This window comes from Urocitellus parryii, chromosome 10 (assembly GCF_045843805.1).
Source record: "Urocitellus parryii isolate mUroPar1 chromosome 10, mUroPar1.hap1, whole genome shotgun sequence".
In the NCBI taxonomy this organism is placed as follows: Eukaryota; Metazoa; Chordata; class Mammalia; order Rodentia; family Sciuridae; genus Urocitellus; species Urocitellus parryii.
The window spans coordinates 15580162-15704792 of NC_135540.1; the positions used below are offsets into that span (position 1 = coordinate 15580162).

Here is a 124631-nt window from a genome sequence, read left to right on the forward strand (position 1 = left end):
ATCACAGGCAGATGCCACTGCACCCCACATCCCTAGTCCTTTTTACTTTCAGAAAGGGTCTTACTGTGTTGCCAAGGGTCTCAATAAATTGATAATGGTCTTGAATTTGTCATCTTCCTGTCCCAATCTCTATTTTATTTTATTTTTTTTTTAAAGAGAGAGTGAGAAAGGAGAGAGAGAGAGAATTTTTTTTTAATATTTATTTTTTAGTTCTCACATCCCTAGTCCTTTTTACTTTCAGAAAGGGTCTTACTGTGTTGCCAAGGGTCTCAATAAATTGATAATGGTCTTGAATTTGTCATCTTCCTGTCCCAATCTCTATTTTATTTTATTTTTTTTTTTAAAGAGAGAGTGAGAAAGGAGAGAGAGAGAGAATTTTTTTTTAATATTTATTTTTTAGTTCTCGGCGGACACAACATCTTTGTTGGTATGTGGTGCTGAGGATCGAACCCGGGTCGCACGCATGCCAGGCGAGCGCGCTACCGCTCGAGCCACATCCCCAGCCCTGTCCCAATCTCTAAAGTTGCTGGGATTACAGGTATGCACAATCATGCCCAGCTGGGGTTCTTTTTAGAAATACCTTTAGACCCTCAGAAAATTGAACTGATCTGGGACTATTTTATATCTAAGGAGCCCTAACAGTAGAATATTTTCCTTGGAAATGGAAAAGTGCTCTTGGCTACTGAGCATCCACGGATCAATTTGCAAAACCCTGCTACAGAATCATTTTAGTGCAGGAAAAGTGAAAGAGAAGGGAGGACTACAATACAGATTTTGTAGTGCTTCACATTCTGTGATTCCTAAAAGTAGTCTAAGATTCTTGGGAATTAAGGCTTTTAAGGTTTGATATTCAAATGAAAGAATCTCATTAAACATTAGTATTCGAGTGAATCAGACTTAGTGGGATTCCATTTTTACAACTCTGCTATACTCAGCCTTTGGATTTTGAAGTAAAAATAAAGTATCTCTGACTTTCTGTTAAAAAATAAATAGGGGGCTGGGGTTGTGGCTCAGTGGTAGAGGGCTTGCTTAGTATACATGAGGCACTGGGTTCAATCCTCAGCACCACATAAATGTAAAATAAAGATATTGTGTCCACCTAAAATTTAAAAATAAATATTAAAGTAAATAAATAAATAAAACTAGGGCTGGGGTTGTGGCTCAGCGGTAGAATGCTTGATTAGCATAAGTGAGGGCACTGGGTTCGATTCTCAGCACTGCATATCAATAAATGAATAAAATAAAGATCTATTAACAACTAAAAATTTTTTTAAAACTACATAATCTCAGATACGAAAGGGGACATAGATCATCATCTTGTTCAATTTTCATTCCATTTTGAGAGAATGAGGCTGCAAAGGGCTCTCAGGACTATTCAGTTGATAACCTTTCAGGGTTTTTTTTTTTTTTTTTTTGTGGTGCTGGGGATTGAACCCAGGGCCTTGTGCATTCGAGGCAAGCACTTTGCCAACTGAGATACATCCCCAGCCCTATAACCTTTCAGTTTAAGATTCATATTTTTTGGTGGGAGAGGGTACTGGAGATTGAACTTAAGGGCACTAGACCACTGAGCCACATCACCAACCCTATTTTTTAAAAAATAATTTTTAGATGTTGATGGACCTTTATTTTATTCATTTATTTATATGCAGTGCTGAGAATTGAACCCAGTGCCTCACTCATGCTAGGCAAGTGCTCTACCACTGAGCTCCAGCCCCAGCCTCAGACCTATTTTTTGTGTTTTATTTAGAGACAGGGTCTCACTGAGCTGCTTAGCGCCTCGCTTTTGCTGAGGCTGGTTTTGAATTTGCGATCCTCCTGCCTTAGTCTCCTGAGCCACTGGGATCACAGTTGTGTGAAACCACACCCGGCTCAGTTTAAGATTCCTTTTGCAAAGAAAGAATTAGCAGGGCTGGGGATGTGGCTCAAGCGGTAGCACGCTCGCCTGGCATACGTGTGGCCCGGGTTCGATCCTCAGCACCACGTACAAAGAAAGATGTTGTGTCTGCTGAAACTAAAAAATAAATATTAAAAATTCTCTCTCTCTCCCTCTCTCACATTCTCTTAAAAAAAAAAAAAAAAGAATTAGCAGACTAAAGAGGCTCATGTCTGGCACCAGTTCATATAATTAAGTAGTATTGTGATAGCCAGATGAAATTTAGTCTTTTAGATTCCCAGGTCATCCATCACACGGCCTAGTCCTAATTTGTTTTTTCAGGGTTTACATTCAACTATTGTGGCCTAGGCAACGAACTCAATATCAAGCAGCAGAATATGATAGAAGAAAAGGAAAATGGGTGTGAGTGAAAGCTGGCAGATACCAGTGACATATTTGAAGTTTCCTGACTAATTGAGGCTGTCACAATTCTGAAGGTTAGTCTGGTATGGTGGTACAAGCCTATAATCCTAGCTACTCAGGAGGCTGAGCAGGAGGATCACAAGTTTGAGGTCAGCCCTTAGCAACTTAGTGAGGCCCTAAGAAACTTAGCAAGACCTTGTCTCAAAAAAAAAAAAAAAAAAAAAAAAAGACTGGGAACACAGCTCAGTGGCAAAGCATCCCTGAGTTCAGCCCACAGTATTTAAAAACACAAAAAGGGCTGTGGTTGTGGCTCAGCGGTAGAGTGCCCATCTAGCACATTCGAGATCCTGGGTTCAATTCTCAGCACCCATCAGATTTTTTTTATTTGTTAGATTTTTGATTTAGAAAATTTATGACAAAATGGGAAAGGATTCAATAGGCTTACCTTATTTAATTCAAATGTTCTGTTATTTTAGCTCCAGAACTACACTTAAAAGCTTTATCCTGGAACCAGAGATGCATCTCAGTGCTAAGAGCATGTACTTAGCATGTGCAGGTCCTAGCACTAAAAACAAACAAACAAACAAAAAAACCAAGACTTTTGTCTTCCAGTGAATCCTGGAAGGTGTGGATGGAGGACTGGGGAGGAAAATATAGATAGAATTTTACATATGCTTCTTCTGAACTTTTAACAAATTATGAATATGACTTTTTTTTTGGGGGGGGGTACTGGGATTATAGGCATGCACCACCATGCCTGGCATGTGAATATGACTTTTTAAAATAAAACTATGTACAAAGAAAACAGAAATTATAGAAACAGTAAAAATATTGGGAGGAAGGAGAAAGGGATGGATAAGTGGAATACAAGACTTTTAAGGAAGTGAAACGCATGACACTGCCAAAGGTGGTAGAGTCATTATATATTTGTCAAAACCCACGGGACATACAATGTAAAGACTCAATCCTAAACTGGTTGCGGCAGTATACTTCTATAATCCCAGCAGTATGGGAGGCTGAGGAAGGAGGATCACAAGTTCAAAGCCAGTCTCATCAACTTAGCAAGGCTCCAAGCAACTTAGTAAGACTCTGTCTCAGAATAAAAAAATAAGCTGGGCTTGGTGGCACACGTTTGTAATCCCAGCAGCTCAGGAGGCTGAGGCAGGAGGATCGTGAGTTCAAAGCCAGCCTCAACAAAAGTGAGATGCTAAGCAACTCAATGAGACCCTGTCTCTAAATAAAATACAAAATAAGGCTGGTGGAATGACCCTGAGTTTAATCCCCGGTACCATAAATAAATAAATAAATAAATAAATAATAAAAAGGGCTGGAGATGTGGCTCAGTGGTTAAGCACGCTTAGGTTCAATTCCTGGTGCAATCAATCAATCAGTCAATAACGTGAACCCTAATGTAATTTCTGGACTTGAGTTAATAATGATGTATAAATATTGGCTCTTGGGCTGGGGATGTGGCTCAAGTGGTAGCGCGCTCGCCTGGCATGCGTGCGGCCCGGGTTCGATCCCCAGCACCACATACCAACAAAGATGTTGTGTCCGCCGAGAACTAAAAAATAAATAAATGTTAAAAAAAAAACATGTATTGTCTTTGGTGAGTTACTCTTTGGGTTAAAATATCTGGAGACCGAGATACTGATCTGTTTGATTGAGATACCGATCAATATGTTTCAGTATAGAACCTTGTATTTCATTAAAAAAAAAAAAAAATTGGCTCTTTAATTGTAACAGCTGTACCACACCAGAGCAAAATGTGAATAGGGGAAAGGAGGAGGGTGAGGGAATTTTTCAACACTTTCTGCTCTTTTTTTTTTGTGTTGGGGATGGAACCCAGGGCCTCATAGAAACTAGGCAAGAGTTCTGTCATTGATCTATACCCACAACTCCTTGCTCATTTTTCTATAAATCTAATAAACAAAAGTCTATTATTTTTAAAGTTAGTTGGACTGGAGGAGTAACTAGTGGGAGAATGCTTTAGTTAACATGACAAGGCCCTGGTTCCATCCTCAGCACTACTAAAAAATAAGTAAAAATTAAATTAAAAAATAAAATGAGTATATCTTCAAAACAATTTTTTTTTTTTTTTTGGTTCTAAGGATTTAACCCAGAGGCTCTTTACTCCTGAGTGACATCTCCAGCCCTTTTTATTTTTTTTAAAGAGAGAGAGAGAGAGAGAGAGAGAGAGAGAATTTTAATATTTACTTTTAGTTTTCTGCGGACACAACATCTTTGTTGGTATGTGGTGCTGAGGATCGAACCCGGGCCGCACGCATGCCAGGCGAGCGCGCTACCGCTTGAGCCACATCCCCAGCCCAGCCCTTTTTATTTTTATTTTGAGACAGGGTCTCACTAAATTGTTGAGAGCCTAGCTAAGTTGCTGAGGCTGCCCTTGAATTTGCCATCCTCCTGTTTCAGCCTCTCAAGTTGCTAGGATTACAAGTGTTGGCCACTGCCCCGACCCAAAACAATTCTTGTTAAACAGGAATAATAGTATCCACCTCATAGAATTATTGAAACTATTAAAGGATTTATGAGTTTGGCAAATGATAAATACTCAATTGTCAACTATTATTATTAGCATTTATAGTAACATTGCTTTTAATCCCAGGTGTACCAATAGGCTCGATGAAATTAGTGACCCTGCCCCAAAATAAAAAATTAAAAGGGCTGGGGATGTTGCTCAATTCTACAGCACCCCTGGGTTCAACCCCCAGTAATACAAAAAAATGATAACAATTTAGTTAATACATTTTTTTGGAAATTTTATATTTCTAATGACTATAGAGTATTTTTCAAATGTGTATGCTTAATGACATTTAAACCTATTTCTCTGTTGTATATTTAATATCGCATGTCCCAATTGCAACATTGCTTTGAGTTTTACCACAAGTTGTAAAATATATGAATTTCTGAACACTACATAAACACTTACATAATAGCCACCAGCACTGACTGTGACACCTACAACCAGATAATAAATCATATTGGATCCAGATGTTCCAGGGAATTTGTTAGATGACATCCAGCGAAGAGATGCTAGGAAAATAAGTTTAAACACAGTTAGCATCGCCATTTAAGCACAACTATGTAAAATAATTTCATCTTTTAAGATGTTTCTCCTCAGTGAACCTAGAATCTATTATCATCAAATGATTTTAGCTTAAGGGAATATGGTATCACAAGGCAGGTAATAATTCCACTTGACATTTTCCCAATCTAATTTGATAAGTACTTGTGAAGCCTGTCATCTTGATGTTAAGCATCATGCTTTTCTTGGAAGGGATGCAGGTGTAGGTAAGGAGAAGTGACAGGAGTACTAAATAATCTTAACAGCAAAATGACAAGCATATTAGCAAAGAAATCCATTTACTGTACACATTCAACTATAGGGGAAAGGAAGAGAGGGTGGAAATGATTATTTTTCAAAAAAGTAAACGTATTTATACCTAAAATTTCATAAAATTCAATTTATTTCATAAAATTCAATTCAATTCAATTTATGTATGTTAAATAAAACATTAATTTAAAAATCCAAGCTGGGCACAGTGGTACACACCAGTACTCAGTGGCTTGGGAGACTAGGGCAGGCAGGAGGATCATAAGTGAAAGCCAGCCTCAGCAAAAGCGAGGTGCTAAGCAACCCAGTGAGAACCTGTCTTTAAACAAATAAAATACAAAATAAGGCTGGGGATGTGGCTCAGTGGTCAAGTGCCCCTGAGTTCAATCCCAGTACTGCCCCCTCATAAGTAAAAATCCAACATTTTTTATAAATCTATAATAGAAATGTGGATACAGAAAGAAATCTGGATTTTTCTAATACCATAGAAAGCAAAGAGGGCCAGCTGGGTGCAGTAGTGCACACCTGTAAGCCCAACAGCTTGGGAGGCTGAGGCAGGAAGATCACAAGTTCAAGGCCAGCCTCAGTGACTTAGTGAGGCCCTAAGAAACTCAGGGAGAGCCTGTTTCTAAATAAAATATAAAAAGGGCTGGGGATGTGGCTCAGTGGTTGAGCATCCATGGGTTAAAAAAATAAAACAAAACAAAACAAAAAGCTTTTAGTTTGTTTGGTTTTAGTTGTAGAGGGACACAATACCTTTATTTTATTTTATTTATTTATTTTTATGTGGTACTGTTGATAGAACCCAGTGCTTCACAGGTACGAGGCAAGTGCTCCACCACTGAGCTAAAGCCCCAACCCAGATAAAAGCTTTCCTTAAGCCAAATGTTGCAATAAGATCATATCTGAGGGCTGGGGATGTGGCTCAAGTGGTGGCATGTGGCATGCATGCGGCCCGGGTTCGATCCTCAGCACCACATACCAACAAAGATGTTGTGTCCGCCGAGAACTAAAAAATAAATATTAAAAAAATTCTCTCTCTCTCTCTCTCCTCTCTCACTCTCTTAAAAAAAAAAAAAAAGATCATATCTGAAATAGAAGTGAAATTCTGTAAAACTAATAATTTTTTTTTTGGGGGGGGGAATACTGGAGATTGAACCCAGGGGCACTCATCCGCTGAGCCACATCCCCAATCCTATTTTTTTTCCAGTACTATCTTTTTAAATTTACTTATTTATTCTAATTTGTTATACATGACAGCAAAATGCATTTCAATTCATTGTATACACACAGGGCACAATTTTTCATGTCTCTGGTTGTACACAAGGTAGAGTCATAACATTCATGTCTTCATACATGTACTTAGGGTAATGATGTCCATTACTTTTTTTTTTTTGATGTCCATTTCATTCCACCACTCCCTTGCCCCCTCCCTCCCCCTCCCTCCCCTTTGGTGTATCTAAAGTTCCTCCATTCCTCCCATGTTACCCCCCACCCCTATTATGGATCAGCATCCACATATCAGAGAAGACATTTGGCCTTTGGTTTTTTTGGGATTGGCTTACTTCACTTAGCATGATATTCTCCAACTCCATTCATTTACCTGCAAATGCTATGATTTTACCCAACCCTAGTTTGTATTTTATTTAGAGACAGGGTCTTACTGAGTTGCTTAGCACCTTGCCATTGCTGAGGCTGGCTTTGAACTCGAAATCTTCCTGTCTCAGCCTCCCGAGCCACTGGGATTACAGGCGTGTGCCACTGTGCCAGGCCTATTTTTATATTTAAAATTTAATTTTGGGGCTGGAGTTGTATGTCAGTGGTGGAGCATGTGTGAGGCAATGAGTTTGATCCTCAGTACCATAGACAAATAAATCAATAAGACGCAGGTATTTTGTCCATCTATAATTTAAAAATGTTTTTTAAAAAATATTTATTTTTTAGTTCTAGAATATGTATATGCACTAATGATCTGGAATTGAAAGTTTTTCAGTGGACTTAAAGCTGGAAGGAGCTTAAACTTCATGTAGCTCAAATTCTTTATCTTAAAGGTGAAAAGAGAGAGAGACGTTTCTGTATTCATTCAACAAATACATTTGAGCACTTTGGAATTCTTAGGAATTGTCAGAAGCATCAAGGACACAACTATGAACAAGAGTAGCTCAGAGTCTAGAAAGAGGGGACACTTGTACAGACAAATAACTGCAGACAAATAATTGCAATAGAGTAGGACTAAAGTTGCTATAGATGTTAAACAGATAAAAATGCTAAGAAAACTGAGCTAGCAGGCTCAAGGTAGCTGTTACAATTGAAGAGACACCACCTGAGTTTTGAAGTGGGCCTTCCTCTGATAAATAAAAGGAGAAATGGCATTGGAGGCAGGAGGCACAACACAGCAAAGCAAGAGATTGGGCAACTGGGAAAGTGCAAATAATTTGAGGTGGCCTAATGGAGAGTGCTCAGGCGCAGGGACCAAGAGAGACCAAATTGCCCAGGCAAACCTTAAGACATCTCTACTGGTTATAAGCTTCACAGTAGCAAAATCACAATGATTTCCTGTTTGTGTTCTTCGTTTGGATTTAAATGACCATTTTGGGTCACGTGTGGTGGCAAAGGCCTGTATTCCCAGCAACTCACAAGTTCAAGGCTAGCCTCAGCTACTTATGGAGACCCTGTCTCAAAATAAAAAATAAATAAATAAAAAGGGCTGGAGATGTAGCTCAGTGGTTAGCACCCCTAGGTTCAATCCCCAGCATCAAAAAAAAGAGACCATATTGGAGAAAAAAAAATTCCATATAATTCCATATAAATGTGCCCAAGGGACTAATAAAAAGATTATGGCTTTGGCTTGTGCTAGATTGTTGTTGGCTTGAAAATATATCTGTGAGCTGGCAAGTGAAGTGTTTTGTAGTCCCATCCGATGAGGAGGTTGAGGCAGGAGGACTGCTTGAGTTTAGGAACTTGTGGCTAGCCTGAACAATGAAAAGAATCCCATATGCCTCTGTTCAGACTCAGGGATCTGTGCATGCTAGGCAAATGCTCTACCATTGAGTTATACCCCTAGGACTCAAAAAGATTTCTTTATTTTTAATAATGTGTTAATTTTTTTTATTTTTGGTATTGGGGATTGAATCCAGGACCTCATGAATTCTAGATAAGTGGTCTACCACTGAGCTACATCTCTAGCTTAAAAATATATTTTTTTAAAATAGAAAGTCATAAAGAAAATTATCAGGGGTTTAAGTAGACAAATACTTGAAAACTTATTTGAAATAGTAAAGAAATGCGGGGGCTGGGGATGTGGCTCAAGTGGTAGCGCGCTCGCCTGGCATGCGTGCGGCCGGGTTGGATCCTCAGCACCACATACCAACAAAGATGTTGTGTCTGCCGAGAACTAAAAAAAAAATAAATAAATATTAAAAAAAAAAAGAAATGGGAAATATTCAATAGGAATTAATCAGACAAGTTTTAGTACCTTCATAAAATGTGAAACAAATAATCTATAACTTTTGCAGAAGAATATTTACTTCCAGCAGAAAATGTTTACAACATACTAAATGAACATTCATAGCAAAATACTATGTATGAGACTATCCAGATTTGTTTCCAGGAAAAATACACAGGGGGAAAAAAGATCTGGAAAACTATATGAAAAACTGTAAATAATAATGTTCCCTGAGTGGTAAGATTATAGATGACTTAGTTTAGATTTTGCCTTTCTGGACTTTCCCCAATGAACTATTATAAATCTAAATGATTTATTCATGAAGAAGTTATATTTTTAAAGGCAAAAAGAAGAGAAAAAATTTGATGAGACAGTTAAAATTTCTTTCATTTAAAAAAAAATCAAAGTAGAAAGTACCAATAAAAGGCTAATTAATGTCCATAACTGAAGACAAATAGGTTCCCACCTATGATAGTTCTTAAAACACAAATCAGTACTTAGAAAATAGTAGTTAGATGAGATAAAGACTCTTACTACCAGTATGGCTAATTACTTCTATTTTGCCCCATTTTGGAAAGAAAGTCACTCTGAATTGTGCCAGCTACCAAAAAAAACCGGTGTGTATGTTTGGGAGGTTTAGTTGGGAAAACCTGAAAGGCCACGGTCAAGGTCAGGAGGGCGGTGCTCATTTTCCCTCACTTCCCCATCAAAACAGCCCGTTATCTTCAGAAGTGTAAAATAAGGGTGTTGTCCCCATTTCACCAATGGGAGGACATAGCTCGTAGTAGGTATAATGATCAGCGAAGCGTGTGGGGCATCTTCCCCGCACTTGCATTTTAAAAGAAAAACACAAGCTAGTTGGGCAGACCTTCTTCCTCCTTCTCGCCTCCACCAACACACGCCTAATTTAAGCCGAAAAACAAAAAAACAAGACAACAGAAAAACGCAAAAACAAAAAACAACAACAACAACAAAACTGGCGCACGGAATTTCCCGCAGGACTCTTTCGGCCTCGAATCCACACTCCGGGTAAAGCCGCCTCGGGAGCTTCGGGAGGAGGGTGGAAGTGAAGAGAGAATCCAGACCTTTCCCTGAGATTGTCTAACCTCCGTCCCTCGATCAGCGACCGGGAAGGGTGCCCGAGGACCAGGAAAGGGCGGCGGGGGTCGGACTGCAGATCTCGTCCCAGAGCCCCGGGCAGCCAGGGTGAAAAAAAGATTCTTGCTGGCTCACTAGTGAAGCACCTACTATGTTCCAGGCTCTGTAGGGGGGTGGGGTACCGGGGACGGGACCCAGGGGCACTTTACCACTCAGCTACATCCCCAGCCCTTTTTATTTTTATTTTGAGGCAGAGTCTGGCACAGTGGCTCAGGGCCTCGCTAAATTGCTGAGGCTGGCTGTGAACTTGCCACCTCCCGGCTTCAGTTTTCTGCATCGCTGGGATCAAGGGCGTGTGCCGCTCCGTCCGGTTCATGCCAATTCTTATTTCATCAACTTCCACCTTGCCACCTCCCCTTTAGAATCGCATCCTTTTCTCACGCATCCCTAAAGCCAAAGATGAAAAATATTTGAACCCCAGAGCCAAACAGCTGGAGAGCCGCAGGCCTATCTGCAACCTGGTTTAGGAAAGCGACCGAAGCGCTCTTCCTCTGGGGGGACGCTGAGGCCAGGCTGCTCGCGGGGTTCCGGCTCTCGTGCCCGGCCAGGTTTGGTGACTTAGCTTTTACGCACGTCTACTTCTCCGCACTCGCTCCCGCGCGCCGCCCGGCTCGCGGCGGAGTCCACCTTCCCACCCAATCCTGCTTCCTCCCGAGATCGGGGAGCGAAACGATCCCTATTACAATAAAAGTAGTAAGCTACGAGTATGTTCGCCAGGCACTTTTAAAAGTGCGTGTAACTGTACATTAACTCATGAAAACTCACAATCATCACTGTTTCCACTGAACGGATGGATGATGAAAACATGTTAGATCACTCTCTCGAGGTCCACATTTGAACCAGAAATCCTAGTCCGGATTCAGAGGCCACGCTGAAAGGTTCCCTACTGCCCAAGCATCCGAGAACTTTGGAGCCTCGTCCCCTCCAAACTTTCCCTTATTCCCCTGCACCCCCAACCCAGCCTTCCGCTGCTCCGGGTCGAGTTTGGCGGACTGGGTGCCGGAGGATCCAGGGGCTTCCCGCACTCACCGTCCTTCCCGAGCGGCGCGGGGTTGGGGGGAGCCCTCAACGGCAGCGCCAAGGTCTTTGAGACCACCCTGCGGAGATACATCGCGCCTGGGTAGCGGCGCGGCAGCCTAGATTGCCTGGCGCAGACTGCACAGACTCCGCGAGGCGGTGAGCCTCGAGCGCCCCGCCCCGGGGTGGGGCGCCGACCCCGGCCCAGCCCCGCCTGGCAGGTCCGGGTCCACCGCCCAGGGCTTGGGTCTGCACAGTCCATCCCCGCCCAGCCTGCAGCTGGACTGCTTTCCCGGTGTCGGGGAAGCTGATGACAGCATCTCGGAAAAGGAATCGGGAACCTAGAAGTTGTCACCTGCCTGACCCTTCTGTTCCACTGAATGTAACTCCTGCAGAGTGGACTGGAAATGTTGGAGAATCTCATCGGATTCAACACTGACATGGTTTATCATGCTGGATGGAATCTGAACCCAGTTTCTCTCGCACTCGGAGGAAAAGGCAGCGGTAATTTTTTACAGGTAGAGTGAGGGGAGGGGTAGCCCTAACTTCCATTAATCCTAAGAAAATCCCTAGGCCATGGCTGGATTTCTAGGCAAATCATTGTTAAAACGACTTTAAATACAAACATCAAAAAACACTAGCGCGGTGCGGTGGCGCAGACCTGTAATCCCACGACTAAGGAGGCTGAGAGAGGAGGATCATATCTTCGAAGCCAGCCTTGGCGATTTACCAAAGGAAAAAAAAAAAAAAAAAGAAAAAGAAAGAAAAAAGGCGGGCGGGGACGGGGATCGCGACTGGGGATATAGCTTGGTGGTAAAGTGCCCCCCGAGTTCATTCCCAGTACCAGTGGAAAACAAAAAAAAACCCAAATGTTGTATATTCCTCTGTGGGAAGTGAAAATAGTATTTTCACATCTACTAAAAATGCTAAATTATTATCTTTCCCCAAATTTTAATTACTTACCTCATTGTGACTACAAGAATTTGTTATGGTTTGAATATGGAAACCAATAATTTATAACGTTTTCAAAATGATTAATCTTTGGAAAGCACTATTTTTTACTCTTATAATCCTTCATGTGTTTGACATTTGACAGTTTATAAAGCACTTTCACATATCTCCTTTAATTCTCACTCCAACTCTCAGAGAGGTGGCAGTTATTTCCTTTAGCAAATGACAACATCAGCTGGTGGGGAAATAATGTTCAAGAATTTACTGATGGTCATGAGTTTAAAAAAAAAAAAAAGACCTGAATTTAATACTTCTAGCTCCAAGTTCTGGAAGTCATGTAACAGGCAAAATAGTCTTCCTTTGCTATGTAAATAAACATTTTTTCAGACGTTATAGTCCTGAACCATTCATTCTAATAATATTAACATCCTCACAAGAGGAGTACAAACCATTTTTTTAAAAAGTTATTCATTTATTTATATGTGGTGCTGAAGATCCAACCCAGGGCCTTGTATGTGCTAGGCAAGCACTCTACCGCTGAACCACAACCCCAGCCCCGCCCCTTTAAAAAAATTAATACTTGCAGTAGTTATAGGCTGGGGGAATAGTTAATAGCCTGGGGTTGCAAATCAATGGTAGAAAACAGGCTTAGAATGCTGAAGGCCCTGGTTCTAGCCCCAGTACTACATTAAAAGAGAGAGAGAGAGAGAGAGAGAGAGAGAGAGAGAGAGAGAGAGAGAAGGAAACAAAACAAAAAGAGCTCTTAACTATCCCTAGTGATTAAGCCTTTAACAAGAGCAATTAGGTCATCTGTAGTAAGTTAAGGGTCAAGTTTAGCTAAAAGTAGCAAAAGGGGTATATACCCAGAAGTTGAGAATAGAAAACCACAGATTAACATACTTGTTATATTTGACCAGCACCAAGTGCATAATCTTTAGCAAACCAAGAAGCGCTTCTCTACATTGCTGGTGGTGTGGAATGTTTAATGAACAACGACAGTCTGATAAATCAAACTGCAGCCACAGCTACTTCATTCCTTGGTGTACTTAGGGATGGGATGGTTATCAGAGACAGAAAAAAAAGAATCATTTTATTTATTTATTTAGGGTACTGGGGATTGAACTCAGGGGCCCTCAACCACTGAGCTACTCCCCAGACCTTTTTTTGTATTTTAGTTAGAGACAGGGTTTCACTGAGTTGCTTAGCGGCTCGCTGTTGCTGAGGTTGGCTTTGAACTCCCGATCTTCCTGCCTCAGCCTCTGGAGCTGCCGGGATTATAGGTGTGCCACCTGGCCAGCTAGTAAATGCATTTTAATGAATGAATGGATGCACTTATTGTATTTAATACTGTATATTGTAAACCTTAAATCCCAAAGCTCCCCTAAATAGTATTCTTTCTGAGCAAACACTTATAAACAATATTTATAAACAATCCCAGCTCTAAGGCTTTCAGAATTAAATTGTAAATTGTTGAGTGTGGTGATCCACACCTGTAATCCCAGCTACTCAGGAGGCTAGAGGATTGTGAGTTCAAGGCCAGTATGGGCAACGTTGTGGGACCAGTCTGAACAAGACAAATTGTTATTACTTACAGAGACTATGGCTTAAGGTTAAAGAGACACAGTATCAACGTCTTTTCTTTTGAGCTGCTGTCAAGCTCACCATCAATGGGGTCAATGAAATCTCTGACTAGGTATCAATAATAAAGATAATTTAGGGGCTGGGGATGTGGCTCAAGCGGTAGCGCGCTCGCCTGGCATTCGTGCGGCCCGGGTTCGATCCTCAGCACCACATACCAACAAAGATGTTGTGTCCGCCGAGAACTAAAAAAAAATAAATATTAAAAATTCTCTCTCTCTCTCCCCTCTCTCACTCTCTCTTAAAAAAAAAAAAAAATGAATGAAAGAACTGGAGGTGTGGCTCTGTAGTTAAACTCCCCTGATTCAATCCTCACTATAAAAAGGGGGGAAAATGATGGAAAAAAATAAAAAAATAATAAAGATAATTTAAAGAGTTTTGGCCAAAGTCAAATTGGTTTAAACAATGCACTGGGCAACTAATCCCATCAACTCAGAAAACTGAGGCAGGAGGATCACAAGTCCAAAGCCAGCCTCAGCAATTAGGAAGACCCTATCTCAAAAAATAAAAAAACTAGGGATATAGCTCAGAGGTTGAATGCTCATAGGTTCAATCCCCAGTACACTCTCCCCAATTGTTTTTCTTCCAAAGCATTGTCACTCTATTTACCAATGCTAAGGAATAGGTGGGGGGGAATGTTGATTATCCTTACATTACATATGAAAAGAAAACTTTGAGGTAGTTAACTGTGGCCAAGAGCACAAATTTGGGAATCAAATATCTGATCTGAATAAAATGTGGATAATTCCTTTACTGATAGGGTTGGCAAGTGCTCTAAAGCAGTTAGGCAAGAAATGTGCTTAGCAAGTTGGATGAGGCAACACTAGATCCTGACTTCCAGCCTAAGCAAAGCTCAGGTTTCCAAGGCTCCCTTGCTATGCTCTTCTGCCTCTCAGCGTGGCATAGAAGGGAACTCATTGTCTTCCACCTTTACTTACCAGGTAGTGAGGTCCAGTGGGAAGTTTTGCCCTCTAGGTTGGATGTGGCAATCCAGCTGCCATTTCTTTAGATTCTTTTCTTAGTTAAAGGCTCCTGCCTCTCGGGTTCAAGGGAATTACTTACTCTTTTGTTCCTATAGCTTATATGGCTTTCTAGTTGGGTGGCAAATTCTTTTTATATCTTGATGAAACATTTCCCCAGAGAGGACATTGCCCTTTGGTTGTCAAATTCACTGTTAATTTTCAGTTGTTTCTCCTTAACCCCTGAGAACTTTAACCTCAGTTCTTTGCTATGAAAAGCTCAGGCAAGTTTCCCAGCCTTGGGTCACATTATTCACAGTGCTGCCCCTGAGCACATCCTTGGCATTTTTCTGGTCTGGTTGGAAAACAAAAATCTACAGTCGGAGATAACTTGGCTTACTTCATATGACCTCCATCTAATCTTGGATTGTTGACAGGATGGTACTAATTTTGAAAACATATTGTGAAAGTCCTGACAATATTAATTATACCTTCAGGGTTTAAGTGTTATGTAACTAAAAAACAATTTTGAGAGACTGAATTATTTCTTAGATTCCAAAGAAAGCTAGAAGCCGATTTTTCCTTAATAGTTAATCAAACAGGTTGCAACCTGTTTGATTATTTTTTGTGCTGGAAACTGAACCCAGGGCCACTCTACCACAGAGCTACATCACCAACCCTTTTTATTTTTTATTTTGAGATAGGGTCTTGCTAAATTGCTGGGGCTAGTCTTGAACCTGTGATCCTCCTGCCTCAGCCACCCAAACAGCTGCGATTGTAGCAAGTACCTAGCACAATCTGTATTTCTGACAGATTGATACTGATAGAAAGTGAAATGATTTAGAAGAGTAGCTAGGAAGACAAATTGGCAAGCAATTAAGAAAGTCCTGATAAGCAAACACTCTATCCTGAACCATTTGGATAAAATGAAGGAGAAAAGGAAATTGTGATGATAAATTCTTAAACTATTTTTGGAGGATGCTCAGTACTCTCATCTATTCATTTTCCCTTTGGTAGCAAAATAAACATGAGATCCCCTAACATTTCTGTAGTCTTTTCCTAAGGATATTATAAACAAATTACTACAAACTGAGATGGCTTAAAACAGAAATCTAGGGCTGGGGTGGTGGCTCAGTGGTAGAGTGCTTGCCTCGCATGTGTGAGGCCCTGGGTTCAATTCTCAGCACCACATAACAATAAATGAATAAAATAAAGGTCCATCAACAACTAAAAAATATATTTTTTAAAAAATTAAAAAAACAAAACAACAACAAAACCAGAAATCTAGTCTCACAGCTCTAGAGGCTAGAAAGCTGAAATCAAGGTGTTGGCAGGGCATGCCCCCTCTGAAACCTCCTCCTTGGGGGAATCCTTTCTTGCATCTTCTAGATCTTGCTGTTTGCCTGAACCCTGGCTTGTAGATGCATCACTCCAAGGTCTGCCTCCATGGCTATCTTTTTTGTTGTTATTGAGGACTGAACCCAGGAATGCTTTATCACTGAGTCACATCCCCCATCACTTTTATTTTTGAGACATGGATCTCCCTAATTTGCTTAGGTCTTCCTTAAGTTCCTAAGGCTGGCCTAAATGTGTGATACTCTTGCCTAAGCCACTGAAGTTGCTGAGATTAAAGGCACGTACCACTGTGCTTGACTCTGTGTGTCTTTCTACTCTTTTTTGAAACAGGTCTCCCTATATTGCCCACGGTGGTCTCAAACTTGTGGGGTCAAGTGATCTTCCTGCCTCAGCCTCTTTAGCAGCTGGGACTACAGGTATATCACTATGATCAATTGTCCCTCCTTTTAAATACTCCTAGTATTTAAGGCCCAATCTACTCCAGTATGAACTCATCTTTTTAAAAATTTTAAAATTGTAGATGCACAAAATACCTTTTACTTATTTTTATGTGGTGCTGATTGAACCCTGTGCCTTACATGTGCTAGGCAAGCGTTTTACCACTGAGCTCAGACCTAGCCCTGAACTGAACTTACATCTGCAATAACCCTATTTCTAAATAAAGTCACTCTCCTGAGGCACTAAGGATTAGGACTTCAACATAACTTAAGGGATATAGTTCAACCCATAACAACTTCAAATACTAGAAATTTAATTCATACAGCCTGTTTTTTTCCCATAGCAATAAAAAAATTCAAATGATTTACCTCATAAATGCTGAATCTGAACTTGATATTAATCTGATAAAAATCTTGCGTGAACTTGGTATGATTTTGTTTGCATCCTTAGTTCTTTTTGTGTTATTACTAACAATCATCCTTTGATCACAGTTAATTCATTTTTTTTTAAAGAGAGAGTGAGAGAGGAGAGAAAGAATTTTTTTTTTAATATTTATTTTTTAGTTCTCGGCGGACACATCTTTGTTGGTATGTGGTGCTGAGGATCGAACCCGGGCCGCAGGCACGCCAGGCGAGCGCGCTACCGCTTGAGCCACATCCCCAGCCCCCAATTCATAGATTCTTTTGGGAATTTAGAATCAGAAGGATTCTTGCTCAGCCTAGCAATTCTCCTGATACAATCCCAGGAGCTATCTCTCATGGGCTTCTCTTCACAACGTGGGTGGTAGGCTGGTGCAAAGGAGATAAGCAGAAGCTCAGTTAGCACAGCTAAGGCTAAGTTGTGATAACATTTGTGTCCTGGGTGCATTCCTGTTTGGGGATGTGTAGCTTCAGAATTTTTTGCTTTTTAAAGTCCAACTTAGGCTTCAATTATTTAATTTGGGAAGCTCTTTTTTTTTTTTTTTTTAAACCAGCACCATTTTGTAGTACAATTCCAGGAACTGCTGTCTAACACAGTAGGTACCATCACTTGTATTTAAATTAAATTAAAAATGTAGATACATGCAACATTCCAAATGCTCATCAGCCACATGGGACTGGTGGCTGCTGTACTAGATAGCACAGAGCATTCTGCCATTGCACTCTTGGACATCCTGGTCTTCATAAAGGGCTCCCCCTAGAGTTACAGAGGCACAACCAAGAGGAAGATCCACCAAGAGTAGCTACATTCTCCAGACCTGACATATGGAAGCTTTTTTAAACAATTTCAAACAATTAACTAGGCACCACTGAGCCACAACCCCAGCCCCAAGCTACTGTTTATTAAAGGTATATTTTATTTTCAAATAAGACCATCAGTTTCCAAAATTTCAAGTCTCATTAACATTTTTAATCCCTTTGGAGATATGAATTTCTAAGTGCTGTATGGAAAATGCTCTTAATTTCGAGTTGTTACCTGACCCCTTAGCCTCAATTTGTATGCGATAGTATCAGTTTCCTATTTCTGCTGTAACAAAGTCTGTGACCTGAAACAATGAAGATTTATTATCTTGCTACTTTATATAGGTGTCTCACTGGGCTGAAACAAATTTGGTGTTAACAGGATCATTCCTTTTTGTAAGTTGTAGGAGAGATTTAAAAAAAAAATTTTTTTTGTAGTTGCAGATGGACAGCATGACTTTATTTTATTTGCTTATTTTTGTATGTGGTGCTGAGCATCAAACCCAGTGCCCCACACATGACAGGCAAATATTCTGCCACTGAGCCCCAGCCCCGAGAATTTGTTTTCTTGGTAGTCTTTGTCTCTTGGCCTCCTTCCACCTTCAAAACCAGCAATGGCAGGTTGAATCCTCATACTGCATCACTCTGAAATACTCTCTTGCCTTCCTTCCTATTCCCTTTATAAGAATTCTTGTGATTAGTGGGCCCAACTAGACAATACAGGGTAGTCTCATTTTAGGGCTAGATGATTAGAAATCTTTTTTTTTTTTTAAATATTTATTTATTTATTTTTTAGTTTTCGGCGGACACAACATCTTTGGTTGTTTGTGGTGCTGAGGATTGAACCCGGGCCCCACACATGCCAGGCGAACACGCTACCGCTTGAGCCACATCCTCAGCCCAGAAATCTTAATTCCATTGCAATGAACTCCCCTTTGCCATACAATCTGACACGTACACCTGTTCTTGCTATGAGATAAACATCTTGATTGATTCATTACTCTGCTAACCACAGATGTTGGACAGTGCACTTTGCACCTCTGGTTACTACAGCTGCATGAAATTTGTCTATGTAATCTCTAAGGCCCTTCCAGTTTTAACAGGAATCCAAACTGACACAAAGTAATAGTCTCTATTATCAATGTCTATTCACCGAATATATATTAAATAATTATTCTGAAAAAAGTAACTTTGAATTCAGAAATGACTTCCAAAGATACTGGGTTGAGTCCTCCAGAATGAGTGTTGGCCAAAACCCAAAATACATATAATACCAGTTAAAAAGTAATAAGACTTTTCTACATAACTTCAAAAAGAAGATGCAAATAATGAATACCAGGGATTGAACTCAGGGGCACTTAACCACTGAGCAACATCCCCAGCCCTTTTTAATATTTTATTTAGAGACAGGATCTCACTAAGTTGCTTGGTGCTTCCCTTAGTGGCTGAGGCTGGCTTTGAATTCCAGATCCTCCTGCTTCAGCCTATCAAGCTGCTGGGATTACAGGCATGCGCTACCACAACTGGCCCTCTTCTTCCTTTTTACCGACAATCTAGGGACTGGGGCTGGGGCTAAGCAGTAGAGGACTCATCTCGCATGTGTGAGGCCCTGGGTTTGATCCTCAGCACCACATAAAGATAAATAAAATAAAGGTACTGTGTTCACCTACAACTTAAAGACTATTAAAAGAAGAAAAAAAAAAAAAGAATCTAGAGTTTGCTAAATCATTGGATAAAAGTCATATTATTAAAAAAGGACAACAGGGGGCCGGGGTTGTGGCTCAGCGGTAGAGTGCTCGCCTAGCATGTGAGAAGCCCTGGGTTTGATCCTCAGCACCACATAAAAATAAATAAAATAAAGGTATTGTGTCCAACTACAACTAAAAAATAAATATTAAAAAAAGTGGGGGCTGGGGTTGTAGCTCAGTGGTAGAACGGTTGCCTCACATGCATGAGACCCTGGGTTCAATCCCCAACACCACATAAAAAATAAACAAACAAACAAATAAAGATATTGTGTCCATCTACAACTAAAAAAAATATTTAAGAAAAAAAAAAGACAACAAATTTCACCCAAATAAAAATCATTTAAATTCAAGAAAATGAAGTTAGAAGAACTACTGATAATAGAATTCATCTTTACTTTCTGACTTACCAAAATGACTTCTCTAGAAGAAAAAAACAATTAGGACCTTTTGTATTTTGAGTAATAAAGTAGTCCTGTCTCCTTGACATACTAAAGAATAAGTGTTTTAATCAGAAATTAAAAGTTCATAAGAAGTAAATTCATCAGCAGGGATTATTGAATTCATCTCTAGAACAAGTCTTTTTCTTAATATTTATTTTTTATTTTTAGGTGGATACAATATCTTTATTTTACATTTATGTGGTTCTGAGGATCGAACACAGTGTGCCTCATGCATGCTAGGTGAGCACTCTACCAATGAGCCACAACCCCAGCCCCAAGAACAAGTCCTCTCATGATTTTTGTAAAATACCACTGACCTTGTTATAAGATGGTCTTCGTATTTAAGAATTTCTAATAATGTACCTTACACGTTTTTTTTTTTTTTACAAGTTGTCATAATATGTATTATTTGCAGAACATAGAAGTATTTTCATTTAATCAAGCAAAACACAAATTCTGACTTCATATATATTCACATTTAACTTTCTCTGACATTTGAAACTCAATAGATTGGTGAATCCAGAAGATCTTCTATAATCATCATATGGAACATACCTACAACAAAGAGGAAAAAGAATTCAACTATAGCATTTACCAGAAAAAAAATATTAAAATTAGACTAAATAATTCATCTTAGTGAACTGGGGAAAGTCTAGAAAACACATCTACAAAGAGTATTAATACTTTATTTTAAATTTTAACAAAAATATGGTTTGAACCATGAAATAACAAAAGTCATCTGTTTTTAATTTAAATGATTTATTTTCATCTCGATTGCCTGATCGGAACAGTGAAATAGGCAAGGTGTTATTTTATATATATACATATGTATATAAGTTGTAGATGGGCACAATACCTTTATTTTGTTTATTTGTTTTTATGTGGTGCTGAGAATCAAACCCAGTACCTTACATGCAAGGCAAGTGCTCTACCATGAGCCACAACCCCAGCCCACTAGGCAAGGTGTTATTTCTAGAAAACAAAGAAGCAAAAGATATGGATAGTCAACCCTAAAGCACTGAGATTGAGTTGTTAAATATGGAAAACTGTATTTTTTGATCACTATATTTATTTTTCAGCAGATAAAAGTTATCTACTTTAATCAAATTCTCTTGAATCATGCATAGTATATCTTGTTCACAGCTAGATCTTATCAGAAATTATCCAACTAGATGTTAGTTGGACAGAGATAATGAAAGGGTCATGCAGAAAAAAAATTCCAGGGCTGGGGCTGTGGCTTAGTGGCACAGCACTTACCTAGCACATATGAGGCACTGATTACAATACTTAGCACTGCATGAAAAAGATAAATAAAATAAAGGAATGCTGTCCATCTACAACTATTAAAAAAAAAAAAATCCAAAATCTAGAGTCACTCATTCTAGATTTTAGATTAGATGGGCATTCAGCAAGCTGCAGAGTACATTACCATTAATAAAACAGTGTTCCTGCTTTCATGGAATTCAGTGCAGGATATGCCATGCATATTAAAAAATATACAAACAAATTATGATAATTTGTCATAAATGCTTTGAAGGCAATGAGTAAAGAACTATTAGATTAAAAAATATATAATTTTGGTTTCATTCTTAAGCATAACTGTCTTTGAATACAGTAAATTAATGATTAAAAAATAATTATGCTCAAAGCTGGGGTTGTGGCTCAGTGGTAGAGCACTTGCCTAGCATGTGTGAAGGCACTAGGTTAGATTCTCAGCACTGCATATAAATAAATGAATAAAATAAAGGTTCATCAACATCTTAAAAACAATTTAAAAAATCATTATGCCAAAAGATGGTGAAGCCAAGGTATAAAAATTCATAAATATGTCACAGACAGAAATCTGGCACTACAAAGTATAAACCTAAAAGACAAAACAAAACTACTGTATTTGAAAAGAGGTCAAATTAAGTTGCATACTCTCATCACCTATATAAATGTATACTTACTATATTAGTATCTCCAAAAGAATTTACTCCAAAGAATTTCTTCTTTTATACTCTAAAACATCTTCATTATGTTGTTTGATGAGCTACAAGTTAACAGTTAAAATTAGAAATATAGTCTTTCTGGCAAAGAGAAGGGGAATTAACTAATGATGCTTACTTTTTTAAAAAATATTTTTTTTAGGGGCTAGGGATATGGCTCAAGTAGTAGCGCACTCGCCTGGCATGCGTGAGGCACTGGGTTGGATCCTCAGCACCACATAAAAATAGACATTGTGTCTACCTAAAGCTAAAAAATAAATATTTAAACACACACACACACACACACACACACACTTACCACAATATCTTTATTTTGTTTATTTATTTTTATGTGGTGCTGATGATCGATCTCAGTGCCTCACAGGTATGAGGCAAACACTCTGCCACTGAGCCACAACCCTAGCCCCAGATGCTTATGTTTTTTTTTTTTTTTTAAGAGGAACAGGGTAGATTAATTACTATTCCAGAGAGAAATATAAAGCTAAGAAGTGGAACATGGTGGCACACTCCTGTAATCCCAGCAGCTTGGGAAGCTGAGATAGGAGGATTGCGAGTTCAAAGCCAGCCTCAGTAGAAGCGAGGAACTAAGCAACTGAGACCCTGTCTCTAAACAAAATACAATACAGGGCTTGGGAGGTGGCTCAGTGGTCAAGTGGCCCCAAGTTTAATCTCCAGTAACCCACCCCCCAAAAAAAACCTAAAGAGATTCAAAAGTCCAAAAACCATGAATGGAATATATTTGTTGCCCATAATCTGACATACTAAATATAAGAAGACATGGGCTGGGGATGTGGCTCAAGCGGTAGCGCGTTTGCCTGGCATGCGTGCGGCCCGGGTTCGATCCTCAGCACCACATACCAGCAAAGATGTTGTGTCCACCGAGAACTAAAAAAATAAATAAATATTTAAAAAAAAAAAAAAGACAACCCTTAAACATTAAAATTGAACTTGTGTGAAATTTCACTTGGTGGGTAATAAATATAATGGAGAGCCTTACCACAGAGGGACAATATCAACGGGGCACAGTAGAACTTGGATATTACAGATTCAGGCTGGTGGGTGTGTGTTACACTTCTAACTATAGAGGTTTGATACTGGGATGCCATACCAACTTCATCCCTCAACTATCTGTGGATTAGTTAGATGCCAGAGGACAGTTACTTTCTTAGAATCACTGATAGAATATGCATCTGACATAGGACCTTTATGACAAGCAAAGATACAGTTTCGATCATTAGTGTTCTAAACAGCAATGAAGCTTTCTTTTAGGAAACACGTTAAACTAAGAATGCATAAAGGGCTGGGGATGTGGCTCAAGCGGTAGCGCGCTCGCCGGGCATGCATGCGGCCCGGGTTCGATCCTCAACGCCACATACCAACAAAGATGTTGTGTAAGTCGAAAACTAAAAAATAAACATTAAAATTTTCTCTCCTCTCTCTCTCTTATAAAAAAAAAGAACGCATAAAAAAATTTCATTATAAATTGGATATGGTTGTGTATACTCATAATCCCAGCTACTCGGGAGACTGAGGCAGGAGGATCCCAAGTTAGTTGAGGCCAATCTCAACAACTAGGGGAGATCTTGTCTCTAAAATTAAGGCCCCTTGTCCCCCTCACCAAAAAAGGGAAAACATTCCCTTATAAAAATTATTGAAAAAGAGTAGTTACCATTAAGTTGTGACTTTCAACATCTCCTACCCCTTCCTATTCAAAGATCTGAACCACTTTATTTATTTTGGCTTTTTTTTTTTTTTTGGTACAGGGGATTGAACCTAGAGTTGCTCTAACACTGAGCTGTATTGCTAGCTCCCCACCCTTTTTTTAAAAGACAGGCTTTCACACTTGGGATCCTCCTGCCTCAGACTCCTGAGTAGCTAGGATTACAAGCATGTGCCACTGCACCCAGCTGATCTAAATCACTTTGAAGAGAAAATCCCAAATAAGAGATTAAGTGTGGTGGTACATGCCTGTAATTTCAGTGACCTGGGAGGCTGAGGCAGGAGAAATCCCAAGTTCAAAACCAGCCCCAGCATTTCTCAGGCCTTAAGAAACTTGGTGAGACCTTGTCTTCAAAGAAAAATAAAAAGGGCTGGGGGTGTGGCTTAATGATTAAGCTCCTGGGTTCAATCCTAAGTACCAAATTAAAAACAAAAACCAATACAGCAGATACTTTTATTCATTCATTCATTCTTTCTATCTATCCATTCATTCATCCTGGTGCTGGGGATTGAACCCAGGGCCTTGTACATTGGAGGGAAGCACTCTACCAACTGAGCTATATCCATAACACCTTTTTTTTTTTTTAGTCAACTTAAAAAAATAATTTTATCTCTAGAGAAGCAATGTTTTACAGTGGTGGAGCAAAGTTCTGCAGTAAGGTGAAACTAGGTTCAGCAAACTAATGTTTCTAAATTTCTTCACCTGTAAAAGAGTCAACAATGTGTATCACTTAATAATGATTAAAGGAAAGTTTACAACTAAAGCACTTTGCATAAAGAAAACATCAAATACCCTGCTATACACTAAGTACAATTTTCAGCAAAATATTTATATAAACACTGATTAATTCCTAACATTTTGGGGCTTGGGGCTCTGTAGTAGAGGGCTTGCCTAGCATATAAGAGGCCCTGGGTTCCATCCCCAGCATGGCAAAAAAAAAAAAAAAAAAAAGAGATTTTTTTTTTTTTTTTTTTTTTTGCACTGGGGCACTCAACTACTGAGCCACATCCCCAGCCCTATTCTGTATTTTTTATTTAGAGACAGAGTCTCACTGAGTTACTTAGTTCCTCACTTTTGCTGAGGCTAGCTTTGAACTCCAGATCCTCCTGTCTCAGCCTCCTGAGCCGCTGGGATTACAGACAGCCCCTGATAAGACCTACACTTTTTTAAACTCTGATGTTTTGGAAGTCTAATGAAATTTAATTTGTAAACTTGTTTACTGCCTACGTGTCCCTATGTCATTGAAAGAGGTGCCTTCATAAAACCCCAACGAGCTTCAAAACTAATTAACAAATAATTAATGTATTGGTATAACTGCTGTTCTTCACAAGACTATGCTACATAACAATAGATAACAGAAATTTCAACCTTATCATACTTTTTCCATACTGCTGAAATCTTAATTTCTTTTTAAGTCTTTTTGTTTCTTTTTTGGATTCCCTTTAGGGAGAAATAGGTTATTAGGGACACACGAATATCATATTGTAGGGGAATTCTGTCTCCACACGTTACGTCTTCAACATTCGGTCTCACGGCCCTCGGCTGGGTCGGGACGCGTCATGGGGACTAGGTACTCACGTAGAACCACAGGAAGACGGTGGTACCCAAGGTCAGCCCGACTTTCAGCCAGTCCGGCTGGTCGTTCGGCGGGTCCCGCAGGTAGAACTTGGACCGTGCACAAGCTGAAAGGGAACACAGGCGTCTAACTGACCGCGGGCGGACAAAGGAGCCAGCAGTTACGCGTAACCGGGTAAATTCTTCCTTCGATCCCCCCCATTCAACGGCCCAGGAAACGGGTCCTGAAGGACGCCCCCGAGCCTCGCCGAAGGGCGGCGACTCAGACCCGCGGAGGGCCGCAGAGGCACCCGAGGGTCCCCTCCTGGTGTGTGCGGGACCCAGCCTGCAGAGTGCGAGACGAGGGCCGAGAGGATCCAGGTGGGTTCCGGATCGTGGCCGGCCAAGGTCACTAGGCCGAGCGCGGGTCGCCGCCGTCTGCTGCCCGCGGAGGTCAGGACCGCCCTGGGCAGGGGAAGGCTGAGGGTCGAGGGGGCCGGCAGGAGAAGGGACACTCACCGCCGCTCGGGAGCCTGGCGGGGGCCAGCAGCCGCGAGAAGTGGCGCAGCAGCGCGGACGGCGCCATGTCTACGGACAGGCTCCGCCTTCGCCCCGCCCCGCCCCCGGAGAGCCTGCGCGGCCGCGGCGCCCCCTGGCGGCGGGAGCGCTAGAGCTCGGTGCGGCGCGAAGGAGTCCAGTGGCCGCGGTTCCCGGCGCCTCTGGCCCCGGTCTTTTGTCTTTAAGTGGGGTTGGGAAGGAAATGGTTAAAGGGGGGAGGCAGGTAGCTTACCCACGTCTTTGGTCTTCGTAGGGTTTCTAGTCACCTCCCCGACCCCAAAGTTGACCAAACTGTTCCTAGGTGAGCCAGAAAGTAAAAGGAAGTGTCGCGCTGAGGTGTTTCAAGCCCCGTGCATTTACGCATCGCATGGCCTAGGTTCCTTGGGTCTTTTCTTCTTCACCGGGATCGGGTGATTACCATCAATTTACAGATTAGCTCACAGAAGAGGGCTCATCCAAGGCGATATTTCGTACCTTGCATTCGAAGACCTAAACAACAGTTCCTAAATGTGTTTACACTCAAGGTCATACTGAACACTGAGAGGTGGAGACAGTTCTGGTACAAGTGAAAGTGCCCTGACCAACCCAAGGTCACACAGCTGGCAGAGGTGGGACTGAGTTCCAGGTGCTCTGACTCCAGCTCTACGAGAGAGAGCTATCCTGTAGGTCGCTGGGAAGCTTAGAAAGTGTGAATAGGAAACAACATTTTGTTTAAAGGCATTTTTCTGATCAATGGTCTGATCTTGCATAACCTAGCGGGACTTTTGTGTATTCAATTCTGAGTTCAATGTGATGTCTAAAAACCATGTAAAAATATGTATAGGTAATAGATGATACATTTTAACCTTTAAAAGCTATTTCTTTAAACCCAATGCCATTTAGATTCATTTTAAAAGCAAAATGTTTGCAATTTTTTCCTTCTATGAATTTTTACCAACATCATTTAAGATTAAAAAAAAAACAAAAAACAAAAAACTGTTAACCGAAGAGTAAAATAGTTGTTACAATTTCTAGCCCATTTAACAAATGTAAATGATGATTGAATAGGTTGCTAAATTGTGAGTCACTTTAGAAAGAGTTTGTAACCTAGTTTGAGCCTCCTGAACTCATGCTCCAGTAAGCAAACCACCCAACTAATGCGCTGAGTCAGTTGTTGGCTCTCAGCTTCTTGGCTTCTTGTCCACTCAGCAACCTGTCAGTTGTATATCCTTTCTACACCACCCCTTAGAAACTTGTCCTGGCGAAGCTTTTGTCAGTCTCCAACAAGTTGAAACAAAAGCCACATTTAGTCAGAGTATTTAGAACCAGTGAGCAAATTACTAATATCAGTATCTGTTCTAAGAAAGGCTGTTTCATTCTTTTTCAGAGCTTTAGTCCCTGTATCCTTTTACTAGTGTGTATTTTGGGAAAGTGATGAAGTAGAAGTACACTGCTCACAGCATGTTAGAGCTGATGGAACCCTACACTTGGAGTAGGCAGCTGTAGGTGAAATTCCATCTGAAAAGAATCTTGATGAAGCATTTCCAGCTAGGAGTTAATAGCTATTATGTTTTGGTAGAAGTTGTTTCATAACATTCATTTAAACCATTTCCTGAATTTGAATGCTAAAATCTTATTCATGACCTAGGGTTAACACAGAGATTTGAGTTAGCAGCTAGAAAAGCAAAATTTTAATCCAATATTTTTCCATTAGGAGAAGTATTATTACTCAGCTCATATCTCCCAGGGAGGGTTAAAGAAGATTGAGTTGAAAATACATAAAATGCAAAACAACACTACATGTTTACTGACTTATGGTACATAAGAATTGTATAGATCAAATTTAGGACCTGGAGGGAGATGGACTTCCTCTTCTAAGTTTTTTTAATTTATTTTTTAAAAATATTTATTTTTTAGTTGTAGTTGGACCCAATACCTTTATTTATTTATTTTTATGTGGTGCTGAGGATCAAACCCAGTATCTCACACATGCTAGGCGAGCATTTTACCGCTGAGCCACAACCCCAGCCCCTCTAGCTATAAGTTTCTATTAAAGAAAAAAAAAAAATCAAAGGCAATAGCAAAGTGTTAACATTTGTTAAATTTGTTTAACACTTGTTAAACAAACACGTAAAATCTATTTTGTGTGATTTTTCTGTAAAATATATTTAGTTATCTAGATGTAAAAGTCTCAATAGAGAACATCTTAGATATATGAAGGTGGAGAATTTTTATTATATATATCCCTTTTGTAGAAGTAAAGTCTGGAAGCCAAATGATTTTATCTATTTTTGGTTATTTTTTGGGGAAGCTTGTGTGTGTGTGTGTGTGTGTGTGTGTGTGTGTGTGTACTGCTGGTGATGGAACCCACAGCCTTATGAATGCTAGGAAAGAGCTCTACCACTGAGCTGTATCTTCAACCCTAGAGGAAACATTTTGGTCACAGTGAAATGGAAATATATGTTAAGATGCTATAGCAGCAGCTACAGCATACAGAGCCTTGTTTATGAAAACTTGGAAGCACAGCTATCATTCACAGCATAACTCAAATGAAATCTCTATTTGTCAAATGGTGGTGATAAGAGTAGATTATTTTATTGTTGTGTTCAGGCTATCAAGTCACTGTGTGGTCAGATGGCTGTGGACACAACATAACATAATGCCTTTATTTTTATGTGGTGCTGAGGATCGAACCCGGGTCCTGCTCGTGCTAGGCGAGAGCTGTACCGCTGAGCCACAATCCCAGCCCTGTAGGTGCATTAAAAAAAAAAAAAAAATTCTTATTTTTTTAGTTGTCAATGGATCTTTATTTTATTCATTTATTTATATGTGGTGTTGAGAATCTAATCCAGTGCCTCACACATACTAGGCAAGTGCTGTACCACTGAGCCACAACCCCAGCTCCTGTAGGTGCATTTTAACTTGAAATCAGACTAATATCCACTGAACCTTAAAAACTGCTATTTAAGTTGGGCCTGGGAGTGTGTGCCTGTAATCTCAGCTACTTGAGAGGCTGAGGCAGAAGAATGGCAACTTCAAGGCCAGCTTGGGTAACTTGGTGAGATACTGTCTGGGGAGGGGGGGGGGAAGAAAGAAGCGTTAGGGCACTTACCTAGCATGCAGAAGCCCCTGATCCCAAGAACCCTAGTATTGGAGGAGAAGAGAAGCTATTTAAACTGGGTTTGGTGGCGCATCCCTGTTATCCCAGTGGCTGGGAGGGCTGAGGCAGGAGGATGGTTCAAAACCAGCCTCAGCAATGTAGTAAGGGCCTAAACAATTTAGCCAGACTCTATCTCTAAATAAAAATATAAAAAAAGGGGCTGGGGTCATTGCTCAGTGATAGAGCACTCGCCTAGCAAGTGCGAGGCCCTGGGTTCAATCCTCAGCACCACATATAAATTAAAGGTATTGTGTCCAACTACAAAAAATTAAACATTAAAAAAATTTATATATATATAGCTGGGGATGTGGCTCAGGGGTTAAGGGTCCCTGGGTTCAATTCTCAGTACCAACAAAACAAAAACTATTTGTTACTAGCCAAAAAGAATTAACATTTGCCAAGCTATTATTGCTGGCTTATTTAAGTAGGTATTCAGTTTCTGGTGGAAACCACTGTGTTTCAAAGACCAGAAATGCGCTTCCCCTGAGGGGAAAAATAGAATATTATATATAGAAAAAAATTTAAAAATCTATAGCAAATAATATTGCTGTAGGGATTTTTGAATGAGGCCAGAGATTTGGAAACTCAAGTTAGTGACTAAATGAAAAAAAAAAAAAAAAGATGCTTTTTCTATTTTTTAATAGTTCAGATTGTTGAAAGTCCGCTGGAGGGAGTGAACTTTTCATTATTACTAAATAACAATTGATTTTTATAAATTAAACTTAATTTTATATGTTATTTAAAAAAAAGATTAAGGTTAAGCAGGGCGTGGTGTGTAAACCTGTAATCCCAGTGATGTGGGAGGCTGAAGCAGGAAGATTGAAAGTTGGAGGCCACATTTGGCAATTTAGTGAAACCCTGACTCAAAATAAAAAATGAAAATAAGCTCAGTGGTAATTGTAAAGTGCCCCTATATTTAATACCCTGCCCTGCCCCCCAAAAAGTCTAAAAATCTGGCTACTTTTCAAATTCCTGTAGATATGATTTCCTCAAACTTTTGAAGAGAGATTACCGAATTCAAGGAATTTCCAGGATTTAACTGCTAAAACCTTACTTATGACCCAAGTGAAAAGAGAGCAACCAACATAGTGGGCAACCAACACCTAAATTTTAGTCTCAAGATTTTTCCACTGGGAAACGTCTTATCTCACGATTTCCTGGGAAGGGTAAAGAAGAGCAATTTGAAAACTGTTAAGTATCTGTGTAAACAAATTTAAAAAGGTAAACCCACTGCACATCTTGTTCAATGACTCATAATGCAAAGAACGCTAGAGATCGAATTCAGGATGTGGAGAGATAATCAAGGGCAAAATGGCTCTTGAAATTTTTAGAGCATCAGTGGAATGCCGCCTTTAAAAAGCTCCACTTTTTGTTTGTTTGTTTGTTTTGTTAACGAAATGTCTCATATGCGGAAGGGGTCTTGTTAGAGTCTAGACTGACCTTGCCTACTGGAGCAGTTGCCTCTAGTAATCTTGCTAGTCTTGTCTTGCTAGTCTGAAGTCTTGTTTTCAATGTCTAAAGTTTGATGATTTGTGATGATGGGCAAGTCAATAGTCACAATATTAAACAGGAGCTCGAAACCAGTTCCAGTAGGGTCAGTGATCCTGAACCCCTCCACTACACCAAGGTGACTCATACAAGGTGACTCAAACCCTGCATTGTTTGGCCTCAACAATGAGATAAATCATACGCTTCAGCCTGCAGAGCTCCTTTGATCAGTACAAATAGGTCACTTCAGATCTGGGTAGCGAACTTTCCAAGCTCATCTTAAGAAATATTCACCATAATCACCGATACCGCAGCCAGGCCCATTTAATAGGTCAGGCTCTTTCACGCTTTTCAAACTCGATTAGACCCCTTCGTCTCCAGGTATGTTCACTAGTCTCCACCGCGGTGAAGGCTTTTCATTCCCCCTCCGCCTCTGCTCCTTAATGACTTCGGTAATGACCCACAGTGCTTCTTGAACACCTACACCTGCAGCTTAGCCCTGCAGGCTTAAAGCACGACCACACGGTGTGGGAGCGGCTACTCAATGAATGAAGGCCAGTCTAGCAAGAAGGAGCAGAAAGGCGATTTTCGATGAGGAGGCGGTCGGAAGCGTAGCCGGCCGCGCTCTCGGACCTCCCCAGGACGCCTCCCAGGAGCTGCCCACGGGAAGGACTCCGGGGGCCCGCCCAGAACCCCTCCACCTCCGCAGGCCGGCCAGCCTCCAGGTTCCCGGCAAGCTCCGGGACAGCGAGGGTGGGACAGAAGGTCACCGCGCCTGCGTGCTAGGAGGCGTGACCCGGGTGGGAAAGCCCTCCGCGTCCGCCATTTTGGCTGCCTCTGTCGGTCTGTTCAGTTACCACGTGAACCGCCGACGGAGACCCGTGGGGGGAGGGAGGCGGCGGCAGCGTTAAGTGAGAAAGGAAAAAAGACAACGAGGAGGAGGTGGTGTCCGGGTAGGGCGACGCGGCGACACCCGAGGCCTGGTGGTGGCGGCGGATCGGGGTATTCGGGGCTGAAGTGGCTAGGCATCGGAGGCGGTCGGACAAACAGACTGACCGAGCCGGGTGGTGGCGGGAGCCTCGGGAGGAGCCGGAACGATGCCGGCCGTGAGCCTCCCGCCCAAGGAGAACGCGCTTTTCAAGCGGATTTTGGTAAGTGTGAGGCTCCCGGCAAGCAGGGGGGAGGATTTAGCCGGCAGCCGGGCCTGTCAGCCCAAGCTTCGGCCCGGCGGGCGCCCAGCCACCCCCGCTCGGGACCCCGCCTTCGTAGTACTCGCGAGGCCGAATGCTCTCCTCCGTCCCCTCCCTGTGGCTCCCACTTCGGCCCGCGCGCCAGGGACCACAGTCTTCTCCCTCCCGTCCCCGCGCTTCCGAGGCCCTGGTTCCGGACTAGGCCCCGACCTCCCGGCTTCTAGAAGGTTGGCTTTCACCCTTCCCGAGCGGAGGGAGGAGAGGCCTGGCCTCTAGCAGGGAAGCGGGCAGCACGGGCAGCGGTAGCGGCCCGGTTGGTGCAGGAATACTGCCGGCAGGCCGAAGTGGCACCCTTGGAAGGAACAGGTGGTGCGGATGCGGCACGACTCATTCATTGCCTGAACGCGGTTCCCTCTCGGTCGGCAGTCCCTCCCTCTTTCTCCCCTCCTGGGATTCACCTGTCCCCGCCCGGCCCCGGGTCACTGCACGACCTGGGAGGAGGGGAGGGAGAAGGGAGTTCAGTGCAGGGGAGAAAGCTTCCAGTCAGCTACCTCCTCGAAGTTCGTTGCGTATCTGAGTCTGAAGCTCCTTACGGCCTCCCCGGTTCCCTTCTTTCTGGAGTAGGGAAGAGCATTTATTTCTTAGTTTCCTAGCGGGAAACAGCCCCACCCCATCACCCTCCTCGGGAGGTGGGGCCCATGGCGAGGGGGCGGTCTGGTAGGAAGTGAAAAGTTGAGAGCCTTTAGTTGAGACGTTCTGGAGAGATTTTCTTAACTCTCTGAAATGTCTTAACACTGATGCCAAAACTTAACACAGAAAAGGAAACACAAGAACTTTTAAGTTGGATCTTGTTGACGCTGGCTGAACTTCATTCTCTACGTTTCAAATGTATGCAGATTGCACTCTTAAAAAACGGAATGCGTTGATATTTGTAGTGACTGTTTACATTGTAAAATATGCTCTGTAACCTTGGAGCTATAATTAATACATTGTATCACTTTTTTTTTTTTTGGTTTGGCATTTAGTGTGTGGGTTTTCTCTTTCGTGCGAATATTACTTTAGGAAAGAATTAACTGTACTTGCCAAACTTAAGTCTTAAAAATTTGGAGGGTGTGTGTAAGCGTTCACCTTTTGCAATTATAATTATTTCACTTGTTGGAAAGTGAAATTCCAGTTTTTATAGAAATAATCAAACTGATTTTTTTCCCCAAAAGAATCCATATGTCAGATTTCAGTTCATATTTAAAACATTAAAAAGTTTCATCAAGTTTCAATTACCCTGAGATCTGTATTAGCATTTTGTTTTTAAGACTAATTGGAGGGACTGGGATTGTGGCTCAGCAGTAGAGCATTTGCCTAGCACGTGCGAGGCCCTGGGTTTGATCCTCAGCCTCACATAAAAATAAATAAGTAAAGTAAGGGTATTGTGTTCAAATACAACTAAAAAATTCAAGTATTTAAAAAAGGGGGAGCGTACTAATTGGAAGCCCAGAGTGGTTGGGCAGTTTTGTAATCTCAGGCTGAGGTAGGAGGATCTCAAGAAGCCAGCCTCAGCAATTTAGCAAGGCCCTAAGCAACTCAGTGACACTCTATCTCTAAATAAAATACTAAAAAGGGCTGAGGATGTGGTTCATTGGTTAAGCACCTCTGGGTTCACTCCATGGTACCCCTCAACAAAAGTGATTGAAGTGTAAGTGGCATAGTTTTAGGATGAATATAACACACACATACACATACACATGTACACACATATATGCGCGTGCGCGCGCACACACACACACACACACACACACACACACACACTGAGGTACTGGGGATTGAACCCCAGAGCCTGTGGCTCTAAGCATTTGTTCTTCCACTGAGCTACACTCCCAGCCCTTATTTTTTAAACCTTTTAAAAACCCTTTTAAAAGGCTGATTGGTGGGTTAAACATAGGGTTAAACATAGTTTTATTGCAATTTATCTTAATATCCCCCCTTTCCTTTATTTTTGTTTTTTAAATACCCTTTACTTTTCCCTAATTCATATAATTTATATAAGTTGTTGCTTGTATCAGTGGTCTGTCCCTTTTTATTGCTAAGTAGTATTCCATTATATGGATTTACCACAGTTTGTTTAACTATTCGTGGAAGAGCAGTTCTTCCTCTGCTCCCCAATACTGCAGATTGAATCCAGGGCTTCATACATTCCAGGGAAGTACTGTACCACTGAGCTATATTCCCAGTTCTGCAGTTCTTTTTTTGTTTTTTTCTTTTTTTTGGTACTGGGGATTTAACCCATGGGTACTTTACCATTGAACTATATCCCCAACCCTTTTTTATTTTGAGATAGGGTCTTACTAAGTTGCTTAAGAACTTGGTAGGTTGCTGAAGCTGGTCTTAAACTTGCAATCCTCCTGCCTCAGCCTCCTGAATCTTTGGGATTACAGGTGTGTGCCATCGCACCTGGCTCTAGTCTAGCAATTCTTGATTAAGCATTTTAGACAGTTTTCTTTAGTCGTAGTGATGGTGGAACAAATCTTTAATTTCATTGCTACAATCACAGTGCTCAACGATTTATTTATTGTGACAAAGTGTAGGAAAAGAAATATGAAAATCATGAAATAAAATAGCGAAGAGAAATAATGTCCTTATCCTTCTCTTATATTAAGAGTGAAGAAAATATTAAAAGGATAGTATTTTTTTCCCAAATTACTTCAGCTTGCTCTTTATTTTAAGCCTTTCTTTCCTTCTGTGATGAAGGTGGACATACTTGAATGGTTAAGTCAAATATTAGTAAGTTGGTAACTGTTAAATCATTCTGGTACCATTCAGTTTTTGAGGTTTTACATAATTTGTTGTATTATATTTGTAAATTTATGTAGGAAATGAAGTTAGCTTATGCTTTCTAAAAATGTAAAGAAAGCTTCAATTTAAAAATAATGAAAATGTTTTGGCCTTAATTTTTCAGTGGAAGCCTTGTTTACACAGTTTGCAAAAATTTCAGTTTCTGCAGTAGATTTGCCTGGCTTGATTTAGTTTAGTTGATATCTAAAATTAAATTTTCTTGCACATTTGGCCCTTCTAATTTTTCATATTATTCTACTTCTGAGTAAGCATTGATACAAGTTAGTCAAAAAAACCTCTGCATAATGTTTCTTGTCTATAAATTGTTAATTTAATATGATATATATATTGTGTAAGATTTTGTTTAAAGAATTGTGTTTGCCAGAAGTTTTCTTCTTTATTTTTATTTTTTTTAAATTTTTTTTTTTTTTAAAGAGAGAGTGAGAGAGGAGAGAGAGAAAGAATTTTTAATATTTATTTCTTCGTTCTCGGCGGACACAACATCTTTGTTGGTATGTGGTGCTGAGGATCGAACCTGGGCCAGACGAGGGCGCTACCGCCTGAGCCACATTCCCAGCCCTTCTTCTTTATTTTTGAGACAGGGTCTTGCTGTGTTGCCTGCACTGGCCTTGTATCTGTGATCTTCCTGCCTTACCCTCCCCATTCTTAAGGGATTATAGATGCCTGCTACTGCACCTGGCTATTCTTCATACTCTTAAAATGGGCATTTTTATTAAGCAAATAGCTAGTTTTGGAGTCAGGAATCAGACTTTTGGGTTTTTCCCCCCAGTGTTTGTATATTTGTATTAGTGTTTTATGTTTGTATTAGTGTATTAGTGTTTGGATATTTTGGGTAGCAGTATAAGGGGAGGGAAGGGTTCTTTTGTAGGCAAAGAGTTGTAATTGTTAGGTTTGCACATATTATAGGTAAATTATTTCATATGATTTTTGGAAAAAGGGTTGTTTTTACAGTTAAAACAGATAAGTTTTAGTTGCTGAAAAAGCTCACGTTAGGAATTTTTACCAAGTAGGTTTCCATGTGCACATGAAAGGACAGCTGATTTATTTTTTTAACTTTGTGCATGTGTGTGATACTGGAGATCAAACTCGGCAAGGTGATTTAAATTAAATTTCCGTGTGATAGAATTTTAGTTTTGCAACCAAATACAGATAGTTGCTTTGAAATTGGTTTTGATACAGTTTTGCTTGTATTGCCTGTGTTTAGAATATGACAAAGAAAAAACAAAAAATAGAAACAATTTTTTACCTGCTGTGAAATTCCCTTCTGTACATAGTAACCAAAAGTTTAAAATAGAATAAATTTCTTTTTGTTTTGTTTTCTTTCTGTCCTGCTGGAGATTGAACCCAGGGCCTAGTGCATGCTAGGCAAAGTGCCCTACCACTGAGTCACACACCCAGCCAGAAACTAGAATAAATTTGTGTTTTAAAGTTTTCCAGAGTGGGAGGGAGGGGTGGAAAGATGTTGGTTAATAGACATAGAGGTCCATTTGGAGAGGAGAAATGACTTATAATGTTCTACAGCACAGTAGGGTAACCTTGATTGGCACAATTAATCGTGTGTTTCCAAATAGCTAGTAGAGGATTTTGAATATTCCCAGCATGAAGAAATGATAAATGTTTGAGCTTATGGATATACCTGTTACCGTGATCTGAAAAATATTACTTTATTCACCATAAATATTATAATCATGTCAATTAAAAAATAAAGACAATTTATAAAATGATAATATGAGAAAACTAAATGTAATCTTGCTATGATGTAAATATACTTTGTTTAAAAAAATCATTTTGTTATTTTTTTAAAAAATCGCTTTTTTTTTTCTTTTTGGTGGTACTGGGGATTGAATCCAGGGGTGCTTTATCACTGAGCTATATCCCCAGATCTTTTTTTTTTTTTTTTTTTTTTTTTTTTAAGGCAGGGTCTCACTAAATTGCTGGTGCTGACCTGAAACTTGTGATCCTCTTGCCTCAGCTTCTTGAGTTTCTGGGATTATAGGTGTATTCTTATAATCACATTGTTTTTTGTTTTTTTTGTTTTTTTAAAGAGAGAGAGTGAGAGAGAATTTTAATATTTATTTTTTTTAGTTATCGATGGACACAACATCTTTGTTTGTATGTGGTGCTGAGGATCGAACCCGGGCAGCACACATGCCAGGCGAGCGCGCTACCGCTTGAGCCACACCCCCAGCCCATAATCACAATTTTTTAAGAAGCCTGTAAAAATCTAGTGAGAGGAAAAACCTTTTGATGATGTGGTAAATTTACTCTTTTGTTTGTTTCTTTACTTTGACACTTTTGCTCTAATCCTTTCTGGAATGAGGTGTAGTATGAGTGAACAATAAATATATTTTTAAAGTTTTATATTGACAAAGTTTATGTTTAAAATGTTTATGAAACCTGAAATTTTTTAAAATTTATTTTTATATATTTTTTAGTTGTTGGTAGACCTTTATTTATACACGATGCTCAGAATCGAACCTAGTGCCAGGCAAGTGCGCTACCACTGAGCACCAGCCCCAGAAACCTGAAATTTTTTAAAGAAAATGATTCCTTTGGGTTAAGAGAGCAGGTTAAGGGGCTGGGGATGTGGCTCAAGCAGTAGTGCGCTCGCCTGGCACGTGTGTGGCCCGGGTTCGATCCTCAGCACCATGTACAAAGATGTTGTGTCTGCCGAAAACTAAAAAAAAAAAAAAAAAAAAAAAAAAAAAAATTAAAATTCTCATTTTTTTTTTTTTAAAGCAGGTTAAAAGTACATTATTTGGCACATTATTTGGGGGGAGTTAGGGTGTTTTAGTGAAATAAAGAGTGACAGCAGTTTAGTTTTTAGTAGTAATAGAGGACACTATATTTTTAGGAAAGAGGATGATAACTTAATAGGGAACTGAATTTAATGTTCCATTCTATAAGTATTTCAAAACCTTACAGTCCTTCTGGGTCATTTGGGCCTCATACAAACTAGTTTTTTGATGATAATAGAATGGCCATCCCAACTATTGCATTGAAGCACTGGCTAAGGGACAGTTTCCTGAGAGACATGCTGGAGGGCTGCTGACCAACCTGCTTTAAGTGGAGGGATCTCTCTTTTTAGTGTGTTCTCATTTCCTTTAATATTTCTGCCTCTGACAATGCAGTCTGACAGAGCATCAATTCAAGTATATCTTCTTTGTTCACAAAAGCATTTTTGGACATAAAAAATCAGGTCATATAAAGAATCATATGCAAGGGGCTTTTGTTTGAATTTTCTCCCCCAGCTAACTACATGGCTCATTTCTCCTGTTTCTTTTAGGACCGGGCTCAGGTGTCCTCCAAGTGTTATTTAGAGGTCTTTGTTAACCAGGAGTACTTTCTTACTTCTTTTGTCCCTGCTTTATTTTTCTCCAATATCATTTATCACCATTTAACAAAAATTTAAGAGTGGATTTTATGAGGATAGGAACTTTGTTTTACTAATCACTGTACTTACAGTGGTTAAAGTGATCCACAGTAAATTGAAATGTAGCAAATATTAATAAATGTTAATAGTAAATATTAATACATATAGTAAATGTTAATAAATATTGTTGCATGAAATGAGTGTTGAAATAATGATTACAGGGCAAGAGAAAGGTTAAGGGTGTGTGCTTGGGTAAATATTTTTGGAGAAAGGAGTTAAGCTGGCCCTTGGCATTGTAGACTACATTATTATTTGAGGTAATTATAGGATATGGGGCAGAACCTATATTATCCTTGATAAGATCTTGGAGGTTTCATTTGTGAATGAATAATGGTACCTGGTTTGTTTAAGTAGCCTTCTTTCAGAAAAGCAAAGCTAGAGGAAAATTTTATTGTTTCTTTTTTGGTTGTTTTAGCATTGGAGAAAAAAAAAATGATATCAGGACATTATATGAGTTTGGTGTGAGGAGGGAGCCTGCTGACTTAGAATCTCCAGTTGGTAAGGCTCAGTCACTTGCTCCTAAAACTCTACGGCTGATTCTTACAAGGTTAGGGTTGAGGACCATTGTATATGATAACTATGAAACAGGGGTATATCGGGAAATTTTTGTAGATTAGGGTTGCATTATGAGTGTTTCTCAGTTGAATTCTTAGAATTTGGCAAGGTATGCTGGGAATTCAGTGTGGGAAAGAAAGCAAGGTGCTTAATTTAATTAATCAGTGATCGTTAGCCAGCCATCAGCATTCATGTCTGCATACAACTTTGCTTTCTATTTACGGGCATTATCTTTGTTGAAGAGAGAAAAATTTAGATTCTAAGTGAAAATGGTTCTGGAAAGAATGTCGTTTGCCAATTCTAATATTGAGAAGTGCAAGTGAAGAAGAATCTTAAAGAGTGATAGTTTTATATAAATATTGAGGTGTGGAGGGAATTGGATGCTGTGGTGGCATTCTTGACTTTTGGGGATTTCCTTTGAATGTCAGCTGTACACTTAAAACATTTAAGTTCTTTTATGATGCAAGCTGTATAAACTTAGATTCAAGTTGTGACTTTAAAAAATACTAGTCTAACTTGTTGCATGTTTTTTTTTTTTAATCCCTTTGAGATGGGACATAAATTGTATTGCTCCCTTAAGTTTTTAATTTGATAAGCAGGGCACCGAGGTGCACACCTGTAATCCCAGCTGCACTGGAGGCTGAGGCAGGAGGATTGCAAGTTCAAGGCCAGCCTAGGCAATTTAGTGAAACTGTCTCAGAAAAGCCAAAAAGGTTGGAGCTGTAACATAGTGGTAGAGCACTTGCCTAGTATATATGAGGCCCAGGGTTCAATCTCCAGTACTGAAAAAAAAAATTGTTTATAAAGTACATAAAAATTCCTGTGTAGAAATAATTGCTGGAAAGGCCAATGTTTTTATCTGATAACACTCTACTGAGATTTTCTTTGGTTAGTATGTGAACAAATCTTTAGTTGAGGTAAGTTGAAATTTCTCAGAGCTTTCCTGGGGAAATTAATCTTATTGAGGTTTTTCTCTGATTACAATAAAGGAGACATGAGAGTTTGTTTTAAAAATTATAAACATAAGAGTTAAGCCTAACTTTTAGGATTGGTTGTCTACTTTCACACATGATTACTGTTCCAGTTAAAGCAGTGTTTTTTTTTTTTTTTTTTTTTTTTTTGTGATGCTGGGGATTGAACCCAGTGCCTTGTGCATGTGAGGCAAGTGCTCTACCACTGAGCCACATCCCCAGACCCTCCAGGATGATTTTTTTTTTAAAGATTAAAATAAAAGCAAAGACAGTTTTATTCAGGTGCTAAATAGATTTGAAAATTGAGAAACATAGGTTCCAAGATGATTTTTTATAATTAAAATGATAATATTTATTTTTTAGAGAGATCTTGTTGGGGATTACAAGATCACATTTGATTATCAGTGCTTGAAGACTGATCAAAATCTTTAAGAATGAAAAACTAGTATTTTAGTGAATATTTTGAGGTACATTTTATGCTAGGCTTTACATGTTAGCTGATATAAATCTGTGATATTCCTTTAAGGAAATTAAAGTATAGCCAGTGCTTAGGATTGCATGTCTCACACATGCTGGGCAAGTGCTCTACCACTGAGCCACAACCCCAGCTCTTTTTATATTATATTTAGAGACAAGGCCTTGCTGAGTTGCTTATGGCCTCACTATTTTGTTAAGGCTGGATTTGAACTTCTGATCCTCCTGCCTTAGCCTCCTGAGCTGGTGGATTACAAGCGTAACCCACTGTGCCTGGGAAGAGTACTCATTATCTTTTTTTTGGTTTGTTTAATTTTTTTTAAGTTATACATGAACACAATATCTTTATTTATTTTTATATGGTGCTGAGGATTGAACCCAGTGCCTTACATGTGCAGAGACAAGCGCTCTGCCACTGAGCCACAAGCCCTGCCTAGGACTGCTTTTTTTTTTTTTTTTTTTGACATTGATGAACCTTTATTTTATTCATATATTTGTATGTGGTACTGAGAATCCAACCTGGTGCCTCACACATGCTAGGCAAGTGCTCTACCGCTAAGCCACAACCCCAGCCCCAGGACTGCATTTTTTAAAAGGATAATTCTAATTGTTTTATATACAGTTAGTTCTGCTATATCAGAACATAGGTTCTTTTTTTCCCCCTCTTCCTTGTTTTTTGTTTGTTTGTTTTTGGGGGGGGCGTTTAAGTTTCTAAAAGTCTCTGTACTTTGCAAAATCACGAAGAAGATATTTAATAATTATGAATAATATGGGGGAAATGGAGTAGGGCATAGCATTCAAAGATATTATTAGTGAGGTTAAAAGCAAAGAACATAATAAAAATGGTTGCATAGTTTTACATGTTAATGGTTAACAAATGCGTTAATACTACTATGTAAATGTTGCACTTTCTCTTCAAAACACCAAAAACTTGCTTGCATAAGTGGGGTCTGAAGGATTGGAGTTTGTGAATTGTTGAAGTGGTAGAAGGAAGATTATCTGAAATCTGACCAATGATAACATCAGAGGTGGGTGGATGTGGCTTAAGGTGGCTCCCAACACACGAGGTGAACTGAGGCAGCTGGTAGGTGTTTGATGTATGTGCCTGTGTGCTTTGCCTGCTTACAGGACTTGTTTCAGCTGGGCGCTATTTTCTGTTTTCACCTAGTGTTCTGGCATGTGAAGTTCTATAGAAGCAAGCATGAAATTTAAAGAGTGGCCCCTAATAAACCATGTTGGAGCCAATGTGTGTGTGTGTGTGTTTTTAAACAGCTTTATTGAATTTATATTCTTTTTTTAAAATATTTTTTTTTGAGAGAGAGAGTGTTTTAATATTTATTTTTTAGTTTTTTTTGGCGGACACAGCATCTTTGTATGTGGTGCTGAGGATCAAACCCAGGCCACACGCATGCCAGGCGAGCCCGCTACCGCTTGAGCCACATCCCCAGCCCCCAATGTGTATTTTGAAAACAAGCATTACTACAGAATTTACTGTTCATTACCTTAGTATTATAAAGATCACTTTGCCTGTGTTTGGGTAGCTCTTCTCCTTCTCCCTGTGTGGTTAGTAACTAAGCTAGAGCCCCTGGTCTTTTTGTACATAGTTTCTGTGAAGGGTCATACTATTTACACTGCCACTGAAGGATATCCAGGGTGACTTAAACTTCTTCCACTGTTTCCTTTGTTCAAGGACCTTTGATACAAGCTAATTCACTCTAAATATTTTTGTGGTGAGATTAATGTTTTAAAACCAAGGAAATAAAATATTGCACATTTTTCCAATTTGTGTCTTGAATCAGTTTTGATACTCAATGGAGGAAGCCTGGAGTATGAATCTAGGGATTGAGCCTAGGGGTGCTCTGCCACTCAACTATATCACCAGGCCCCCCCCCCCCCCTTTTAAAATTTGTGACAGGGTCTTGCTAAGTTGCCCGGACTGTCTCCAACTTTCTACCCTCCTGATTCAGTTTCCTGAGTTGCTGGGAATACAGATGTGTGCCACTGCTCTTGATTATCATTTATTCTCTTTAAGACCAGTTGTTAAATGGGGGGATAGGGTAGGGAAACAATACGTTTAAAAAAAGTTTTTTGTTTTAGTTATAGATGGACAAAATACTTTTGTTTATTTTTATGTGGTGCCGGGGATTGATCCCAGTCCGCATGTATGCTAGGCATACATACTACCACTGAGCCACAATCCTGGCCCAGAAACAATACATTTTTAAAGTAATGAAAGTACCTGGTAAATGGTACTTTTAGTATATTATTGTGAACTTCAACTTTTTCAGTGAATTGATCTTATATTTAACTGTGCATCTTTTTAAAAAATATTTATTTTTTAGTTGTAGTTGGACACAATACCTTTATTTTATTAATTTATTTTTATGTGGTGCTAAGGATTGAACCCAGGGCTTCTTACTTGTCAGATGAGCGTTCTACTCCTGAGCCACAACCCCAGCCCTTAACGTTGTGTCTTGTTATCTGATATTTCTATTTGCTCTATTTTTGATATGAAAAAAATATATATTTTCCCCCACCCCCTGGGAATTAAACTCGGGGCCTCACACTCACTACTGTTGAGCTACACCCTCAGCCTATGTTTTTGTTAATTTTTAAGGCATAAATATAAAGATAACTATCTTAAGACTTTTTTTCTTTCTTTTTTTTAAAAAACTTATCTGCATTTATTACTGTTTAAAGCAGAATGTTGACTTGGGCAATGCATATTTCCATTCACAAGCCTTACTGAGTTACTTTTTGAACAGCTTTGTAACACACCTAAGGAAGGAGGTTTAAGCTTTGTTTCTTGAAATACTTTTCTTTGGAAAACAAGCCCAGGGGTGTTCCTCCCTCTTTTTTCTTATTTAGGCTTTTGCTTTTGGTTTGTCAGTTTCTTTTTTTCTTCTTTTTATTCTTTAAAAAAAAAATTAATAGTGCTAGGGATTTAAACCAGGGGTACTTTACTTCTGAGCTACATCTCCAGCCCTTTTTATTTTGAGGCAGGGTCTTGCTAAGTTGCTGAGGCTGGCCTCAAAACTTGGCAACCCTCCTTTCTCAGCCTCCTGAGTTGCTGGATTATAGGCCTTTGCCACAGTGCCCCGTATATGCTTTAATTGAAGCTGTTGAGTCTCATTTTTTTATGTGTGGGGCAATGAATGACCTTAGTCTACTTTCCCCTTTTCCATGTAAAAATAACTTTACAGTTATTTTTACTTGATGAGTTTCATTTACTTATTTATTTATATGTGGTGCTGAGGATCGAACCCAGTGCTTACAACCCCAGCCCTGTTCCCCACCCCCCCCATACTGGGGTTTGAAGCCAGGGGCACTTAACCACTGAGCCACATCCCCAGCCCTTTTTGTATTTTATTTAGAGACAGGGTCTCACTAGGTTGATTGGGGTCTTGCCAAGTTGCTGAGGCTGGCTTTGAACTTGAGATCCTCCTGCCTTACCCTCTTGAGCCGCTAGGATTACAGGCATGTGTCACCATGCCTTGCACTGTATTTTTAAATTTAGAGACAGGGTCTAAGTTGCTGAGACTGACTTTGACCTTGTGATCCTCCTGCCTCAGTCTCCTGAGTAACTGTAATTCCAGATGTGCACCACAATGCCAAGAGAGAGTCTTAACGTTTTACATACTGTAAGCATCTCATCAACACTTTTGTTTTAGATTTAGTTCTATAATTAAATATAGTTGGTGTTTACCAATAGACCTTTTTTTTTAGTCATCAATAGACCTTTATTTTTATTTTCTTATTTTTATTTTTTTTTTAGAGATAGAATTTTAATATTTATTTTTTAGTTTTCGGCGGACACAACATCTTTGTACGTGGTGCTGAGGATCTAACCAGTCCGCATGCCTGCCAGGCAAGCGCGCTACTGCTTGAACCACATCCCCAGCCCTAGACCTTTATTTTTTATTTATATATATGCCGTGCTGAGAATTGAATTCAGGCCCTCACACATGCTAGGCAAGCACTGTACCACTGAGCCATAACTCCAGCCCCCCCCCCCCCCCCCCCCGCAAAAGACCTTTTGTTGAAGTTTTCTTATTGGTTTCTTTGTTGAAGAAGGCTTATTATCTCAAGAATGCTCATGGAAATTTTTTTTAGTTGTAGTTGGACACAATACCTTTGTTTTATTTATTTTTATGTGGTGCTGAGGATTGAACCCAGTGCCTCGAACGTGCTAAGCGAGTGCTCTATCACTGAGCCACAACCCCAGCTAATGGAAATATTTTTAAAATTCTTACACATTTAAACTGTTTTCTACATTCTTTTTAAAATTTGTATTCATTTACAACAATTTTTATGTCAATTTTATTGAGGTACAGTTAACATACAGTAAGATTTGCCAATTTTGTATGTGTGCATGTGGTGCTAGGGATTGAACCCTCGGGTTTGTGCATGCAAGGCAAGCACTCTGTCAACTGAACTATATCCCCAGCCCTTCTATATTCTTCTTTTTTTTTTTAATCTTTGTTTTTTTTGGTTTGGTTCTTTTTTCTTTTTTGGAACTGGGGGTCGAACCCAGGGCTTTGTGAATACTTAGCCACTGAGCTACATCCCAGCCCAAGCAGACAACTTTTTTTTTTTTTTTTTTTTTGATGCTGGGAATTAAACCCAGGGCCTTGTGCATGTAAGGCAAGCACTTAACCAACTGAGCTACATCTCCAGCCTCAGCCCTTCTATATTCTTGATATTTGAATGATAGCTTAGCTAGTTATAAAATTCTTTTTTTTAAATTTATTTATTCTAATTTGTTATATATCACAGCAGAATACATTTCAATCCATAATACATGGAGCACAATTTTTCATTTCTGTGGTTGTACACAAAGGGTTGTAAAATTCCTGATTCACATTCCATCTTGAATAGCCTTGTTATTGTTTCACTTATGTTGCAGATGCCAACCTGATCTTATTTCCTTTATAGGAGAGTTCGTCTTTGTTCTCAGAGATCCAAGGTGTTTTTCTTTATCTAAATTGAGTTCTTGATATATCTCTGTGTCTGCTGTAGAGTATGAATTTTCCCTGATTTGTGCTTTTGCAATCACAAATTGTAGGTTAATGTTTTAATTTAATTCAAGAAATTTTCTTGAATTACAGGTTCCAGTAATGGTTCTGTTGTTTCACTTTGGTATTCTTTGTCTATAGAATAATACTCTTCTGTGTGTTATTCTTTGATTCTTTTCACCTCTATTCTTCATTTATTTGATAACACTCCCATTTTCTATATCATCATATCTGATCTCTAAGGCATCTGGTAACTTCATTTAAATTCAGCACGTTCATGTTTTCACATATTCCTATTTGTTCAGTCTGTTTTGAGTTTCTGATTTGAAACTTTGTTTTTATGTCTGTATTTGTTATTTAATTGCTTATAATTTGTTGTGGGGTATTATATTGCATCTTTCCTCTGTTATGGTTCAGGTTTTTTAATTTGTTTCCATATGCTGACAAGTTTTTTACTTTTTTTTTTTTTTTGTACCAGGGTTTGAACCCAGGGGCACTTAACCACTGAGCCAAATCCCCAGGCCTTTTTGTGTTTTGAGACAGGGTCTCTCTGAGTTGCTTAGGCCCTCAATAAGTTGCTGAGGCTGGCTTTGAACTCCCAATTCTCCTGCCTTAGCCTCCTGAGTTGATTACAAGCGACTCTTCATTATCTTTATGTACTTTTTATTTCTTATAAGGAATTTGGTAAGGATGCTGGGTCTTTTTTTCTGTTCACCTTATTTGTGCAGGATTTTACTGGACCAACAATAGGTGATGTTATTTTGGTGACAGGGTTAGAGCAGCTTCCTAAATCTCTTAATTCAAGAATAGTCTTATTTGTTGCTGCAGTAGAATTCAGCATTTTGTTGTTGTTATTGGTACTGGGAATTGAACACAAGGGCACTTAACCATTGAGCCACATCCCCAGCCCTTTTATTACATTTTATATAGAGACAGGGTCTCACTGAGTTGTTTTGGGCCTTGCTAAGTTGCTGAGGCTGGCTTTGAACTCAGGATCCTCCTGCCTCAGCCTCCAAACCATTGAGATTACAGGTGTGCACCACCACACCTGGTCGTAAGAATTCAGCTTTTAAATAAACTTCTCCACGTAGCTCAATCTTGCTTTAGTGGGGCTTTTGTCTTCCAGTCACTTCTTCTCTTCACCATCCAGCCCAAATGACACCTCTTCCTTCTAAGATGCCTACTTTCCTCCCAGAATCTGTGCTTTTTGATTCCCCAATGCCATTTCTCCTTCATGTCTCAGATCTGCTGTCTGTACTTCCTTACAGATGGGGGCGTGCTTCTGAGGGTGAATTTTAAGTAATATTATACATATAGTATTTTGTCACCTCTAGGACCCTGCGCTGTTGCCCTTTGGACAGTCAGTGTTTATGCATTTATATGTGAATTGGTGTTCTTAATTCTTTCATCATCTTGTGTTGTGGGATGAGAGCTGCAGGTTGTTTTATTTGCTTTTTTTATTTTTAAATATTTTTTAGTTGTCAGTATTCCTTTATTTTATTTATTTATACGCGGTGCTAAGAATCAAAGCCAGTGCCTTTCACATGTAAGCACTCTATCACTGAGCCACACACAACCCCAGCCCTATTTGCTCTTTTTTAATCTGTATGGTATTTATGATGATTTATGAAGTATTTAGGAAGTGGACATTATCCTATAGGAACTTTGTTTTTATATTTTGCTTGAAAATAATAATGGTTGCTTTAAATAATTTGTAATTAAGGTTTTATATAATTGAATAACTGTATATTTCTGTTTCTGTGCCCCTATGGCCATTTCATCATTCTCCAGTCTCCATTGGGAAAATTTATCATTAGAAATAATTATGAAGTTCTGTTTCATAGCTAACTGAGTCATATGAATATACTTGAGTTTTGCAGAAATCTGCTCATAAGCTGGAATCCTAAATTCCCCTTCAATTTTTGTTTTTCAAATGACATAATTTAATGCTGAAAAAATAAAAGAGCCAATAAAAGCTGCACATTTTATGATACATTAACAGTATAGTATTCTGAAAGCAGATAGTGATTATTACCTTCAGTTCTGCTGCTAGGAAGACTGTATATAATTTTCACTTCTGGGCCCAAAATATCCAGAAATATATGCCAATGAATAACTCCCTAATGGCCAATCCTTCACAGAAATGTTGATGTCAAATTCTGGCAGACCTTTTTTTGTCTATTTTATTCTGACACTCTGTATTTGTTTCTTTTAAAATATTAAGATGTCCATTGTTTTGTGAAATACTGATGACACATTTTTTTTAAAAAAGGTTTATTTGGAGGGCTGGGGTTGTGGCTCAGAGGAAAGAGTGCTTGCCCAGCACGCCTGAGGCACTGGGTTCCGTCCTCGGCACCAAGTAAAATAAAGGTATTGTGTCCACCTACAATTAAAAAATAAATATCTTTAAAAAAAGGTGTATCTGGGCTGGAGTTGTGACTCTGTGGTAGAGCGCTTGCCTAGTGTGTGGGAGGCCTTGGGTTCAATTCTCTCTCAGCACCACATAAAAAAATAAAGTATTGACGACTACAATTAAAAAATAAATATATTTTTTTAAAAAGGTGTATTTGGAAAAATAAAGTGGACAAGTTATTTCAGTCCTCCAGGGCTATGGTTTGGATATGAAGTGTCTCCAAAATCTCCTGTGTTAATGCAGTAATATGCAGAGGTGAGATGAATTATGAGAACTGTAACCTCATCAGTCCATCCAAATTTGAATGGACTAACTGGGTGGAAACTGTGGGTAGGTGGGGGCGTGGCTGGAGGAGGTGGGTCCCTGGGGACTGCCCTGGAAGGGTTCATTTTCCCTGCACCTCTTTCCCCTTTCTCTGCTTTCTGGCTGCCAGGATTGGAGCAGTGCTCCTCTATCACATACTTCTACCATCAAGCTCTGCCTCACCTGTGGAGTTGGCCCACTGTGACAGAACCTCTGAAACTGTGAGCCCAAAATAAACTTTTCATTGTTCGAGTTGTTAGGTATTTTGGTCACAGTGATGAAAATGCATCCAATTTTTTTAAACTTTACTACTTTTTTAAAAATATAGAAATATGAGAACAATATTATGTTAACCTCAGACTGATCAGAATGTCAGAGGGACTTAAAACTTTCATATAAGGAATAACTAAAGGAAAGAGATGTTTAGCTTGCAAACTAAACTGATTCCAGTTCCATAAGTTATCAGCTTAAAGGTTGACGGAGCTTGAGTCCATTTATGTAAAACCATTTTGGTAGTTAAAAGATAATCAGGTGGGGCCTGGGGTTGTGGCTCAGAGGTAGAGGGCTCACCTAGCATGTGTGAGGCACTGGGTTTGATCCTCAGCATTACATTCAAATAAAATAAAGATATGTGTCCACCTGTAACTAAAAATAAAATAAAATAAAAATAAAAATAAAGATAATAGTCAGTTGGCACCAGACATGAGCTGTGTGACTACTTACACCAGATGACATTTGAAGTTCCTTTAGTTTAAAGGATATTATAAAATAGCCTTGATTTGTTAAGTATTACCTTGGTGGATCTTATTTTATTTCATTTTTACACTGTTAGAATAAACAAACTTATTTTAAAATACAATATAAAGAATTTTTGTCCCATAGTTGTGGTAGTTTGCCATAAATCATAAGATATCAAAAATATAATATCTATAAATAGAAGCTCCAACTAAAAGAATTTTAGGAGAGAGACAATGTGTTTTTTTAGAGTCTGTTTGCAAAAAACATTTAAAAAAACTTTTTTTTAAATTGAAGTATCATTTATCCACAGTGAAATGCATGAAGTCATGGGTATATGTCCTATCAGTTGTAACAAATGCATACATCTGTGCAACTGCTTTCATTTTGAGATATAGAACATTACCATCAGCTCTTGTTCTCTTCTGTTTTAATTTAGTTTCTGCTTCAGATTTCTCTATAATCATTGAAGCTGGTTGGGTCTAAAGTTATAAGCTTTAGTTAATAATATAGTGCTTTATTTAAATATTTTTACTGAGTGCTTACTCAGGTTTTTTATGTGCATTTGCATTTAAATTTTGACCAACCCATGCAAGATTGTTAATGTCCACATTTTACAGACACAATTGAGATTCTAATATGTTAGGCCAGTGCTGTAAAGCTATTTATGAAATAGTTGCTAAGATTTAAACTCTAGGGGCTGGGGATGTGGCTCAAGCGGTAGCGCTCTCGCCTGGCGTGCGTGCGGCCCGGGTTCGATCCTCAGCACCACATACAAATAAAGATGTTGAGTCCGCCGAAAACTAAAAAATAAATATTAAAAAATTAAAAAAAAAAGTTAAAAAAAAAAGATTTAAACTCTAGACAATATTGCCCATTAGAATTTTTGTGATGATTGAAATTTCTGTATCTGGCTTATAGTACAGTTGCTACTAGTCACATATGAACTGATATGTGGGTAGTAGACTGAGGATCTTTACTGAGGAGTTTCAAATGCTATTTAATTTATTTAAATGTTAAATAGCTACAGCTCTAGATTCTTAAGCTGTATATGCTGTCCTTATATCTTTCTGCCTCTATGGGGCCTACACTAAGAGACAGCCAGGCTTCTAGAGTTAATAAATCTTAATTTGATTTTTGTCATACCCAAGGCTAGTTTTCTCTTCCTTTCCTTTCCTTTTGTTTTCTTTTCATGCTAGGAATGGAACCCAGGACCTCTCTCACAACAAGTACACTCTCTACTACTGAGCTACACCTCCAACCTTATGACTAATTTTCTTTCTAATTTTTTACTTATGGACAATTTCAAACAAAAAAAAAATAGAGAATAATATAATGATCCTATCCTTTTACATTGACAGTTACCAATTTTTGGTTCATTCTCTTTTTCTGTCTGTGACCCCTACCTCCCTTGATTATGTTGAAGAAATCCCAGGCATCATTTCAACCAAGCTGAATTTTTATCATTTATCTTGATTTGATACTGCATTTCTTTTAAACAGTTTCAGGGAAATACTTTTTTTTTTTTGTATTAGCTGAAATAAAATGATGGAAAGCTATATTTAATATTATTAAAGAAAATCAACATGTAATCTTTAAAAAATACTTATTTTTCTTAGTTGTTGTTGGACACAAAACCTTTATTTATCTATATGTAGTGCTGAGGATGGAATCTAGGGCCTCACACATGCTAGGCTCTACTGCTGAGCCACAACCTCAGCTCATCACCATGTAATCTTAATGCCATATCTAAAATGTTTTCAAGTTTTTGTTGCTTCTGTCATTGTTATTTCTGAGTCTGTTTCCATTGATTAATTTTGCAACCAGATATATTACGGATCACCATTTCCTGCTTATACATATTTCTAGTAATCCCCACCCCCATAGTTTTGAATCTGATGGACACTTGAATATTGAGTGTTTGGATCCTGTTATCTTTTTAATAGTTTGGTTTCCACAGGCAGTTAATTTGTGCAACAGCTTGTTTCTTTTCAAGACTTATTTTTAAGCTTTAATAAAGGTTTGTCTAGAGTAGCTTTACTTCTAAGGAGTGGGCTTTGAGTTTTTGCTGAATTCAGTACTGTTTAATTGAAGTCGCCTAGCTGGTTGTTGGAACTCACATGTCTGCTGCTCATGTATAAGCACCATAGTTGGACTCCTGGGACTGGTGACTGTTTTTTGCCTGGCTTCAGTGGACTCTTGCTGTGTATCTGTCCAGCTTAATATTTAACAAAGATTGCTATGCAGATTTATTCATTTATTTCCTTCCTTCCTTCCTTTCTTTCCCAGGAATTGAATTCAGAATTACTTGACCACTGAGCCACATTCCCAGCCCTTTTTATTTTTATTTTTTTGAGACAGGGTCTCACTAAGTTGCTCAGGGTTTAACTATAAGTTCCTGAGGCTGGCCTTGAACTTTTTATCTTCCTGCATCAACTCTCCTGAATTTCTGGGATTATAGGTGTACACTACTACACCCAGCTGCTATGCAGATTTCTGAAGCTTCATTTCTGTGTAGTTGTTTCTGGTACCCTGTTCCATACATTCTACCTATTCCAGAGTTTCTCATTGTGATATATTTTTACGTTAGTGAGACTGATGGAGCTATTTGGGTTTTCCCTCTCTATTCTGCAGTCTGGAAAATGCCTAAAGGTAGAATCAGGGATTTTTTTTTTTTTTTCCCTTTCTGAGACCACTTTCCTGTGTTGGCTTTTGTCCAGCAGCTGAAAACAGTTATTTACATATGTACTTTCCAGTTTTATGCTTTGCAAGAACCTGATTTGGTGTCAATTTTTCCTATACATTTGGAAGCAAAAGTCTCCAAGTGTATGCTTTCAGAATTTAGCACATGGGATGTTATTGTCTATTAGAAAAAAGTCTGTTTTAATTATATCCTGTTTTGCTTCATTGTTTGTTAACACAGTGGTAACATTTATAATTTTTAATTACTGGTCAAAGATACTGGAGTGAAAATAGTACAGCCTGTAGTGCTCTAGTATTTTTAAAACTATTGTTTAACTTTGATAACATATGATAACATATGATCATGTTATAGGCAGGAGGAAAAATATAGAGTACTGTGGCATTCATTCCATACCAATGGAACTCTTTATTCATAGTTCTGAAATTTCAAGAACTCCTCAAACAAAAGAGCTTCAGATTAAGGAAATATAGACTTGTATTTCTATTTAATGCAGTGATTCTATTGTAGAGAATTAAATTTGATTACTGTCATTTCACAATACCTTTGTTAAATAAGTGTATGTGAAAGATTTGCTCAAATATGAAGTATTTTCTATTTTTCTTTCTCCAGAATAAAAGGTAAAGTAAGTTCTCAGAAAACTTAGTTTAAGCCTGGTAGTTTGGTTACAGCATTAAGAAACTTGTAATACTTGTCTTCCCATATAGTTCTGTGGAATAAACTCCAGTGGTAGTATGAAATGGGTTTTAAGAAAATAAGCAAATAAATATATTTTTTCATTGTCTTTATCATTTTAAGTGTACATTTCAGTGATATTAAGTATATTCATATTGTTGTGCAACCATGAGCACCATACATCTCCAGAACTCTTTCATTTAAATGCATAATGAAAGCTTTGTACACATTGAATTGTAACTCTTCATTCCCTCAATCCCCAGCTGCTGGCAACCACCATTATACTTTTTTTCTCTGAGTTTGACTGCTTTGTGCCTGGCATTTCACTTTGAATAATGTCCTCAAGTTTCATCCATGTCATAGAATATTGAAGAATTTTCTTACTTTCTAACCTTGAGTAACTTGGGGTTGCTTCCATATTTTAGGGATTCTAAGTAATGCTTTTGTTAACATGGGTGTGTAAGCCTCTATTTGAGATCCTGCTTTCAATTATGTTGAATCTATACCCAGAATGCAATTTATAAATCACAAGATTCTTTATTGAATATTTTGAGAACCTTATATTATTGTCCTCAGTTACACCATCATTTTATATTTTAATAAAAAATATAGGGGTTCCAATTTCTTTACATTCTTGTCAATACTTGTTATTTTCTATTTTGTTTTTCCTAATGCTGGGGATCAAACCAAGGGCCTCACACATGCTAGGCAAGCATTCTGTTTCCACTGATCTGTATCCCTAACCCTTTTTTAAAAAATACTAATAGGTAAGGGGTTTTATCTCAGAGTTTTAATTCACATTTCCCTAATGATTGGTAATGTTGATCATCTTTTCATGTGCTGATGGTCACTTGTGTATTTTTTGGAGATATCCTTTATTCTAAATATTAATTCCTTCTTGGATATATGATTTACATATATTTTTCCCATTTGCCTGATTGCCTTTTTACTGTTGATTGTATCTTTTGATGTGCAAAGTTTAAAAATTTTTGTAAAGTCAAAAATTTGTCTATTGCTAAGATGAATACAGTGGTGCTCACCTATAATCCCAGACATTCGGGAAACTGAGGTGAGATGATTGCAAGTTGAAGGCTAGCCTGGAAAACTTACTGAGACTCTGTCTCAAAATAAAAATTTAAAAGGCGGGGGGAATGATGCTCAAGTGTTAGGATGCCTGTAGGTTCTATCTCAATACCACAAGGAAAAAAAAATCTATTGATTGTGCTGTTGGAGTTGGATCCAAGAAATAATTGCCAAATCCAATGTTGTGAAGCTTTTGCTTTGTTTTCTCCTATGAGTATTATAATTTTAGGTCTTGGATCCATTTTGAATCAATTTTTATATATAATGTTAGGTAAGAATGCAGCTACATTCTTTCACATGCAGATATCTAGATTCTTAGCACTATTTATTGACACTCTCCTTTCCCCCATTGAATGGCTTTGGTATCCTTGCTGAAAATCACTTGAGCAAATGTGGGAGGACTTATTTCTCTGTTGGTCTTCCGTTTATTTGTTTTCATTAGTTTTGTGGTTAAGTTTTAAAATCAGGAAGTGCGAGTCCTTCAACTTTTCCCCTAGCCGAGAATTATTTTGCTGCTTGAGAATTATTATGCTCCTCTCATATTCCATGTGAATTTCTGTGTGTGTGTGTGTGTGTGTTTTCTGTATGCAAAAAAAAAAAATTGGAATTTCAGTAGGAGGGCATTAAATTTATAGGTTACTTTGGGTAGTGTTGATATTGTCTTTCAATCCATGAACTTGGTATGCCTTTAATTCTTCCTGAAATGTTTTTGTAATTTTTTGTACAAGGCTTTTGCTTCCTTGGTTAATTCCCAGTGTTTTATTCCTTTATATATGACTGTAAATGAAATACTTTTCTAGATTTCCTTTTTTGGATTGCTTGTTGTTAGTGAATAGAAATAAAACTTCTGTGTTGATCTTTATATATTTTTCTACTTTGTTGAATTCCTCTATTAGTTCCAACAGATTTTTTTTGGTGAAGTTTTTTAGGATTTTGTAGATATAAAATTTATCTTCAAACAGCAATAATTTTACTTCTTTCCAATTTGAATGCCTTTTCCTTTTCTTGTTTAATTGCTCTGGCTAGAAGTTTTAGTACTATGTTGAACAGAAGTGATGAAAGTAAGAATTCTTACTTGTTCCTGATGTTAAAGGAAAAGCTTTCATTTTTTCAAAATGGATTTTGATGTTTCCTATGGGTTCTTCATATATGTATGTTTTTTATTATGTTGAGGTAGCTTCCTTCTATTCCTAGTTTGTTGAGTGTTTTTAATCTTGAAAGGTTGTTGAATTTTGTTAAACACTTGTGTGTATACAAATTGAGATGATAAAGTACTTTTTTCTGTCTCTACTAATGTAATATATTAGATTACATTGATCCATTATCACATGTTGAACAATCCTTGCATTTCAGGAATAGATTCTCCTTGGTCATGGTGTGTAATCCTTTTAATTTGTTACTGAATTTGGTTTGCCATTTTGTTGAGGATTTTTAAAAATCAACATTTATTTTCTATTATAATCTGGACTTTATACATTATATTTTAATTATATAAAGCTTGTTAAAGCTGAGTACATCTGGTTCTTTTGTTTGTTTTGGGCAGCACTGGAGTTTATAATACACACTTCTTTACTTCTGGGCTATGTCCCTGACCCTTTATATTTTTTAAATTTTGAGATAGGGTCTTGCTTAATTGCCCAGGCTGGGCTCAAATTTGTGATCCTCCAGAGTTACTGGGATTACAGGTGTGTGCCACCATGTCTGGTTATTTACCTTTTTGGCGAAAGAGAAACTGTTGAGTAAGATATGATGCATAGTTTCCTGTATTTTTTTTTTTTTTAAGAGTGAGAGAGGAGAGAGAGAGAATTTTTTAAATATTTATTTTTTAGTTCTCGGCGGACATAACATCTTTGTTGGTATGTGGTGCTGAGGATCGAACCCGGGCCGCACGCATGCCAGGCTAGCGGGCTACCACTTGAGCCACTTCCCCAGCCCAGTTTCCTGTATTTTTAAATTTAATTTTAAAATATATATATCTTGGGCTGGGGCTGTGGCTCAGCGGTAGCACACTTGCCTGGGATGTGTGAGGCACTGGGTTCAATTCTCAGCACCCCATATAAATAAATAAAATAGGGCTTGGGATGTGGCTCAAGCGATAGTGGGCTCGCCTGGCATGCGTGCGGCCCGGGTTCGATCCTTAGCACCACATTCAAACAAAGATGTTGTGTCTGCCGAAAACTAAAAAAATAAATAATAAAATTCTCTCTCTCTCTCTCTCTCTCTCTCTCTCTCTCTCCAAAAAAAAAAAAAAAAAAAAAAGATCTCAGGGTTGTCCCAATGCTTGAGAAGCCCAGGATCAAATTTAAAATAAATAAATAAAGGGTCTATCAACAACTAAAATATAAAACTAAAAAAAAAAAATTTAAAATATATATCTTTTTGTCGTAGGTGGACACAATACCTTTATTTTATTTTATTTATGTGGTGCTGAGTATTGAACCCAGTGCTTCATGCATACTAGGTGAGTGCTCTACCACTTGAGCCACAACCCTAGCTCTAGTTGTTTTTTTTTTTTAATATATATTTAATTTTCAGGTGTAGATGGACACAGCACAATGCCTTTATTTTTTATGTGGTGCTGAGGATCAAATCCGGGTCCCGCCCGTTCTAGGCGAGCGCGCTATCGCTGAGCCACAATCCCAGCCCCTAGCCCTAGTTTTTTGGCTGGATTTTGTCATCAGGAAATATAGGACTAGCCATGCATTGAATATTGATACTTTTTCCTTTATGGGAAGACTGCTATCATTTGGAACAAGTACTCTTATAGAAGTAGTGCTTTCATGGGGGAAAAAAAGAGATTGAGACCTATTTACTTAAATGCATACTGATTTTTTGTTCTCTGCTGTGCTGGGTATCAAACCCTGGGCCTCCTGCAAGCTGATTCTTTTCTTTCCTCTTTTTTTAAACCGAGGATTGAACCCTTCAGTCCTGGGGGTGCTTAATCACTGAGCCACATTCTCAAGTCTGTCTTATTTTAAATTTTGAGACAGGTTCTTGCCAAATTGCTTAAGACCTCACTAAGTTGTTGAGGCTGGCTTTTAACTTGTGATCCTCCTGCCTCAGCCTCCTGAGCTGGGTTTACAGGTGTGCAACACCACACCCAGCTTAATTTTCTTGTTTTAAACTCAGTTATTTGGGAGGATTTTCCAGTTGGTTAATCTTGGGTTTATTTTTCTCAGTTAATTTTTGGTGATTTTATATCCCCTTGATGGAAAACTGAGTAAGGAAAGAAACAGGGTAATATGATTGAATTTGTTGAGAAGATCTCTTAAAAGACTGGAAATTTTGGCATTAACAACTTTTATGCCAATAACATTTAATACAGTTTCTATATGTGGTAAAGAGAATTGTCCACCAAGGATCAGAAGACCTAGATTGTAGTCTTAAGTTTTGCCATTATCTAGGTATGTAATCTTGGGTAAATTGCTTGTTTTCCACATTTTACCCCCATGCAATAAGGGTTGAACCTTTTGTGCTTAATTGGCAGGATTATCATGAAGATTATTTTCGTTTATTTATTTATTTTATGTGGCGCTGAGGATTGAACTCGGTGCCTCACACGTGCTAGGCAAGCATTCTACCACTGAGCTACAACCCCAGCCCTATCATGAAGATTATGTGATAACGCTAGTATGAAATTCCTTTGGAAAATATGGTAGTGTAAACAAATGCAGGTGGTTTCCATTCAGACCATGAAATCCTGAAGTTCAACTCTACAAAAATAAAGTCAGGGCTGGGGATGTGGCTCAAGCGGTAGGGCGCTCGCCTGGCATGTGTGCGGCCTGGGTTCGATCCTCAGCACCACATACAAACAAAGATGTTGTGTCTGCCGAAATCTAAAAAATAAATGTCTATCTTTCTCTTTGGGCTGGGATTGTGGCTCACTGGCAGAGTGTTTGCCTTGCATATATGAGGCACTGGGTTCGATCCTCAGCACCACATAAAAATAAATAAAGGTATTATGTCCATCTACAACTAAAAAAATATTAAAAAAAAAATAAAGTCACACTGTCCATGTTAAGTGAAAACTACTCCAGGGCTATTTTGTGTTCACTACCTAGGTGTGGCCTTTCTGCAATGTTTGTTGAATTCTACAGTTAGTCTTTGACACTCCATTTTGGCTAGTTGGAACTCTCAGCACCACTGACTGCTTTCTGGTCATTCTTTAGCTTTGTGAAGTTTCATCCTAAAAATGCATGACATCCTGTGCAGATTTCTGGATCTTTTTCCCTGGATAGATCCATCATTTTCAGTACTCTTCTTTGCAGAGTACCTCTGCCTTTTTGAATATTAATCTGTTTCTCTTAACCCTGTGGACTAGTATGCTCTGTTGGGATCTTTCTTCCTGTGCTGTAATGTGGAAAGTGCCTACAGGTGTAAAGAAGTGGTGTTTTAAGAGCTGCTCATGTTTATTTCCCTCTTGGTTCACTATCTTGTGTTGCCTATTTTATCCTTGATCCAGTTTTTTTTATGTTGGAAAGGCAAGTTCACCTTCACTCCATCATGCCTAATATGGAAGTCATCTATTTTTAATTTTCAAAATTTTTCAAAATTTAAAGTAAACTTGTTTTTTAACTGACACATAAAAGCATAAAAATCATCCATATTTATGGGGCACTCTGTGATGTTTCAATGCATGTATACATTGTATAATGTTCAAATCCTGTTAAGCAGATCTGTTTCAGACATTATTTTTGCTGTGAACATTCAAAATCCTTCTAGCTCTTCTAATATATAGTATATTATTATCTATAGTCTACCTACTGTGCAGTAACATACCAGAACTTTCTTCCTTCCAAAAAATATAACTTAGTTCCAGTTGATCAGCCTCTTCCCACCCTGCTTTACTTCTGCTTGTCCCAGCCTCTGGTAGCCACCATTCTACTTACTCTCACCTTCTATGAGATCAACTTTTTTATATTCCACATACAAGTAAGATCAAGTAGCACCTGTCTTTCTTTGCCTGGTTTATTTCACTTAATGTAGTAATCTCCAGTTGCAACCATGTTTTCACAAAGGACCAACATTAATCTATTTTGTGGTTGAATAGTGTTCCATTGTGTATATGTGTCACATTTTATTTAACCTTCATCAATTGATGGATAGTTTTCCCCCCACATTTCTTGGCTATTATGAATAGTGCTGCTTTAAACATTGGGAGTGCATGTATCTGTTGATACGCGGCTTTCATTTCTGTTGGGAGTGGATTTCTGTGTCATTTGGCAGTTCTATTTTTTAATATTTTAAGGAACCTCATACTATTTTCCATAATGCTATACTTATTTACATTTCCATTAGCAGTGCGTGAGGATTCCCTTTTCTCTACATCTTTCCAAGCATTTGTTATATTTACTTTATTTGATCAGAACCATTCTTACTGGAGTGAGGTGATATATCATTGTGGTCTTGATTTGCGTTTCCCTGATGATTAGTGATGTTGAGCATTTTTTCATGTACCTGTTGGCCATTTGTATGGCTTTTTTTTTAATGTCTTTTGAGAAATGTCCGATGACTTTTAAAAAAAAAAATTATTTTTTAGTTTTAGGTGGACGCAATAACTTTATTTTTATGCAGTGTCTCATGCATGTTAGGTTAGCCCTCTACCACTGAGCCACAACCTGGTGACCTTTTTTTTTAATATTTTTTTTTTAATATTTTTTAGTAGTTGATGGACCTTTTATTTATTTGTATGTGGTGCTGAGAATTGAACCCAGTGCGTCACACATCCTAGGCAAGCACGCTACCACTGAGCCACAACTCTAGCCCAAGGTGACCGTTTTTTAATGAGATAATTTTCTTTTTTTTCTTCTTCTTCCTATTGAGTTGTTGGAGTTCCTTATATATTCTGGATGTTAGCTCATGTCAGATGTATAATTTGCAGATATTTTATCCCATTCTGTATGTTGTCCTTCATGCTCTTGTTTCCTTTACTGTGCAGAAGATTTTTCGTTTGAGGCAATCTCATGTATCTGCTTTTGTTTTTGTTTCCTGTGCTTTTGGTGTTGCCAAAAAATCCTTGCCCATTCAAATGCCTTGAAGCATTTTCTGTTTTCTTCTAGAGGCTTCATAAGTCTTCAGCCCATTTTGAGTTGCTTTTTGAATCTGGTGACAGATATGGGTCTACTTTTTCTGCATGTGTATATCCTGTTTTTCCAGCTCCATTTATGGAGATGACCATCCTTTCTCCACTATATATCCTTAGTATCTTTGTTGAAAATTATTTGTAGATATGTGTGTTAATATCTAGGCTCTGTATCCTGTTTCATTGGTCTGTGTCTGTTTATATGCCAATGCCAAATTGTTTTATTTTAGTTTTGTAGTATATTTTGAAGTCAGGCAATGTTAATGCCTCCTTCTGTGTTAATTTTGCTTAAGATTGCTTTGGCTATTCAGGGTTTTCATGGTTCCATACAAATTTTAGGATTTTTTTTTTCTAGTTCTTTGAAGTAATGGTATTTTTACAGGGATCATATTGAATTCCTTAAATAGGAAACTCTGGATAATATGTTTTTTTTTTTTTTTGGTACTGGGGATTGAACTCAAGGGCACTTGACCACTGAGCCACATCCCCAGCCCTATTTTGTATTTTATTTAGAGACAGGGTCTCACTGAGTTTCTTAGCGTCTCGCTTTTGCTGAGAACTTGCGATCCTCCTGCCTCAAATATGGATTTTTTTAATGTTTATTTTTTAGTTATAGTTGCACAAAATACCTTTATTTCACTTATTTTTATGTGGTGCTGAGGATCGAACCCAGGGTCTCGCATGTGCTAGATGAGTGCTCTACTGCTGAGCCACAACCCCAGACCAAATATGGACATTTTAACATTATTTATTCCAATTTATGAACATCGGGTATTCCATTTTTTGGTGTCTGCTTTACTTTCTTTCATCGGTGTTTTATTGTAGAGACCTTTCACTTCTTTGGTTAAAGGTATTATTATTATTATTATTTTTTGGTAACTATTATAAGTGGATTTGCTTGATTTTTTTTTTTTTTTTAATTTCAGACCATTGGCTATTGGCATATAGCAGTACTGATTATTGTGCATTGATTTTGTATCCTGTAAGTTTGTTGAATTTATTAGTTCTAAAAGTTATTTGGTGCTCTTGGGAGTTTTCTTCATGTAAGATTTTGTTATCTGTAAACCATGACAATTTGACTTATTCTTTTCCAATTTTGTTTTGCCTATTTGCTCTGGCTAGAACTTCCAGTATGTGTTAAATAGAAGTGGTGAAAATGGCCATTTTATCTTGTTCTAGATCTTAGAAAGCTTTCTATGTTTTTAGGGAAATGATTTTTCATACTTTAATGGTGGTTTTATGCACAATAACACTTAGGCTCTTTGTACATATGTAGTTTTCAGAAATAGGAAAAACTAAAAAAAAAATACCTTTTAATCAGCTTAGTCTTTATCACAGCTTCTTTCAATGCATTTTATTATTATTATAAGAAAAGCAAATTGTTCTTGGGCTTTCTGCTATTAAATAGAGAGGAATCCAAAATACTGTTTATTGGTCTTATATTTTATTTTTTTTGACCACTTGTGATTAATGATAGCTCCCAAGTCACTCCTGCTGTTGTTCCCTCTTCTCATCTCCTAGAATGTTGGAGGGCAGAGAAAATGTACACACTGGTTAGGAAGCTATTGCACAGAAGCTGGAGATGACAGTTCTTACTAGAGAACAGAAATACAAGGGAAGGAGAAACACCAAAGATATTTATTTAGTTTTGCTTAACCAGCTAGATGAGTGAATTGAGGTGAAGGCATCTACTGAGATGGCAAAGACTTAATAAAAAGAATACCTTTTAGGGAAGAAAACTAGTTGTGTTGTAATTAGGTTTGAGATGCAAAATAGCAAAGTAGAGATAGTGAATACATCTCACTCTAGTTTGTTGTAGCATGAGTATAATCAATGATTTCTTTGTGCTGAATGTAAAAGTTCACATTTTCACTGTTTTGTTTCTATATATTTTTTATTTTATACTTGCATTAACTGTCTCTCCCAGATTTGAGTATATTGTTCAAGAAGTTATGAGTAAATTTGTTTAAGTGGTGAATGGCATCAATTATCTTTGAGATACATATTTTTTTCCTGAAAAATAGAATTCTTTAAAATATTTTTATAAAAACTTTTTTTTTTTTTTTGCACTAGAGATTTAGCTGAGGGTTGTTTAAACACTGAGCATCACTACCCCTTTTTACTTTTTATTTTGAGGCAATGTCTAAGTTCCTTAGAGCATTGCTGAATTGCTGAGGCTTATTTTGAACTTGTGATCCTTTGGTTTAGCCTCCTGAGAAGCTGGGATTACAGGGGTGCACCACCATGCCTGGCATTGAAACCATATTTTGATACCTGTGTAAATTAACTGTAAGAGGTTTATGATGAGAAATATTTCCCTTATTTTCCTCTGCCCCCTTTTATTTCCAGTCCAAAATCAAGCAACTTAAGCTCTTTATTTTCTGTTTTTTCCCCTTGTTGCTTAGTAATATATCTTCTTTCTTTCTTTCTTTCTTTCTTTCTTTTTTTTTTAATATTTAGTTATAGTTTTTATGTGGTTCTGAGAATCAGAGCCAGTGCCTTACCACGCACAAGGCAGGCTCTTTACCACTGAGCTATATAGCCCCAGCCCAATATCATTATTTCTTGATAAATAAACTCTAAAGATGTTTATTTACTATTGATTAATAAAAATCATTGACATATTTGTCTACTTCTTTTTTCTCATTTCTCCTTCATAGTTACATCAAAAGTTTTGATAAACCAGTACTGGATACTTACATTTTTCTAATTGTGCATATTTGTTCACTGTTAGGTCAGATATCTCACTAAATATGCATATCCTTTTTAAAAAAAATTTAGACATTGATGGATCTTTATTTTATTAGTATTTACATGTGGTGCTGAGAATCGAACCCAGTGCCTCACACATGCTAGGCCACATCTCCTGCATATCCTTTTACATACCAGTGTTTGTTTTCCTTGGAGTTAATACCTTTCCATTTAATCAGTTGCTTGATTTTCTATAGACTTGTTGCTCATTTTTCCCGAATGTTTTTGTCTTGTTCTTATAATAGTTTTCCATGTTATCAAGCACAACAGGTGCATTTTTGCTCTTAGTAGAAACCTATGGGAACCTTTTAGTTTCTTGCTCCAATTTGAAGTTGCTATAATTCTTATTTGTGTAGTAGAGTCCTTATGTACTTAGTCTTGTCTTTTTAAATTTTGTTTGAATTCCTTTTTAAAAGCTTTTTAAGGCAGGCTGGGTTGTAGCTCAGTGTACAATGCTTACTTAGCATGGGTGAGGCACTGGTTTCGATTCTCAGCAGCACATATAAATAATGAAAAAAAAAAGTCTATCAACAATAAACAAGGAGAGAAATAAATTACAGTAGATGGGGTAGAGAGAGAAGATGGGAGGGAAGGGGAGGGGGGATAGTAGGGGATAGGAAAGGTAGCAGAATACAACAATTACTAACAGGGCATTATGTAAAATTGTGGATGTGTAAGTGACGTGATTCTGCAATCTGCATTTGGGGTAAAATTGGGAGTTCATAACCCACTTCAATCTAATGTATGAAATATGATATGTCAAGAGCTTTGTAATGTTGTGAACAACCAATAAAAAAAAATTTAAAAAAAAGTCTATCAACAACTAAAATTATTTAAGAAAAAAGCTTCTTAAGAGTATATGAGGATGAAAGCTTAGCTTTCTGAAAATACTTTAAAATGTCATTTTACTTATATATCTAATTAATAGTCATTTGGCTGGGTATGGGATGTGTGTTTTTTTTTTTTTCATATGATATTGAGGATTGAGCCCAGTTTTTTTTTTTTTTTTTTTTTTTTTTTTTTTTTTTTTTTTATGAAGCAGGATCTTGCCAAGTTGCTTAGGGCCTCAATAAATTGCTGAGACTTGACCTTGAATTTGTGATCCTCCTCTCTTTGGCCTCCTGAGTGATTGGGATTATTGAGACTTAATTTTCATTCTGATTTTGAAGGCTGTGTATTTGTTCTCTTGTTTGTTAACAATATTTCATTTATGTGAAGTAAAAGAGCTAGGGGTATGGCTCAGCATACATGCTCTGCAGGTTTGAGTCCCTCAGTTCAGTCCCTAGCACTACCAAAATGAGTACAACAATGGAATAAAGAGTTCAGTGTCATTCTGATTATATACCCTTTTTATGTGACTTATTTGTTGCCCCACCCATGCCAAAGCTTTTAGTATCTTTTTATTCCAAGGCTTTGAAATGTCACTGTGATATGCCATAGCTTGAGTCTTTTATTCTAGATATTTTGTATGTACTTCTTTAGCAGTTTAAGCTTAAAAGACTTCATTTCTTTATAAAAAGAAAATGTTTAAAAATATGATTCCTATATCTTTTTTATTTTCACTTTTCTATGACACTCAGTTGTTAGATTTTTTGGGTTTTTTTGGAGTTAGCTTATGATACTTGAATCTATTTTATGTCTCAACGACTTTTACTTTCTGTATTTGAGGTTTTTATATATTTAATGGCATTTTAGTGGAACTTACAAGAATATGGAAATAACATTTAATGCACTTAACAATTAAAAATTTAACATTGAATTTAAAGGTTTTGCATTTTGCATTTCTTGGTAAACTCGCATTATTTATATTTTGTTTTGACAGAGATGTTATGAACATAAACAGTATAGAAATGGATTGAAGTTCTGTAAACAAATCCTCTCTAATCCCAAATTTGCAGAGCATGGAGGTAAGAGCAAATACTATGTCTTTACTGTGTGTCTTTCTAGCTTCTTATTGGGCTCTTTTATTCAGCTTCTTTTATTTTCCAGAGAAAATGAATCCTATTTTTCATTCCTGTGAGAAAATAAAATTCAATACTAAATTTTTAATTTAATGGATAGCACATTCTACTTGAATTCTGATTTATTCCTAATTTGATATTAAGTATATAGGAAAGATAGAAGGACCAAAAGGGCAGTTGGCTTATTTATGTAAAATTATAAGAAAATTTTACTTTAGAACTTTCATGAAGTTCTAAATTTTATTCTTTATCAATAAGCTTATTCAGAAAGTGACCTTTTTGGTCTTCACTCATGAACTATCCTTTTTATATTTACATTGTGTCTTAGATTTTCAAAAATGAGTCATGTTTAAGACATTTAATATAAAGTTGGGGTGGTTTACTAGTTTCCCAGTATGAAAGTAGATGAGTGGGTATTTGTAGAGCAACTGGAGAAGTGTGTGGCTATGAGGAGGCAAAGGAAAAATAAGCTTTTGCAGATGTGACCTGTGCAGACCTTGGAAAGCTCATCAGTGATGAATTTGGTAGTGTGCTAGTATTGAAGAGGGGAGGGGCATAATAATTCTCTGTTAGCTCTCTTTAGTCTTGCCTACATTTACTGTACTTTCTCCTTCACTGCATTTCAGTGTTTACTTTTACTGCAGTTGTTGGATGGAAAGCAATGCTGATAAAAGTATCTAAATGCATCTCCTTTTCCTTGTCAGCTGGATATCAGGTTGTTTTATATTCATTTTTAAAGTATGCATACTGGTAATGTGGCCATTTTAGTAGTAACATAGTGATACTATAGAAAAGTACCGTATTTCATTGTTAAAAGTACAATTTCCCTCACACTGTTTGATTATTTTTAAACTGCAGCACCCTGTATTTTAACATATCTTAAAATCAAGTGCATGTGAAGTGTCATAATTTCAGTGAAAATATTTTAAAACTGTTGAATCTTCCTTTTGATTATACCTTTAGTCCTTATCTTTTATTTCTCACTAAATTCTCTATAAATTGTAAATTTTGTCTTAAAATTAGGTAAATAAATGACAATTAACTTTTTTGGGGGGCGGTGAATTACTGGGGATTAGACTCGGAGGCACTCAGCCATTGAGCCACATCCCCAGCCCCATTTTATATTTTATTTAGAGATAGGGTCTCACCGATTTGCTTAGTGCTTTGTTTTTGCTTAACTCCTCACTTTTTGCTGAGGCGGGCTTTAACTTGTGATCCTCCTGCCTCAGCTTCCTGAGCTTCTGGGATTACAGGCATGCGACAATTAACATTTTTTTATACCTTTACACTTCATAGGATATACAGTATAAAATTAGAAATCTTTTCTGGAAACGCAATACTTGCCACAGTTCTCTCTTTGTATCTGTTGACTGCAAATGGCAGGTTTTGGACATCTTTTACTCATATATTTAGTAATCCTAAAAAAATCATTTTAAAAGAAATTTATGAAAATCAGAAATGTAGGTAACTTATGTATTTATGTTTTAATCAGAAGAGTAAATTTAACCTTTACATAATTAGGTTCATAGAAATAAATTCTATTTTTAAGATAGCTTTTCATAGTTTAAAGGTCATCCCATGGAATTCCCCTGAGAACAAAATAGTAGTAAGAGTGATTACATGTTGTCAGTATATAAATTACTAGGTCATCTTTCTGGTCAGATGTACATGCATTATGTATGTTTTTAATCTTAAAAAAAGAAGAAAGAAAGAAAAGCATAGGAGAGTCTCCAAGAATTAATTTAGAAGTCTTTGCTTATTTGGTTTGTCGATTTAAAAAATATTTTAATTCTGGAAATATGTCAGTAATCTCCTTCAATTTTTTAATTGTTAGCATAACATAGCATTTTTTTGAGGGTATGATTATGTTTTATTGCTGACTATTTTTTATTTCTAATGTTTAATTTCTTTCACTTTTTTTACTCCCCCTCCCTTTTGTTATTAAATAGAAACCCTGGCTATGAAAGGATTAACGTTGAACTGCTTGGGAAAAAAGGAAGAAGCTTATGAATTGGTTCGTAGAGGTCTGAGAAATGACTTGAAGAGTCATGTATGTATCCTTTTTAAATATATTTCAGGACTAAGTGGGGTGTTTTGAGCTAAGGCAGCAGTTTGAGAGTCAGAAGGTCTAGTTTCTTTTTACTGTGCAATTCCAGAAGAGATTTTTCTCTCTGAAATTGAGTTAATAGCAACTGCCTTCATTCAGGGAACATTTTAACAGACCTGTCATGATTTTTTGCCCTTTTTTTTTTCTTTTTTTTGGTACTAGGAATTGAATTTGGTGCACTTAACCACTGAGCCATATCCCCACCCCCATCTCCTTTTATTTATTTTTTTATTTGTGAAGCAGGGTCTCACTAAGTTAGTTGGGGCTTTGCTAAGTAGCTAAGGCTGGCTTTGAACTTGTGATCCTCCTGAGCTGCTGAGATTATATGTGTGCAACATTTTGTGCCTGGCTTTTTTTGAGTTTTGTTTTATTTTCTGTTTTTGAAACTGGGCCTTGCTAAGTTGCTGAAGCTGGTTTTGAATTTGAGATCCTCATGCCTCATCCTCTTGAGTTGCTTGGATTACAAGAGTGCACCAACTTGTTCATCTGGACCCACCATGTTTTAACAGTATATCTGTCTCACATATAAATGGGATTCGCATTTAAAAATGTCTATGAAAGCTCTTCCCATTCTTAAAAAAGGGGGAGGAGAAATTGTTGAATGTTGGGTCTCCCCAGATTCATAATTGAAACCTAACTACCAGTGTAATGGTTTGGAAGGTGAAAAGGTCAAGAGAGTTGAGCCTTCAAATATGGGATTAGTGTCCTTATAAAAGAGGCCAGCAGAAACTCTTTGGTCATGTGATGACACAGCTAGAAGGAGCTGTTTATGAAGTGAGAACAAGCCTCACCAAATGCTGAATTTGCTTTATCTTGGACTTCAATGGCCTCCATAACTATGAACAATAAGTGTCTTGTTGTTTATAGATTACTGTGTCTAGCTATTTTATTATAGCAGTCTGACTGGACTAAGGCACCATGCAGCTTTATCATGATCATAATTTTAGAGAAAAATAAGAGAGTGTGTGTGTATAATAAGTAATATTAGACACAGTAGCATATAGTTTAAAGCCCAGGCTTTGGAATACAGGCTTGGAATATAATGTACTTCCTGTAGATTTGAAATGCAACTCTGCTTTCTGTGTGATATTAGGGTTCAGTTTCCTCATGTGCAAAATGGGGATAATTTCACCCACCTCGTTGTGATGCTATAAAGACATTGATGAAATGCAAAACAAATTTTATTTCATTAAGGAAAATGTGATTTTGGGGATCAAATAGAAATGGATGAGGGCGGCTGGGGTTGTGGCTCAGTGGTAGAGCACTTGCCTCAGCACCACATAAAAATAAATAAATAAAGATATTGTGTCCATATACAACTAAAAAAAAAATTATATATATATAAAGAAATTGAAGAGGGAAGATGGAGAAAAATTGTGTGTTGTTATATTTTAAATAAACTTTGACAAATATTTTGTACCTATTTTGTGAGCTTAACAATTTTAATAGCTAAAATATTTAGTAAAATTTCAAGTGTTTTGTTCACCTACACCCTAATTATTAAGACTTCTTAATAATTATTAAATGAATGAATGATTTAATATTATATGTGGTTGACTTTTAGGAACTTTTTACTGTGCTAAGTATATCATTTGTTAGCCAAAGAAAAATCTATGTGATATTGTATAATTATATATCATGGAGGCCTGGCTTCTTTTTCCTTTTAATAATAAAGATAATTCCTTTATTTATTGTATGTATTCATTGAATTTGTACCAGATACTGAACCTTTATAGTTATCCTATTTGGCCATCACTACTATGCTTTACTCTTAGATTATATCCATTTACATTTTTTAATAAGCAGACTTATAGAAATTAACTTGTGCAAGGTGAGTGATAATAAGGCAGGGAAGGCCTACTTTCCTCTGGTTCCAAATGCTGTGCTCCTTTCCATTGTATTAACTCCCTTTTATCTTTGTATTCTTCTCTGCACCTTTTTTCAAGTTAATTTTTACCAGTGGTTGTAGGTTTCCAAGTTTCTTCGAGGATCATTTGGAACACTGTTTCTTGAATTGTAGTTTGTATCCTTAACTGAGTTCTTTAGGTTGGCATGTTTATGGCCTTCTTCAGAGGTCAGACAAGAAGTATGATGAAGCCATTAAGTGTTACAGAAATGCACTAAAATGGGATAAAGACAATCTTCAAATCTTGAGGGACCTTTCCTTACTACAGATTCAAATGCGAGATCTTGAGGGTTACAGGGTAAGTAAACTACAGAATTTTTTTATTCTAAGAGGAAAATACTGTTCTTCAGAACTTTAAGGACTTCATTTTTGAAAAGAATTTAAATGGACCCCACCTCCCAATTTAGAACAGGTACATCTCAAAATCTGACTTTATTTTCTTGTCAGGCTGATTTAATCAATTCATTAAAAAAATAAGTCCAGTCCTTTGACTGGTACTAACATGTTGTAACTCTTAACTCATACTTACTATTTCCCACCCCACTCCTTTCCTTTTTTGTTGTGCTGGGGATTGAATCCAGGGCCTCATGCATGCTAAGCAAGTGCTCTTAAACTAAGCAACATCCTCAGCTGCCTTTCCACATTTCCTGGAAAGTGAACTTTTTTTTCCTTCTCTTTTTACGTTCCTTGTGAATAACCTGTTTTTGTAGTTTGAATTTACTTTTCTTGGGTTGTATGTGGGGAAGTCCTCTTGGTCTAGCCTCCTGAGTTACACACCACCACATCATGCTTTAGTTTCAGTTTTAGGCCTTAAGTTAGTCTTGAATTTAGTTTGTTCCTAACTCTTTCATATTTTTTTTCTTTTTTTGTTGTAGTACCTGCTGAGCTTTCTCTCTATATACCTTCATTTAGTAGTTGGGAACTTTATTTTCTGAAGAATTTTTTTTTTCTTTTTTAAAGAGGGGGGGAGGGGAGAGAGAGAATTTTTTAATATTTAGTTTTCGGCGGACACAGCGTCTTTGTTTGTATGTGGTGCTGAGGATCGAACCCGGGCCACACGCATGCCAGGCGAGTGTGCTACTGCTTGAGCCACATCCCCAGCCCTCTTTAGAATTTTTGAATAATTTTTTTCCTTTGTACTATTGTTATTATCCTGTCTTAGTTCTTGAAGTGGATAGATTTGGAAATAAAAAAGGATATCTGGTCTTTATTTTTATTTTTTTAATCTGGTACTGGAGAGTGAATCCAAGGGCACTTTATCACTGATCCACATCCTTAACCCTTTTTAAAACATTTTGTGACAGGCTCTCACTAAATTGCTGAGGCTAGCTTTGAATTTGTGATGCTTGTGCCTCAGTCTCCCAAATAGCTGAGATTATAAGTGTGTGCCACTGTGTGTGGCTCTTTTTTTTTTTAAAAAAGTCATAGCCTTGAGGCTTCATAGTGCTTAGTACACATATTCCTTTGCCTCTAAAGCTGTACAATATGGATGTTTCAGAGTATTTTCTATCACCATTTCTAGCATTTTGTAGCAAAATACATAGCATTGGGGGGTAAATTCATGTGGTCTTCTAAAGGTGCATCTATCTGAACTGTAAACCTAAGAAAATCTTTTTCCCCCCTCAAAGGAAACACGGTATCAGTTACTTCAGCTTCGACCTGCACAGAGAGCATCATGGATTGGTTATGCTATTGCTTACCATTTATTAGAAGATTATGAAATGGCAGCAAAGATTTTAGAAGAATTTAGGAAAACACAACAGGTAATAACAAGAAAACAGTCACTAGTCTGATTCTAAATATAACTGAAAAAATTGTTTTTATTTTGAAATAGTTTTATACTTAGAGAAAAGTTGCAGGTATAATTCAAAGAACTTTATATAGAAGTTCATTCACATTATCTAATGCTAATATTTGATGAATTTACTTTTAAATCTCTGACCTGCATCTCTATTTGCATTTTCTTCCTTAAACATTTGAGAGTAATTACAGACATCATGCTCTTTACTCAGTGCTTCAGTGTGCCTTTCTAGGAATAACTCTGTAATTGTCAGTTCTGTAGGTACTGATGCAGAGATGGTTGGACATTAATTGTTATTATCTAAGTTATAGCCCATATTGAAAATTTACTGATTGTCTTTTTGTATCCTTTCTACCAGTTTTTTCCTCATTCCCACTTTGAAATCATATCTGGCATCTAGTTATCATTTTTCTTCAGTCTCTTTAATCTGAAATAGTTTTAAAAATGTTCTTAGTATTTCATGACATTGATATTTTTGAAGAGTACAGGCAGTGCTTTTGTAGAATGTTCCTTACTTTGGGGTTTTTAAATATTTTCTCATTAGATATAATTATGCATTTTTGGTAGGAAACTTTAGACATAATAATGAATCCTTCTCAGTTGATCAGATTGAGAGACACATGACGGCTCTTTTTTCCATTTGATTTCTATGTTAAGGTGGTACCTGCAACTATAAAGTTGAGTTTTATCCTCTGTTTGAATTTATTAAACAATTTGAAACTGAATAGCTTTTTTCTCATCAAATTTTAATCACTAATTTTATCATTCATTGGTTATGATTCTTACCTGAATCAATTACTCTGACTCTTACCTAGATTTATTATTAGGCATTTCTTAAGATCTTTCCCCTCTTCCATATTTATTTAATGTACATAAGAACTTATAGATTGTTCTTTTTATTCAATTTATTATAAACTAATATTGTTTCTATTTACTTAATTGCTCCATAGACAGATATTTTGAGTAATTTTTAAAAAATATGATTTACCAAATAGCTGTTATCCTTTGACTTTTTATGTTTTTGAGTATGCAAATTATTTTCTAATAGGAAAACAAAATTCTTACTGTTAGTATTCCTTATGTCCATGTACAGACATCCCCTGATAAAGTGGATTATGAATATAGCGAACTCCTTTTATATCAAAATCAAGTTCTTCGGGAAGCAGGTCTCTATAGAGAAGCCTTGGAACATCTTTGTACCTATGAAAAGCAGATTTGTGATAAGCTTGCTGTAGAAGAAACCAAAGGTATTTTTAAAAGAACATCATTTATTTTAATATTTAATTATGTTGAAGAGCAAGGCTGAGTAGTCATCAGCTGATAGCTGAGTGTAGTTCAACTTTTTGATGATGTAAAATCTAATGATTGTGTACGTTAAATAATTTGTATGTGGTGAAATATATACTTAATGGATATCGTTAATATAGGGGAAATTGCAAATAAAAATTAGTTGAATGAAATAAATCAACAAAGCATCCATTTTTGTGTTTTACTGATGTTTCTGAGACAGGGTCTCCCTGTGTGGCCAACCTAGTTTCAAACTCCTGAGCTTAACTGATCTTCCAGCCTCATTGGGGTATAGCTGGTATCACAGGCATGCTCCACTCTCTTAAAGTATCTTTTCATAAATACAGAGTTTCAAAGTTATTACAGGGTTTAAACACAGAACATAGGAAGCAATTATAAGATATAGGATTAACTACCTTAGAAACAGCTTATTAGCAAAACTACAGTGGAGGAGGTGTGTGCCAGATTTCTTAATTGCCAGTAACACATATTGAAAAATTGGTATTCACTGAAATGCATATAGGACATTCCTGGGTGTCTTTATGGTTAATATGAATGTCTTTGAGGCAGTAGAAAGAACATTAATTCTGGAAGGAAAGGAAACAAGGTTTGGGTTTATATGTGTAGTTTATGATGGAGGTGGGTCAATCCCTGAATAAATGGTTCCTATGCTGCTATTTATTAGAGGGTCAAGGAAAAAAAGGAGGCCCACGTTTTTAGAAGTTGAAGACATGATTGTAAAATATGATAGAAGAATAAGTAATTGAAAAGACAAATAATTTTTTAAGAATACCGTCTAAAATGTTGCTTTGCCCTGGCTGTTTGGGGAACTTATGCTTGCTGGTTTCAAATTTCTTTGATTCACTTTGAAGTTAGACACTATAAAACTATAGAATCTATGTGTGTAGTAAGTATAGTCATTATTTGCTCACACGTAAACTTTTGTGAGAGGGTAATGCTCCTGGCAAGAAAAACTGGACATCTAAAGCTCCTGAGTGAACTGTAGGTCCAGGATAGCCCACTTTAATTTGAATTGATCATCCCTTAGTTTTCTATGGGTTTTAAAGGGAGGAGGTCTTTTGGGTATAGACCGAGGAGAGGGATAGCTAGATCAAATGGTGGTTCCATTCCCAATTTTCCAAGAAATCTCCATACTGCTTTCCATATTGGCTGCACCAGTTAATGGTGGGACTCCACCAGCAGTGTATGACTGTACCTTTTTCCCCCACATCCTCGCCAACAATCATTGTTGTTTGTCTTCATAATAGCTGCCATTCTGACTGGAGTGAGATGAAATCTTAGAGTGGTTTGATTGCATTTCTCTATTTGCTAGTGATAATGAACATTTTTTCATATATTTGTTGATTGATTATATATCATCTTCTGAGAAGTGTCTGTTCAGGTCCTTGGCCCATTTATTAATTGGGTTATTTGTTTTTTTTGATGTTTAGCTTTTTGAGTTCTTTATATACTCTAGAGATTAGTATACTCAAAGCCTACTACAGGGACACAGCCACATCAATGTTTATAGCAGCACAGTTCACAATAGCTAAACTGTGGAACCAACTTAGATGCCCTTCAGTAGATGAAAGGATATATATACATATATATACAATGGAACATTGTGTGTGTGTGTGTATGTATGTGTGTGTGTATACACACAATGGAACATCACTCAGCATATATATACAATGGAACATTACTCAGCAATAAAAGAATAAAATCATGGTATTTGCAGGTAAATGGATGAAGTTAGAGAATATAATACTAAGTGAAGTTAGCCAATCCCAAAAAACCAAATGCCAAATATTTTCTTTGATATAAAGTGGCTGATTCATAATGGGATAGGGGGAGAGAGCATGGGAGGAATAGACGAACTCTAGATAGGGGAGAGGGGTTGGAGGAGAAGGGAGGGGCATAGGGTTATTAATGATGATGGACCGTGATGATCGTTATTATGCAAAGTGCAGGTATGAAGACATGAATTGTATATAACCAGAGATATGAAAAATTGTGCTCGATATGTGTAATAAGAATTGCAATGCATTCCGCTGTCATATATAAAAATAAATAAACAAAAAAAAAATAAAGGAAGTCTGACATGATGGAAAGATCAGAAGTCTGGAAAAAGTAGATCACAAGTTCTTTTTGTTGGTTACCAGGAACAAGGCTTGGACCTCAGTTTCTTAGTAGAAATACTTCATAGTTTTCAAGGTAATTTGAAGCATAATATTTTCTTCATTCCTGTTAATAATTTTATTATTGAGGAAGAATAGTAGATAGGTCAAATTAGATTCTGACTCAGAATTGACCCATGGATTTTAGCAGTTTGGAATTTGTTAGTGATCTTAACAAACACATAATCTGAACATTTGGGAGGAAGGTAATAAAAGCCCAAATATCAGATCTTTTCAAATGAAAGTGAGAGTAGAGGAATTGAAGTTGTTAAGCACAAGTGACTCAGAAGGATTTGTTGTATAGGAAACAGTGGGGTGGTGTAGATGAAATATTGTAAGGATCTAAAGGTTTCTTTTTTGCAGCATGTTTTGTGCTGATTGGGGAATGAAACAAAAGAATACTTGATAATGTAGAGGGGATGTGATCTTGTAGATAATTTGAAAGATGAACTTTAGATAAAAGTATGTATGAATAGTTCATCCCTAGTAACAAAGATGGTTGGTTGTACATGGACAAGCACGTGTAGAAGTAGAGGTATTTGGGAGTTTTCTTATCATTGCTTCCATTTTCTACATGAAAGAGAAACAAGGCACTCAGCTTTTCCACAAAATATATGTTAGGTTTTGGGACAGGTATACAAAGAGAAGGAAGCTGAAAGTGGACTTATTCTAGCTGCAAAGGCATTATTTCTAGTGGTGGTGATTGAGGGGAGAGAATGAGATGATAAAGATCACTTGGAACTTCCTGAAGTTGATGAGTGGGCAAAGATAGGTAAAATGTTTTATAGTTAATTCCTTTGTGTGTGTATGTGTGCATATGCACACGTGTGTGGAACTTAGGATTCAACCCAGAGCCTCGAATACGCTAGGCAAGTACTCTACTGCTGAGCTATATCCCCACTCCTTATATCATTAATTCATGAGTTCCCTCCATACTAAAATAGGTGGGATGAGTTTATGCGAAGGAAATGAGGGTGGATGCAATGTAGAGTAGTAAAATTGCAGGTTATTTTTTATGTTTTCAATGAAGTTGATATTTGATTAATATAGAGTAAGACTTTGCCAGCTTGTATTGTTGATATTATGAGCTTGAGTTATTGGGGGTGGAGATTGCTTGTGTGCATTATAGATATTTAGCAGCATCCCTAGCTTCTTCCCTTTAGATATCAATAGCTCCCATCACCCCAGTATGACAACCAAAATTTCTTTAGATAGTGCCAAAAGGTACCCTGGTTGAAAACCACTGGTATGGATGTTAGGGATATGAATTATTTTAGCTAAATTGCTTGGGTTCAAATTCTGGTTACCAATACTCTTTGAAACATCCTTCACAGGTTTACTTAAGTTCTCTGCTTTACAAATGATGAAAATAATAGTAACTTATTTCATAAAGTTCTGAGAATTTAATTAGTTAATACATAACATTTAAAATGCAAAGTGAATATTCAGTTTGTTTTTAATTACCTGATGGAAGTGAAGAATGGAAGGGTGAAATAATAGTTTGAAAATAATACCTTTGGTGAATGGAAGCTGATTAATAGTATGGGAAAGCAATCCTGAGTAGTGTCAGATGTTCATGTGACTTTGGAGCTCATGTATTTCCATTGCAACTATTGTCTCTCTTTATTCATCTAACTTGCTTCCTTCCATGAGAAATTGTTCAACATTTGGAATTATCCAGTCTTTGGTGTGAAGTAAATAATGGAAGCCTAGCTTTGAGATAGTTTTGATGCTTGTTACTGTTAATGTTATTCAGGGAATGATTTATTATAGCTGGGGGAAGGCAAGCATTGAGTCTATAATTTGCTAACAGGCTTAAAGAAAAGGGAATGGTTTGGGATTGGAGTAAAATTAGATAAGAGACAGTTAAGCTTAAAGCAGTATGCTTATTTGGTTGTTGGAAGAGATAAAAAGATAAGACTAATGGGGCTTTTTTGGTACCTGGGATTGAACCCAGAGATGCATAACCACACTGAACCACATTCCGTTCTTTTAACTTATTTATTTATTTATTTAAAAAATTTTGAGATAGGGTCTCACTAAGTTGCTTAGGGCATCATTAAGTTGATGAGGCTGGCCTTGAGCATGCAGTCCTCTTGCCTCAGCCTCCTGGTCCACGGGGATTATAAGTGTGTACCACTGCTTTCAGCTAGGCCAGGTGATTTTGAATGTGGTCAGGTTGTTATGGATTGCTACCATAGAATTGTTTTGTAGTTGATTAAGGGATCATGAGGACAGGGTATTAAATTGGGTTATTGATTTAGATGTCAAAGTTCTTTTTTATTTTTAATTCTTTTTAAGTTGTAGATGGACCTTTATTTTATTTACTTATACATGGTGCAAGCATCCAACCCAGTGCCTCACACATGCTAGGCATGTGCTCTGCCCCTGAGCCACAGCCTCAAAGTTTTTCTTAAGATATTAGGAATACTTGAGGAAGATGGTGGTTTGGTGATAGGTGTTCAGTTAACATGGGAATGCGGCCTGAGGTTGGACAGTCCTGAATTTATTCCCTGAATAAATAGAGGATCTGAAGAAAATGGCATTTCTAGGGCTAGAGTTGTAGCTCAGAGTGCTAGCCTAGCATGTGTGAGGCACTGGGTTTGATCCTCAGCACCACATAAACATAAATAAAGTTGTAAAAAATATAATAACATTATTTTAAAAAATGGCATTTCTAAATAATGTAGACTTCTAAGAAGGAGATAATAAAATTACATGATAAATAGTCTTCTTGGAGGGAGATGGGACTTCCAGAGGGATACCAAATCTATCCACTTCTCAACATTGATTTATAATAAGGTTTTAAGAGAAATTTTGAGGAAAAGTTTAAAAAAAATTTGAAGATTTTTCTTAGCTTTTTTTTTTCTTAAATAATCAGGGGAACTTCTGTTGCAATTGTGTCGCTTGGAAGATGCTGCTGATGTTTATAGAGGATTACAAGAGCGAAATCCTGAGAACTGGGCCTATTACAAAGGCTTAGAAAAAGCACTGAAGCCAGGTAGAGTTGTTAATGCTAAGTTTTAATTGCTTCTTTTGTTAACATACTAGAAAAATAACTGTTAAGAGTTGGTTCAAAATCTGAATACAAAAGTACATTGCATACTTCCATTTCATATGACAAATTGAGCGTGTCCTAAAATCTTGTTTCTGCTACAAATTGATTGAAAACATCTCAATTTTAAAGAAAACTCACAAATGCACAGTAGCCTCAAAATCATGAAAGGGAAATTTCTTTTTAAAAAAAAATATATATTTTTAGTTGTAGATGGACACAATGCCTTTACTTTTATTTATTTGTTTTTGTGTGGTACTGAGGATTGAACCCAGTGCCTCTTGCATGCTAGGCAAGTGCTCCACCACTGAACTACAAACTCAGCCCTGAAATGGAAATTTCAATTGACAGAAATGGAGATGTTTTCCTTAAGGAAAGATGCAAAGCATAATCTCTGTGGTAAACTGTGGCTACAACAGAAGAGCGTCCCAGTGTCATATGCATATAGCCATGCTGAATGAGCAGTGTTGTTCCTTTGTAGAAAGACAGATAAAATTTCAATCACTCAGATAAACTTGGTTCCAGAAACCCTGTTTGTGGCCTCTCCCCCAACTTCCTCTTTCCCAAAATGGTGTCCACTTGTGGAGACAGGCCCAGAAACAAATAGGCAGGATTCTTAGCAAAACCATATAATATGAAGCTATTTCCCTCAAGTGAGCCATTCTCGTTACCATTGATGTATAGAAGAGAAACCTGACTACAGATACTTTGTAACAAAGATTCTCAGACTATCATGGGAACACAAGCACTGGATAGTAACTAACAGTGACTACAAAAGGGAGAGTAGAGATGGTGGAGGAATTTAAGATGACTAGAGGGCATTGCAGCCATGAAACATGAATAGTCAAGTGAAAGTACTCATTAGGAATCTAGGAAATGAAAAGCCTATTAATTGAAATAAAAATCTTAATAGGCTGAATATAAGAGAGGTCACAGCTGAGAAAAAGTAGTGAAATGAAAGATTAAACTGAGGAAAGCCTATTTATGTTTGCACTGAGAGTAGAAGAAAAAACATAAAATAAATAGGGAGAAATGTAAGAGAGGGGATTGGTCCAAAAGCTCTGGAGAGATCAAAGGAGAGCAGTTAGAGGGTTGAAGATAAATAGTGGAGAAGCAACATTAGGGGGACACATTAGTGAAACCTTTTCAGTACTAAGTAAAGCTCTCAGATTTTGAAAGCTTACCTAAGTGAGAATGGGATAAAGAAAATTATACTGTATAGTTCTAGGTATTTAAGATATGAAAGAAATTACTGGTTATAAATATTTTTAAATGATAATATATTTAGGTGGCAAGATTACAAATAAATTTTCTTCTCATCTTCAAATTGTCTTGTTACATATTTTAATTACTGTGAGAAACTTAAAATTTGCCATAAAAATGTGTAATTTATAATTACATACAAAATCAAGTTTTCTTTTTTCACAGCTAATATGTTAGAACGGCTAAAAATATATGAGGAAGCCTGGACTAAATATCCTAGGGGACTGGTACCAAGAAGGCTGCCATTAAACTTTTTATCTGGTAAGTTGAGAATAATGGCAAAGGCATGAAAATGCTGTTGGTTTTAAGCATGAATACGTAAATGAAGATTAAGGTATGCTTTGTTAGAGTTGTCTCTCTGGGCAAATATAAGCCAACAGGATTTTTCTCTTCCAAGGTGAAAAGTTTAAAGAATGTTTGGATAAATTCCTAAGGATGAATTTCAGCAAAGGTTGTCCACCAGTCTTCAATACTTTGAGGTCCTTATATAAAGATAAAGAAAAGGTAAAATAAAATACAATGTTTTCTTTTAGTGTCATGTCTTTATATTCAGTATTTACAATGATTGAGTCTTGATTATCCCTGTTGTGAATCTGCTATCAGTCTTCTTAGTTTGCAGTTTGAATGCCTCTGTGCCTTTTAATTCCTTTTTCTCTTTGGTAACTCAGTGCTTGTTTTCTTTCCTTTGTTTTTGCTAATAAGTTAATGAGTCAGTGTGGGTTATAAAAAGTTGATAAAATAGTGATTTCTCCAACATTTTCTCTAATCCTTATTTCAGAAGTCAGAAGTGATTTTTTTTAAAACCCATTTTAGCTTAGTAATTTTCTGGTTTTTATTTGGTAGAGAAAAAAAAATTGTCAGAAGAGTTATTTACTGTCCCCAGTGAGTTAACTTACTCTTTCAGCACTGTGTTGTAAGATTCAAAATGTTTATTTAGAGGGTGTTTTAATCTTAATTTACATTAATTTGCTTGCAAGTGCAAGCAAAACATGTTAGTTGGATTAAAAACAAAATATATGAAAAGAATCAGAGAAATGAAACAAATTAAATATGAATAACATGTACTGTAGCTTGCATTGCCAGTCTTTACTGAAAGACTGAAGTTATGGGCTTTATTAATTTTTCTCTTTTCCTTGCACAAATCAAGTCCATAAAAATGTAACCTTGTTCAGCTTAAAGAAGAGAATGAATGAAATAAGAATATTCAAGATCTCTCAGGAAGCCAGGAAAAGGTAGAACAGTCCAGACTCTGGAGAAATCACACCTGGATAGCCACTTGTTCTCCTGGGCCTCAGATGCCCCAGTGTTCTGTTTCACTTTCAACTAATGTTCGCTCCTGGATTATGAAAGTGACAGTTGAACACAACCATCTACTTTTGGAAACTTCTCTTTTCACATACTGTTTAATTCTTGATTCTTAAAGAACAAATGTTACTCGTGGGTGTTATTTATGTGATTTGAGATAAAAATGATTCAAGATATAAATCATATATAGTGTTGCCTTTCCTGATTTCTAGTTCAGCTGATGCTTTATTTTCTACCAGGGAAAAGGAGTTTACCAATAACTTTTTTAAAAAAAGTTAGAGCTTAATGTGTAGCTCACAAATATATTACTTATTTTCAAATTTTTACTCAGAGGGTAAGATATTTATAAAGGTGAGTGTGTTTATTTAGTCTTCATTAGTAAATAGCAAATTTTTCATGAGTGGTAACCATGTATTTTTTTCTATTAAAGTGTGCTTATGTGTTTATACTTTAGGTGGCAATCATAGAAGAATTAGTAGTAGGTTATGAAACCTCTCTAAAAAGCTGCCGTTTATTTAACCCCAATGGTAAGTGCCTAAGCTTTGCCTTTTGAAAACACCTTGAAATTCTTAATACATTATGAACTTCTTAATCAGAAGGTCAGTATTAATTATTTGTTACAAACATGGTACATTACAATTTTTTTCCTACTATAATGAAGAACCATTAATTTGTACATTGTGTAATGATATTTTGTTAGAAGAGATTCATATTAGTTTATTGGGAAAAGTTTATGTAAAATTTAAAACCTCAATAAAACTAGAGGTAACAATGTAAATGTCCTTCCTATACATCACTCAACTTCAGTAATTTTAAATTCATGTCCAAATGTATTCATTTTATTCATTTATAGTCTTACCTACTTCCCTCTGTTCTTATATTCTGAAATAAATCTGAAACTCACATTTCATTTGTGAATATTTCAGTATGTTTAAAGGTAAAGAGCTTAAAATATCTTGTAATTACTATTATCATGATTGAAAATTAATACTTTCACCCAAGTGCTATGGCACATGCTTATAATCCCAGCAGCTCTGAAGACTGAGGCAGGTGGACTGCAAGTTCAAGGCCAACCTTGGCAAATTATCTCAAAAGAAAAAAAATAAAACAGGGCTAGTGTCAGAGCACCCCTGGGTAAATCCCCAGTACTATGAAAAAAAAAAAAAAGAAATTAATGCTTTATTTACATAAACTATCCAGTCCATATTCACATTTCCCATTATATTTGTCTTTTTTCCATACTTTAAAACGTTTGTCTGAATGTAGATCCAGATAAGGTTTATAATTTACTATAAATTTTTTGTTGAAGAAATTTTTTTGTGTGTTTTCTTAGTCTAGATTTTGAATGTACCCCTACATTTTAGCACATTGTTCTTTTGTCCTCTGAATTTTCTGTAAGTTGGTGGTTGGATATAGAGTTGTCTAATATGGTAGCCATTAGCCACAGTGACTACTTGCACTTTTTAAATATTAAACAAAATTCAGTTCCTCAGTTAACAGTACATTTCAAGTGCTGTACTATAGATACTGCCTACCAAATTGGACAGGGCAGATATAGAACATTTCTGTTATTGCAGAACTTTCTAATACATAGGTCTGGCTTGAGGTTTGATTAGATGTGATATTCTATTATGGTTGTTTTGCTTTTATCTTTGTTTTTTTTTTAAACATCAGAGGGGCAAGCCAAGATTATTTTATAGGTGGCGTATTCTTCCATCAGAAGGCATATCTTGTGATTAAAAGAGAAGTTTCATTTCTTTTCTGCTTATCTAGTATTTCAGATTGTATAGGAAAAGCATGATAATAACGTTTTTTCTCCTCTACCGTCTACCTTTTTTTTTTTTTTTTCTGTATCAATTTGGAAAAGAATGAATTAGTTCAGTAGCATCTTTTGGAGATGGCAAATAAAAATTTAAAAATTATAAACTTGTGATTTAAACACACTTGATATTTCCAATCTCAAGTGGTTTTATCCTTCTCGTGCCATGGTAGTAATTGGTAGCTTTTTTGCTATTTGATGTGACAAGATACTGTAGTTTATCTTGTACACTGCCATTGAAGATCTGGAATCATTGTTTTTCCAGGACCTCTGGTTTCTATACTGTGAAAGCCCAAAATGGAACCTGGGGTGTGCATTGCATAAGTTGGTCATTGTTTCTAAGTCTCAGATTAATCTTAATAGTACTTTTTAAAAGGCGTTACCATGGTTTCATTGGTTAATCATCATGATGTTCCTTTGATTATCAGCAATTTCCTACATATTTTACAAATGTGGAAGAGGTTCAATGACATGCCCAAGAATATGCAGCACTTTTGTTGCAGATCTATCAGATCGGGAGTTGGTGAGTTCCACTCCTATTGTTTGTCCACTGAGCCATCTTGCTTTTAGTAGGAAGAAAATAAGCAGTATATTGCTTTATTTGAAAGCAAATAACAGTTCCCAAGTTTTAGAAATTTGAGTTTAAAAAAAAATTTTAGTGTGTAATTTAAATATACAACCCACACAATTTTGGGGGAGTATATTAAATCATGAAGTAAAATATAAGTTTTTTTAAACATGTCATCTCATTTTTGGATATAGTTTTTATTCAGACTAAATAATTCATCTTTGTATATTCAGTATAATATTAGGTTACTAAGAATACCACCAAAATTCAAAATAACTGCATCACAAACATACATACAGTTAAATGCATTAGATAGAAACTCAAGTAGTCTTTTTTGTTTGTTTTTTTAAACCTCATATTACTGGGGAATTTCTTTTGATTCCACCCCCCCACACACCTTAAAAAAGCATCCTGATCATTGCATTCTCTAGTTCTAGTACAGTTTTGTCTCCCTTCACTCTTTTTTGTTTTCTTTTTAAGGCAGTTAGTTATATGATTAATCTTACTTATTAGCCTTATTTGTTATGAAAAGTTCTTAAATGCAAAGCATTGTGCTAAAATATTGTGAGGATGTAGAACAGAAAACATGATCCCTTCCAAAGATTTTATATACCATGATGTAGTTTTTTACACAAACTACTTTCAAACTTCTTTCCTTATGAATATAGGGACCATTTTGAGGGGGGCACTCTTAACATGTGTAATACCTAATCATTTGAATTCTCTTCCCCTATTCCTCACTTTTTAAAGATGATGGAAAGGAGGAACCACCAACTACATTACTTTGGGTCCAGTACTACTTGGCACAACATTATGACAAAATTGGTCAGCCATCTATTGCTCTGGAATACATAAATACTGCTATTGAAAGTACACCTACATTGATAGAACTTTTTCTTGTGAAAGCTAAAATCTATAAGGTAAAAATCTTTCCTTTTTCCTTTAAGGTAATGATATTAGTCATAATTTTTTCTGTATTTTATAGATTCTAAATGTAAGAAAAATGACATCATACAAAACATGGAATAAGAAGTCTATTTCTTAGTCTGATTATGTTTATAATGTGGCCATGCTTTTTTGATCCTTCATCTATGTCTATATACATATACATACATAAGGCCATTCATATGTATTTTATAGGTATGTACTATATATGTGTGTGTATATATATTTCTCATTCACACATATCTGGTTTATTCTCTTGGTTTGGGGGAATAAAAGTATATGTAATCCAAGGGTAATTTTATTTGCTAATAAAGTATGTGATTGTAGTAACTGTTAAGTATGGTCACCTCGGTATGTGTAAATGAAATAAAACAGTGAAGATTTAATTATGAATTCTACATATTATCTTTTCTGATTTGCCTTCTGGGCTCTGCTTATGAATTTTCAGTCTTATTATGATTAGCACCTTAAAGTTGGTTCTTCTTTCTGTTGCAAATACAATTTCATAAATCAAAGTTTTTGAGAGTGGTTATAAACTAATAGTTTATTTAGCAGGAAATTAAGTAATTGTAAATTGCTATTTTGGGTGGGGGTAGGCAGTATTAGAGATCAAATACAGGGTCTTACACACTCTAGGCAAGCACTCTGCCATTACATGGTATTTCTAACCCTTTTAAAGCCCAGGTTTTGTTCATCAGGTTTTATGGCTTTGCCAAATGAACTAGCTGGGTGGATTAGAATGAGGATCATTGGTAGAATATCCATTAATGTTCTAAACAATAATGTTTATCTGTGGTTTCTTTGTTGTGGAAATTGGCTATTAATTTCCTTCTTGGGACTTTTAAGTTGGTATATATAAATTTTTATTTGGCTTAAAGACTTTTATTAATATTTATTCTTAGATTTTGACAGCTATTTTTGAGTATTGCTATGTGCTAGGATCTGCTGTATATATATATATAATGGGGCTAACAGTAAATAAAATAGTTAAAACCAGACTCTCTGTCAGAGAGCATGCATTGTAGATGGCCAGAAAGATAACAGAACTTAGATTGTGGAGGAAAACATGCTTGTATATTGAATAGCATCTTTTGAGCCGTGAGAATATCTTTTTTTTCCCCTTCATTTGTTTATTTTCATTACTTATCAACAGGTAACAAATTACCTGCACAGTAAAATGAGTGTACTTATTGGTTTATTTTGCTTTTGTACCTTGTAAGCATGCTGGAAATATTAAAGAAGCTGCAAGGTGGATGGATGAAGCTCAGGCCTTGGACACAGCAGATAGATTCATCAACTCCAAGTGTGCAAAGTATATGCTAAAAGCCAATCTGATTAAAGAGGCTGAAGAAATGTGCTCAAAGTTTACAAGGGTTTGTACAACTTATGTTCTTATTTATGAATAAAGAGGACTTGAGCCAGTTTATATTCATACTGTCTCCTTTATAAATTTTGTTTTTAATATTTTTATCAGCAAAGTAGTCCAGATTTTAATTAGATTATTATATTAGAAGACATTTAAAACAATGTCAGTATAAAACATTTTCTTTTTACATAGTTGTATGATGGATTTTTAAATTCTGGTTTATATTAGTATATATCTAGAGGAACTTTTTAGGGGATAAGAGAATTAGTATCTATTGAATATTTGCTATGTACTGGTGTTCTTTTTCTTATGCTAATCTCTGCTGCACAATTAACAAACCTTTTATTTAATCATTTGAAAATCTATTATTTTTAGTGATTAAAAAGTAATTTCATTTTCTTTCACATATGAACTATTCCTTTTTACCCTGAGACTTTTAAGTATAATTCCAGCAAATTGTTTTGAGAGAACTCATATCGGTTGATTATCTTTTTCCTTTTTAAATCTTGTGATGAATGGTGTATTTGGTAAGAAATGGTCTTGATATGTGTGATTTTTCATGTAGGAAGGAACATCAGCAGTTGAGAATTTGAATGAAATGCAATGCATGTGGTTCCAGACAGAATGTGCCCAGGCATATAAAGCAATGAATAAATTTGGTGAAGCGCTTAAGAAATGTCATGAAATTGAGAGAGTAAGTACCTTATTTATCTTTTTATTCTGTCAGACATTGAAAGTTTTTTGGAGAAATCTAGTTTTTTTCCTCTTCTATTTATAATTCATTATAGGTGATTCACTGTTTTCAGTTTTTGTAATAGAAGAATTATATGCTTTGTTTTTAGCTAACTTGTGTATGGTATTTTTCTTGTAAGAACTCTTTTTAAAAATTTTACATTATTGTATCTTAGCTGTTTTTAGGTTTTTTTTTTTTTTTTTTAAATCTATCTTTGGAATTGCTGCTGCTGCTTCAGTATACATAATAGCTCATTAACTAATCCTAGAATCCTGTTTCTTGTGGGGTTTATTTGTGTTGGCCAGCAGTATATTCTTGATAATATCCAAGCTTCACAACCCTTTTACAGTATGTCTGTAGAATGTGCAGTTCTTTATTTTTTGACAACGTCCTTGTTTTCTTAGTTTTCTTCACTTTAGATTCATTTCTATCACTAGTAATAGGCTTTTGTTTTTATGTGTGTTTTTCACAGATAAAAATAGTTTATATAATTTACATTTATAATATTGACAAGCACAGAATCCCATTGCTTGGTTGAAAGGTGGAAGTTGCTGATTGTCTGGCTTACTAGCTAGCTGATTTATCTCCTATATACCAGCATTAAGCTACATAGGGTTCAGATTTATACCCTCAGAAAAAAATATTTTTACCAAATGCTACATATAATAATCCTTTACAGATTGTTCTAAATTGTCTAATGAGAGTCTACTGTACTGAACCATTATATATATATTCATATATTTTAGTTACATCTTTTTAAAATTCTTTTTTGTAGTTGTAGATGGATAGAATGAAATTATTTTGTTTATTTATATGTGGTGCTAAGGATCGAACCCAGTGCCTTATTTATGCAAAATATTTATATTGAATGGTTGTAATTTTTTGTATATTTTTGACTTAAGTTTTCATTCCAAAGAAACAAGTAATTCCAAGGCTTTGACTTTATAGTTTTCTTAGACATTGCAATACTTCAGTGTAATAATAAAAAGATAATTTTGTTAGCATTTTATAGAAATCACTGACGACCAGTTTGACTTTCATACATACTGTATGAGGAAGATTACCCTTAGATCATATGTGGACTTATTAAAACTAGAAGATGTACTTCGACAGCATCCGTTTTACTTCAAGGCAGCAAGAATTGCTATAGAGATCTATTTGAAGCTTCATGACAACCCCCTTACAGATGAAAATAAGGAGCATGAAGCTGACACAGGTATAACATTCAAAGACTTCTTATTATTTGCTCTGGTGTGTGTGTGTGTGTGTGTGTGTGTGTGTGTGTGTGTTTATTTGTGTCTTGAGTAATATAGTTTTTTCTCAGCTTTTTATTGAACATCTTCTGGGAATATGTTTTACAGGGTTAGAAAATAATAGATATTTTGTGAATTTCTCTAAGCAATAGAAGATAAATACTGCTTACTTTTATACTTTCAAAATAAATAGGGATTTAACTATAAATAGTCTTTAACATTTAAGTTTTAATTTCACATTTAATATCTGTTTTACCCAGCTAATTACTTTATAGTACTATAAATTTCTAACTACATAATTAGTGTGGGACTCTATTAGGGTTGGCTGTTAGTGTAATTCCTCATTTTAATAGTAATTTATAATTAACCTGCTGAGACCATTATTCTTTATTATCTGCCACTGCAGATAAAAAGCAGATAATAGGGGCTGGGGTTGTGGCTCAGTGGTAGAGCACTTGCCTAGCACATGTGAGGCCCTGGGTTTGATCCTTTGCACCATATAAAAATAAATAAAATAATTTTTAAAAAGCAGATAATGAAGAATAGTTTAAATTCATGTTGCAGTCTTGTTTTGATTATTAAAAGGTGTTTTTTTTTAGCTGGACATGGTGGTGCATGCCTGTAATCCCAGCAGCTTGGGAGACTAAAGAAAGAGGATCTCAGGTTCAAAGCCAGCCTCAGCAAAAGTGAGGCGCTAAGCAACTCTGTGAGACCTTGTCTCTAAATAAAATACAAAATAGTCCTGGGGATGTGGCTCAGATCGCATGCCCCTGAGTTCAATCCCGGGTTACCACCCCCACCCCCAAAAAAATTTTAGAGAAGAAAAGGTTTATTTTGGTTTAGTTTCAAAGGTCTCAGTCCATAGTTGGCCAACTCTGTTGCTCTGGGGCCATCATGAGACAGAACGTCATGGCAGATGAGTGTGGCAAAGGAAAGCTGCTCAGCTCATGGCAACCAGAAAGAAAAGAAAGAGTAGGAGACAGAGGAAGAGGGCAGGGATAGATATAGTCCTAATGTCCCCTGGTGACCTACTTTCTCCAGCCATACCCCAACTGATTATAGATCCCATCCAGTAGTTAATCTACTGATGAGGTACATCCCTCAGGATCCCATCATTAATACCTCTGAAATTTGCTGCATTGTCTAAAACACGGACTTTTGCAGGGCTATTGCAGATGCAAACAGTAACACCTATGACTTGTAAAGCTAGAAATACTTAACATCTTGCCCATTGCAGAAAAAGTTTGCTGACCCTTAGTATAGCATAATAGAAAAAACTTAACTTCAGAGTCAGTAGATTTAAATTTTTGCTCTGCCTTTTATATTGCTCTGTGTTGTCATTTTTCAAAACTGAAACCTCTGTTTTCTCATGCAGTCATCCTGCAGTACCCTCAGAGGATTGTTTGCAGGACTCTCTTTGGATACCCAAATCAATAGATGCTCAAGTCCATTTTATGAAATGGCACAGTATTTGCAGTTAACCTACTATGCATATCTATCAATATACTTTAAATCATCTACAGATTGCTTATAATACCTACTATGTTGTAAGTGCTATATAAATGGTTGAATTGTTTAGGGAATACTGGTGAGGAAAAAAAATGTCTGAACATGTTTAATACCAACAGAATTTCTCCCCCAAATATTTTTTTGTTTTGAGATTGGGTGATTCTGCATGCAGTGCAGATGCAGAACCTACAGAAACATTTTACACTCTAATCCATGAGAATATTACATTATGTATGGTAGCATGTAGCAAGGATCCAAGTGGTATAGCAGTTACTTTTGGTTTTAGTTTTTAAATTTTTGGGGCCTGGTATTGAACCCCAGGGGCACCTAACCACCAAATCCCTAGCCTTTAAAAAAAAATATTATTATTTTGAGACAAGGTCTCACTGAGTTGCTTAGGACCTAAGTTGCTGAGACTGCCTTTGAACTTGAGATACTCCTGCCTCAGCCTTCCAAGCTACTGGGATTATAGGCACGCACCACTGCCCTTGGTGTAGTTATTCTATACATCATTGAAAAGATAGCTCTTATATGGTCATAATCTTGTGTTTCCAGAAAGTAATTTTTTGCTGCTTGTTTGAAATATTCCTTTTTTACTATTAAGGGATTTTTTTTTTAACCAGGAAAAAGAGCAATAGTTATGTAATTATTATTGGTGGTTGCATATTATTTGTTGCTGGATAATAAGTTTATCTCAATGGTTCTAGCATAGGGTCTCTTATGAAGTTATAGCTAAAAGTTGGGCTGCGCCCCAGTCTCATGAAGACTTGACTAGGACTGAAAGAAAGGTACATTTCCTAGGTAGCTCACTCCCAGGGTTGTTGGCATTCTTTAGTCTTGTAGTCTCTCCATAGGTTTCTAGAGTTCCTCAAGAGGTGGTAGCATCACAAGAGAATGAAGAGCATGAAGCCACAGTACCTTTAAAACATTCTGTTTTCGTCTTGTTACTTCCTTTACACCCTAATTGGTTGACAGGGAGTCACCAAGTATAACCTGTGCTTGTTAAAGAATTTGTGAACATGTTATATATATGCAAAATATAGTTAGTCCTCCCAATGCCATTAGAAGTGTTATCCCATTGCAGCATTAGCTTAAAATCTAGAATGTTATCATAGGAATCAGGTAAGAGTGCTGATGTAGCTTTTCTACTATAGCTTTTCAAATATAGTTCGTGACATGTAATTCTGTGAACTAAAGAGACAGTTATCACCAGCTATACACCTGGTACAAAATGTTGGGACAGACACAGGACTCCCATGGTGCACATTCTTAAAAGGCCCACAGAATTTACTGTTTCATGTCAATTCTCAAGTCCAGCAGGGCACAGATCAATAGTTTCTTGATTAGACTAAAGACGGAGGACTGATTTTCTATGGCTCTTGGATATTACTCTTGCTCTCTGGGTTCTTGGTTCCACCTTCTTAGTCATCCTTGCTTTTGCTTGAAAGGTGACATTTGTTTGCAACTGAATATTTTTTCCATTTGCTTCCTGCCCTTATAATTTTGAGTTTTTAAAGGCCAGTGTGACTTTGTACTCTTTATTTTTTTCAACCAAATTTTGGTATGCTTCCGTCTATGGAATTTTCTTAAGACCATCAAAGCTCTTTTTGTGAATTTTATTGGAATCCGTATATACCTTGCATCTTCAAGTTCCTTACAAGCTTTGTTTGATTGAGAGGTCCCTGTGAGTCACGCCTTAAAAACTTTTTGGAGAACTTTCTTCAGGTTGACTATTATTCGAAGGCACCCACTTTCTAAGTTCTGGGTCTTAAAAGATTTTGTAGCCAATACTTTGACTTTCTCTCTTGGCATGTGTTTTCCTGACAATGACTTGGATTTGATCTTTGCTCAGTAGCCATTTCTTTTTTCTTTTCTTTTCTTTTTTTTTTTTAAAGAGAGAGTGAGAGAGAGAGAATTTTTAATATTTATTTTTTAGTTCTCGGCGGACACAACCACAACAGTATGTGGTGCTGAGGATCGAACCCGGGCCGCACACATGCCAGGCAAGCGCGCTACCTCTTGAGCCACATCCCCAGCCCCTCGTTAGCCATTTCTGAAGAGATTTTTATGAAAGTTTTCAAAACCATCAAATCCCTGATTCTTCCATTAGTTGCTTTCTTATCTTGCATTTTATTCTAAGCAGAACTGTAATCAGGTGCTACAATTTAACACTTTGCCTGAAAATCACCTTAGCTAGATCATCAGTTTATTTTACAACATTTGCTAAACTTTTTGCCACTTTAAATCTTTATCTGCAGTCCCCTCAAAGCTGACTTCTATTAATAGGCTAAAACTCTTCAAACTTTCATTGAAGTTCATTTAAGTCCACTTTTCCATGCTTCCTGGTTCCAAAGTTATCACATTTTAGGTTTTTGTTATAGCACTATTCCACTTCTGCATACCAGCATCCTCTTTGGTTATCTAATGCTGCAAAATACATTAGTCAAAAATTTTATATGGCATGATTATCATCTGACAGTTTCAGTGGGCCAGGAATTCAGAAGTCACATTAGCCATATGGCTCTGAAGAATCAGGGTCTAATATTAAGGAGGTTGAAGTCAAGATGTTAGCCAGAGCATTTAAGGATTGAGTTGGGTTGGAAGACCTGCTCCCAGCCTAGCTTACTCTTGTAGACTTCAGTTCTTGGCCACTGTTTCTTTCTATAAGGTAGATTGGGCTTACTTACCACATGGCAGCTGGCTTCCTTAGAGTGATGAACAAACAAGGAAGTTTTACAATGCTTTTTTTTTTTTTTTTTTTTAACCAAATCTTAGGTTATTACATACCTTCATTTCTAGTACATTCTTCTTATAAGTGAATCATTATTGTAAAACCTGTGTCCAAGTAAGGGGAAGGAAATAGGCTCTGCATTTTAAAAAAAGAATTTATTAGTTGTTGATGTTCCTTTATTTTATTTATTTATATGTAGTGCTGAGAATCGAACCCAGTGCCTCACCCATGCAAGGCAAGTGCTCTACCAGTGAGCCACAACCCCAGTCCCATAGTCTCTGCATTTTGAAGGGAAGAATTGTGTAGGCATATTTTGAAATCACAGTATAGTATCTTTTGGAATGAAATTTTTCAGTATTAACAAGTGTTAACCAAATAAACACTGAGCATGTAGTTTTTACATTTGTTGCATGAAATCTAAACAATATACATTTTCCACTTTATTATATTTATTTGTCCGTGTTTTATTATTCCTTTAAGACATTCTGAACTTTGTACCTGTAGAGATATTATGAATTTTCAGTGTAAAAATTTAAGTTATCATAAAGTTATTCATTTGTTCTGTCTTAACAAATCTTTTGAGTGTTTTCTGTATGCTCAACTTGCTGCTAGGCCTTGAGAAAATATAGAGTATGAGTAAAGTGGCATCTCGTCCCCAAGGAGCCCACATCTATAAAGAGACAATGTATAAGATATTGTGATGAGCAGAATATATGAAGTATAATACAAAGCAGAGTATAATATAGCAGAGTACAATATAATAAAGCCATAGAGATAGCTGCAACAACTCTTTTACATTCAAGAATTGCAAATAGTTTATTATTGCTGGAGGAACTGGTGTGCTTTGCCTTGTTGCATGTTTATATGTATAACCCATGTATTTAAAAAACAAATTCTGAAGAGGTTACCTGTTTTTGCTATATTACGTGGAACCATAAAAAGGCTAGGTGTATGTATGCACATTTACATGCATACTGTGTTGCATTCTTTTACAGGAGTTTGGGAATAGTAAAAAGTATAGATTGATAATTATTAGTCTGATTAACATGCTTTTAATTTCATAACACTTACTGCCTATAGCGAACATGTCTGATAAAGAGCTAAAGAAGCTACGTAACAAACAAAGAAGAGCTCAAAAAAAAGCCCAGATAGAAGAGGAGAAAAAAAATGCAGAAAAAGAAAAGCAGCAGAGAAATCAGAAAAAGAAGAAGGATGATGATGATGAGGAAATTGGAGGGCCAAAAGAAGAACTTATCCCAGAGAAACTGGCCAAGGTAATTAGTAATAGATTTTTTCACAATAGAGTGAAATTTGATGGCCAGCTGTTGTCACTTTTATACTGTCTTATTTGCCCAATGTTATCAATATTAGAGACAAAAGTCATGGTCATTTTTTAACTTTCTCTCATTAGTAAATATATGTATATATTTTAAAAATCATATTTCATTTTTAAAACTTGAAATAATGAGCCTAGGTCCAGAGTAATTAGTGTGGTTGGTATGGTGGAAAAAGTTTTCACTTTGAGTGGCTTTGAGTCATTGTGATCTGGGTCCAGATATCAGCTCTTATATTTCTACTGTGTGCCCTTGGATACTTCATCAAATCTTTCTGATGGTATTCTCATCTGTAAAATGGCAATAAGTCCTTACTAGGACTTGAGAAAATATATATGTAGAGCATCTAGGGTCTTTACAAGTGGTAAAATGAAAGTTTTTTTTTTATCTAGGCTAAGTTGAGCTTGCCATACTCTGAAGACTATATGTGTATCTGTCAATCATCCTTATTGTCAATTAATAATATTTCTTCACTGGCCTTCTCCATTTGAATCTAATATTTTAAAAAACCTGTAAATATTTTTCCCAATCCAGAATTTGATCTGTTTTTAAGCATTCTGACAAAACATCACATGAAACATTTTGACTAATTTTGATTAATATCAGGGCTCTTCTTTTGACCTTTGACATCCTACTCCATGTCAAAATATTTACATAATTCTTTGTTAAAGCAATAGTAAGTATATTTCCTCAGACTTGAATTTTAGTCTTAGTAATAAATGAAAATTCAAAATTAAAACATTTTTATAATTATACCAGAGCAGAAGGATAGTAGTGGCTCATAGAAACAGTAATATTAATAAAAAAAATTTAGAAAAATCTAGTTTGGATTTCACAAGGTATATTGATTGAAGTGTTTTCACAAATGTGTAGTCACTGTGGACGAAGATAGTACCTTATTATTATTTGGGAGTTTACTGGAAGAATACACTGGAAAGTCAAGAAGCACAGAAAATTCACCTCTTGGGTCTCATGGAAAATTGCACGAGTCCTTTGGTGTATAATGAACTTCAGGTTCCTCCATATCTTCATATAGTTCTTGAACAGATATTTGTATTATTTGTCACTTTCTAATAAAGAGTATGTATCCCTACACATTAGAATTCTTATACTAGCCCTCCTTAATAGACTGTTAGGTTTTTCTTATGTTCAGGCTATTTGGTTGCCTTTGTGCCACATGTCAAGCTGTGGTATAATTATTTGTAGCTAGGCTTATAGCCTGTCAGAACAAAATACCTATAGAATATGTTTTTGATGGCTTTGTTTGGAAGGAGTATATTCTTGCCAGTTAGGCACACAGGCTAATTTTCTCCAAAATGCCTGTTCTAATAGCATCCATACACCATTGTGGTAGCAGTGTCAGATTACTCTAAGGTATCATAACAAGGAGTGGCATTGTAGGCTATTTTAAAAATTGCTTTCTGTATTTGAGTTTAGCTTTTTTATCTGGTCCTATATTTCAGTATTGTTCCATGTGGCAAATTGTGTCACCGGTTCATGATAACATATAAAATAAAATGAAAGCATTTTTATGTTAGCAGCTATATTATTCATTCATTCATCTATCTACCTATTTATTTATTTATTATTTTAGTTGTAATTGGACACAGTACCTTTATTTTATTTATTTTTATGTGTTGCTGAGGATTGAACCCAGCACCTTGCATGTGCTAGGTGAGCATTCTACTGCTGAGCCATCACCCCAGCCCAGCAGAGATATCATTTAAAAAGAAGAAAGGAAGAATTGAGAAGGGATTTAGTTAATGAGTTTTATGTGGTGCTGAGAATCGAACCCAGGGCCTCACTTGTACTAGGCAAATGCTCTACCGCTGAGTCACAACCCCAGCTCAGTATTTGGTATTTCTGAATTCTGTCATGTACTACCCATCTTATGTTCCTTTTTACATCTTCCTTTGTAGAGTTTAATCATCTTAAACATTTTGTTGCTCTGCTGTGAGAGTAGTGAATAGAGACTACTGTACAACATGTCTTGACATGGGATTTCAAGTCACTTTGTAAATTTAAAAATTGTATATGATGAAGAGTGTCTTTGCAAAAGATGTCCTAAATTGCCAATCAAGTACACTGTAGTCTTTGGTGAATTTAAGTCTTTGCAACTTCATGCAGTATTATTTATTTATTTAATTATTATTAATTTTTTCAAAGAGTGACATAGAAGAATATGCATAACATTTGCAACTCTATCCAATATTTGACTCAGTGAACATGGGATCCTAGTTGAACAGGAGGAAGGCACAACTGCTGTTCGTTAAATCTGTCTTAGTTCTTATGTGCAGCAGTCTTCCTATAGTGATTGTGATTTTTGGTACTTAAAGACACTGTTTTCATACACATATGCAACTAATATTATTTTTTATCTTTAAAAAAATTTTTTTGTAGTTGTAGATGGACAGAATGCCTTTATTTTACTTGAGGATCAAACCCAGTGCTCATGCATGCTAAGCAAGCATTCTACCACTGAGCTACAACCTCTGCCCTTTTTTTTTTTTAATCTTTTGACTACATTTTTTCCTCTTAAGCACCAATTTTAGAAGCTCATTCTTGTTTGTATGTTTTCATTTATGTATAACCCTGAACTTAATGTGTGTGTTTAAAGATGGAATATAGATAGTTTTGTTGTGATTGGGTGTGTATATTTAAACAATTAAATTTGACCTGATAAAATCTTACCTGTGAAAGACACACAGAAACTGAGACTATATGTGGGAACAACAGACCCCAGCCAGGTCTCCTTTGGAGACATATGTTCTTATTTATTAAGAATTACAGACATAATTTGTTTTTTCCGTCTTAATTGCTTGGTTTTACTACATACTGATGCTTGTATAGATTTACCTTCCTCTATTCCTAGTTGTTTTTCATCTTTTTTTAAAAAATATTTTAAAGTTGTTGATGGATCTTTGTTTGTGGTGCCGAGATTCGAACCCAATGCCTCACACTTGCCAGGCAAGTGTGCTACCACTGAGCCACAACCCCAGCCTCTGTTTTCTATTTTTAACAGTAGTTCTATCACCCTGAGAGTAAATGATCCTGGTTTACATACTGTCCCTCATTTCAGACTGTACCCCCAAGTACATGAAAAATTTGTTAGAACTGATTGGCATTTTCAGTTTTCATTCTTTGCCTTTCCAGGGAAGAAACATTTTCTTCCCTGTGTTTCACAAATTGAAACCCAGTAGAATATAGTATCATGGGAACAAGAAGTAAAATATTTTAAACTGTGCAAGAAAAGCACATGTATAAGGACCACATTTTCTCATCTACCCTTTGATTCTGGACTCTGTAGTTATTAGAGAGACAGTTCCATATATAAAGTTTGTTTCTGGTTTGGAACACATATCCTTCAAAATAACACCATTCAGCAATGGTAGCTGGGGTTTTAATGGATAGCCTTACTGTCCTATAAGGCTGACTGCTTTACATGAAAAGACAGGGTGAATCTCAGAGAGATTACTTAATTGCTAAATTTGTTTTAATTCTGTGGAATAATTTCCTTGGTGAGAACTTATATTGGTAAAACCACAGATATTCTATTGGCAGAAGCCTGTTGGATAGATAATGGCAAATCCATTTTCCATTGAGAGTAAATTGTTGCTGCTTCTTTGAGAGAAGAATTTAGAGTCTGATAAATATGACATTGTTCTCCATCCCACCCCAGTGTGCAGGAATTAACTTGTCTTTATACTCAGTGTGGGAATATAACAGTAGCATGATCATGGGGTAAATATTACACCTGCTTAGTAATGATTACATGAACATGGCATTTATGTGATTAGTAATGGATGGTAGGGGCAGAATTGTACAAAGTCTTTAGATTTCATCTCCATTAGTATGGCATGTAAATAAAGTGATTTTTCATAGAATTTGTAGTAAAACAAAGCAAGACAGCATGGATAGTATACTCTTCTGAATATCTTGATTATAAAGAACATTTACTTATTCTTTAATGTTGCCGACAATTTTCTTCATACTCCTTTTCTTTTGATGCTATTTTACATCCATTGTCTTTTTTCTTTTGGCTGTTGTTTTTCCCTGGTTCTTCTATTTTATCCACTTCTTTTTTTTTTAATATTTATTTTTTTAATGTGTAGGTGGACCCAACACAATGCCTTTATTTTTATGTGGTGCTGAGGATGGAACCTGGGTCCTGCCTGTGCTAGGCGAGCGCTCTACCGCTGAGCTACGACCCCAGCCCTATCCACTTATTTTTTGATAGTTTCTATCCAGAGATAATATGACATCTGTAGTTGAACTTACTTTGCTAGCATGCGTGAGACCCTGGGTTTGATCCCTAGTACTGACACACACATACAGTTGTAGAGTTCAGAATCTCCTTTGTTTAGATTATAGGAAGTTAAAATATGACCGTATATTTCTGGGTGATTGGTTAGTGAGGTTCTCCCCCCACCCCCATATTTTTCACAGAATAAAATCACATTCTCCAAGAATCTTTTTTTACATTTGTATAATATCTTTTATTTTTGTTAGGTTGAAACTCCATTGGAAGAAGCTATTAAATTTTTAACACCATTGAAGAACTTGGTGAAGAACAAGATAGAAACTCATCTTTTTGCCTTTGAAATTTACTTTAGGAAAGGTAGGCATTTATCTTGTTGTGGCCCTGATAAAACTGATCACTGTTTTTCTTAGGTATAGAGACACACTTCAGATAGCTTTACCTTTGTAGGCTTTTTTTGGACAAATGATTGTAGCATCCTTACAGAAATGCCATCCATGTGCAGAATGTTGTGGGGAATGACAATGATACAATTACCATTACGAAGACATTAAAATCAACAATAGATAATATAGATAAACTAGGTTTAAGGTCAAATATGTGGTTCAGTGAAGTAGCTGATGATTGGGTAAAATCAGCTATTGTATATAATGCTCAGAATAGTGTTTATCCCATAGTAAGCATCAAATAAATGTTACCTGTTATTAGCTATTTTTATAAATAGAAGATATTTTGGGTTGGATCTTGAAGGATGAATCGTGTTCAAAGTTAAAGATACATAGAAGGGAAGAGTACCCATTAAGAAAACACAGGAGTGTATGAATATGTTGATGTTGTCTATATAGCTTTGGAGCAAGGTAAAAGATAAGGGTCCTGATTTATAGACTCAGAATGCTGAGACTATATATAGTGTATAATAGGTTTTTATTGTACAGAATTGATGTAATCCAACTGCTTCATTAAAAACTCCATTGGAAGAAGCTATTAAATTTATCTCGAGGTGATGCATTTTGAAGAACTTTTGTTAATGAAGACAGGAGGTTGTTACATCAGAAAAGTAAATTGTTGAAAAGCCAGGTTTGACAGGGTATGCCTTTTTATGTCCCTCCTACTTGGAAGGCTGGCACAAGAGGATCACATGAACCCAGAAATTGGAGGCTAGCCTGGGCAATTTATTAGACATTTAATTTTAATTTTTATTTTTTTTTAATTCTTGGGGAAAAGTTGCTACATGATAACAGATTTTTTTTTTTTTTTTTGTCCTGAGGATTGAACTCAGGGGTGTTTAACCGCTGAGTCACATCCCCAGCTCTTTTTATATTTTATTTTGAGACAGGATCTCCCTGAGTTGCTGGGCTTACAGGCATGTGCCACTTGCCCAGGCATAATACAGTTTTGAAATGGGATATAGAAAACTTACTATGGATTGGAAGAAACTGAGAAGAAATCAAAAGATAATAGATATGGTCTCTTGATAAAAATTTTGATTTTTCCAAATATATTTTTTACTATATTTTCTATTTTTCATAGTGATTATAGATTAGAAAATAAAATTTAATAAATAGCAATATTCAAACTTTTAACATTTAATACAGCTCTCCTCTTTATAAATGTTCTTAGATGTGCTGAGCACAGTGGAGTATGCATATTATTCCAGCAACTCAGGAGGCTAAGGCAGGAGGATAACAAGTTTGAGGATAGCCTCAGCAACTTAGCAAGGCCGTAAGCAACTTAATGAGACCCTATCTCTAAATTAAAAAGGGCTGGGGATGTGGTTCAGGGGTTAAGCACCCTGGTACCAAAAAAAAAAAAAGCGGGGGGTTATCAGATGGAACTCCAAAATATAAAGTACGAAAGCTGCTCTGCTTAAAGTGGGGAGGGGTAATCTAAAGCCCCCACACAGTTTCTTGGCTGCGTGCTGACTCAGAAAAGGAACCAACATTTGGAATCCACTGTAGTAGTGTGAAATGTGTAATGACAGAGCAGGGCTGTGTTTTAAGCTTCCTGAGTATTGTGGGGAACGGAAAAAGAATAGTCAGAAGAACTTGGAGTTTTGTACTTTGGGAAATGGTACCAATTAAAGAAGTCTCTACAAAGAAATGATTATAAAGACGACATGAAAGTAGACTGAGTATTCAAGTGAAGATTTCCATTTAACAGGTGGAAAGGCTACTGAAGCTTGGGAAAGATAGAAGTTGAGAATGGGCACCTCATAGGGAAAAATTAGAAATTGACTGAAAATATAATCAAGGTGATCTCAAACCTATAGAGGTGGCAGAGAAATCAGGAAAGGAAAGGAACAGTCAGGTAGAAGGGGAATCATTAATAAATTAATAGATCAAAAGAAGGACGTACATACATTTCTTTATTTTGATTAAAGGAAATTAGGAAATAGCTTCAAATTTTCTTTCTTTGTTTATATGGCATTAATATGGCATTAATTCAAATATTTCTAAATGCTGTGAAGTTTTTCTCTATTTTGTAAAACCTTTTCTTAATGTTGTATGAAAAATATGTTGCTAATTGAAGAAAAATTGTTTGCTTTAGTCAGTTCAGTTGTGATGGAGTCTAAATTAATTTTTTCGGTTTGTAAGGTCTTGGCTCCCTACAGGAGGCAATTTATCAGATGTTCAAAATATATCTTTTTCTTTTTTACAGAAAAATTTCTTTTGATGCTACAATCAGTAAAAAGGGCGTTTGCTATTGATTCTAGTCATCCCTGGCTTCATGAGTGTATGATTCGACTCTTTAGTACTGGTATGTTTTTATTTTCCGTTACTAAAATATTTGATTATAGTAGTTGATATTTTCTGTATAAGTAATCTGTATAAGATTATCATAAATTCAGTAATTTAAAAACTTTTGTATATTAAGTTAGCTGAGGGGAAAGCAGGGCACTTTTCTTTTTAATAAAGGCATTTATTTTAGAGCTACAGATGTTACCTGATTTGGACATTATTTTTTAGCCCAGGTATTTGAGACTCATTTTGGTTGTTTAAAAAAAAAAAAGTCACATAAGTTGAAGTGTTAAATTATGTTTCATTATATAAAGTACCTTACTAAATTGTTTTAAAATTGAAGGTTCTCTTTTAAATTGATTAGTTTTCTCCTTATTATCTCTTAAAGACCTCAATTTGTAAGAATTAGGTTTGCTTAGCACAATTAAGTCATAGATTGTTTTGTTACTTCAAACATCATCATCTGTGCCCTTGAAATATTTTGACAAACAGATCAGTACATTCATTTTAGTGTGAAATAGAACCATGGAATTTTACAAACCCAAAAGTAGGTTTTTTTTTTTTTCTCCTAATTATCTCTTGTTTTATACTTAAGAAATCTGGAACCCTAAAAGATTAAATAATTAATTCTAGGTAAAATAACTACTTAGTAATGAAATAAGGACTATAGCCATTTGTTCTTTCTCTTGTGGTTAAGTATCTTTTATCTGAAATGCTCGGGACCATAAGGGTTTCAGTTTTGGGATTTTTTTCATTCTGAGGAATTTGCTTGTACATAAATTGAGGTATCTTGGGGACGGGGCCCAAGTCTAACATAAAGTTTATTTGTATTTCATATACAACTCATATTAGCCTGAAGAAAATTTTATACAGTATTTTTAGTGCAATTGTGTTTTGTGACTTGTCAGACAAGACAGATACGAAATTTTCCATTTGTGGTAATTTGTTCAGTGCTCAAAACCTTTTGGATTTCGGTTTTGGTTTTTAAGTAACTAAAAAAGGAGTACAGAACAATATACAGAGTTTGAAATGATATTTAATTTGCTCTCTTATACCCGGCTCCATACATTTGTATAAAAGTGATGAAATTAAACCAAGCATTTCAATCACATTTTAAAAAGATGCTGAATTTGGACTGAGGTCTAGGTCAGTGATGAAGTGGATGCTTAGCTTGCGCAAGCCCTGGTTCAATCCCCAGTAACACAATGCCCCTCCCCGAGCCCCCACCATCCCCAACACAAATTTTAAAAAGGAGCTAAATTTATTTTGACTTCCAAGCAGAAGTAAAGCCTTATTAAAATTATATTTATGAGGGGCTGGGGTTGTAATTCAATGGTAGAGCGCTTACCTAGCACAAGTGAGTCACTGGGTTTGAGCCTCAGCATCACATAAAAACAGATAAGGTAAAGGTTAAATTTTTTAAAAAAATATTATATTTATGGTTTTAAAAAATAAAACCTTTTTAGAAATGGAATTACAAAAATGTTCTCAATTTTAAAAATTTATCAGTTATAATATTATAGATAACATGATAGAAAATGAAAGAATTTCTGTATTTTAGGGAAAGTAAAGACACTTCCTTTTTAGTCTTTTTTGGGTTGCTAATAAAGAACTTTAAAGCTGGATATGGTGGCATACATGTATAATCCCAGCAACAGGGGAGGCTGAAGCAGGAGAATCATAAGTTTGAAGGCAACCTGGGCAATTTAGTGAGACTGCCTTTAAATAAAAAATGAAAAGGGCTGGGATTATAGCTCACTCAGTGGTAAAAGGTCCTTGGGTTCAATGCCCAGGACTGTTGTCCTACCCCCGCAGTCCCAACAGCAAAATTCTTAAAATCATGAATCAGAATTTAAGGTTAGAGTTAATAGGATGGAAATCCTTCTAAGCTTGAGACTTTCTTTTTAAATAATGCATTGAAAGTTACATATTTAGCCAAGTGTGGTGGTGTATGCCTATAATCCACTGGCTGAGGCAGGAGGAATGTGAGTTCAAAGCCAGCTTCAGCAAAAGTGAGGTGCTGAGCCGACTCAGTGAGACCCTGTCTTTAAATAAAATGCAAAATAGGGCTGGAGATGTTCAGTGGTTGAGTGCCCCTGAGTTCAATCCCCTGTACCCATCCCATCTCCCCCCAAAATGTTACAGATTTAAATGATTTTGCTTGTAGTAGTGTAGGTTGATTGACATGACTTCTCTTTCTACAGATTATTTTAGAGAATTAAAATGCATATGGACTTAGAATTATTAATAAGTAGTTAAAATTATCGCATATCTGTGCTATGTTATTGCTCTAGGTGTGCAGCTGAAGTTACTGTTACAAAGAGACTTTACAAAGTAATCCTTATTTTGAATATAGGCAGTGATTATTTGTAGTGATAGAGATGTGCTATCTCTTAAAAGACCTTTAAGAATTTGGGTAGTCTGTTTATCATTCCCTTTGTTAAGAAGAAGAGTGAATATTTGTGAAACTACAGAATATACGAGAGTAGGGGCATTTTTATTATGCTCCAAGATATCTTTAAGTAATATAATTAGTACTTTGATTTAGAGGTAACTTTTCAGGAATACATTTGTCGTGTTAAGTATTGGTTATAATTCCTTTACAAAGATAACTGTACACATGAGCACAGTTTTCTGGGGAGTATGGAAGAAAAAAACCAGAGTACATAACTATTTTATTAGTTGTAAAATTTTCTTGAAGTGAATGTATATTTTATCAAATACTTATTTTTATTTCTATTTATGGTTCTGGGGATCAAACCCAGGAGTGCTTTACAACTGAGCTATCTTAGCTCTTTTTATTTTGAGTTAGGATCTGGATAAATTACCAAGGGTCTTACTCAGTTGCTCAGGGTGGCCTTAAACTTGGGATCCTTCTGCCTCAACCTCTTGAAACTGGGATCACAGGCATGTGCCCCACCTCCAGCTTACTGTTGTAAACTTAAGCAACTTTAATTACATTTTGACCAGTACTAAGTAAAATAAGTTTATATATTAATATTCAGTTTGTCTAGTTTTTTTTTTTTTTTTTAAACAGGTTTATATTCTCTTAAATACTTTAAAAATTAGTACTATTTGGCTATCTGGCTCCACAATGAACTTTATATCTCTTTTCTTTCTCATTTGTACCGCCTCATTTTTTATCTGCCAAGATTACTTTTCTTCTGTATTTGTGTATCATCTCAACTGTCCTTTGATCTTTTATCATTTTATTTAATTCTGTTTAATATTCTCATTTATTTTGCTATATCAGTGGTAATCATTTAGTAGATTGTCCTACAAGCTAGTAACCCATGGTTTGAAAATATGAGCATTTTTTCAACCCAAATTTTTTTTTGGGGGGGGGGCTACTAGGGATTTGAACTCACAGGTACTTGACCACTAAGCCACATTCCCAGCCCTATTTTATATTTTATTTAGAGACAGGGTCTCATTGAGTTGCTTAGCGCCTAACTTTTGCTGAGGCTGGCTTTGAACTCCGCATCCTCTGCCTCAGCCTCTGAGCCCTGGGATTACAGATATGTACACCATTGCACCCAGCTCAAACTTTTAATAATGACAGCTGGCCTGGTAACTTAAGGCAACTCCTTCTGCTTAGATTTGCCTTTTAGTGGAACTTATAATCATTGATGATTACTTAATTAATTCTGTCTGCTGGTAAACTAATAGCTTGAACCAAACACTGTTTTAGTTTTAAGATATAATAGGATCCAAATCAGAGACCCCTTAGAAGAAATTTTGTTGTTTCACCCCCAGCCAACCTCTCCTCAGTTATTGTTCTTTGATTCATGTGACTTATTTACTCCTTTTTTTTGGAACAGGGATTGAACTCGTGGTCACTCAACCACAGAGCTACATCCCCAGTCCTATTTTGTATTTTATTTAGAAACAGGGTTTCATTGAGTTGCTTAGCATCTCGCTATTGCTAAGGCTTACTTTGAACTCTGAATTCTCCTGTCTCAGCCTCCAGAGCCACTGGGATTACAGGACTGCGCCACTGCACCTGGTTTGCCCACTAGTCTTTAGCAGCAATAGGTCCTCTAATAAACCTGTCCCATGTGACATTGCTCCTTTCTTTTTTTCTTTTTAATATTTTTTTAAGTTTTAGATGGACACTGTATCTATATTTTTATGTGGCAGTGAGGATGGAACCCAGTGCTTCAGAAGTGTAAGACAGGAGCTCTGCCACCGAGCTACAGCCCTATCCTAGATATTGCTCCTTTCTCAGAATTCCATGGGCCAGCCAGAAATGGTGATGCAAGCCTGTGGTCCTAGCAACTAGGGAGGTCGAAGCAGAAGATTCCAACTTTGAGGCTAGCCTGAGCAACTTGGTGAGGCCCTGACTTAACAGTTAAACAAAAGCAAAGGGCTGAGGATATAGCTCAGTGGTAGGGAACTCCTAAGTTGAGTCCATAGTACCAAGGGGAAAAGAAATAAAGGAATTTCGTAAGGCATTTCTTATAGTGGTGGTGGTGGTGGGCGGGGGAGATTGTTGCTATCTTCCTGGAAGTTACACTTAAAATCTATATGATTTTTTAAAAATGAATTTTTGTGGGGCTGGGGTTGTAGCTCAGTGGTAGAACACTTGCCTAGCATATGTGAGGCACTGGGTTCGATCCTCAGCACCACATAAAGATAAATAAATAAAGGTATTGTGTCCATCTACAACTAAAAAAATTTTTTTTTAAAAAGTGAATTTTTGTAAAATTGTAAATGAAGTAATGGTTTCATAAGCAACTATTAGTAAGAATGGAAGTTTATGTGTATATGATTTGTTACATATGTATTTATAGGTTGTTTTTACTTTTGTAGGATTCTTTTCTTAGCAGTTTTGGTTCTTCTGGGGATATTAGTCTGAGGGAAATAAACTAATATAGGTAACAAAAATTATAAAGCGCCCCTCCCCTTTATATTTATGTAGTTTCCAAAAACATTTTAGGTATACCACCAAGGTCCCTGGAAATAATTTGTGTTTTATACAAGATCTGTAATTTTTGAGGTAATGTTCATTTTAATTGGCCCTAACCTATTTTGACAACTTTTCTTTCTATGGAAAGCATTGTTTGCTTCCTACAAATGCATGCTTAACCCTAAGGGATGTGTTAAGTCATTATGGACATGTTATTTAGTATGTGGATTTTTCTGTTTTCTGTCTTACCAGAAATTTTCCTGTTTACTCTTTAATACTTTGTTTAGGGTGAGGAGTCTGTGTCCTTGTGCAGTAGTCTGAAGAATTTCCCTTCTTTCTACCCCCAAGTAAGCCCAGTTGCTATTTATGAGCAGTTTGAGCTCTATTTGTAGTTTAGTCTAAACCTGTTATTTCCTTGCTGTCTAATAAATTCAGAACCTTTAAAAAACAAACAAAAACAACTTGTTTCTTCCTTAAGAAACAAGTATTGATAAATTGCCAAAACAAATTTGAAAGTACAGTGGCATTGAAGATTAAACTAAACTTTTTAGTAGCTCATTTATTTGAGCCATCCAGTTCTATAGTACAATAGAAAAAGGTGCTGTTAACCAACAAAGGGCATATCAATGAATTATTCAATTAATAATTTTGTGTAGAATAGTTAACTTAGATGTTTACCCCCTCAGAGTTTAGCGTTAGAACTTTTAGGGTCATGATCCATTAGTGGAGCAATGAGATTGGTTATCAGTGGAACATTACTAGCATTTGAAAACCTCAAATAGGACATTACAGAAAATGCCAGCATGTATTGCACATACTATGGATATGGAATGTATATTTGTCCCAGTACAGATAAATAATTGCAAGTCAAAATTTGGAAGCCACCACATTAGTTCTTAGCTATAATGAAAATCTACTTATTCTTTTCAGACTGTGATAAAAATAGTAACTACAATTTATTACACACTAATTAGCATTTTTATACATAGCTTTTTCTTCCTGCAGTTTTTCTAGGTTAGCTATTTCCCCATTTTATATATCAGTAAATAGATTCAGGGAGGTTATAACTTATTCAAGCCTAGATCCATACCCAGGTCTGTCTAGCTATAAAGCTCCAGACTGTACCAAAATAACAATGAAACAAAGCATAACTTGGATTTAGTCTAGAGAGATTGGGGTCTACTTTTTCACTTCCAAAGTCCAATGAGAATATGATGACTCCAGTGTATTTATTATAGGAAAATGCTTTGGTGGTTCTTAAAGAGCTTTTTATAAATAGCTCAGTCCATATAGTTCCTTGAGATAAAGGTTACTGAAGTCAACCATGTTTTTATTTTTGTTTTAATTGATAAATTTACGTGGATATGGAAGGAAAGAGTAAGAAAATAATACTACATATCACTTAAATTTTTGTAGGTAAGCTCTTTAGATGTTGAATTATCCATAGGTGTTGGTATTTGTATATAATGGCTGTTTCATTGATCTCATCAAGTAGATAATTTAAGTACTAAAAACTTTATCAAAGTATCTAAATGCTAAGAGAGTTTACTTTACTTTATTCAACAGTGTGTGAAAGTAAAGATTTGCCTGATACAGTTAGAACAGTATTAAAACAAGAAATGAATCGTCTTTTTGGAGCAACGAATCCAAAGAATTTTAATGAAACTTTTCTGAAAAGGAATTCTGATTCATTGCCTCACAGATTATCAGGTAATCACCTTACTTTGTCTTTTTTCAGCTTTCTAAAACAACTTCAGTATTTTAATGGAACAATGATAAGTTAAGCTTAGAAGAGGGAATATGCATCTTTTTAAAAAAAGAGAACATGTTTTATTTTTATTAGACCTAATAGTAATGTTTACAGAATTCCATATGGAAAAATGTTAGAGGCATGCACAGGTGTTAGCCCTGTTGAAGAGATGCAGATGTGAGGAGGAGGTGAGATCTGGCTGTATCTATAAGGGGGTGTAAGAGTTAGCTGGGTATTAAGAAGAGAGATTTGTGTAGTCAGGTTTTTCTTGTTTTGACAAAATACCTAACAAGAACAACTTAGAGGAGAAAAAGTTTATATTGGGTTCATGATTTCAGAGGTCTCAGTCCATGGTCAGCTGGCTCCATTGCCCCGGGCCTGAGCTGAGGCAGAACATCATGGTGAAGGGAAGTTGTCACCTCACAACAGAACATGTGTGGTCCAAGCCAGGAATAAAATACAATCTCCAAGATCATGCCCCCAGTGACCTGCTATTTTCAGCCACACTCCACCAGTCTACAGTTAACACCCAGTAGTCCATTGAAATTATTACTTCATCAGATGGATTAATCCACTTATGAGGTCTCACAGCTCTCATAATCTAATCATTCACATCTGAACATTTCTGCATTGGGGATCATGCTTTTAAAACATGAGATTTTTGCAGGGGATATTCCCAGATTCAAACTAACATCCTGTTCCAGGGCCCCAAAAGTTCATGTCCATTTCACATTGCAAAATATATTCAATTCATCTTTAGGAGTTCCCATAGTCTTAACAGTTTCAGCATTGCCTAGAAGTCCAAGTCCAATGTTTCCTCTGAGACTCAAGGTAAACTCTTGTCTGTGGGCCCCTGTAAGATCGAAAGCAAAGTTACATGCATCTGATATATAGTGGCACAAAGTAAACATTTCTGTTCCTAATGAAAGGCATAGAGGTGTAGAAAGAAGGGATAGGGCAAAGCAAGACTGAAACACAGATGTCCTGTAGCTCCATATCTGGCATCTGGGACACATGGTGGTGACATATGATCTCCAGAAGGTTTAGACAGTCCCATCCCTGTAGCTTGGTTCATTGTAGCACATATGGCCTCTCTCTTGGCCTGTGCTCACTTTCTTCAGCAGACATCCCAGCCTTCTTGGTTTCTTTTAATCCCAGGGATCCTTACCTCAGCTTTGGCTTTTTTTTCCAAGCCTCACACATCACTCTGTTGGGATGCCTACAGGGATTCTGCCTCTGCTACACTGGCCTGAGCCCCCAGGCCTTCCTTTGAATCTGAGTGGAAGCCTCTATGACCCCTTATAGCAGCATCCTGTCTTCCTGCAGAACCAGCAGCATGTGGATGATGTCAAGGTCTGCTACCTGCTCAGGCAATATCTGGGCCTCCTTGGGCCACTGCTGCTGAATGAAGCCTTTGGGTGCCTGGGTGGCTGAACATGGTGAATTGAATCCTGGGGAAACCACTTTTCAGGAAGCCTGGATGTAATATATTCCAAACAAGCTTTCACTTAATACACACTTGAGTCTTGCCAATTCCTGACATGCCCTCAAGACATCTTTCCTGTTAGTCTGTGCTAAGTACCTAGCTTCTGTTTAGTGGTGGTATTCTCTTCGCAATCACATTTTCCTTGGTACCAGTTTCACAGTCTTTCCTAGCCAAACTGCAAGACTTTCAAATCTTTTGTGCTTTCTACTCCCAATTCCCACAGTGAAGATGGCTAAAAGCTTCAGCAGTATCTATGCCACTGCCTGCATGCTATGCTGCTTTGAAATTTCCTCCACCAAATTTAACAATTAGTGCACCTGAAACCTCAAGAACATGTCTATTCTGGTCTTTAAAGCTCACTCCAAAATTGCCCATTAAGCTGTGCTTACAGCATTCTATGGCTTCCCTCGCCTGCATCCCCATACTTTCAAATTGTTCCTACAAAGCAGTTTCAAAGACTGATGGGTTAGTCACAACAATGACCCTACATCTTTGTACCAATTTCTGTGTTAATGTCAGCTTTTCATTAATGTGACCAAAATATGTGACAATAACTTAGAGGGGCTAGGGCTTTAGCTCAGTGGTAGAGCACTTGCTGAGCATGTGTGAGGCACTGGGTTCAATTCTCAGCACCACATATAAATAAATAAATAAACAAAGGTCCATCAACAACTAAAAAAAAATTTTTTTTTAAAAGCCAAAACAACCCAATAACTTAGAAGAGGAAAAGTTTATTTTAGCTCATGGTTGCGAAGGTGAGGCAGAATATCCTGGTGGAAGGGATAGCTCAGGAACAAAACTCTCCTTATGACAGCCCCTAGGAGGAGGCCTGTTACATTTTAATTCTATAAAAACAGGCAACTTAAATTTGCCTGTTTTTATAGAATTAAACTTAAATCAAGACCAGTTGTTTCTCCTAGTTCACCATTGGCATTACAAACAAATATAATTGAATATAAACATGTACATAACAATGGAGGTGGAACTTGCTTTCTTCTCATTCTTCCCTCATTGTGCTCTTCAGATTCTCTCCATGTGACCCTCATATCCCATTTCTCATGCTTATGTAGGTATCAAATTTAGCAATGATAAACCTGAAATCATCTCATAGTTCACAGAATCTAAGGGTAAAAGGTCTGTGTCCAAGAACCAAGGTCGGGACTTTATGGAACTTTGTGGATAGTGCTTTAGTGGTATGCTTTTTAAATTCCTGGCTAAGAAGCCCAGCAGCTATTATTGCCTTTGTGGAAACCTGAATTCAGCTTTTGTCTCACACCATGGAGATTTGGTAGCCTCTCTTCACCTCTCTCTCCCTTCACCACCAAAAGTACTCCCTTCACCACCAAATCCTTATATTTATTTTAGAAAGAAAACTTTCCATGGTTTCACCACATAAAGGCAAGTATGATTAGAATATTTGTATTTCTTTATCTCCTTGTGCACATTTCCAAATACATAGTGTTTTATTGCTAATGTATTATAATCTCTTCTCCTACTCTGGACTGTTAGACTGTTTCTCAGGATTTTTGTTTTATTTTTAAATTACAGTGTCTTCCCATTTTTAATATGTAATAATACATTATGTGCACCTATATCCTGCATTTTATATTTGATTGAGTAGAGGATAAGATAATGGTTTTACCTTAAAATAAATTTTGTGTTTTCCTCTCGTTTAGCTGCCAAAATGGTATATTATTTAGATCCTTCTAGTCAGAAACGAGCTATAGAATTGGCAACAACCCTTGATGAATCCCTCACTAACAGAAATCTCCAGGTAAAGAATTTTGAAATAATTTGTAAGAAAACCTAACTACCTTTTCTCTAGTCACCAAGAGAAATAATTGTTGTTTCTTTATTTATGTATAATATTCTCTAAACCATTAAGAATTTGTATCAGAAACAGCTTATCTTAAATTTATTTAGGAGTGTGTGTGTGTGTGTGTGTGTGTGTGTGTGTGTGTGTGTGTGTGCATGCACCAGGGTACCTGACATTTCATAACGAGTTTTACATCTATAAGTTGGAATAACTATTTTAGAGAGATTCTATAGTTATTTTGGGGTTTCAACTAATTCACCTTTTCTGAGTTAGCAGTGGTCTCAGTGAAGATTATTACCTACTTATGATTTATTTACCAGGAACTAAGTTAAAAAACTTAAATAGAACAAAATATATATTATGAGGATATGGCAAAATGTTACTTCTAGTTTAAATTAAAAACAAAGGACAGCTGCCTCATGTTATAATCAGCCTGATAGACAATTTTATTGATGATAGTTTCATGTTCATTTAATAACAAATAAAAAGGAATAATTAAACTTGTTGGTTGCAAATTAATGCATCATTTAGATTAGAACCTGGATTTAAGGTCTTTGGTAGCTTGACAAAGTTTATAGGGTACTATGTTATCTAGAAACTAAATAGTGTTTTCCAGCCCCCTCCCCCCTCTTTTGGGTACTGGGAATTGAACCCAGAAGTGCTCTTACCACTGAGCTATATCTGCAGCCCTTTTTATTTTTTATTTTCAGACAGGGTCTCACTAGCTTGCTCCGACTAGCCTTGAACTTGTTATCCTTCTGCCTCAGCCTCCCAAGTCGCTGAGATTACAGGTGTGCACCACTGTGCCTGGCCTAAGTAGTGTTTTCTTTTTTTAAGAGAGAGAGAGAGAATTTTTTAATATTTATTTTTTAGTTTTTGGCAGACACAACATCTTTGTGTGTGGTGCTGAGGATCGAACCCCGGCCACACACATGCCAGGCGAGCGCGCTACCACTTGAGCCACATCCCCAGCCCCCTAAGTAGTGTTTTCTAAGTGAAAAGATAAAGAAAACATGAGAAATGCAACTCAGCATGAATCATTTAAAAATATAAGAAACAGACTTACTTAGGGGGTGACTGAAAGAATCATTGTTTTGTTTTGTTTTCATCAACCCAGTTTTTCTTGGTTTGTATTTGTTTGTGGATATTCCTTAAGATGCTCCTTAATTGGAATACAAAGTTGAGAAACCAGTGTTTGATTTTGCTGGGTGGCTATAAGCCTCCAAAATATTCAGAATGCTTTCATGTGTTAATTGGCATTGGCATTGTAAATTTTGACATTTACACGGAGGGCTAGGGTAGGTATGAAGTGAAGGGTCATGCACTTGCTGAGTGTTCCTTTAAATTCAGCACCTTCTATACATTGCCTCACCTTAGTCCTGACCTTGTTCATTTATTTGTCTCTATTTATGCTTTTTGTATAAACCCTGCAATTTGCAAGAAATACTTTGAAGGCCTTGAAGAACATTCTAATAGAATGTATACACAGGAGTACATTTTTTCCTTTTTAGTATGCCCCCCCTTTTAAATAATAATTATTTTGTTTATTTTAGAAATCGGTTAATGTCAAAATGTCTCATGAATTCACAAAAAAGTCCATTTTTGAACAAGTTATAACATGACCTTTCTTCTCTCTTTAGACTTGTATGGAGGTATTAGAAGCCTTGTGTGTTGGTAGCCTAGGAGACTGTAAAGAAGCTGCTGAAGCTTATAGAGCAAGTTGTCATAAGCTTTTCCCTTATGCTTTGGCTTTTATGCCTCCTGGATATGAAGAGGATATGAAGATCACAGTTAATGGAGATAGTTCTGCAGAAACCGAAGAACTGGCCAATGAAATTTGAACATCATTAAACAAGAAAATGGATGATTTTGGACCATATCTAGTGTATAATATTTTTGTCACGCACCTGCTGCATTGCTCTAACTTACACAGAATGAGAGGAGTAAATGTTCTTGCCTTCAAATAGTGTTTTACGTTTTTTTATCCTGCTGAAAAAGTATATATAAGATATCTAACATTACAGGACATAGGTTCAGTTTCTTAAAAAATTAAAAGCTGCTAAAATTGAGGGATTAAAAAAAAAAGATACCTTATCCTATTCCTACCTACCCACCATGTTTTTAAACTAATTTATATAAAATCTGGAGGCTATTACAGCTAACAAAGCAGGTGTGTGGCAGAAATATTACTTTAAATTTGTCTTGTGAGATTTTACTATATCTCAGACAGCATAAATGCTGTTTTAGCACTGGATTCTTTCACTGAGCACAAAGAGTTGTTGGGGCTTTAGCATCTGACTGATTTTGTTACGGGGTTGATTCTGACCATAGGAAGTATGCAATGTGAATCACTATTTACGGAGAAATCTACAACAGATGCTTGATGTTGTAGAAACTGGGACATATAGATACCAAGCAGGATTATAAGAAACCTAGGAGGTGTTCAATACGCTTGTTGTGTTTCCAAAATTCACTGTACATGATCAGTTTGGTGTTCTTGTACCACAGTTTTTAACTGAAGGAACCAGTTGGAACAATCTCAATTTTAACTAAAACTTGAAGAACTAAAATAACAATGCAAACCTTTTAGCATTGTTTTGGCCAAACTTGTTAAAACTGTAATGCAAGAACCAAATGCACTGTGATGTGGCACCAACTAATTAGCAAGCATGAATTTTTCACCCAAGAGTGAAAAAAGAAAATCCATCATGGCTTGAAGTTACAGACAGAACTCCTGACTACCATTCTATGACTGATCAAGAGACTAATAGTTAAAACCTCAGCAGGCCTTGTTCACGATATGCAGAAAAAAAAAAAAGTGCTGCAGTTTAGATACCTCTGGAATTTTTCCACAGTGTCACAGGTTTGTAATACTTGAAGCCCTACATTTCTAAGAATATATTTCTTGCTCAGTTGTTTCAGGCAAGCCCAAGACTTTGTAATTTTTAAAGGGCCCAAGATTTTTTTTTTCCAATAACAGACCAGCTTCTTTTTCCTGCAGTTACAGATGTAATTTCTTTTTTGTTGTCAAACATAAGGTACCAAATATGATGCAATAAATTGTTTTGAAAAACAGTTGTGTGAATATTTCCACTAATCTGTTTTGGGCTTCTGTGAAAATACACAGGTGGAAACAGAGGTGCAATCCAGAGGCCATGTAGCGCACTGTCAAGCTAGTGCAGTGGGCGCTTTTAGAATGGGCTGATGCTGGTGTCAGGGAAGTTCCGTAATGAAGTGTAATGTGCCCCGACATTAAGGCTTCATTGAGGGTGGGATGGTGGCAGGTACTATGAATGTAACTCATACTCTGAAAGGAAAACAAAACTGCTACTTTGATTGGGAAAAATGAGCCTTAAACATGTCAAACCTGTACACTGAGAACTAGCCTCAGGCTCAATATTCTCATTGCATTTGCAAGATCTGAGCAAATAAGATTAAGTAAAATGAATCAGCTGTATATATAATTGAACTTTTTGTAGTACTTTTAGTATATAGAGTGTATACTCTAAAGGGAATTTTCAGAAGTCCTAATTGTTTCATTGATTCCTTCATAGTACATGACCTGCATTCCACATCCCAGTCTAACAGTTTAGTGATAAAAAGAAAATTACAAACAGAACTCCAGTGCTTTGTTTTGTTTTATTAACTGGCCCTGTCTCAGGAACATCTTAACAGATGGCAAAAAAATAAACTTTTTTTTTTTTTTTAACTTCTCCTATGAGTGGCAACAGAAGTTCTTATTGTTGGGAAAGAACACTAGTGCTACCTCTGCCGCTAATGAGGTGTTTGGAGGAGGCACCAGCCATATGTAGGGGGTATGTGTGTGAATTCTGTTTAAACTCTACTGTATATTGAAATGAAATTCATCTATATGTCTTGACAATGTTCAAATGATGTAGATTGTCTTAGAATGAAAAGTACTCAGAACTCTAAATGCAGATGCCACCCATGGGGAGCTAAATTCCTAACATGTATATTGTATTCCAACCCGATTTTACTGGAAACTATTGAATAAATCTTTTATTTTCTTTCAGGTTTACTTGATAGTGGATACATTGTCTGGTGTCAGAGGACCTTGACTGGGTTCATTTTATGTCCAGACATCACCCCTAAAATATTGTGTACTGTACCCTCTTGCTCTAAGAAGTATCAACTAAATCATCTCATATTTGCCTCATTCATTAATTTCCAATGATACTGTGGGGGAAAAACAGGGTTAGAAAACAAGTGGAAAAAATTGCAGTGATGTTGTAATCTAAACAAGTGCCTTATGTTTATTGCTAAGAACTGGTGTTATCAACCCTTTTGATAAGAAAGGGTCCCTTGACCTGTATTAACATAGGAAAGTAAAGTTCTTTTCGTTTTTCTTTATATTCAGTTACTCTTGTCATTTCTCATTGGAAGACTAAAATCTTGACTAGGTTAGTTTACTCAGCTTTAATTAGATAGTTCTGAGTCATACATTTTCACCATTTTTTCTGTATTTATTATGCGCAACAATAAAGTATGATCTATCATGGCATGACTAAAAGTAGTGCCGATGTTAGTGAAGAGCTTTTCTGTGGGCTGTATCAGGCCCTGTTTTTCAGTGTTTGCATGTACTCTGTGGTATGTTGCTTATTAGAGCTGTGAAACGAAAACTGACTGTGAAGAGGTCAGAACAGTGCGGTCCAGATTCAGGTAGGTTACAATAAATTCAGGGAAATCTCTCTTCTGTACAATTTCTAGGAATATTTCAGCTGCCATGTGTACCATGTGTGGGAAAAGCTAAAAAATGAAAAAGATGGGTATATACAAGACATACTTGTGTAAGTATATCCTTGTCTTTGAAAATTGCCAGCCTTGAATTCTGAAATTAGGAAAATTCAAAGAACTTTCTGGTGGAAAGTAGTGTAGTCTTCCTATTTTATTAGCTCATGCTGCTGCTGCTTTTTTTTTTTTCCCCCCCTCTAAGGCAAGGTTTTTTTTTTTTTTTTTTTTTTTTTTTTTTTTTTTAAATGTGGTGCTGAGGATCGAACCCAGTACCTCATGCGTACTAGGCAGGCACTCTACCTCTGAGACACAACCCCAGCCCCAAGATAAAGTTTCTTAACTGTTGCTGAATCTGCTACTGAGTCTAAATTAAAAACAAGATCCCGTGTAATGGCTATGACTGTGTTGTAACATGGGATGCCAAGACATTAAATTTTGTTTCAATTTTGACATTCAAAAATCTCTCAACCTGTAGCAATAAAACATTTTTGGAAAATTATTTATCAAATTGCACTTTTAACTTTCAGCATGCAACCTATGAGATGGATCTTGAAATAAAATATTTGTACTATGAGGAGGTTCTGGAGAAAATAATGCTCTATTTTAGCAGCATAGAAGAGTATCTTTTATATACTCCCTAGATTAAATACCAGCGCAAACTGATATTTGCATTAGGACATATCCCTTTATGATTACATTAAAAATGAGCCAAAGGAGAGGGAATAGTATAAGAAGTGGAAGTTTCCCACTGTTGATTTATTTAAGTGCCTTTAAGTACTGTCAGTTTTGGTACTATTGCCAGAAAGAAAAAACTCAGATAATATTAGAACTTTTACTAACTAGTCAACTACAGACAAGATTGGAAGTCTTCAGCATCCTTTATAGAATTCTTTTGGCCAAAAAAAAAAGTAGACTTTGTTTCAAGGCTACTTATACCAAAAGTATAAGCAAACTAACAGACCATACTGTGGTGCTTCATCTTTTTCTGTAGTTTAAGTGTCTTGTGTTACTCCATACAAGTGGTGTAATTCTTTTTAACTGAAAAGAATTGATTATGATGAAAATATGATTGAAATTTTTCTGTGATACACACATTTCCACTGCTTCTAAATATTTCACTTGGCTTCAATAAGTACAAATTATTTTCTTTTAGAAAAAAATCTATTTTTGGAGTATATTCTGGACCTATGGCTTGCTTTCAGTATAATTAAATATTATTAAATTTATATTCTGTGCATTAAGACAAACCTCCCTAACATTCCAAGCCCAGATTACCATAGGTAGATTGTAACTTTGAGCTTTTATAAATTTGCAGTCTGTTTACTTTGATTTTGATTTACAAGTTTGGGTCCATGGTGTGTGCTTAATGCCTCACCACAAATGGGTAAAGTGTGCTTCTAAAATTTTATTTAATAATTACCACCTCTCATCTTATGAACTGCTTATTTGCCTTCAAATAGTCATACTGCTTAACTTTTAAAATAAAAAAGATGGCCATTTAAAGAAGTAGGTAATAACATCCCTCTCTTCTACATTATTCCTTCTTAGTTCTCAACTCTGAAATACTAAATACTAATTCTTCATTCATTTAGTGAAAAAAATTAATAGAAGTATTTTTAAAAATGTATTTAGCATAGTTGTGTAGTTAATATTTGTCCAGAAGTTCATTAAAAAGGACCTCTAAGAATGAGCCAGCTCCTTCACTTGTAATTTTTTATGGCTTAAATTTTTTTTAAAGGCTGTTTTTTCAAACATTCCATTTAACATAGCATTTTTCCATTCACCTGCTAGGATGCTTTTTATTTGAGAAAAATGTCCAATTATAATATGAAGTGAAATTATTAATGCTTTGGTTCAGACTCATGTAAATCCATTTTTAATGTGTTGTATGAAAGCCTAAGGATTTACACTGGGTACCTGATATAAAGATAGTGACTAGGACAGTGCATAGTAAATATTTAAATCCTTGTTAAGCTTGCTGTGAATATTATTGCTCTACAGATTGTAGAAAATAGCAATAAAGTACTGTTAACTTTCAGGTCACCTACAAAGTCTCACAAATTTTTTTATCCTTATCTGTAATTGGTAGTATTTCTGTTTATCATCCTCTTGTCCCTCTGTTGAACTTAAGGAATTTCCTCAAAATACTCTGAGCCATTATACTTTATTTATGTTAAGAATATATTTGTCACATGTAATTTTTTCCCCCTCCTATAGTTTTTCAGACGAATGGTTGTGACTGGTCTTGTAGGAAGCAGATGCCTGGAGAACCTCTAATTTTCTATTGTCTGTTCTTTGTGGCATTGGTTGACAGTGAATCTACTCATCCTTCATTTCCTTAGCAACCAGCCACCCAGGTAACATCATGCCCATTGAAATTAAGTTGTGAGGATCATCACTGTTTTTCTTCTTTCAAATAACAGGATACTGGTAACACCATCTACATTTTAATAGCCTGGTATCTCTGCTTTTAATCATTACAAAGAAAGAGACCCAAGGTATGAATCCACTATTTCTATCTGAACACTTAGAGCCAGTCAATACCTGCGATTCATGCTGATCTCAGTTTGGGTTAGGTGGTTGAATCACTTAAGTCATAAACTTGACACTTATAATTAAAGAGTCCTAAGGGAACTATGATGCCCAGGCCCACGAGCAAAGATTCTGATATATATGATCTGGAGTCACTGTTGGTGATTAACTTGCCTTCCTTTTTCTCTTTCCTTCTGACCCTTTCTGTCCCCAGGGATCCAAAATTGAACTACCGAAATATTTTACAATATTGGATTGCCCCTCCCAAGGGATCAAAGGGTAAATAACTGTGGAAGTGCAAAGATATTAAAGTTTGACTTGCTTTACATTAAGCGGCAGAATGTAGGTTTTAATTTTGTTAAGAGCTTTTGTAGTTTCAAAGTCCATGCTTTTCATGCTGTTACTATTGTACCAGAGACGATAGTAGAGAAAAAAAAAATCACCTCTCAAGTTTTATTAGATGTATGGTAATGACTCCATTCAAACAACTTTTTAATTATAATTGCCGTAGATAGAACCTTGAGTTTTTAAGTGAATGAATACCAGAGCAAAACAGAATCAGGAGGTAAATGTTAAATAAGAACAGGTAGATAGATATATTATTCCGTATATCCATATTCCATAACTGTGAATCAAGTGCCCATTTGTTCCCCTATAGGTATTATAGGACTGCATTTTCCATAAATGAATGAATCACTATTATAAATCTCGTGAAAGGAAGGATAGGTGGAACTCAGGATGAGGGTGTTTGCCTGGTAGTGTAGAGACTGCATGTAGCCTGGCATTGTGGCACTGAGACAGGAGGATTGCAAGTTTAAGGCCAGCCTAACACTTTTGTGAGACCCTGTTTCAAAATTTAAAAAACAGAAGATCTGTGTATATAGCTCAGTGGTGGAGTTGAATCAGCGGTACTTGGAGTGGGGGGAGATGATGTGAAAGAAGCTAGGTTTATCTTTGTAAATGTAGGACAGTTGTTGAATTTGAAGACCGTGCACATTTGAAGTGGTGCTGCTAGCAATGGGATAAGAAGCAGAACAGGAGGCACCAGGATTTGTAGTTGGGCTAATAAATAATCCATTCTCTGAACTCTTTACTATGTGCCAGGCAGATATTTGGCATTTAGCTTTAATTTAATTCTTGGAAAACACCACAGGAGTTAGGTGGTATTGCCATTAAAAGGAAATGTAAGGGCCGAAGAAATACAGTAACTTGCCACTTATCACAGTTTATAAATGATAACATCTGGAGTTGAGCCCAGGTGTGTATTAGCTGCAAAGTGTTTGCTTCTGAAAACTAGAAAATATAGAATGCCCCAGAAAGAAAGTAGTTAGGACAACAACTGCAAATATGAAAAGCAAGGAGTTGTTTAAGAAGGTGGGACTGCATCAGCTAATTCCTCAGACGAGGTTAACAGATGAAGAAGGAAATGAGTTGACATTGATGTCCAGGGTTTTGGCTTAATGCTTTGCCTCGAAACAGATAAAGTGGGAAGAAGAAACTAAGGGGGAAAGAGAGATCCATTTTAGACAATTTTAGATGCTTTGGGTACATCTGAGTGAAGATGCTTATATCATCAGCTAAGGCTCAGCTTAGATTGAAAATGAAGAGGTAGGTGAGTTGAAGAATGAGTTGTGTGTGGTATGGGCTGGACAAGACTGCTCCAAAAAAAAAAAAAAAGTACAAATCAGTCAAAAAACTAGGCAAAAGCCAGGTGCAGTAGCCCATACCTGTAATTCCAGGAGCTTGGGGAGCCCGAGACAAGGATCACAAGTTCAAAGCCTCAGCAACTTAACAAGACCCTGTCTCAAAATTTAAGAAGGGCTGGGAATGTGGCTCATTGATTAATTACCCCTGGGCTCAATCCTTTGTACCAAAAAAAAAAAAAAAGAAAAAGAAAGAAGATAATGGTGTTGAGGAAAAGTGTTTCAATGATGGGCATCAGTAGGGTCAATATCAAAATACCATGTAATTCACACCTATAAAATTGGTGAAACTTTTTTTTTTTAAAGAGAGTGAGAGAGGAGAGAGAGAGAGAATTATTTATTTATTTTTTTAGTTTTTGGCGCACTCGACATCTTTGTTGGTATGTGGTGCTGAGGATCGAACCCGGGCCACACGCATGCCAGGCGAGCGCGCTACCACTTGAGCCACATCCCCAGCCCAAATTGGTGAAACTTTTAAAGTCAATATCAAACTGTTGGTGAAGATGTAAAACAATGTAGGAATTCTCAAGCGCTGTCTTAAAATATAATTTTATATTTAATTTGTATCAATTTATATCTGAAGGAATTCAGCAATATACATTAAAAAAATAAAACATGCATATCCTATGAACCAGCAATATCACTTGGATATATGCCCTAAAAACATCCTCGCATATTTTCCAGAGAGCCACATGCAAGAATATTTAGTGTAGCATCGTTTATAATGAAATTTGAAAAAAATGTAAACATAAAAAAGGATAAATTATGCTATATTCATATGTTCTGGTGTTAAAATGACTAAGTTAGCATTAAGTGAATCAAAGATGACCTTCCAGTGGGGTATGGTGAAATCACACCTGTGATTTCAGCAGCTCCAGAGGCTGAGGCAGGAGGATTGTGAGTGCAAAACCAGCCTCAGCAAACACAAGGTGCTAAGCAAGTCGGAACTATCTTAAATGAAATACAAAATAGGGCTGGAGATGTGGCTCAGTGGTTGAGTGCCCCCAAGTTCAATCTCCAGTTCCACCACCCCCGTGCCACCCCACCACCACCAAATGATGACCTTTCAAAACAATGGTGATCGCCAAAGGAACAATTGACATATTCTACAGATATATAATTTCATATAAAGTAAAAATAGGCTTGGGAATCATAAACACAAAATTTAAGACATTAGTTCTCTTAGAGGAGAGAGGGAGATATGGGTGGCTTTACCTATATAATCTACCTAGGCCTTGTGCAGGACTTTAATATGTACGATAGGCATCTAGATAGGAAAAGAGTTAAGCTATGGCCTTCTCTATCATGTGTGATATAGGAAGAGAGTTAGCTGTGGCTTCTCTACCTTGTGTGAAAAATGATTTAACTGCAAAGGCATGACTTGAGCATCCATCAACAGGTTGATCACAGAATTGATCCTTAGGAATCGTAGAAGTTAAGTGATTTTAGGATTATTTGTGGAACTTCAACTGAATGGCTTACAGGGCCACATAAATGATAGTATTGACTCAGAATTATGAGTTAGATGACAGGAGAAAGACAAGAACAGAAGGGAGTTGAGTGCATCAGTGCCAGGCTGAACATAGAAATGTGAGTAGGAAATATATATATATGAAAAATAGATGGCAAATGGAAGCATTGATAGAGGCCAATTAAAAGATGTAAACCAGATAACAGAAGAAAGTGGGACCAAGAATAAACTGGAAGAGGCCCCCACTGTGCTTGTTCCACCTGACCCAGACTTGTCCTTTGCTATGATGAGCAAAAGAGTGCAGGCATGAAATTTAACATGGCCTCAGGGAGAGAGTACCGTGCATCAAACCAGACCCACCAAGGTGACACCATGATTGTCATGTTACTGTTGGGAAAGACAGATCCCAGAATATATGATTCTTTAGAATGGGTGAAACTGAAGCTGGGATAGATGGGCAGTCAAAGATCATTTACTTTGTGATGCTAAAGAAAGTTGAAGATTACAGGATAAATTGGCAAGAAAAACCATAGTGCGCCCCCCGCCCCAAGTGCTACAGGTTGCTTAGTGTCACTTTGTCTTAAAAAGCCCCTTGTGTTGAAGAAAGTGACAAAATCTCCAGTAAATATTCCCTGTGATGTGACTTCACTATTTCTATAAGTGAAGAAAGTGATGTTGAGGAGAATGAAGTGAAAGAACTGCAAAAGAGAAGTAGAAGAAGGAGCAGTAACTAGAAATTCTTGAAGTGAAGAAGCAGCTGAGGATGACTGGGTTCGATATTCTCAAAAGGGAATGTTGATGAAACTTCGATGCCACACCAACAATTACTTTGGCATCCTGTAGGAAGCATTTTCTATCATTGCTGCTTTTTCAGCCAGTAGAGGGCCTTGACACCTTCATGCTGCTTACCATCATGAGTGTGTGTTTCATCCCAGCTGCAGAGAACATGGGCCTCTGTTAGGCAATGCTGGATGAACTAAGAATAGCTTTTGGCTGCATTCTCCTGATGGTTTGCTCTATCCATATGAACAAGCTTGGTTTTAAAAGGTGACTTCCTCTAAAATTTTTCTTCCAATTAAGGAAGAAGGCCACAAACACTAATGGGAGCCAGAAGGAGCTCGTTTCCAGCCTGCCTTTGTTGAAACTGCCACAATCCACAAGGTCGCCAGCCACAAGTGAATTGGCCACCTCAAAAGATACAAAGCTGAACCAGAAGTATTGCAGTCTCGAGGTGGATGACACACCATACTGTGACAAACTGTCTGACAGCATCTTCTCCTCCAGCTAAGTGCCTACAGCAGAATGTGCTTGCCAGCAGCCCAGGCTGTCCTGCACCTGGCAAAGAGGATTCTCCCTGTGCCCTGTGGAGCATTTGAAGCACTTTGGTTTAGCAGACAAACATGATGACTTCTTCCCAGACTCGGCTTGTGTTACTGCACACTGCTACACAAGAAACTGAATGTAGTTTGTTGAAGTTTTGATGGCTATCAGATCTGCTCTGTCTAGTTTTGCACCCATGTTTCCAGGTGATGAATTAACACAATTGTGGATGGTCGTCACACAGTGCAAATGAAAGGCCCAGCCACACGGGCTCTGTTATTTGAGTTGCTCACATTTTTGTAGTTATTTCTGTTAAGAATTACCTTCTGGGTGCCTGAAAGTGCTCTGATGCAACACTTATCCCTGAACAATCCAATTGTGATGGCAGGAAAAAACAGTGAGTCATTGGTGAAAATAGGTGGTTCTGGTAGATGTTGCTTTGTTGCTGTTAGTTGTTAATGAAAACCACATTGTTTAGTTATTTGTTAGCATTTAAACAAGTGGGTTTTTGGTTTTGGTTTTTTTGGGGTTTTTTTTTTTTTTTGCAAACTGTTTTCATTCTGATGCTGAGCAACTCTGTTCAACAAATTTTAATTAGTACTAAGAAGCTGCAAAGCAGTCTCAAGTATTTTAGAGGAAATCCATATTGATGGCAAGGAAAATTTTCAGCTGTACATTTGCTTATAATTTCCTTCTCTGCAAAACATTTTCAGCGATAAGAATAAAGCATTGCCTGACTTCCTTGAAAAATAAAATAAATGGAGGTGCTGATGAGGTTGAGGGTCAGGCATACCCAGCACCCACAATCAGTTTTATAAAAAGTTGGGAGTTGTGGCTAAGGTTTTAGACCTGTGGTGCCTGGTGTTCAATAGATTTGTCACATGAAGAGTGAAGTCTAGTAATAATTATTTAAATAAATTGGGGCTTAAAGGAATAAATAACGTGTTCCAGATTAATTTATTGTGGGGGAAAGATCTGCAGCTTAGTGGGTGTTAGCTAGGGACAAAGCAAGGTAAAGGTGACAGTTGGAGAGAATGAGCTTTGAAGAATTTTACAGGAGAATGAAATGGTTTGGAAGAGAGATACATAATGGCAATACCAATTCTGAGCCTTCTGGCACACAGAATTTGAAGGAATCATAAAGGAAACTGTCCTTGAAAGAAGTCAAGGAAATGGAAGACATTCATCCAAAAAACTGAGTGCATCATGGAGTTTATTTATAGTGGAATAGAATGGGGAAATGGCACTATTAGGTGTAGAGAGCAGTGTGAAGATAAGAAATGAGAAACCTTAGGATGGCAAGGGTTCTGCCTTCTAAGCAGTGACAAATATAATGGAACTGAAAAGTTAGGACTAAAGTTTCTCAGCTTTTGACCAAGTTGTTTTGAGCAAAACTGATAAGGTTGAACCGTGCCTGGAACCTTTAGCTTATCTTTGTGGGGGGTGTCTCTAGGTTTGTGGTGTAGGGTAATTGGTGGGTCCCTGCAAGGGCTGTTCCACAAAACACGAAGTAATAGTATTCAGCTTAGTCTCTGTTGAACTGCCTTGTGGTATACGGTTGATTTCCTACACTCTGGCAATTATGGCACACTGAAGACATAACCCAAAGACTTTTCTCCATAGAGCTGCATATTATTCAGCCTAAGGATCAGTATCTGTGCTTTATATATGACAAAATCATGGGTATAATGGACCTTGTATATGAAGTGTGTAGAACACAAAGTACTGTAGAACGTTTTCTCATCATTAATTATTTAATAAAAGTCTTACTAAAGACCATCTATCAGGCACTATGTAAGTCCTGAGAATCCAGAGATGAGTATGACATGATCCTTGCCTTAAGATCCTTTAGTAGGAGAGACAGAGATAAGCATATTCCACAACACTTGAGGGGTGTTTCAACAAAAGTAGAGATAGAAAACAATAGGAGCTTAAGGGCACAGTAGCTCCTTCTACCTGCCTGCTTGTCTGAAGCAGAAGGTAGGGAGCTTCCTTGGCTATTCCTTCTGTGCATCTGCGCTCTGTGGGTCTATATTCAGTATGAGCACATTTGCTGAAAGAGATCTGGTGTGCCTTTCACCTACTCCTGTGGTGCCAATGATAATCTATGTGCTGAGGAGTTCAGCATCTCTTTAGTGAACATCACATAAATAGATGTCTATTCTCAGATATACCATGAATGCCTCCAGCTTAACAGCAGTAAAAACAGCTTTATAATCTTTCCTCAAAACCTGCTCCTCAACTTTCTGGGTACCACCATCTACTCAGTTGTCAAGTCTGAAACATGGAAGCTCTCTTTGGTGTTTCCCTCTAATTTTCCAGAGTTAACTTTTAGAAAGTTACATTTATTATATATGCAAAACATCTTTCAAATCCACCCATTTCTCTCCATTTCCATTTTTATAATCCTAGTTAAGTAGTATTGTCATCTCTTGCCTAAATTAACAACCTCTATTTGTCTTTTTGTCTCTAATCTTATTTCCTTTTAATCTACTCTCCAAACTGCAACCAGAATATTATTTCTAAAATACAAATCTAATTACTTCATTCCCTGGTTTAAAATTCTTCAAAAGCTTCCCATTTGCTTCTAGAGTAAAACAGCTTACAGGGTACTGCAGAATCTGATCTGTCCTTACCTCTGTAGCCTTCTCAGTTCTGAGTCTTGCTGTTTTCATTTTAGATAAACTTCTTTCCACTAGTCTCCCCTAAATCCTCCATGTTCCTGGTGCTCATTGTATGCTTCTGCTCTCATTGCATCTGCTATACTATATTCAAATTAATTGTCTGTTTCCCTGAGTAGACTAATCTCAGGGCAGGGATCAAGTAGTTTATTTTTGTGTGTGTGTATGTGTGTATGTGTGTCCACACATACATGCGTGTGTGGTTTAGCATGGGAAGGCCTTGATCCTGAGTGGTCATAGGATCCCCATCACCTACTTGGATTGAGGCCTGAATTCCTGAGGGCAACATAGACTGCACTATGGTAGTCATAATCAACATCCTTGAAAAGGAAATGTAATTGGCTGGGGCCTTCTGTGTGATCCTTGAATGGCTAACTGAAAAAATTTGAACACTGTTCAAAATGTTTTAATGATATACTCCATAATCAACATTGGTAGTTTTGTTTCTGCAGATTACATCAAAATGAAGAAGTGGATTAAAATTAGACTTTGTAATGAGTTGCTTGCTTATACATTATTGTGTGAGGTAGTTAATCAGACTGTTTATTCTTCTCTTTGTACTCAGAACTTAAATATTCCCTAATATTTTATTTTTTCCTAATAGAGTTGAACAATTTCTGTCTATAGGAATAAAAAATTGGATATCATTTTACTTTATGCAAGGCTTTTAATCATTCACCTATAATAGTTTATCACTAAATTTGTCATGTAAATACTTCTGTCTTCACTACCATCATTGTCTCATATGGTCCATAAATAAAAACACACATGTAGAACTTAAAGCTTTATACTAATCTTTTACTTAGATTTGACTAAAATGGTATAAAAGACCAGGTGAAGAAAGAAGGGAAGGGAAGAAAAGGAGAGGAGTTGAAGTTGATGGCCCTCCGGGGGAAGTATAGTTTTAAACATTTTATTGTGTACCTGACACACATACATACTTATGAAATTATCACCAGAATTAATGTAGTAAACAAATCCATTATCCCCAAAGTCCCTCTGTAATCCCTGTCTCCTTTCTTCTTACTCCCTGACTTTGTTGCATTTTCCAGAGTTGCATATAAATGAGATCATACAGTATTTCCTGTTTCGTCTGGGGGAGGTCTGGTTTCTTTCACTCCATGTAATTTTCTGAGATTCATCTGTGTTGTATATAGCAATGGTTAATTCCTTTTTAAAAATTTTTGAATAATATTCCCCTGGAGATGTTCTAGAAAAAAAAACAATTTTAAACTATCTCCTCTTATTGGAATAAATAATTACAGACAGCACTGGGACTTTTGCCTCTTATACATTTAAATAAACCTTTCTTACCAAAATAAGCTGGTATCAGCTTATATTAATGTGCCTTGTGTGCTGTTTTGTTGTTGTTAGTGGAAACTTCAGAGTTCATCTTACTAATTATGTAGTGAAGAGAACCAATTGGCTGTTTGTTAAAAAAGATAGTACCTTAAAAAGACAAGAAAAGGAGCCACTTTTATTGTTGTACAGTGTCTTTCTCAGATGGAACTTTAGCTTCTTATAATTTAAAAACTGGACATCTGCTTTCTAGACATCTGTGAACAGACAGGCCGAGAGGTGGGCTCTTCATGGCTCTGCAGACATTCCCCCTGCTTTCCACACCAAGTCTTTGACCAAGATTCTTGCTCTGGCTGGAATCACCTTTCCTCTTTTACCCCCCAAGCAAATTGTGTCCATTTTTAAGGACCTCTTTAACTAGATGAAAATCCTATCTGTGATCTTTTTATAAAACATTCCATCTTCCTTTTAGTTATTTTTGCATGTATTGTAAGTTTCTTTTGAGCATTTATCTTTATTTTTACACTATTATGAACTCTTCATGGAAAGAACTTCCCAAGGTACCCTGGTAAGTATTTGTTGTTGAGTGGATAAATCTAATTAAAGAAGTGGAAAAATTATATGCATTTCTATTAGCCTACAACAGAACAGTGCTAAGATTTCAAAGGGAGCAATTCACTGAACACTTAAATACATTTACAGCCATATGAACTTTATGTAAAACCCCGTACCAACATTAAAATTAGGATTTTTACCATGATATTGTGCTCCACCATGTTTCAGCTTTCTGTACTCTTAATATGGTGAGAGCATTTAAGATTTTTTTTTTTTTTTTTTTTTTTTTTTTTGGTGCTGGGCATCGAACCCAGCATGCAAGGTAAGCACTGTACCAACTGAGCTATATCTTCAGCCCCGAGAGCATCTAATATGAAAAAAATTCATCCATCCTAAAGTGAATCTTCATAGCACACATAGCATCTGACTCTGACCTTATAGGCAACAAGCCCAGTCTGGCTTTGCTACCTTTGCAATCTGATTTCTTGCCCATTTAGAACAAACCCCCTCCCAGCCAACCTTTAAAGCCTGAGCTTCTAGTCATC

At 36.7% G+C, this 124631-nt stretch overlaps 3 protein-coding genes and 1 non-coding gene across 5 annotated transcripts in view; 1 reads left to right on the top strand and 3 right to left on the bottom strand.

The window, feature by feature from the left end:
- Mgarp (mitochondria localized glutamic acid rich protein) overlaps window positions 1-11365 on the bottom strand; it is a 15921-nt gene extending 4556 nt beyond the window's left edge. Inside the window, exons 1-2 of the mRNA XM_026386205.2 lie at window positions 11284-11365; window positions 5247-5350 (exon numbers count right to left, since the gene is read on the bottom strand). Coding sequence (XP_026241990.1) covers window positions 5247-5350; window positions 11284-11365 — 186 coding nt within the window. The remainder of the gene's footprint in view (window positions 1-5246; window positions 5351-11283) is intronic.
- A 9020-nt stretch (window positions 11366-20385) lies between these two features.
- Ndufc1 (NADH:ubiquinone oxidoreductase subunit C1) lies at window positions 20386-25911 on the bottom strand. The gene is made up of 4 exons (XM_026386184.2): window positions 25803-25911; window positions 25308-25411; window positions 21971-22053; window positions 20386-20576 (listed from the first exon to the last, which is right to left on the bottom strand). Exons 1-3 carry the CDS (start codon window positions 25867-25869, stop codon window positions 21994-21996), a joined length of 231 nt encoding a protein of 76 aa, XP_026241969.1. The 5' UTR covers window positions 25870-25911; the 3' UTR covers window positions 20386-20576; window positions 21971-21993.
- Window positions 25912-31271: 5360 nt separating this feature from the next.
- Naa15 (N-alpha-acetyltransferase 15, NatA auxiliary subunit) lies at window positions 31272-112144 on the top strand. Of its 2 annotated transcripts, none has more exons than XM_026386176.2 (20): window positions 31272-31619; window positions 63519-63603; window positions 65607-65711; window positions 67811-67968; window positions 69299-69433; window positions 70565-70718; window positions 75817-75936; window positions 77419-77514; window positions 77651-77757; window positions 79013-79085; window positions 81696-81865; window positions 83111-83263; window positions 83822-83950; window positions 84992-85205; window positions 90563-90756; window positions 95326-95434; window positions 97733-97831; window positions 104288-104431; window positions 107634-107731; window positions 109414-112144. In XM_026386176.2, the coding sequence occupies exons 1-20, from the start codon at window positions 31566-31568 to the stop codon at window positions 109612-109614; spliced, it is 2598 nt and encodes an 865-aa protein (XP_026241961.1). In that variant the 5' UTR covers window positions 31272-31565; the 3' UTR covers window positions 109615-112144. The 2 variants fall into 2 exon arrangements, with proteins under 2 accessions (XP_026241961.1, XP_026241962.1); XM_026386177.2 differs by lacking the exon at window positions 31272-31619 and adding an exon at window positions 31798-31885.
- Window positions 39613-39685, bottom strand: Trnav-cac (transfer RNA valine (anticodon CAC)). The gene has a single exon. It is a non-coding gene; the product is annotated as a tRNA-Val (tRNA).
- Window positions 112145-124631: the final 12487 nt, after the last annotated feature.

What these genes read in the sequence shown, in the direction of transcription:
- Ndufc1 (XM_026386184.2), bottom strand. Translation starts at nt 25,869, where the DNA reads ATGGCGCCGTCCGCGCTGCTGCGCCACTTCTCGCGGCTGCTGGCCCCC. An exon ending in CGCCAGGCTCCCGAGCGGCG is followed by an intron (nt 25,412 to 25,802) that starts GTGAGTGTCCCT and finishes GTTCCCTTTCAG; the next exon opens with CTTGTGCACGGTCCAAGTTC. An exon ending in CCGTCTTCCTGTGGTTCTAC is followed by an intron (nt 22,054 to 25,307) that starts GTGAGTACCTAG and finishes GTTAACTTGTAG; the next exon opens with CTCATCAAACAACATAATGA.
- Naa15 (XM_026386176.2), top strand. Translation starts at nt 31,566, where the DNA reads ATGCCGGCCGTGAGCCTCCCGCCCAAGGAGAACGCGCTTTTCAAGCGG. An exon ending in CAAATTTGCAGAGCATGGAG is followed by an intron (nt 63,604 to 65,606) that starts GTAAGAGCAAAT and finishes GTTATTAAATAG; the next exon opens with AAACCCTGGCTATGAAAGGA. An exon ending in AATGTCATGAAATTGAGAGA is followed by an intron (nt 83,951 to 84,991) that starts GTAAGTACCTTA and finishes TAATTTTGTTAG; the next exon opens with CATTTTATAGAAATCACTGA.